Source organism: Centrocercus urophasianus, unplaced genomic scaffold (assembly GCF_019232065.1).
Source record: "Centrocercus urophasianus isolate 14NV4802_14NV808 unplaced genomic scaffold, USGS_Curo_1.0 seq_10, whole genome shotgun sequence".
NCBI lineage: Eukaryota > Metazoa > Chordata > Aves > Galliformes > Phasianidae > Centrocercus > Centrocercus urophasianus.
In genome coordinates, this window is record NW_024884142.1 from 48622492 (window position 1) to 48766670 (window position 144179).

Genomic DNA, 144179 nt, shown 5'->3' on the forward strand with positions numbered 1-144179 from the left:
AAGCCAGGCTGCCTGTTTGTACATCTCTTGACATCTTTTTTCCATACAGGAGCATTTAGACATTTCTCAGGCGGGCAGTAGACCAGCTTTAAGTCAATTTACATATCGAGAAGGACCATCTATTGCCCTCTACCCAAGGGAAAATGAGAATGCACAGGCTACCAATCTGCATAAGTGTTACAGAGTACTACACTTGGAAGTGCCTACATTTAACACTTATAGAAGAAACAGTGGTATTTTCCTGTCTAATCCACTTTTGAAGAAAAATGTTGGATCCAGGTGAACAGAGCAGGAAAAAGATAAGCCAGGAACTAATAAAGAAATGCTTATTCATCTCAGCATGAAGACAAGGCCAAGATGAACTGAGACTTCTGAAGTAATAGGCAATGAAATCCTAGGCTCAAATAATGAACAAATTAACTGGTAATATTTGCTTGTATGTAAGTACCCTGTGTACTAGGAAAAAGGTATTTGAAAATGTGAGGCAATGACCACTAATTCATCAAGGCCATCTGGGCAGGGTTTCATCATTTTCAAACTATCAATGGCTTAAACCCAGGACAACATTACTTACCATGATGAAATTATTCATATGCCCAAAGTTGATAAGGACGAACAAAGAAGACTTTTCTATGAAAACAACTGTTATGCTCTTTCTTGAATTGTGCAATATTTCACTATTTTTCATATAATGTATGGCAACTGTGGCTTTACATTTGTATTCTAGCACGTCTCCTGATATCCTACTGTTTCTATATGCAATACCAAAAGAAGCAATCATTGACTTCAGGATAGTATTTTATATGCCAGATTATGACTGTCATTCTTTATTGCCACAGACAATTGAAGAGGCACCTCAACTCAGCGAAATTGAAGATTTTGTCTTAAGGCATAATAGTATCTCTGAGACTTCACTGTTTGACTCCAATGAGATATTTAGGCACATACTTGAATTAAAACATTCAAACTGTCCTCTGAGGTCAGTCAGAATATTGTTTAAAAATAAATTTGTGGTTAACTCAGTATACAAACTTATTTTTCTAATACAGTATAGCTGCTATGGCAACAATCAGTAGCGCAGCGCTCCTGGTGAAAGGCAGTGTGCTTTGATTGTTAAATGAAGATTCAAAGCTTCAGAATTAAATTGTTTTACTAAGAGCTAATGCTCCTTCTGTTTGCTCAGCAGACTGCGACGAGTCTTTATTAGCTCTGATGAGCAGCACAAAAGCAGTGAGTCCACAGCATGCTCTAACAAACAGCTTAGCACTGCAGAATAAACAAGAGATTGCCTTCCTGTACACTAGCCCAAAGATGACACAATGGGGCAGATACATATGATACAAATCTACCATCTTTACCTTGGTAAGGAAATCTCATCCCCTTTGAAACTTAACACCTAATAGACTGTACTGTGCAAATGTTAATGACAATCAGGTTATCTAATTCATCCTTATAAGCCTATAGTTTACTGCGTGCGCACAACATGAATTCAGTTTCTATCAGAGCCCTGTGGAACAAAAATAGCATCATCTTGTCCAATGAAACCAGAGAAGTAACCTCAGATAGCCAGAAGAAAAAAAAAAATAGATATGTGGGAAAGAATAAACGAAAAATACTGTTGAATAGGAGAGAAGAAATTACTGTCTGGCTTGAATGTCACCGGCAAGCTCATATCATACAAAGATTATTTCGCTGTGTTCAGAAATCTCAGCCTTTCTAAATTGCTTCCTTCAGAAATGCTCTGAAGTGTGGTCCTGGACTACATTTTTCTGGAATTTGGAAGGAAAACTCTTCCTCAGTAGAGTGTCTCCATTACTCAGCTGGAGTGTGTTTGGGCTTTTGCACTTTCCAACTACCTCATCCCTTTCAGTGACCATGCCTGGTAGAAGAGTGTCAGATGTCTTTCCTTGACACCCAACAGCAAGAAATATACCAAGAGTATAGCTGGAAAAAATAGTATGCACTGTATATAGTCTTTTCCTAGGTGGATCAGTATTTTCTTCAGTGATTTCCATGTAGAAGAAAATATCCTTTTTAATAATATAAAATAAATAAGTAAAAAGACTGAACCATTTTAATAACTCTACTTCACAGTGGTTCCAAAACACCAGTTTAACTCTTCTGAACTAAGCTATCTTTGAAAGCTTTCAAATGGGCACACATGAGTGGAAAACTGTTTTAGCTCTGTTAACTAAACATATTCTTTTAAATCAATTGTAACTTGTAGTCTTCCTCTGTTTTCAGCAGATAAAATGTCTATTGCTTTTTCCCTACATTCTTCTTTCATACTGCTGTGCTTCTTTTACTTAGAGTATATAAGCTTGCCTTTCTCCAGCCAATCTGTAAGCCTGATAGTCCAGAGTCCAATTCTATACTAGTCAAGTCTTATATGACTGTGAGTATCATATATCTTCCCCTGAAATGACACTAGTTTAATTCTCATCTCATCCAGGGGAGGCTGGGGTAAAAAAAAAAAAAAAAAAAAAAAGAAAAAAAAAAGAAAAAAAAAAGAAAGCCATTACATAATAAAATTATGATTTTTCACTTAGAGGTGTCCGAATATTTGGACAGGCACAGGTTCACATCAATTACAGGCGATTTTCCGAAACTATGGTGTTTCAAATTATATCACATCTGGATCTGTTCTAAAACCAAACTAAAACTTCAGGGACATGGTCCCCCATGGAAGCAACTTTCCTACTAGAGTTTCAGTATTTCTATTTCAAAATTGCAGAGGCAAATTAAAGGGTACAGGAATAATGTGATAAAAATCTAAGAAGAAAAGTTTTGGACACTAGAATATGGTTCAAGAAATTGTTGAGTTTTAGGTAACTATTTTCAATTTCTAATTATTTATGATTTTAAAACGTTGTCTTTCACTGTCTTTAGCAGAGGACACTGATTCCAGTGGTCTGATGAAGATCAGTGGGATACGAGATGGAAACATGTATCTCCTCTTTATCCAGATAAAAATCAGAGAATTCTTTGCTTGGAAAACACCTTTGGTAGCAGCACAGGAAAGACTCAGAACATAATTTTTCATAGATCACGGATTAAAGTTAAGGGGGCTCTCCAGCCGTACACTTAGCACAGTTTAAATGGGCATATACAACCACAACGAAAACTTAGTGTTCCCTTTTGTTTTAACATTAACCATTAACATCAATCAACTTCTACAGAAGTAGCAGAACTGTTTCATCCCTTCTTTTTTTTTTTTTTTTTTTTTTTTTTTTGTAGAAACACTATATTTATACACATGTAAATTTGATCAAACAAAGGAAATTGAATAAGAACAACATGTAACTTAATACAAGACTGAAAGAAAATGGTGTCTTCCCTCTCCCAATAAGTTTTACTTAACTATCAACACATTTTGTTCAAGAAGTTTTCTCTTTGCAGTTCAACACTACCAAAATATCCCATAATCTTAGGTCTCCCCTCTCACTTGCTGCCAAAGAGGCTTATAAATATCAGAATATATGCTTGCTCAAGCAAAAATCTGGAACACACACAACACTGCAAATGCTTTTACTGGTAAAAATTTTTGTGGTGCTTGAGAGGTACCAAATGGTCTTAATTCTGCAAACTAAGGAAAAGTATTCCTTGAATAAACATCAATCAGGCAGAAAGAAAAATTCATTGCTGGTTCAGAAATCTGTGAAAGTTGGGATGCAGAGGAGATCTATGCTGGGGAGCTCCCCCTGCCTCCTCCCATCCCACACAAATCAGTCAGCTCTACGTGTCCTTCATGGCCGAATTTATATTTAGAAGTTAATAAAGAATAAAAAATAGCAAATCATACACTCACTCTGTTTTAGGGAAACCAATGTGCTAGTCAACGGAAGATATAAATAATCCAGTGACACAACAAAACGCCTCATCCGGTGGCTGCAGTACAAACTGCTGTCCAGTGGCCAGCAGATCTGCTGAATGTACTTCATTAATCTCTTTTCCAAAGCAATGGATTCCTTTTCTGGGAGCTAGCCCAGTTCACTGAGGAGTCATTTTTTCCCCCATCAGCTGAGATCGGTCACCAGCAAGTCATTGCTTTCAGCCTGGCCTGTATTCTTCACTTGTGGCTGAGGCTTTCCAATAGCGATGCTGTAGCTGGCCTGCAGGAAACACCTCCTATTCATAGTCTGGGCAGGGCAGAGGAAGAAGAGAGCAGGCAATCAGATACACAGTGATAGGAAAAGTGTGATCTTCCCTTCCCTTGATAATAACACCATTTTCTCCTTTCAGCTTTAACATTTCAAAAAAACATTCAAGAAGTCACGCAAAGACCTACAGTCCTGCGCTGTGGAGGCATAGTAACTCCCTGCTCCTAGATGCCTACTCCCTAAGCAAAACCTGTGGTCCTGAGTATACGTTAATAGTCTAGAGAAACTGAACAAAACTACTCAGCACAGGAGAAGAGCCGGTCTGGATTCCTACTCTGACAACTGCAGAGATTTCTGTTAAAAAGTGCATTTATGTCCAGTTAGATATGTGCAGTCCTAGGAGCAAGAAAATCAGAGTTCTGTGCACTGAGCTCTATTGCTCTGTCACAGTTCACCTTTAGGAAACACGAGTAAATTAAAATTTTATCAGGGACATTCATACAACTTTCGTATAATTTTCTTTTAAGATGTAAGTATAAAGTAGCAGTACTTCTAGGCACACAAAGAAGGTTTGAGGGACCTGGAATACTTCGATGTTAAATGCAGAGAGGACAGTGGGCCTTTGGAGACTACAGGTTTACATGGTAGCTAAGCAGGTATTTGAAAAAAGTGATGTAAGAAGCTGCTAGAATTAACATCTTGCCTTGTCCATCTAAAGCCTTTGATGAGTATGAACCTGTGAGTCCATTCAGCTTCAAAAGTGCCAGCAGGCACAAAAGTCTAAGTCAGGGCATTAAAAGAAGTGCTTGCATCCTGGTTGGACCCTTTCTGTTCTACCCCAAAGAACATAGATGAGCCAGCATGGCAGTGTAAGCTAAGGAAACTCTGCCAAAAGGTACCATCTGTGGTTCAAACTCCTACCACCCCATACATGACTGAAGGTGGATGGGGACACAGTAAAATATGATGGGCTCGTAGGAAAGCAATATTCATATTTACTGGGTTTTTTTACTGGATTATAGGATAAATGCGCTTATTATGAGACAGGCTTGTGTTCCCAGGGAGCTTCTCAATAGGGTAGAAAAAAATCAGGGATTTTGTTTACTTACAAGCTGCTACCTCTGAACTCTCAGAGGAGCTAAAGCAGCATGAAATGAGGCCCAGAGTACTCTGGAAAATTGCCAGATAGTGGGATTTGAGGAAAAGTACAAGTGTTTATATGCACACTTCAGTGGTTAACCACCATCACAAGTTCTAGCAAAAGATACAGTGTTTCAGGTGTCAAAGCAGTTTCCTTTTCAAAACGTAGACTGCAAAGACCCTAGTACAATCATGCTGTATAGAATGACTGCCTGTGTGCCCATGTAATTCCTATCACAGTGACAAAAGAGATTTTCTTTTGCCTTCCCAGGTACCTCAGAGCTAGTCACAGGCTGCAGAGCCTTCTGTTGGCCATGCTACTGAAGCAGGCGTGGACCACAGCAGCGTCATAAGCCAAAAACTGATGCTGTCTGGTGCCTTTCTCTAGAGTAAAACAAAGTGGATAAGGTAGACAACTGGTTCTTGGCAACAACACAACTGCTGGTGCTTTTCCTGGCAGTTTCTGTCCACAGTGAGAATGAATTTCTTCTCTCCAGCCCTAGCATGGCAGAGAGGAGGCCCTACAGTTGAAGTCATGGCCTGATCTGCCTCCATTTGCAGGAGAGCACATTCAGATCCCCCAGGATGTTAGCTTTGCCAGCATTTCTTTGTAACCACTCCACATCTTACTCAGAATTATGGGTGGAGGAAACATTTTACAATAGAAAGTACCACCCTAAAAATAGCATAGAGCAATACATCTTGAATTGCACAGAACAAGAGCAGTGCCCCTTTGGAAACTGTAATTTCAAGGTAATCAGGGTGTTCTTGAGGAAGGAGTCTATGACCCTACTCACATTTCTTCTCAAGAACAGATGGGAACATATCACGAATAAGTTGCCACCAAGTAGAGCCACTCCTCATTCCCGGACTGCCACCTCTGCCTTACAACAATGGGACAAAGAGCAGTTGCGGCCACAGCCACCCAGTTTAAGGAGCTGACAGCCCTTTTATCACTGTGAACCTGTGACAGGGAGACAGTGGTGCCAAGAGGCAGAAATAGAAGCATTCCTTTTATCACACAAAGCAGAACGGGCTTTGTGCTGCACAATGAGGTGCCAAAAGGTCCACCAGCAGGATGGGGAGATTCCCCTCACCTCTTGCAAAGCTCATCACTTAGTTTTGAAGTTTACAAGAAGTGCAGGGAAAGGTTTCTCATTTCCATGTTTGGCAATGTGACCCCCACCTCCCAGTTCAGGACACAGTATTTAGAAAGATTACCCTGCACTGAATATATCCTGAGGAAAGGCTGCAGAGCTGTGCTTTCTGGCGGTTGCCTGAAAACATGAACTGCATTAACCTTGTGGAAACAAAGGGGAAAATGAGGCAGACATTGATCTTGCAAATACTGTCACCTTGAAGCAATACTTTGGTCACAACATCTAATGACTATCTTTATACTTTTGTCCCCACTCACCTACAGTGGAGAATTATCACTCAGTGAAGAGCTAAAAGCTGGAGCTGCAGATTTAATTTGTGCTCAGCCAAACTTCGTATAGTGATGATCGAAGGAAAAGTAATGAGAATAGGCTGAGTGCCTCCAGTTCTGTGGGGTCAGTCTGAGTTATGGGATTCTGTTCCTTCAATCAGAGCAGCACTGTCCCTAGCAGTAGAGAGACATCCATTAATGTTGGAGGAAGACAAGACTGCAAAGTCCTCCCTAGAACTGGAGAATACTTTCCTCCTTTACACTTACCCATTAAAAATGTATAAATGCAGATCAGTCTCCCATACATAGAAATAAGAGTTACTCTCATTCTTATCATTTCAAATGGAGGTCTTTTCCATTTTGTATGGTCTGCAGGCTCAGAAATGAAACCTCTATGTGTCAGGTAATCATGTGTGTAGCCAAGTCTCAGTGATCCATGTGGGCTGCTTCTGACTTGAGATACTGTGATTCTATCCTACTTTCAAAATATTACAAACTGCTCAGTGCCACCTACAAAAAGAAAACAGATTTCACACAAGGTCTGTGAAACACTGAGCAACTTCCAGGCCAGATAAGAGAGCACGATCCTGATTTGGCATGCCTAAAGCTCCTGCTGTTCTAACCAGGAAGGGATTAGTCCATGCACAGTCACTGCTTTGAGGACAATCTCATTTCTTAAATTTAACCAGGAGAACAACTAAGTAGTGTAATACTATGAATTAGTCATCAAAATTATCTGACTTAGATTCAAGGAAAAGAGCTTTTTCAAAAGCAATCAAAATCTGACAGTATCCCTATGGCAGTTCTGTGAAGTATAAATCCAGCCCTTAGTGGCTGCTTCCTTAAGCAAAATAAACAGCACCACTAAAGGCATTGAAGTTCAACTGAAAATTCAATACACCTCAGAGTATTGCTATATTGCTGTGGATTTCAGAGATTTTTCTGTCCCAGGCCTGGAAGTAAGTCAGCTGTTACTTTTTCTCTGTATTCAGGTAATACTTTACTGTTGATTTGAACACTTTCAAAGGCAAAAATTACCAAAACCTGTAAAACCTTTATTTCCTTTTTTTTTTTTTTTTTTTTTTTTTTGTAATTTTTCTTCTGAGTTTCCTCACAGTCTAACTCTCACTACTCACTTAAATTCTGTCTTCTTTACATCTATGAATGTGCATAAATACTGTTACCTGTGCTTTATGGTTTTGAGGTACAAATAGACCTACAAGAACCACCTGTAGCAAAAAAAGAGCTACCCAGATAGAGCCTAAATTAAAGAAGTTTGTCCTCCCAATAATACACACTGAAAGCTTTCACTCTTGCTTTTCACATCTCAGCTCCGCTTCAACTCATACATATCAGAGGCACAGCAACCAAGGTAACAACTCAGCCCTGAGTTCCAGCAGTGAGCATTTTCCAGGGTGCTTGGTGGCACATAAATCACATTACAACCGAAGGAAGAAATGAGCAGGATTACCTAAGATGGAATTCTTCAGCCTCCCCCTCCAAAGAGATCGTCTCCTCTGATGAAGCTACCCAAGCCCTTCAGGATAGGGCTGCACAAGGCAAAAAACTAGCCTTGCTAGCCTTTGAAGAGTATGTCTTGCAGGTATTAAATTATATTCTGTCTGTAAATTGCTTTGGCAGCAAACTGAAAAGTGCTTCACACTTCTAGATGTAAAATGTGCAAAGAGGCTTAATTAGCTAAATTTGATATACTGCTTTGAAGACGGGAAGTCCTCTGAATGAAGTTCAAAAAGCAGATAACCAGTATTCATCTTTTCTGGTATAAAAGCAGGTAGATGTTACAGAGAAAAAGTATGCAGAAAAAAATATATAGTCCAATCATAGGATTATTCATCAAAGTTTTACTTGAAACCTCGGGGATTCTTTAGAAGCTGGTATTTCTGAGCTGTATCTCAGTTGGAGATGAGATTTCACTATGTATCGTTGACAGGCAATTCAAATGGGACACTAGAGTAAATACTGCTAGAACACAATGACATTTTCTTCCACATTCCAGTCTTACAATTTTGGTGTTTAAATATAGAATATTTCCAACTGCTTCCTCAGAAAGTGATCCTTTTTTCTGTCCAAGAGCATAAAAGCCCAGCTAAAAATGCTGTTTCTGAAGCACAACTATACTCATTAAATAATTTATATCAGTAACTAACACTAGTGAGAAATCATATCTCGTAGCAAAACAGCAAGAGAATTTAAGTGCACTGCTCATTACCAAATATTAAGAGGAAGAGAAAGATTAAGCACAGGTTAAAAATAGACAGAAATGCAACCTCTTGCTGAATTTTTTTTTATCTTGTATGGAACATTCTAACCTTCATGTCCAAACTCCATAAACTGCAGTAATTTAGCCAAACCTCACAAAGAGCGAGTGGAGATGTACTTTTCTGCTCAGTGATCAGAAACCATGTCCCTCAGGCAAAGTACAAGATATAATGATTAGCAAAGCATGTGCCTACCTTCACTACCTCTTTTTCCTACTGACCTGGTTCTGATCCCACCAGGGACAGAGATATTGATTAGGCCCTGGAAGGAAAAGAAAAGGGAATCATAGGGAGGAAGACTGAAGAACAGGACTGAAACATTAACTGATCACAAGTGAACATCAGTGTATCTCAGCTGAGAGGAATGTGACCTCTTCTGACCCTTATTCTTAAAATAAGGGAAATGAATTATTTAGATGAGCTTTCAGTACTAAGCACTGCAAATAAACGACATGTTGTGCTCTAAAGAGCTCACAAATCAAAACTATTTCTTTCGGATTGTTCATGGAAAGAACTTGATCAGGAAGGCAAAGTCTCAGACCAGGGCAAGATTATTTTAGAAGCACATGAATCAATCTACTCACCCTTCTTACCAAAGCACTACTGTACAAATGCTACATATCTAGAGGCTCATGCATACGTACACATTTATTGTTTAAAAGCAAAGCAAAGGTTTCAAACCATTTGAAAGAAAGCCATCTGAAGCTTCCCACAGGAATTAAGTGATTGAGAAGAATTACAGAGTACCAATAGAACAAATTCCTGTTAGAACAGTCGAAAAATGTGTGCATATGGCTGTTGCAGGATACTGTTTTTCACTCATGACATATGATTCAAGTCACAAATAAGTGGAAAAGACACACATGATGCACTAAAGAAATCTGCACTGTGCACGTGAAGAAGCAGAGCTGACATTTGAGTACTGAGTTCCCATCTGGAGTACTGCATCCAAGTCTCGTGTCCCCAATACAAGAAAGACAGGGAGCTGTTGGAGAAGGGTCCAGAAAAGGGCGACAAAGATGATTACAGGGCTGGAGCACCTCCCCTACAAAGACAGGCTGAGGGAGCTGGGCTTGTTCAGCCTGAAGAAAAGAAGGCTGGCTATGGGGTGACCTGATAGCAGCCTTTCAGTACCTAAAGGGAGCTTAAAACAGGAGGAGAGTCTACTTTTTGAAAGGGTAGATAATGGCAGGACAAAGGGAAATGGTTTTAAGTTGAGAAAGGGAAGATTTAGGTTGGATACTGGGGAGAAGTTCTTTACTATGAGAGTGGTGAGGTGCTGGAACAGGCTGCCCAGAGAGGTTGTGGATGCCCTGTCCCTGGAGGTGTTCAAGGTCAGGTTGGATGGGGCCCTGGGCAGCCTGGTCTAGAATTAAATATGGAGATTGGAGGCCCTGTCTGTGGTTGGGGGGTTGGAGCTTCATGATCCTTGAGGTCCGTTCCAACACAAGCATTCTATGATTCTATGATCTGAAAAAAAAATCGTTAGCTTACTATAGGAATATATTTATGGGCTACAAAACTATCCCTTCTCCTCCTCTCAGAGGTCTTGCAATTCTGGTAAGAAAACAGCACAGGAAGGAGACAACTTCCTAATCAATTTCCACTACTATCTTATCGTAGTTACTCAGTGTCCTCTACATGGCTCCAGTATCTCTGTGTAAAAAGGTTACTGAATACAGCCGTTAAGAAGGACTGAAGTTATCTACCCTCAACTAACAAGTAGTCATGTGAAAACATGGATATTTCAGCACAAGAATCCCAAACAGAATCCAAGGTTTACATTCAGCTGTTTCTATCAACAAATATTTTGGCATTCCTCCTGAGTACAAAAGCTTGCGTTTTCAGCAGGTAAACACAATCAGTCACTCAAGCCAAGTCACTACAGAGAAGTTCATTTTTAATATTTAAGGCCAGATTAGGAAATGTTTTTTTTAATTTCCGTTTTATTAAATAAACACTTGAAAATGTTATTTTGCAGCTGCAGAAAATGCTACTTCTGCCTGACTTTCGCATTGAGAGAGCCAAAACTGAAGAAAAAAACCAAATCTCTCTGTAGCAGAGGGTAGGCTGGCACTGTAATATGCAGTGTTCCCAAAGGAGAAGAAAATTCAATTACTAAAATGGCAGTATAATTTTTATGTTATTATTTTAGGAACTTGGAGTTAATTGGACAAGTTGAGCACTTTGTGAATGAATGTGCCCTTACTTCTCTGTAGTAAACGGTCCGTAATTGCTTTCATTTCTCTGAAACCAGGAGATAGCTCTTCTTAGCCTTATTCTGATAGACGCCTTTTGCTCCCATGGGGACTTGCATAGGCCGCATCGTTATAGTAATTGAGTGCTTCACAGTGCCTCTCATACACAGAGAAATGTTCTTCTTTCAACTTGCACATAACTTTGAAGAGCTCCACACGCCTACACATCTGCAGTGATGTTGCACAAGTACTTACATCTTATGCAGTTTAGCATCTCTCCATCTCTCTAAACAACATGCTCCTAAGAGGTCATAGCACATTCAAAGCTTAGGCAGCCTTGTGCTTCCTTCCATGGAAGCATTTATGTATTCTTGGAAATGATTAAGCCACCCCGTGCCAGAAAGAGACATCATTAGCCAGACTCTGCTCTGGTAAATTCACTTGCTGAAGAGAGAGGAAGTCTGCAAGATGTGCTCCATCACCTCGCCTGTTTTAGAAGAGAAAACTTGCTCTTTGAAATACCAGCCCAGCATTGTTGTAGCAGAACTGTTTCAACTGAGTTGCTGTTCTCATACAAACTGATATCCTCTCACGATCTCCAAACCCTTTTCAACTTCTTTTCAGGAGACAGCACTGTCCACACACAGTTCCTGGTTCCATTGCTTTACTTTCAGCAGCAGTAATATGCACCCAGTTAACTCAGTTATCCAATAATATTGCAGAACTTCCTTCTTTTCTCACTATTCACCACTCTCAACCTAATCTGTTGCCAGTGGGAATTTTACGCATTCTAGATCAACAAAACCAGTGCACTATGCACAAGCATCACTATTGTATTGCAAAACAAATGTTTGAAATTAAAGGAAAGACAATTCAACCAAGGAGATCACCCAGCCACCAGGACTTTCTAGAACTATTGTGAGCCCCACTTGGTCCTTACATTCAGCTTTCTATAGCATACTTAACTACTGATTAGAGAATGGGACTGACTTCTTTCCACAGCCCAGGAAAATTACACTTGTTTTTAATTTTTCACTGTCTTGCCACACAGAAAAATCCATAGGCTTCACAAGAAACTTGAAATCAAGTATTCAGACACTTCAGATTACATCCCTCGTAGAGCTGAGACCAGTGCTGAGCAAACATGCTGCAACACAGGGCAAAATGCCTGAGCCGTGGAAACAAGCTTGGCAGGAAAGTACTCAGGATCTCTCTGTACCTTTTCTTCCCCCCAATCTTTTTTTTTTTTCTGCAGTTGGAGAAAGAATGTTTTAGAGATAGGAGATGCCAGTATACCTGTTTAGCTGAATCTTAAGATATATATATTTTTTAAGTACGGAAATTCAAAGGTAAGATTTTACAACTAGCCTAGTTTACATTTGAGTTCCACATGTTTTACCTAAGTCAGTTATGAAACTTCTTTTGACCCAATAAGGCAAGAGTCTGAATTCCATTTTCATCACTGGGAGTTAGGCAAAACAAGAAGTATTTGTAAAAATTACAAACACTGTGGGAACAGGGACTTAATTTCATTTAAATATAAACATTAGAACTGATCTGCCTCCTCTCCAGAACACGCCCAAGGTCTCCACTTAAGCAAAGCTGCTTTCAAGCACTGTACCAACAGCATGTTTCAGGCTAAGAAAAAGACAAAAAAACACACCACATTATGCTAATTGAGAGAAGCAAACTTTGGGTAAAGTCTGACTATCTACCCATGCAAATCATCTCACACCAGTGAGATAATCCAGTACAAAACAGAACTGTACTCACTCCATTTGTAAGAATTAACAGATGGAGGAACTGTTCAGGCTTTACGTAACAGTAATTAAACAAATCCTCACAATGGCCACGTGACTTCACACACAAGCCAGGGCAGTGCGTCAAAAAATAAAAAAAATAAAAAAAATAAAAAGCTTTACTGCTGGGTTGGAAAATTCCAGGTCATGCAGCAGGGCCAGCTCCACAAGCCTGTCAGACGTGTGCTTGGGATGCGCCTGCCTTGTCCTTTGGGATATTCTTCCCATTGCCCTCTGGGACTGAAAGTACAAACCCTGAAGCAGAGCAGCTGCAGATGTGGCTTTCATCATCTGCAAGACAAAATTCTTCGGCAACTTTGTAGGACAGAAGAGAGGCAGGCACACGGCTTGCTATGCTAGAAGTCAGTCTGAATAAAGAAAATATAGGAAACTTCTTAAAATTTAGCATGTAAGCACCAGCAGGCCTCCCTTACCACTCTGTGTTGTTGGCCATAGGGATGATCAAATGGGGCACTCCAAGAGGGAACACACAGTTATGCTGAACACAAAGCCACCACTTCCACATTCACTGTAAGAGTATATTCCACCTCATTGTAAGACATCTTGAGCCAGAAACACACAAATGATACACAAGCTTTTATTTCCTGTATATTAAATATATACATGGAAATCTCCTATTTTATCTAACTCCAAGCCAAAATTAACTCCTGAGTGAAAAAATCAGCTCATTAAAACTGACCCCAGACCACATTTAGGTGGGGGAAAGAATCCACCTAGACTTACAAATTATTTAAAACCGATCTGCTCTTGCTGAAAATTCCTGCCCCCCAAACTAATGAAGCATTTCAAAGTTTCTTTTGCTCTTTCAAAAGGATTTGTAAATAAAACAAAAGCAGAGTAACACATGCACTAATACAGTGGTTCATCCACAGCCTAGCAAAATGTGTGACTGAGGGTTTAAAAAACAAAGCAGGTGTTCTACTGCCATCACATGGTCATGAAAATGCCTAACCAGAGCTGTAAAATGAAACCTTAGTGCTTCTTCAGAATACTAAGCCTATCATTCCAACTGCTAGTTCTCTTAAAAGTCACTTCCAGCCCCTCCTAATGAAGAATAATCTCTGTTCTGGACAAGTGTTCAAGAATGTGAAAAACATAATCACTGAGTCCTAGAAGTGACAAAAGGCTATAATTTCAGAACAGTTAGAGAACAAGTGTCAGGATGTTTCAGCGACATAAAGTAAACCATGCAATAATTAAAATGCTTATTGCCTCTATATATCATGAAAATCTCATGACCCCCTAGTTCAATGCCACTTAAGAGATAAAAGGTACTGCCTCAGTCATGTAGTGTGCTATAGCATCAGTCCTTGGCTGACATCAGTGAAGCATAAAACAAATTGGTACATAGAACTTAATGGAATACTTATAATGGAAATAGGCTGATTCTCATTACAATATCAACTTCTCGATGTACTTCTATCTTGTCCCTCACAGTGACTCACCAACTACATGTACAGTTGTACATCATTTTTTCTCCAGTCTTTCTCCATAAAGCAGATTTTTGAGACCAGAATACTCTAAAAAAAATCATACATGAGGGTAAGATACACAAGCGATCTGATTTAGGATAGGTTAATTATGGAGATCACACCAATCATCTCATGTAATGAAAGGCTACATTCAATATTAGCATCTGGAGTGTGTGTTTGCAGCTGTCATTGACGTTTCTTGACAGACAGACGTCCAAGGAAAAGATGGACTCAAATCAGTCTGTATCCCAGAAAGCCATTTAATTTAAGGTAACACAAATTAGTAATTTATTTTACTCTAACATTTTTTCAATTTATTTATTTCAGTGCTTTATTGTGATGGTTTTGACTTCAGTAAAGAACTCATAAGAATCCTTTCCTCCCTCCCTTCCTATACCTGAGGCTTTCACTCCACCAAATGGCAGGTTCAGATCTCTAACAAGCCAGCAGTTGGTCCACACCATGCCAGACTGCAGCCTTCGTGCTACTCGATGAACACGTCCCACGTTGCTGGACCACACAGTGGCTGCAAGGCCATATTTCACACCATTGGCTCTTTCGATCACTTCATCTTCTGTATCAAATGCTACCACACATGTCACAGGACCAAAAATCTCTTCTTGCATGCAGCAAGATTCATCTTTGATTTCGGCAATAACAGTGGGCAACATGAAATAGCCTTTCTGGTTGCCAGCTGGGAGAGCCAAGGAATCCACTCCCTCTCCACACAGGATTCTGGCTCCTTCAGCCTTTGCTTTCTTCACATAGCTTCTCACCTAAGGAAAAAGCAACAAAATATCATTTCTAAAGGACAACATTCAGAGAGCTCACTTCTCCAGTCTGGATAAATCCTCAGGAGTCCAGGAATACCTCCAACAGCATCACACTGCTCTTACTTCCCTTCTAATGGCAGAAGGGTATTCCCCAGCTTTTGATCCATTTCTATAAAAAGCCTAGCGGGCTTCATTATTGACCCTTGCTAGTAATCAATCTCAAAATAGCAGGACCCGTGGTAAAATCACAAGTGGTCCAAAAGCACTCCTCCCTTTTTCCAGTAGCTTGGTCAATTTGACATATCTTCCATGCCATGGTTCACTCATTACTTCAAGGGATCAGTAACATTTTCCTGCCCCATGGGCAGGCTTGGTGAATGTTTACATGGCACTAGGATGATGAAGCCATGAAGACTATAGGAAATCTCATCAATAAGTAATTAAAACTGCTCCCATGGCTTCTGCTATCATACGCTATACATAGAACATGCTGTTGGAACTTCTGCTGGTCCAGAATCTTTGTTCTGTTTCTCTTCCTATAGAAATACCACAGAGATAGTACTGTGCTTCTTTCTCACTGTTTTTTTAAGCACATTTGTATTCTAGATACAGAAGTCCTCTATCGTGCCCAAGATGACCTCAAGCAGTGGGTGTTTCTACCACTCTACAATAGGAACAGGCTGAAGAACTTGCTGAGGCCTCAAGAAGCATGACAGAGGGTTGGCTTTCTCCCTCAGTTTGTGGTTTTCCGGTTGCTTCTTGTTTACACTGATTGTATCAGTTGTGGGGTCCGAGCGTCTGCCCTCTTGAACTGTGGCTGAGACCACAAAAAGTCATTGAAGCAGACATCACTGTGCATTGTCTCAGCTGTAACCTACACTCGTGCCATTTCAAATTCCTGCTAGCAGAGTATGCTAAGAGAGATACAAAAATAAGATTTTTACCTCAGTTGGTTTTCTTAATAGGCAAATAAATGATCTCAGCAAATGCAATACTAACATAAGTGAAAATGTTGTTAAGCTGTAAGATTAGTCAGCATAAATTCAGGATTTTGAATTTTTCCACTTCAAATGAGAAAAAATAGCTTTTTAAATTACTTCCTGCATGGAGTTGATTCTTCCAGAGAAATCATGTGATCCCAAGCCACAGGCAGCAGAAACTTTACCTAATGAAAACCTTATAATGGCTTTGAATCTTAATCCCACCCAGCATATACATGTAAAAACCTTTTTTGTAACTCAACAAAAGATAAGATCAGATAAACCTCATGTAATACTACCTTTTCTAGATGTTCTTTACTTATTAGTGCTCCCATATCAACAGATGGATCTGAGGGGTTCCCAACCTTCCACTTCTTAGTCTCCGCTACAAACCTCTTCACAAACTCACTGTATATCCCCCTCTGAACAAAGATCCTGGAGGTGCAAAGGCAGATCTCACCCTGCCAAAACAAAACAAAAAAATCAGTTCATATTACATTGTATTACTCACCTGCATTAGAACCTGCTTCCCAGGATGAGAGTTGTGCCCCTGCATCCTGGGGAGTGGAAACAACATTCACCTACACAGCAAAGCAAGATTTTTCCCAGATCAAAAGGAAGAGAGAAGACAATACAGTAATAACAGTGTTGAGCAGTCATTCACTAATGTAAGCAAATCTGGGTTTTTTTCATTAATAACACTCTACCTTCTCCAACATTTTTCATAGGAAATAAGATTTCCATTTTGGACTGATGCCTCACTTCATTTCCTTAAAATGCCATGCTGATGCCATGCTATTTTTCTGAATCCTTGTCCTGATATAGTTTCATGGCTGTGGCAATCTCTCCTAAGGATGGGAACAGTAACACTGATAGAATTTACAGGGAATTTTCTAATTTATTTTCAGCAAATCAAGTTTTCCACTTAATTGCAGGGAGGAATTTAAAGCAATTGTTTCCTGGAGAAATAAAGGACACTTTTATTGTAAGAGGGATAAGGATACTTTTTTTTTTTCCTAACATCTGATGGAGAGCTATAGAAAGAGCACTGTCTTATTTTACTTCCCTGACTCTGGAATAACGTGCATATTCTCATATTTTTTCTACTTGTAGTTCGCTCACTACACAGAGCCTAAAAATAGACCTTGTCAGTTTAGGATTTGGGATCAAAGGTACGGACATGTGTGCCTTCACTAACATATGCACACCTCCTGCTGCAAGCACACAGTACAGAGGCAAGAGGCACCTGGTTGGCAAAGCTGGACCGCAGAGTTGTTGGGATGCACTGGCTCAAGTCGGCATCATCGAAGATGATTGCAGGGTTTTTGCCTCCCAGCTCCATAGAAAGCTTTTTGCAGTGCGGAGCGCTCTTCTCCGTGATCCGCTGGGCTGTGAGTGTGCTTCCCGTGAAGGAGATGAGGGGCACGTCAGGATGGCAGACGAGGGCTTCTCCTGTCTTGGTGCCTGTCCCAAACACCACATTCACCACCCCGTGTGGCATCCCTCATGGAAAGAGAGGCACAAAGTGAGCACACCCTCATCTTGCTCCGCAGGTTTCAGTTATCAACGTTTTATCTCTGGGCTTAGAAAATTACTAGAGACAAAGAGGGACCCTCAACTTAGGTAGCACGGTCACGGGTTAAACAATAAAACCAATTCTACCCATCCGTCAATCTTGCCCAGCATCCACCATCAGTGATCCAGTTTTCAGTCATTCAGTAACAGGGAAAAAACAGTTATCTTCTCATTTTCCAAATGGAACAAGAACTGGATCTCACTCTTTTACGCTTTCATGATTCCTTTGCTGGCATTGTGGACATAGGAAACCCCCACAGGGAGGGCAGGAGTGGGGAGAGAAATACAGCAAGACTTTTCATAAGGAGACAGTGAAAAAAATCAGACAGGGAAATAGCTGAAGTTAGGGAGATGGAACAGTATGGTCACAAGGAGAGCTTTTCACTCTCTAGTAAATTCATTTACAATAAACCATCTCACCCAAGTTTTTTGAGCATTCTGATTTCTGCAATGAAAATGTTGCAGCAAGTCCACCCCATTCATCCTCCCAATACACTCAGGGATTTACCTGCTTTCTCCAAGAGTTTGCACATCATCCACGTTGTGACAGATGTCATCTCACTTGGCTTGGCAACTACGGTATTTCCACATGCAATGGCAGGAGCTATTTTCCAGGTCAACAAATAAAGTGGCAAATTCCAAGGACTGATTAAACCAGCTGCAAGAGAAAACCACAAAAGACAGGAGCACAGTTCACTGGGATACAAAACTCAATCCTCTCTTCAGCATTTACATATCAGTTCAGATTTTGGAAGGGAATTTGGCTATGGTTTGTATTTCTAGACAACTGAACAAGAATTTGCAGCTAGAAGTCTTCCTCAAAGGCAGATCATTTTAAAAGATCTGCACAAACAATGCTAAAGCTGACCTGCTGGACACTGAGTTTCACAGCTTCTCTGGAGCAGAAGCTTATATTCACAGCATGCTTTTCGTGGCTTTCTAGGAACACTGAGGCAAGGCTAGCCATAAAAACCGTTCACATCAACTGCTCTGTGGTAATTTTCTGTGTCAGCAATCCAAAGTAACCTCAGTTAGCCCAGATCACTTGCTTTATGATACTGTCAAGAGATTTCTTCCCAATTTTAGTATTAAAAAGAGCATGCACAGCACACAATGCATATTTTTCTGTTTCCACAAAAAAAAAAAAAAAAAAAAAAAAAAAAAACCAAAGCTGCTATTTTGACAAATTGCTGAATTACTAGTTGTTTGTTTGGGTTGTTTTGTTTTGTTTTGTTTTCAGTAACTGTTTTTAATAATGCTTTTTCTTTACATATTAATTTCAAATGGCAAAAAGAAATCTGTAATTGTTAGATGTAACTGTTTCAAAAGGCACAGAATTTCTTGCTGCTTGATGCATCACATGTAGGAATGGAGCTTTGGACCTTGAAGAACTTCTGTCAGTAATTTTATCAGAAGTACTCATGATCTCCATTGGTCATAAAAACTTTTAAAAAGGCCCACTAACCCAATTTTATCTTTTTTAATAATTCAGGCTTGTATTCGAAGCATTTATGCATAATGGTATGAACTATATAATAGTTGCGTCCTTACGACTCCATCTCTCATAAATTCAGCACAGTTGTTTTATATCTGAACCGAGAGCAGCATCTAGTGGCACAGTTCAGCAATTCCCCTGCTAAAATGCAGCTGGGTGCTTCAGCCAAAATGCTGATCTGTGAGCTGCTGCTGCTTGGTATTAGGTAAATTGATGCCTGGTGTCAGGGAAAAGTTCTTCACCAGAGGGCGGTGGCGAGCATGCAACAGGCTGCCCAGGGCATTGGCCATGGCCCCATGCTGCTGGAGTTCAAAGGAGCATTCAGACGGTGCTCTCAGAATAGGGTTTGGATTTGGGGCGGTCCTATGTGGACCCTGAGTTGGACTACATTATTCTTCTGCTATTCTAGGCACATTTTAAGGCATCATATAAATGTTCTTTCTAAAAAGAAAAACAGCATAAGTGAATTCACGTGAAGTTTATCGTGATTTAGCAAACCACGTAGTACATGACATGACCCAGGAAAACTAAATGCTAGGTTTGGAAAAACTCCTCAGGCACTGCCCAGTTTCCCATGCTCTGGGAACACTGTACCAACTCCCACAGGTGTCCGTGAGGTGTAATGCACACAGCCCATGCTTGCCATCTCGGTGCACTCTGTCGTGTGATGAAGGATGGAAGAGGCAAAGAATCGGAAGTTGTATACTACCCGAGGGATGTCCACAGTTCTAGCAAACGTAATCGTTTTGCCTGAAACAAAATCAAACAAACTGCTGTGATATCAGGGGCAGAAAATAGCTCATCTAAACACCACTGCGCCAAAAGCTCACATATACCAAATATCTTGATCGTATCCTTCCATTCGAATACACATCAAGACACTATATTTGACATCAGTAGTTTAGATTTTTACCCTGATCCTTTGACTCTGCTTGAGCAAATGCTTCCAGGTCATGTTCAATCAGGTCTGCCAATTTGTTCAAGATCTGAGATCTTTCCCCTGGGCTTTTTGAGGACCAAATTGGGAATGCGTCTTTGGCTGCTCTGACTGCAGCTTCCACCTAAAAAATGCAAAAGATCAATGGTAAATGTTAATGAAACACGTCAGAAAGGATGTCAAATGATCAGCAGACCTGCTTACATTTGAGAGATAATAATTCAAATCACGTTTTTGGAACCACTGAATCTCTCCAGAGATATTACTTCTTCATTTTCATCTTCTCAAGACACCATCCTTTAATTCAAGAAATACTATTGATAGTTTCTGTACTTGATATGGAATTTCACTGTACCTCTTGCATTTCTTCTCAATGGGTGGGCAACGCTCCAGGCCTGGAGGAAATGCTAAAAAAATCAATCAGTGCTAGCAAATGCCACTGGTCCAGCCCATGCAGAACCTTGTTTCTCATGAGAAGTGCAAGTGCAAAAATCTCCTAGAACAAATGCAGTTCAGCCTAATGTCTACAGTTTGATCATGCCAGAAAGGGCATCAGTGATTAAAATAATGGGTCTGGGAAGGAATAGACTGCGTGGTCCACTAACCTTTGACTTCCTCTCTCATCTCCCCCAGTTCATTCAAGCAAGGATTGAGAATATGTATACAAAAGAGCTGCTCAGAGGAAAAAAAATAAGTCTTACCAGATTGCAGCTACCTAACCAAGTCCACAGATATTAAAAAATAATTATATGTGTTTATATTGATGCATACCTGTTTCACCAGCATTTTGCCTGAGACGCACATAACTTCTGCATGGTCCTTCAGCCTGACTTTTCTGAACACTTGCAGAATACCAGCACTTTTCTAAAAGCAGACTAAGCTTCAAAGGATTAAAATTAAATAGAAGGATCTCTCCTCCATCTATCTCTTCCTCCAGACACCTGAAGGAAAATTACCTGGGCCTGTTGATTGATAATCAGTTCCTTCTGGATGCTGTTCACCAGTCTCTCAAGATTACTAGGGTGGTTAGCAACACGTTTCTATATTTTAGTTAACAGCATTATTTCTCATTTTTTCTTCTTATGTATCATTTAATTGGTTGTATTGTCTAACCTGTGCACCAAAGTGGGCTTTTAGCCAAAGCCGTCTTGGTTGTCTTCCCATTATTTTTGCTCAAAAATTTCTTCAGCTCTGGGAAATGTACCCAAGTCAATAACTAGAAAAATGTTGATGGAACATAAAGCAAATGATTCCAGCTCTACTCATGCTGTCACAGCGCTGGCTCCTGTGCAATCACTGAGGATTTCTTTCTATCAATTCCACATAATTGATTTTCAAATTTGCTCCTTCAGATAATGATGGGTTTTACAAAAAACATAAAGTAATTTATCAACACTCCAATGATGTTTTTACAAAAGAGCATACAGAAGTTCAAACACAGGGAAATCCTGTTTCCTTCTTTTTTCTTCCCCCTCCTGCCCCTGCATTCACAAGAGAATTTACAGTCTCCTGAAATGAGGGTCAGAGCTTGAAGGACAGGATGATAGTGGTATGGAGGCCAGTGGAAAATAAACCAGCTCACAAAGTCACACCTAGACTCTGGCCTTTTGGCAGAGTTCAACAACCAAACAGCTGGAGGAAGGCCAAAGCAGGTATGGGAAAGGGGAACTGCAGCTTCTTGAGTGAGCTGGGGGAGGAGGGCACCTACCCTGAAAAGATTCATCCCCTACGAAACAAAACCACCTCCATTAAGTTACTTGTTCTTCCACTCTCTCGTCATTAGGTGCCATCGTGGCGCTGCTTCTCATCTGTTCCCTCTTTTGTTGCCTGTACCCCCTGGTGCTGCTGTGCCTAGGAAGGCTGATATGAAGTTCAAGTCATCTGCATTTTTAACCCTCCAGCAAGTTTAGAAGGAAGAGGAGGTTGCATCTTCATGGACAAGCAGAAAATTGGCAATGGAAGGAATGAAGTGTCAGTGGACTGGTTTAAAAAAGCAAGAGGAAAACAAACAAGATGATCATAGAATCATTTGAGTTGGAAGTGTCCCTTAATGACCATCTGATCCAGTTTCCCTGGAAAAAAACACCGACAAGTAGATTTAAATTGCTTAGAGCCCCCTCCTGCCTCACTCTGAATGTCTCCAGGGATGGGGCTTCACCACCTCACCAGGCAACTCTTGCCAGCATCTCACCACCCTTGCTGTAAATTTTTTTTTCCTTATACCCAGTCTAAATCTCTCCTCTTTCAGTTTGAAACCATTTCCTCTTGACTTATCACAAGAGACTCTGCTAATATTCTGTTCCCTTTCTTATAGCCCCCCTTTAGATACTGAAAGGCTGCTCTGAGGTCTCCCTAATACAGAATAAATACAGAAGTAGTAAAAGGGAACAAGGGTTAAAACAGTTTAACTAGCAAAAACAAGTTGAGCCATGAAGAAGACATGCATAAAAATTCAACTATGAATTTGTGTCTGAAACACTTCCTTCTGCTTTCCTCTTCTGCACAAGAATCACACAAAGAATACACAATCCAGAGCTATCATAAAAGATTGATACCAAAACATGTAAAATAGCCCTTGTGACACAACACCTGCATTCCTAGTGGATGATGGAAAAGATGAAGATTCTTTTAAGAGAGATTTCTTTTTTTTAAGAAGAGATTTTTGCCAGGTCCTATTAGCTCTCACCATCTTGTCTTTTGGGGATGTAGGGCATCTGCTCAAGCCTGCACTGCATTTTTTGATAAAAACTGGCTGAAAAGGTCCTTGCAGTCAGCCTGGTGTTGAATTCCAATATCAGAAACAGGTTTGCCTTTTGTTTCCACTGTTTTAAGTTTCCAATGAAACCAACCAAAAACACCAAGATGTTGAGCCTTGTTAGAAAACAGCATCAAGCTCTTCACTGAACCTGGACCTTGATGCTTATTTTACAGTCTCCAGATAACCTCTAAGTAGTTTGACTTCACTTTCTCCTGCAGCATATTCCACTAGTCATCAGTGGATGCCAGCTTTGCAAAGCCCAGTCTTTGATATAGCTGACTAAAGGCAGGAGCAAAGGACTTGTCAACTCCATACAACCCAAGCATTATGCACAGCATGACCCCAAAACTGAGAAGAGAGAAGCCGTTGTTCCTCACACGTATCTGAACTCTTCTCCCATATCTACATCATGGTCAATAGCCTAATTTTGTTAAGTTGTTCAGGCATTCTCACGTCTCTCTCAATTTTATGATTCTGCAAGCGAATGAACAGGAAGATTTGCACCTGCACATCAAAGAGAAGTCTTTCCAGGCACAGTTTGGGCTGTCTGGAGCAAACTTACACAGATGTATTCTAGCAGACTGAACCTGTTACACTTTAACCCTTGGTCATGGGCATCTAGCAAATATTTACCCAATTGAAATTACAGTGCAAAGGTTTCTGATGAAAGAAGCAAAGAAATGTCTGCAGGACTGAAATGCAAATAAACAGCTACATAACAATAGCACTTCATTTAGAAAAAAAAAAAAAATCGTTTGGAAAAATGAAGTTACTGTACACTACTTGTTGATGTTTTCCAAATCTTTTACATCATCTAATATTTTCCAGTCGCTTTTCTCCCTGCCAAAACTGAAGCAGTATGCTAAGCACTTCTAGGCCCTTTATAAAGTGGCATCAGTGAAGCTGCAGCACCCCAATGAACGTTACGTTGACATACAAGGCACGTTCATCCCACCAGAGAGCACATGAGTAGGAAACATTACACTGATGCAAAAGACAGACTGCTTCATGAGGAAATGTATGCTCAGTGCAGCCACCTCACCATCTTTATTTCATACCCAGCTGCTAATATCCAAGCCAGAAAGGTCTGAAGCTTTTTACCATATCACAGGGAAAGGGCCAGAATGCCCAATCCTTTTAAATGACAACTGTAAATGATCAAGACAAAAGGGTATAACATATTTACCTGTACACAGTGCCACTAACTTTATTCTATAAGAGGTCAATAACTCTTTTCTCTCTCTTCCAGTGTTTACACTTAGTGCCAGTCTGAGAGTTACTGTTAACTTACGTGCAAGACACCCCTTGAAACAGCTCTACTGAAGGAACTGAATCTTGTTTGATTTACGCTGGTTTATAACTCAGTCTATAAGTTTCTAATTGCAAAATGTAAAAATAAATAATAAAAATAACTATTTGCTGCAGCAGCAATCAATTACACAATGCTACAACACAATCAAGATCTTACTCATTTAAATCTTAAAAGTCTTTATCATTTTTCCAATCTCCTGCTTTCCAACCTCTCCCACTCACAACATGCATTTCACATTTTAATCTCTTTGTGCACTAGGACAGTACTCACCTCTTCTATGCCACTGTTTGGCACCCTGCAATAGACATCTCCTGTGGATGGGTTATAGGAATCTATGTAGGAGGAACAAGGAACAAATTTGCCAGCTATAAAGTTTTCCAGCACTAGCAAATCCTCTGAGTGAGCCATTGTTAGCAGCTTGCTTCACCAGTGATTTTTTTCCTAAGAGGTGCCAGTTCAGATTCATAGTTCAGTGCGTATTTGTACTGCAAGTCTGAACTCCTCCCCTCTCTCTCTGCCTTCCCTGCATTGCTCACTTGCAAGTCAGAGGGAACTACTGCAACAGCAGCAGGAACAAAGAGGAAAGGGTGGAAAAATGACCATTTCTGTGACTTACTTTCCCCTTGCTTCAAGAGTTAAAGCAGGGAGGCAGAATCAGCTAATATCTACGAGGAGAGTTCATTTTTCTCTTTAGGAAATAAATTGCTGAAGAAAAATTTTCCCTCTATCAATTTTTCAGGCTTCAGTCTGCAGAAATTCCTTTTGCAACAACTGCACAAAATAATTATCTCACTAGGGAACTGCTCCTTACTACCGATAAGCAAAAAGGCTTGGACTAATTTGTCTGCAGCTCGCTTGCTTCATCATCAGTATCTGCCCTTGTAACCTCCAAAACAACGGCTCTGCCACGGTTTTTATACTCAAGAAACTTACCTTTTTTCTACCAATATCCTCAAACCAAGCAATACAAATGAGAGGCCCTTTAGTTAAAAAAAGAACCACAAACATTGAGAAGCATGATCCTGCCCAGTGCAGGCACTCTGTGGCATGTTGTCAGAAATTCACTTTTTTTAGACAGGCAACAAGACACCTACTTTCATGTTTTCTTTCTTAAATATTCCAGTGGAAATATTTTACTACAGACAAACCCGTTACATATAATTAAGCTTTGCCTTCACTTCCCAGTAACAACTGTTTAAAATACATCTTTCTTTGAGAGAACACTTAGACTACCAAATGGCTCTGAGACCACATGCCATCTCCTTGCTCTCTGCCTTTAACCAAACCACACATCTGTGCTAAAGAGCATTATATTATCAACAGGAGACTGTCAAAATCTCCATTTAGAGAGCCAGAAATGAGCTAGTTTCAAAAACCTAGAAAGCTTTTGAACATTAGACTACTGCTAAGCCTTAAAATTTCTTGTAAACCAAGGTACAAACAAATTTTGATTGAATAAAGTTGATACAGCTTTGTTGTCCAATATAGGCCATTTATTCATCAACCAGCTAGAGCCTCTGGTCAGCTACAGGCTTCAGTAAACAAAACAATCTGGTTTCATCAACATCCTGAGATTAAACACCACAGAAAAACACCGCATCTGGGTGAAAGAGATGGATGTGCACAGTAGCTCCACCAAGGAGCAACATACGAGAGAAAATTATTTTCACAGAATGGAGAAGTCACGTGTCCGTTTTGCATTTTAAGTTTGCAAGTTCAAACTTATGAATCACAGAAAGCAAGGAAAAATTTATAATAACTTAGAAGTGTTTAAATAAAATAAAGATCAAAGAGTCAAGAATTATGCTCTAAGTTATTTTATTTTCTTACATTTTAAAAAATAAAATTAGCCAGAGTTGGCACAACTTCTACGACACAGCAAAAGAAACTTCTTTTTTCTTTTAAATAAATTTAGGGACAGGAAAAAAAATCCTGGTACAACACTACATGCCATTCTCTTGAACCCAAAGTAAATAGTTCGTTTTACCCTGAATATGCGTTCAACTCAAACCTCAAAATATATTAGACCAATAAAGTTACTTTACTGAATTAATGTGCAGCAAAAAAAAGCAGATCAAAGAAAATATGTAAACAATTTATGTCTAGCAAAAGTTTGCTTCATGATGATTCATCACTTTTTTCCCCCCCCAGTTCAACTTTCTAATATTTTTCCATCAGGCTCTTTAACGGGTAAATTCCACATGGAGCACTTGGACTCTTCTGATCAGTGAGTGCAACATCAGCAATTTCTTGTCAGTTGGCATCTTGTTATGCAGTGGGAAAGACTGATGAAAGGTTCCCTCAGAAGACTAATTCAAACTAACTTTTGTGACCATCTTCATCCCCCCAATAAATTGCACTTGTTCCTTCAGCTGAAGTAACTGGATTCTTAAACAGAAGTCTGGATATCTGATTGCATTTTGGTTGGATTGTGGAAGTCCAGGCACCATTGTCATTCTTTAATCTAAAAATCAAATAGAAAAAAATGGTGAAAAATGAAGTACTAACTGTAAAATGATCACAGCTTTTTCCAATGTGATTACTCATGGGGAAAAAAAAAAAAAAAAGAGATTCCTTTTCCTCTGAAATTCTCTGGAAAAAGATTACAAGGACTAAAACAGTAATACTCAAAGAAAGAGTTTAGTAGTTCCCAATTCTAGAAATACTGGACATCATAGGTCTAAACAACTTCACTTAATTCAAGTTACATTTAAGCAAAAAGATCCTAAATCTGGATCCAATTTACAACCATATACCATTAAAGCATCATAATTCACAGTGCCTTTGATAGATCAGAGAGAAGCCAGAAATTTTCAAGCTCTAATAACAAGTTTTGACATTAAGTCACTCAGCTTCACATCTCAGTACCATAACTTTGTTAATATTTCTTAATTTCTCTCCCTCAGGTCTAGAATTAGGAGCTTAAATTCTAAGTCAAAGATCACAGCAATACTTTTAAAATGTCAGATAAAGGTCATTTGTATTTTTTTGCTCTTAATACAAAGTAAAGCATTTCTATTTAACCCCATGCCTTCACTTACACTTGATTGGAAAAAATCTGTAGGCATTGATAAGAATAACAACATACAACTACCTTCAGTGCTAACACACTAAGGTAGGAGACACAAACTTGCCATAGTAAAAATGGCCAACAGTTCTTATTTAAAAATCTATTATTCTTATTTTAAAATAAAATCTATTTCCAGTATATTTATAAAGTCAATTAAGTTTCAGAAAGACTTATACTAAAAACAATGTTATTTTTAACTGGTGAGAGGGGACAAAATGTATAAATTTCAGAAGTCAGCATTTTCCTTGCAGCTTGCTAAAGCATTGTCTCTTTTTCAGCGAAATAAATTCCATTTTCAGGCTAAAAGGCATAAAATCAAACATAAAAACTAAATGCTATATGAAAGTAAACACCATTCCTTTACATTATAGAAATTCCACTGTAACAACACCATACCTCTGTGATAACTCCTGCAGCAATAGTGGAACCACCATAGCGTAACATAAACCTCCCAAGCTCTTTAAAATCTTTATACAACTCTACAGCAACTGGCCTTTGAGTTTCTAGTTCTATTAAAGCATTCTGTCCTTTAGAAAGGAACCTGAAAGTAAATGAGCAGAAAAATATAACAAATGTATACCTATACAAATGAAAAAGAGAACAGTGAGTAATTGGAAAAAAATGAACTTATAAAGCTCAAAATATGATGATCAAGCTTGATTTAAAATACAACCCAAGGCACCAGACTGAAAACTCACTTGCCTGGAGCACAGCTTTCTAAAAGGCATCTGACCTTTCTCTAAAAACTTCTACAGAATGTCACCCACCACAGTACCCAGAAAATTGTTTACAAATGAATTATCCCATTAACTCCCAGCTTTCACATCTAACAGAAATCAGCCTTGTTTCAAACCCAAGTCCCCGCAACCTAGGAGCCAATCCATTACTCTATAGACACCTTTCCCTAACCCTATCCTATTACCTTTCAGTAAGTCTCAGTCATGCCATTTCTGGAAAATGATTATTTTAATTATTTGTTTGCCAATAACATCTCTATCCAAATACAGCTTTCAAATAACAAAAGGGACATTCCTATAGGTTAACTTGTATGAGGTGGTTCTGTTTGATTCTGACTATGTAGCAGAATTCACAGTAACCCATTTCCACTATTACACCAATTTCATAAGAAGAAATGAGATAATGTAAAAAATAGGTATATCTAGCACAGGGCTAGTGATTTGGGACTCGTTCTCAGTTCTGCAACTGATCTTATGGAAGTCATTTTATTTCTCAGGTCCTCACTCCTCACTAAGTGGAAACAATTTTTTAATTCATAAAGCACTCTGAAATCTAAGCATGAAACCAGCTAAAATAATGGAAGCATTTTTTTTTTTATGTCCTTATAAACATATTATTGCTTCATAATAGAACTTGCTTGATACAACACACTTTAATTTAAACTCAGCCCATTTTTTCAATATAATCATTAAGTATTCAGAAGACTTACTTAGGTTTTTTCTTTGTCACTTCACCAGTGCTTTTGTGCAGGACGCTCAACAATCTTCTAATAGTAGCAGGTTCACTTACTGTTTGATAGTGTAACAGCACCTAAAATACAGTTTTCTTTTATTAAATCTTGTAAAATAATCAGAAATCCTAGGTGTTAGTACTCAAAAACACATAGCTCTTTTAAGATTGATTTTTTTAAACAAATGTTTCTAAAACTTCTCCCTTAAGAGTCCCCACTTCACATTCAGTAACTGTTTTTATTTCCTAAGCTTTGTGATCTCTGCCAATATAACAAGAAGTTCATGTATTATTTAATTACAAATACATTTTTCACTCTTAAGCGTTTAGTTTGTGCCATGTCTATGTACTTCTGTAGTATTAACCACGTTTTGTTATTGTTGTTTTCAAGGTATCTTATAACTCAGTGCATCATTATATTCCTAACAGGGTATGGGCTTTCAAAAGAACAGCCTAGCCTGACTCCATGCTGGAATGCATTCTCCAAAACGGCCTAGCTAGGCATCAGAAGCAAGATGCACGAGCAACCACAGCAGCATCTTACATCCTCTTCAAGTTGCAGCAGAATTAGTTTTCCTTTGAGGGAGGGAAAAACGTCTGGATACTAAATGACTCTTTACATTAGACATGTGGGAAAGCATATGGAGAGGAAAAACCCTGAGCAACTTGAAATGGAAATAACTTCAGAGAGACTTACAGGGAATCCTTTGGTGACTGGAATCTCAATATTGAAGATGAGAATCCGAGCTCTGAATCGAGTGCAAACTTTAACAGGTTCCTTGGGATCACAAAACACACACCCAACACTACAGAAAAGGAGAACAAAAGTTCTTACTTTAACACATATGCGTAATATGATATGTCATATATACGATACAAAAAGTTTAATTGCCATTCTAAAAAAAACCACCATGTTTAAGACATGTAAAGCAAAGACAATAACATTTAATAACAGCCAGGAAGAAAAAAAATCAGGAATATCTTATTAAAACCTAAAACCCAAGTAATTTCTATACGATGTCTACGCTGCTTAATGGATATGCATGACGAGATCTGTCTAGTTCAATGAACAATTACATCCACTGCTAATCAGTTTCTAAAAATGTCATCGTTTCCTGTGTGTAGGTACTTTGAAGAATTAGACTTTCATTCAGAGATCGTTCCAAATCAACAGCACAAAATACTGCAGGGAATCCAAAACGGCAGTGCCTCGGTAATTTAACTAGTTTGTGGACAGATTAACATAGTGATCAGGAGTCTCAAAACTCTCTCAGGAACATTTACATCCAAAAAGCCCTACTTATAATAAACTGAGTCACAAGAAAGCCGATGCTCATTACAAGTCATTAAGGTAGACCAGACAGCTTTCTCAAGCAGCTGTCGTTAGACAGCTAAAATGAAAGTTAATCCCTCCCCCATCCAAAAAAAGACCAGAAAGAGTGAGCTGTGTGATTAACCCTACACATAAGAAGTAATCAAATTTCACCAAAATCAAGAAGACTTAAAACCTGCACCCCTTCTTGACAAATCTAGTACATCTTCAGAAGAGAAATGACATCAAAGTGATGAACTGCATCAAACCTTCATTCAATAAGTAAATTTTATTCTCCATTTAATAACTACATACCCCAGAGAAATGTGTTTTTTTCTTTAGAAACAAAGCCTAAATTTGCAAAACTATTCAGGCATTTTCCAAGCAGTAGTTTGGAAAGTTCATGCCTTTTCAATGTAATAGAGCAGTACAGATTACAGACCCAATTATCTAGCTTGAATAACAATTGTTATTTCCCTAAAAACTTGAGGCTAATGCTCAGCACAAAACCTACATACTGAAATAGAAACAAAGCCATTTACTTTGTCTCCTTGAATATATCAAAAGAAAAAAATATACAGGGTCAGCAAAGCATTTGCCATGAGATAAAGTGACTGAACATGTTGAACAAGAAGTTCAACATCAGTTTCGCTTATCCAGCTTTACTTACTGGCATGCAATGGCAGTTGTTTGGATGCATTTTGTTAGAAAAATTTTGACAAGCTCTTCAAAAACATCTTTTTCATTTAGCAGAAAGAATTCACTCAATTCAGTAATTAAGATATCTAAGGAGAAGTCTTCAGGAAAAAAAGCTTAGAAGGTTGCTAGTGTCAGCACGAAGCACAACAGCTAACAGCATTCTTCTGAGGCTGCCGTTGTACTTAAAGCAGATGTTTCCAACGTTTGTTCGTGCAAGCCAGGTGATAGGCATCACTTCGGTTTTAAATATCCTGGTAGCCACATCATTCTTCAAGTAAACCGCTGATTGTTAAGTGTAATAGTTATAAAGCTTTTCATTAAAAACAAACCGTTACTTAGACTGAAACTTAGTTCTGCTCACTTGATTTTGATGATATCCATGCCGGTCAAAGTGAGACTAACGTGATCTCCTGCTGCAGCCCAATCAACCGGTTCATCGTGAAGTGTGATTCCTGGAAATGAGTAAGAACAGAACCGCACAGTGAAGTACCTAGGTTCTGAGTTACAAACAAACACCTCTGTTTGGGCCATTTGTGCTTCATCAACCATTACTCATCAATTTTCAGTATGAATGGGTTGAGAGTAAAAGCTTTTTAACTGAGAACACTGAGGAAGCTTTTTTTTTTTTTTTTTTTTTAAATTTCTTGCTAAGGACTCGCTATTCTCTAACCCCACCCTGCACAATAACATGGCTTTATATAAGCCATAAGAGAGGCCCTGGCACTTGTCACATAGCGCAGATGACGCAGTCCTGAAAATGCCGTAGTACTGAAAATCTCCGTGTCTGCCCCACCCATCCTTTGAGGCACATGCACACCCCAGACCGCATCTTTCATGTACTTTAATGGTACTATGTCAACTTTCATTTACCTTAAGTGGGTTTGCTCTTTCATAAAAAAAGCGTAACAGATTGCCTTCCATTCACGACATCGCATCTATTAGAAAGCATCGTTTGAAGTAATTTTATTCCTATCTTCATGTATTCTAAATGCTTTAAAAGTTATCCTGCTAAGTAGGTGAGTATAAGACTAATTTTTCCCCGACTTAAAATTCTGAACTTTCCAGTGGACACCAAGAATTATATTGCTCAGAAAAAAACTTTTAACAATTACTGCATACATCTATAGGATCTACTTCTATTTCACTTCAGACTGCTTATATATTTGCAAATCTGTTCCCAAACCCTTTGTCAAAGCCATGTCAGGAAGTATCATTCAGCTACAAGCATGTTAAGTACTGCTTTCTAAATAGTTCTATAATTGTTACCTATGTATGTGCCATTCTCACAAAATGATTAAATCAAGATCAGCCTCTCAAAAATGAAAAACTCATTCTATTGTGCACACTATATGTAGTTAACGTATTATAGCAAATTACATAATCTTTTCTTCACATTAAATGTAAATAATACATTCAGATTAGATGTTAGGAAAATATTCTTTACTCAGAGGGTGGTGAGGCACTGGCATTGCTGCCCAGAGAAGGTGTGGGCTTCTCCATCCTTGGAGATGCTCAAGATCAGGTCAGATGGAGCCCTGGGCAGCCTGAACTGGTGGTAGCAGCCCACAGCAGGAGGTTGGAACTGGGTGGTCTCTAAGGACCCTTTCAACCCAAGCCATTCTCTGATTCCATGATTAATTAACTTATACTCTCAATTTTCACTCAGTGTTTCAGACGTATGAGAGACAGTACACAAGGGAACCATAGGATTGTACACAGAGTAGGGCATTCTCAAACTGAATGTGACAAAAAAAGACATCTTTTTCCCTGCCTCTTCCCTCGCTCTCAAAACAAAGGATTGACTACAGCAGTTCATCATCATAATTTGTGTGTCACCCATGTTACTGTAATGTTCTTGTGCATTGCTAACAATGTGTGTACAATAGTACAAACATGCACACTGAAGAGCTTCTCAAAGTAAAACCAATAAAGCTAGTTTTGGAACAGAGCACAACAGCTGTACTGACATGTTGCTGAATTCAGATTAAATAGTTAGACACTGAAGCCTATGCATTTATTTCAGGGTCATATCTTTTAACTCATTGGTGTATGCTCAACAATCCTGTTTCAGGAACAGAAAACTAAAACAGCTTAATAACCAATGTCTTGACTTAGCAATTCCTCCTTTCAGAGATGAAATGTATTCAAGATTAAATCCAATTTTCTTGTATTTTGTTGGTGCTTAGGACATTTACATCCTGAAAGTTTGTATATTAATGAAAGGATCAGTGACAAATCTCATGAAAAAGCAGCACAGACATAATTCTCAAGTTTTTTCACATCTTAATAATTCCTAACAGTTACACTGCACAGTAAACCTGAATATTAATAATTCTTGTACTGCATTTTTAAATAGATATGTACGTATTGTTGCAATTCAGAAGATTCTTTTTTAATAGTTCATAAAACAAAGTCAGGAGGCCATAACACTTGGAATATCTGATAGAGCAAAAAAAGGTTAAAAAAAAAAAAAAAAAAAGATTTCACATACTCTTCACAGACATATTTATACAGATACAGTCACATCTAAAGAAATTCGTTTTATGCTTTCACATTTTATGTTTGACAGTTAGTATCAGTTTGACAGTCTGTTACCATTTCAGTAACTGCTTCTAAGCCCAGTATTGACCTGAAAGTAAACACGCTTCTGAAGACTGTACCTTTTGCAGTGCAAGTTTCATTGGGAGGCATTGCCAGAAGTCGTTCTCCAACTTGAATATAGCCAGCTTCTATTTTTCCAGTCACACAGAATCCTGATCCTTGGTCTGCAATAAACACAGTAATAATTTGAAGCAATTTCTTAAGGTCAATTTCCCATCACAAGTTACCCCTTCAGAAACACACAGATAAGTCTGTAATATCATAAAGACTTTTTCCCTATCAGAGAGTTCAGTACTTGCAAGACAGCCAGCTGTGCATCATTGTGAAAATGAAACTTTCAATTCAAAACCTCTAGATCTTATGTTTTTCAGAACTAAGGAGAAATATCCTTCTTTAAACAACTGTAGGAGCATGAAGAAATACTTTTTAGTTTTGCAGTATTAGATTAAGCCCCTTCATTTCTAGGGATTTTATTTAATTCATGATTTTCTAATTACAGATAAAAAATATACTACAGTCACAACAATTTTCATAAACACAGGTGCAACTTCCTATGCCATTTACTGTTCAACTGAGTCAGAGCTCTACATGCTCTGTTTGCATATTTCATTTACTCCTAGAAAAATCAATAAATGATTTGGTCCTATTTAACATGAGGAGTTCTTATAACTGCATATGACTTAACTATTTCTAAGTAGAAGATATGCAATTTATTTTAATTCTTGAATGCCCACATCCCTAACTGATACCCTGCTCACTACTTGAACAATTCATTTTTAAAAGAGGTGCCACACACGCGCATGTACAAATATACACCTTAAGAAATGCCTCTCTCCCACAGCAAATGCTTACGGATATATTTAAAAAGAATAATCTGAAGTGATTCTACATAGACAACACAAACAACAAATATATATATTTTGGTGAATATTAGAAGGCAGTAATCAGCAAACATATTAATATTTTTTCTACCACATTAGTCTTGAGTCTTATACCTCCAATACTTCGTTTTGCATTCATAACTGTTATTGATGGATGTTTCCATCCAGCTAGCTGGAAAACTATTACCAGTATGTCTGTGAGCTAATCTCCCCTCTACTCATTCTGGCAAACAAGATGGACACAGTCAGTTAACAGATGACATAGGATGTCAAAAGAATAGAAACCTGGAGAAGTAGATAGCTGTTAGAAAAGCATCCACATATTACGGTACATAAGCTATCTCAACACTGTGCCAAAAAGAACCTAAAGCTAGCTCAGTAAGCACATGCAGACAATCACAGTCATGAACTGGTTCCTGGTTCCCAGCTATCTCCAAGCAGAATCAAAAAACAACTCTCTCACTACATCACCTGCTCTGCCTGTATGTCCAGTATGCTGTTTGAAGCCTCGTGCATGCTGACTTCTTTTTGAAAAGTGCCCAATTCCTTCACTTCCCCATGAGATCAGTGCAAGTACAAAAATGCATAGTAGCGGACAGAATTGGGCCATAAAAAAGGGCTTGATTTCTGCACATCATGCTAGTTAGGTTCTGCCATTCAAAGGATTAGGCCTCTTGGCAATCAACGCTTTTCTCAAGTCAGATCAAGTCATACCCTATAACAAGCTCAGTGAGGACTGATGTTGCAGTGAAGGCAAATGTGTTTTCAGACAGCTCTTGTCAGGAGATAGCTTGCCTGGAGAGAACATTAGGAGGTCTATGGAGGTCAGTAAAACCAGGCCGAGGTAGATGAAACACACGCATTACAGCCTCAATAAAGAAAGGGGATTTCCAAGCTGCATAAGAGTGAACTCAGCGCTCTCACTTTTTACACAGTTCTGCTCAGTTCAAAGTGCAGGAGAAGCAGGACTGCTTCTCCTGCATATGCATGCACGTTGGAATAGAGCTGAGAATAACTGCTGCTTCTGCAGTGGTGTCTGCAGTTACTTCCTCTAATGGCATCCAAGTTAATTAAGTTCTGATATCACATGTTTAAAAAAAAGAAAAAACCCACAACCTAAAAAGCACCTAAAAGGCCACATTCATAAATGAACCCTGTATTTGTAAATTGAGTTTATTTCCAAAACCATTGTTGCTTTGCTTACTTTAACAAAAATCAATCTGTCTTCCAGAGAGCAGATTTAATCTAAATTGTTCATTTAGTGAAACATCACTCAACACAAAAATGATTATTGCAACAAAATATTATTTTGAAAGATCTCAATCAAAAATTCCAAAAAAACTTTCCAAGCTCACAAATTGAATGTAACTATATTGAAAACCTTAAGTATGAAATCTGTGGTAAGGCACCAGGGCAAATTCTCATGCAGTGTTTCAATATTTAGTATTACGGCTTCAGCATGCTAAGTAGGCTATCCCAGGGCATTCATAACAAGTAGTATTTTCTCAAAGACCCAAATCAGAACGCCTCAGAATAGATTTTTCCAATTACCGCCAGTATTTCAACCTGGTTTGTTCATATCTCCCCTACAAACAACCTATACCTAAATTCGAATTTCTTTTAAAATACTGAACTAAATAATATGTGATTTAAAAGATTTTTTCATGCTGCCATTTGGTTTGCAACATTTCTGAAGGAACCTGCTCAGAGTTTCAAATTAGATATGTTGTATATCTTACTTTTAATACATTTTCTAAATTATTTCTAAATGTAAATATATTTAACTCTGAAAGTATTAAGTTTATCGCGAAAATCTTAGCTGCTCACGGCATTCCATTTTCTTCAGGCCGTGGCAACAAAAACTGGTTATAGTTACTGGCTGTCCATGTTTATTGTAGTGCTAATGAGCAGCTTGGAGCCTCTCAGTTTATCCTTGGCTGGCTACAAAGCTTCACCAACCCACCCCCTTTCTTCTACTCCCTCCCCAGGCTTTATATAAAACAAAAAAAATTAACATAAATGAAACAAGTCACACTTTTTTTTATTTTTTTAAATTTAAATTAAATCTAGGACTGAAAAATAAAAGGCTTAGAAATTGTACTTGCAAAGACAGAGAAGCAGTACTCTAGGGAACAAAACTCTGTTTGGAAAAGAAAGGCTCCCAGATACTGTCACACAGAACCATCAACTCATTACATAACTAGCTAGGAAGTCACCTAGATTCTTCCTCAATTTTTTTCCAATAGGTTTCTCCATCAGTGATGATGAAAATATCAAAAAGAACAGTACTTACATTACTATTCCTGTTCAAATCCACTGATAGACATAAAGCTCCTATTTTAACATCTATTTTTACATCTCTTTTCAACACTAGTTTTTAAAAATGGTGTAATTCTGGTGAAAACATTAGAAAAATAACCAACCTTTAAAAACATCAGCAACACACAATCTGAACGGTTTGTCCACTGATCTTTGCGGTGGCTTGAAAGAATCTGCAAAAAAATTGGTAAGACCTTTTAGAATATCTGTATTTAAAAAACTCTCTCAACAACTTCTCACTTGGAAATTAATCAACCACATTGCATTCCAAAGACTTTGTCTCACATCTTCCCCAAAATAAATATTTTGACAAGCACATGACTGAGCCATATTTGTTTCTAAATGAGAAAAACTGCACTCACCAATCTGCTCTAACAAACACTTCCCTTGATACCATTTTGTGAGGTCACTTGACTGACTTCTCGTGACTAAATTTTCACCACCAAGACCACTTGTTGGAATATAAGCCACATCACATTCCTGATTATGAAAATAAACAGAAGTTAATCAGACATTGTTAAAAGCCCCTTCTAGCAAAAGCAAAGGATGCATTTTTCAATATTACACCTCTAAGCTTTACTTTGTATTTCCCATAAAGACAGGTTACTTGGTGAATCCATTTCCTTTCTGTTTATCTTTCCTAGTCACAGCGCTCCAGCAAGGAGTTAAGATAACAACATTAACAACTAGAAACTGATTTCAGATAACAAACTCCAACTTCATATCAGACAGGCATGCTTTAGTCTGAGCTGCTGTTCTATACATAACGATTTCAGGAAGGCTGCAACCAGTTCAAATAGATAGCAGTTTGAACTGAGGAAATGGTAGAAATAGAATTGAGAATGGCAAATAGAGTGTTCTTTTAGTTCATAATCCTTGCCAAGACCTGCTCTAATACAAAATCATCTACTGTAATTCATATAACACTGAACATTTCAGCAATCCCTCATCTACTCTGCTTTTAGAAAACAATACCAAGAGACTACAATGCGAGTGCCCCAAAGATTCAACAGGCCTAAGAAAAGATGATGACAGAAAGAGTATTAAAAAAAACTGATTAACCTTACAAAAGGGTCAGAGAACACGCTATTAAGAAAAAGTATGTGCAATAATACATGCATATATGACCAGCAAAAAAGTGATGCAAAATAACCTGACCACAACAACCACTCATCCTACCCAAATGCCTGAACAAAGCAATGAAGACCTCAGAAGTCTATGTTACCTTAAAGCCAGCTTGTTTAAGAAACTGGCCAAGCTTACTGGTAATTTCCTGGAATCTTTCTTGTTGCCAATTGACCTAAAATAGAAACAGATTGTGATAGTAAATTGTAGATTTCTAAAATCTTAAACAACAGTTGCATGTCATTTAAGTCTGTAGTACCAACTGGGCTTCTCACACACAGCACCTGCAGATGTTGTAAACACAAGATTTCCAGGTGGGTTAATAGTTGAAGACGTAAGAGCAAACAAACACATTAACAAATAGTGACAACAGTCAACACAAATTTGCATGCGGTTCTAGTTTGATTAGTCCTTGAACAGCATCTAATTCTTCCCTTTTTTTGCTTTCCTTTTTTTTTTAAACGTTCACACAAAATTTAGATTCATGAAGATCGTATATCACAGCAATAATCTAAAAAACAGCAAGTAATATGTAACACACTTCACAGACTTAAATAAAGCTCTTGGACTTGACCTGACTGACCACCAAGGTGCCCTTACAGATGCCACTGGATTAGCACCTTAGTTCAAATTTTCACACCTCTATTCATTTTAAATTTAAATACTCTATCTTTCTAGTGTGCTTTGAAAATATACTCAAACAGAAAATTAGTGTATAGCCTAAATAAAAGACTAAGGGCTGAAAATCAAAGAAAGAAAACAGCAATTTCATTATTAGTTTCACAATATTGATCCTTAAATTTATGATCCACAGTCCTAGTTGAAACCCCTTCATTTAACTGAGAAAGTTAAGCAAGTACCTGGTCCATTTTATTGACTGCAACAGCTAGCTGCGTGACTCCAAGAGAGCGCACTAATAATCCATGTTCTCGAGTTTGTCCACCTGTCTCAAATCCTGCTTCAAATTCTCCTCTGCTGGCATCCACAACCAAAATAGCCACATCGGCCTGGATTATAAAAACAAAAGCAAAAAAAATATCCCAAACAATTGAAACTGTTTATGAGATGGTAATAATCTGACTAAACACTTTCATCAGCAACAGCCCACACAACTGCACTTTACAGAGAACGAATGTGCTTCAAATGCAACTGGAACTGTTTACTTTATCTGCTTCATGCCCATTTCACTGACATACCATGGCATTACATCACCTCATGTCATTCACTGTTGTTTTATGTTAAACACAAGCCAACACTTGCCTGAGGAACCTGTCTTCTTCAAAGCACCCACTTTGTTGAATGGACCTCAACTAATGAAAGTATTATTCAACCAGAGACAACTGCTGCATGTTGCATGTTGATGTTTCACAATCTATTCAGCACAAAGGAGCATGCCAGACTCAGAAACTGGAAGACCAAGTAATCCACCACATATTTTATTATCTAGGCAAACGCTCTGCCATGACATTAAAGACAAATAGTTATTGCAGCCTACAGCACTGTAGAAAAACCAGCACACAAGGAAAAAGGACAGATTTAGCTGTCAACCTTACATGTTGCTATATAACATGCCTATTAAAAAAATCAGATAGTGAAAGCAATCAAAAAACAACTTTCTCTTCTTTTGGAAGTAACAGCCAGTTAGAGTTAACGGAAAGAGAGAAAAGAAGTGCTTTCTCATATTCTTTACATATGTAAGCTTCAGGATAGCGGGAGAGGAAACAAAGCCCTCGTCCAAAATACCTCTCCCACTGATCTAGATGCAAATTCCCCACATCTCACATAGTGAGGCTTGTGCATGCATGAGTACGACAAAAGGGAGAGGGGGATGAATTTCCCCATTGCTTGGAGCCCCAGAGGTGTATTGTGGTAGATGTCTCCCTACAGAAAAATGTTTGTTTGTTTGTTTTAAAGTTACACAGAAAAAAAATGGCCTGAGAACTTAAGTGAATTAACTGTGTATTTAAGGCCAGATCCTGGTTCTGAAAAGGCTCATTTGCATTTTGTGCAACAGCAGTTGGAGATTCCCACTAACAAAATTTCCCCTGATGTGAAGGCATCAGGGCCATACTTGCTTTCTTCAACCCATTTCTTCTCTGCTAAGGCTACCTGGGCATCAAAAGCTTGTAGTTTCAGTGATTTCCTTAATAGGCTTCAGAATACAATTGCCCTGAGGGATGTCTTGAGTGAGTCCTGAGGGAACACAGAAGCACATCAAGCCTTAGCTGGCAAGCCTTGTCTTCTGCTGAACTAAGGCAACCACTGGTATGTCTGCAAGTTGTAGTCTGCAACTTTTTTTCAAAGATGAAAAGCGCTTTAAATCAAAATTGGAAAGAAAATAGTGTGGTTGAGTCAACATTTTCTAATGATCTAAAAGTAAAGAACTAATTTTGGTTTCAAAAATCCTGATCTTTCTGCAGTGTATGTCTCACGATATAAGTAACTACACATGCCCTACACCACACTTTGAGAACTTTGCCTGTCCTGTAACCTAACCACTGAGTCACAATCCCCAAATTCTTACCCAGCCTCTGCTACAAAGCTAGAACATGATTTGGAACAAACAGCTTTCCCACAGCAGTTACTCTCTCTATAAAACCATAGTAACAGTACCTATTCTTACTGAGATAATAAAATAAAACTCATATTTCAGGTCGTAATAATGCAATACACAAAACACAAACCTCTACACAGTATGTGTCACAACACTTAAACTCTTGTAATTCAAGGAATCAGTCCTACAATTAAAAAAACTTGCATTTTCAAGTGGGGAAAAAAACTGCACATTTTATTGCATTTAACAACGTACCATTCTCCCCTATTTAACTATCATAAATTAACCAACTAGCCTCCGTGAGAATCGGAGGTATAATACCAAATTCAATGAGAGCACCCACTGCTTTTGGATTTGACCTACTGCTCCCAAAACCACAGTCACGCAGTCTACACAAAGCTTCCACTGAATAAAACATACTGCACATGAACTCTTATCTGTGCTTAATCATACATTATGAAATGTATTAAACACATGAATACCTTTTGCTGGCCTAAACTTCTTCTTTAAGATCAAAACCACTTAAAAATCTCTATCTACAAAACTATGTTCACAGAGATTCTTGAGTAGATAAATGACACATTTGAAAAACTGATTCCATCTAACTGCAGCTCAGTATTCAATCTACTTCCCTAATAACACTCTTCCAAAAAGTTAATTACAAAAAAAAAAAGCTGCCTTTAACATTAAAACAAATATACTCCATCTAAAGTCTAGAAAACTTGTAAGCTATTTTAGCACCATCAATGATTCCGTTTCATGTTAGTTTTTATAAGAAGAAAGCGAATTTAATTTTAAAGTTATAAATAATGCTATTGGAAAAGACATTTTAAACCATCTCTACCTGTGCAGCTCCTGTGATCATATTTGGAATAAAGTCTTTGTGGCCTGGAGCATCCATCAGAGTAATTACTTTAGTCTTCGTCTCAAACTTGGTCATACCCACATCCATTGTTACTCCCCTTAAACAAGACATATGTGGAACAGATCATTAAAACTGTTTTGAAAGCTTCACAGAGGTAGAAAGTAAGCTATTATAAGCACAATCGTGAAATTATACAGGTAATAAATTTCATTTGATTCACTCTGCATCAAAAAATTGAAAGAAATTTGCTTGCTGGAAAAGCAGACTCTAGAGCTATCTTTATGTAAGTCTAATCATTAAGAAACAAAAATCAAGCAAAAATACCAGTTTAGAGACATTTTCCCTTAATAATTACAATTTATCTTCTGAAGAAATGTCTGGTACCTAAGTGAATAAAAGTTAGAAAGTGGAAAAAAGAAAATTAAAAAAAAAAATAGAACCAGGGATGCAAGTTTAGGGCTCATAACGGTTTTTTTCCATGAGAGCTTAATTGCTGTTAACATTTTACATTTCATAGGTAATAAATACCTGACCATATTTCTAGTTTATCATCTTAACCACACTGCACCACAAGTAGCTTATTTCATACTATAGCTAACTTGCTAATTTTTCTTTTACAAAGCAGTGAAAATTACTGTTCTAATCCAGTTACATCTACAAGCATTACAATTGTCTCCCCATCAGTTTTCCTCTCTTACATACTTTGACGAATATTACAACAACACTACCAATACTATACAAATTAGAAACCCCAACATCAGGCTTCTTCTGAAAATCATGTTCAGTTGCTACTGGATATTCTCCCCAGTTCCCTGTTCCCACTCCTACTCAGGTTTCTACGTTCATTTCATAACTGAAAGGAGACGCATATGCAAAAGTTTAGTTACATACAGAGTGGCTGCAAATATGTATCTGCCTTTAAAACAAAGGTAAACACACTACAGCCACCAGTCTAACTGATGTTCTACAGCAGCAGTTTACTCTGTTACATTTATCTTTGCAACCAGAGGAAGTTATATGCTGTAGAACAATGGATGAATGATTAAAAGGAAAACATGAGGGTTGTTCCAAAAGTAATGCCTCCTGTGTTATTCCACTGATCCACACAGTCAGAGATGGATGTTGGCAGCATGGCAGTAAAACACTGTACCTTCCCACCAACAATCCATTACATGTTGTTGCTGTGTGACACATGGCAGCAGAGGAGCAGTCTGACAGAATGGCATTTGACATGGAAGTGCATACGAAACAAAGGGGTGTCCCTGAATTCCTCCAGAGAGAAAAAATGGCACTGACATTCATTGATGCTTGCTGAACACCAAAAGAAAACAAAGAGTGGATGTGAGCACAGTGAGGTGGCAGAGGTAGCAACAACAGTGTGAAAGACAAACCATATCCTATGTGTGATAGCCATGTGCAGCTGTCACACCACAAAATGAAGAGTGACTCAATCAGCTCATCCAGAACAGATGACAACCAGGGGACTGTGTACAGAGCTGAAAAGAACTGAGTATCAGTTTCAATGCTTTGGAAATGATGGTGCTGACACTGAAAAGTCATAAAGCTTGTGTCAGATGGGTGCCATGAATGTGTGCATGGGAACAAAGAACACCATATGCAAGTTTGTCAGTACCTACTGAACAAACACCAGGCTCAAGGTGAAAAATTCCTGAATCACACCATTGCGAGTGGCAAGACACACTGTCCCTACTACAAGCCAGAGTCAAAATGGCAATCCAGAGAGTGGTAATGTGAATTACCCATCAAAGAAAGGGTGAAATAGTGGGCCACCTCCACTGGTGTAGATCTTTACAAGTGCAGCACACAGGCTCTTGTTCATCACTGGCAAAAATGTATAGCTAATGGTGGTTACTATGTTGAAAAATTGTTCTGTAGCTGAAAATTTGTTCTATTAAATTTGCATCTGCAATCATTTACATGGAAATAAATGAGGCATTACTTTGGGAGCAACCTACGTATCTATAGCTAGATTGATAGATAGATATAGACACACACACACAGGAAAGTTCTTTATTTTTTTTGAACATAATATATCATGTCACTTTCTATTCAGTTTTCTTGAAGGTCATATATATATACGTTTTAATTAGCTTCACTGCTTCCCCATTACATACTTTTTTAATATGGTAGAATTTAATTTTAAATTTCTGTAAAGTAAACATATATATTTTTTAGGATCAACTTGATATTCAATGTAATGTAAGTCAGGTGTGAACCAACATTTTAGTGCTTAGTTTACTGTTCTGATTCCCTTTCATACAAACAATTTAACCTAGAGTTTTCCCACACAACAATAACCAAGTTGAGAGAAAATTTGCAGTAATAAGCCAGAAAGACAGCTTTATTGAAAACTAGCTTTCAGCATTGTACATTTTGGTCCCACTCTACAATCCTTTGCATAGACAGATGTGAAGAAACACTGAACTTCTCGTTCAAATTTTTGAAATCAAACCAGTATATTAATTCTCTCTTGATTTGTACTTCAACACAGCAAAATATTTACTTGTAAGCACTGAGGAAATACCTGTAAGCATTTAGAATGCTTCTATCAAAGTCTTATTAGTAGATCTCCTAACAAATGTTGCTCTTTCAGAAAAATGTTACTAATTTCCCATTAAATTGATAACTCTACCTTTCTCTTTCTTCCCCAGTTTCATCCAAGACCCACGCATATGCAAATGAAGCTTTGCCAGCCTTCTTAGATTCCTGTTCATATTTGTGCATAGTTCTTTTGTTCACATTTCCCAAGAGGTAGAGTAGGTGACCCATTAAAGTACTTTTACCTGCATCAACATGTCCTATGGAGGAAAAACACAGCAGTTTTACTGATTTACAAATTTTAAATATAGTACAACATGAAATAGACAAAAATATATGAAAATCACATACACTAACGTTCATGCAATCCACAGGATTTTAGCAGTACTGGCAGACACTATACTGAAACTGGTACTTTATGTTGACAGCCAACTTGTATCTCCATATTAGTACTAAAAAGAAAACACTACCAAGAACAAAACAAAACAAAACAAAAGTAGATCTTACTAGTCTGTCAAATGCAAGTTAACTCAACCTCATGGTTTAGCCAAGGAAGTCTGAATGTACTTTCGCCCAATAGCAGTGGTCAAGCAGATACAACTGAAAACAGCATATGATGATAAAGAGACGACAATTTTCATTTTTTATCACTTCCCGATTCAATCAAAAGAGTTTTTAACCTCTATACCTTTAACGTAACATTATTACCTATTACCACCAAATTAAGCAGTTGTTTTCCTCCTTGTCTCTTCTCCAATTCCGCTTTCACATCTATTTGTGGTTTTGTCTTGCTTGTTTTTTTTACTGGAGTAGGCACGGTATTCTGCTCTTCTGAAACCTGCACTATTTGGGGTGAAAGAGCAGGTTTTGATACTGTCTCAAGAACCCCAGGAGTTACACTGGCTTCTTCAACTGGCAGTCCTTTCTGAGGTGTGTTAACATGGCCATTTTCTTCAGTAATCATACTATATGAGGAAAAAAAAAAAAAAAGAAAAAGAAAACACAGGGAATGCAAATGTTGAAGAAATTAAAGAAATATAGGAGAAAAATAATCTTCCCTTCCTTATTATGTAAGTCTCAGAAAAATACTATATAGTAAGTCACAACAAGTCCATTAAGGTGGAAGTAATGAGCAACTGGATACAAACTTCACAATACCAGCTCGGAACATCTCGTCAGATAAGTACTATACCCAAAAGCAAAATAAATAATCTTGTAAAACTCATGAAACTCTGATAAACAAAAGCTTCTCACAGCCACTTCTTTTAACATGGAGGGAAAGGACTACAACAGAGACTGTCCTTCTCTGCAGTGATACTCTTACCTAAATGAGCTTTGAGGCATCCTAAAATAGCTTTCACTTACAGTAACAAGTACAGCTGAATGGAGTGATATTCCATTGTGAGAACATTAGCAAAATATAGAAAGACTAGAAATAAAGCATATCTGAGCTACAATTTAAGGTGCAACGTTTCCACAGAATCATAACAGATAAGTCAGCATCTTTTTTTTAATGCCCTCATCACCGAGCTGATGAAGGGTAGAGTCCACCCTCAGCAAGTTTGCTGATGATACAAAGCTGGGAGGAATGACTGACACAGAAGGCTGTACAACCATTCAACAAGACCTGGACAGATTGGAGTGTTGGGCAGGAAAGAAGATGATGAGGTTTAACAAGTGCAAGTATGGAGTCTTGCATCTGGCAAAGAATAACCACGTGCATCAGCCTGGGTTAGGAGATAACGTGCTGGAGAGGAGCTCTGCAGAGAAGGACGTGGGTGTTCTGGTGAACAGGCTGCCAATGAGCCAGTAGTGTGCTCTTGTGGCCAAGAAGGCCAATGGTATCATAGGGTGCATTAAAGAGTACAGTCAGTAGCTTGAGGGAGGTTATCCTCCCTTCTACTCTGCCCTGGTGAGGCCACATTTAGAATACTGTGCCCAGATCTGGGCTCCCCAGTTCAAAAAAGACAGCTATCTTCTAGAAGGAATCCAGCAGAGGACCACAAATGTAATAAAGGGCCTGGAACACCTCCAGTATGAGGAAAGGCTGAGTAACCTGGGTATGTTCAGCCTGGGGAAAAGACGACTGAGGGGGTATCTGATTAACGTTGATTAAGTATCTAAAGGGAGGTGGGAGGCAAACGGACGAGGCCAGGCTCTTCTCGGTGGTGTACACTGATAGGACAAGGAGCAATGGCTTAAAACTTGAACACAGAAAGTTCCACACAAAAATGCAGAAGAACTTCACAGTAAGGGTGATGGAGCACTGGAACACATTGTCCAGAGTGCTTGCAGAGACTCCTTTTATGGAGATATTCATCCTGGATGCCCACCTGCAGGACCTACTATACAGAACCTGTTTTAGAGGTGTGTTGGACTTGATCTTTTGAGGTCTTTTCCAACTCCTGAAATTCTGTGAAGTCACATTTATCAATATTGTAAAAGTTTTGTTTTTGTTTGTTCCTACAAGGAAAAAGGGCTTCTTCACCTGGAAAACTGGAAATCAGTGCAGTTCTACTGTGGTGCAGGCTACTTTCTGTAGAACCGATTCTAGCAGGTTTTCAGAAGCACTACCAAAAGCTAATACAACTATAATCATTTCCAGAGTGAATCTTTCAGTCTCCAAATCTCATTTTTATACCAGCAAGAAGGAAACTTCAGTTTTCCTCTTTTCAATGTTTATAATTCAATTTATTTTGGTATTGTACTTCAGAATCCCATGTCACAGTACCTCTTTTTTTTTTTTTTTTTTTTTTTTTTTTGACAATTCAGTGCAACGTTACTTCTCATTTTCTGTCTGTATCAGCACTCACAGGAGTATTTGCATTGTATTAGTTCCTTTCCATTTCCTCTCAGGAAACAACATAGTCCAACCAAGCTAGTCTACTTGACAAAGCAATTCAAGCATTACAGTCTGAACTGTTAAGCCTAGTAAACGTTCACAATGAATGGAAATTTAGCTTCTAATTATAGCCATAGCTATGACGGCCATTTTATACCCCTCCCCTTTTTAACTCAGAGTCTAGCTACAAGGACTATACCAGAATGATTTACTTTGACACCTTTTTTATAAGGGCCAAAGCCAAGTTCTTGCTCTTTACTGTGAGGATCCCAAAGCAGAAATATGCATATTTGTTTCTTGGCTACTAATCCAAAATTTAAAGCTGGGATGGTGCATCAAGACTTGATACACAATCATCATTTTCTCCAACAAGCTAAGTATCGAACGTGGTTTATGTCATGGAGGTAGCAGGAGTTGGACAGTATCTACGCTGCTGCAAAATAGATACACAACTCTCTGGAAAGTCTATTTACATGAAGTTATCCTATTAAAATTTTGTAAACTGCTTAAAGGAAAACAGTATCAGTTCACCGCCCTTGGTCACACATTCATGACATTTTTTATTTTGATTTGTTCTCAAGGATTGGTGTTACTTAAAATCTTTATAAGCGGCATGCACAGTGGGGTCGAAGGCATCCTCAGCAAGCGTGCAGACAACACCAAGCTCAGTGCTGCAGCTGACACACTGACGGGAAGGCATGCCATGCAGAGGGATCTGGACAGGCTTGAGAGGCGTGCCCAGGCCAACCTCACGAAGTTAAACAAGGCCAAGTACAAGGTCCTGCTACTGGGTGACGGCAATCCCAAGCACAAATATGGGTGGGTGGAGAATGGAGAATGGCTTGAGAGAAGCCCTAAAGAGAAGAATTTAAGGGTGTCAGCTGACAGAAGACTCAGCATGAGCTGGCAATGTGTGTTTGCAAACCAGGCAGCTAATAGTATCCTGGGTAGCATCAAGAGAAGCATGACCAGCAAGTTGAGGGAGGTGATTTTGTCCCTCTACTTTGTTCTTGTGAAACCCCACCTGGAGTACTACATACAGTTCTGGAGCCCCCAACAGAAGAAGGACATGCAGCAGTTGGAGCAAGTCCAGAGGAAGACCAGAAAGATGATCAGAGGGGTGGAGCATCTTCACTACAGGGACAGGCTGGGAGGGCTAGGGCTCTTCAGCCAGAAGAGAAGGCACTAGGGGGACCTTATAGCTGTTTTCCAGTACCTGAAGGGGCCCTACAGGAAAGCTGGGGAGAGACTTTTTGTAAGAGCATGAAGCAACAGGATGAGGGGAAGTGGCTTTAAACTGCAAGAGGGTAGATTTAGACTAGATATCAGGAAGAATTTTTTTTTAATGTGAGGGTGATGAGACAATGGAACAGGTTGATCAAAGAGGTCCCTGTAAGTATTCAAGGCCAGGCTGGATGGGGCTCTGAGCAACCTGGTCTAGAGGGAGGTGTCACTGCCTATAGCAGGAGGGTTGGAACTAGATGATCTTAAAGATCTCTTCCAACCCAAACAATTCTATGATCCTTTGATCTTATGATATCTGGAAACTAGCCATAATATGTCATCAAACTATGGGCTTAGATGAACTCCAATATGTAACACTGTATAGTGATAAGCCAAATATTCTTTATAAAAAGATGCATTTAATTTCCTAAACTCTAAAAACTAATGTCTCATCAGTTATAGAAAAGAGAGTGAGCTATTGCGTAAAAAAAATAAGGCACTAGAGTTATTTGTGCTTTGTTTTGCTGGTAAAAGAAAAATGCATTTCTATCAGTCTGAATAAAATACTTGTTTATTTGTTTTTGCTTTTTTTTTTTTTTTTTTTTTTTTTTTTTTAATTCCTTAATAGGACATTAAGTTTGAACCGAAAAATCTACTTCGGAATGGCACAATTATTTTCTCTAATTTCTCTTCACAGATTTATTAAAATTTATTTATTAAAACTGACTGAAAAACAATCATGTTGATAGAAAGCAAAAATTCATAGGACTGCAGAATTGCAAGACAAAGTTTTCTACACATTCTAACAACGTATTTAAAAACACCTTAATTACACGAAGCACACCAGACCAGTTTGGCCTGAATCATATATTAACCTATTTAAAACTTATTTGTGTTAGATGCCTTCCAACAAGATTACCATTCTTATCTTTTTTTCCCTCCATGATGAAGTTCAATTCAGTGTGAGCTCAACATCTATCACTTTCACACCGAAGCATTATGGTGGTTGCTAATACGAAGTTACAGTACAACACAAATACAGTATTTCACATTGGTGTTATTATTTTTTCTTAGCATCCTAACACTCGAATTTCTAGAAAGAAGCAGCCAGACAAAAACAGCCTTTGCATTCAGCAATCCAGTATTCTTTGCAGTCTGCATTACTTCCAAAACCAATTTTTCAAAAATGAAAAACATTGAAAAGAAAACATTTAGATAAAACTTGAAGTAACGTGATCCAAAAACATGCTATCCTATAGCTTTCAAAAGCTTTTTAAAAAACAAAAACATATTTTGAAAGACAATTTATTAGTACGTTTCTAAATTCTACTTACTTAAGTAATAATTTTATTTTCTAGTCTCAGAAGCTCAGATTTTCCCTTAAGCCAAAGACAATGTCAGTATGAATTCCAAAAATATGATGAATGTGGAATGGCAGAATTCAAACCACTTACAGCTCCTCAAAGAATCAAGACAAGATTAAACAATCATTCTCTCATGATTAAGTACCTTCTGGTGTGACTACCACTGCTCTTGGATGCCAAAATGAGTATGTATTTGGGTGGTTCAAGAAAAGGCACTAGATAATATACTAGTGAAATAATGAGTGAAACATGACTCTAGCCACTAGCCTTGCTATTATTTCAGGGGTAAAGTATTTGAAAATTTGAAACTGTTAGTAGACTACTCCAGCTAGATTTCTAAAGGTTTCAGATACTACCACATTCTGGAAATCTGAAAACATCTATGATAACAGAAGATCTGCCATTTCCATTTGGAGGAAGAGCAATTCCTAACCATTTGCTTGCATTGTGCATAAGAATTTGTTAAATACAGGCTTGATCTCCATCAGTTCAGCCACAGGTGTCCAAAGCTCTCACCACAGCTTTTTCTTAGCAATCAGAAGACAAATGCCTGGCAAAGTTCAACATTTAGTAGAAACCAGAGGCAAGACACTTCCTATGTTATCTTTGCCAACACAGACCGTAAGATTAAATTGAGTAAAATGTTATGGTTACATCATTGTTTTCTGGGAACAAGAAATTCTGAAATACAACATATGCTGTTATAAAACATGCTAAAAGACACTCATCTTCACGCAACTGTGTTTATTGAGGTTCACACTACCGACATTCAGAGAAGAACCTGAAAGTTTACCTGCTGAAGATTCAGCTTTTAAGTATTATTTTCTTCAAGTCTGGATGCTTCATGAACTATTTTTATACAACCGACTCTTTCGGAGTACACAGAGTCATTACAGGAATGTCTACATTTATTTCCCCTTTCAAAATTATTAATTACAAAATATTGGTCAGGCTGGTTAAAATAATCACCCTTTTTTGCTCACAATTTTTTCTGCTTTCCTTCACAATTTGACAAGAGAAAGCCCAGTAATTAATCTCACTAAAGCACCAGAAAAACAGCTTGTCAGAAGTGAGCAAATTCCATTTTCCAGAGACAGTTTCTAAGGCAATCAATGCTCAGAGTAATTCATGCCTTCTAAGACTCCATTCACACTTTAATGGAGTATTATTCGTTCGTTTATTATTACGAGGTCATGCATCATAACAAAATTGGTATCATAAAGACTGAGTAGCTATTCAAATAGTCAGTTTTGTTAATGCTAGACCACTGTTTTAAAAACGTGGCCCATGAACTATCTTTAAAATTCCATAAAAGTTGACAACAAAAACTAACATACCGTAGAATCACCTTGGAATGATGCCTGCACCAACAGCATACAAACATTTAGCAATGAGAGCATGAAGTGCAAACTCCAAAGGCTAACATCACACTTGGTTTAGAATTCAAGTTTATCGAAACTCCCATGAACAATTTCTAAGAGAGTGCTTTCAGTCAGTAATATAAACTATGCACTTAGAAAAACGCATTATTATAAGCCCTCTGCAGTACATTTATTAGTGCATAAGTAACAAAGAGAATCTGAAAAATAATTTTAAAATCCTTCTTAGGCATTAATAAGCATAAATCTATTGCTTTCCCCAAGAATTTATCTTTAAATAAATTATCAAGAAACCAGCAGATAAATGTGTAAGAAAAAAAAACCTCTCATACTTAAGGAGTTTAGACAGGGAAAAGGGTTTGCTTTTCAAGTTTAGAAGTGGACACATAAAAGCTACAAAGTCATTACAAGCTTGCAAGGCAACACTAGTGCTTCAAGTAACTTGAATATATTTAGCATAGACCTTACACAGAAACTATGGGAAAATGGAAATAAGGCTCCGTATGTTAGGAATCAGGCAGAATAAGCTACACTGTCCTAAAGTAGAGAAGAAAGCATATGGTCAAGGCCACCTCCCTCAGTTCTGCATGTCACACTGCTCCAGTGGTCCATAGACAACAAAGGAGGTCATCACAGGTTCCTACAAGCGTGATTCCTAAAACATGCAGACAACATTGCGATTTCTGTCAGACTTTATGCCATATTTGTTGATTGGTTCTTCTCAAAATCTCCTTCTATTCTTCAATAAACCACTCCATTCCTATTTATACTAGCTTAGAAGTAAATGCCTAACATCCATATAATTTCTATAGGAATCACAGAATGGTTAGAGTTGAAAGAGACCTTAAAGCCCACCCAGTTCCAACCCTTCTGCCACAGGCAGGGCTGCCAACCATCAGATTAGACTTTCCGGGGCCCCATCCAACCTGGCTTTGAATCTCTGCAGAGAAGGGGTACCCACAGCTCCTCCAAGCAGCCTGCACCTACCACCCTCTGAAAAGGGTGGCGAAAAAGAGGCTTGTTGTTATTTAGCAGCACTGCTGAAATGCTGATCAAGTGAAGTGAAGTAAATAAACATCTTCACAGTACCAAAGATTTAAACCTGAAGACATCAGTAGTAGGTTAGGTTTTATTTTCTGTCACAAAAAAAGTATATCACTATAATGGAAGGAAGCATAATACAAACTGTCAGAGACCCTAAAGAGAAGCAGAGCAGCTGAGAACCACGCAGAGACAACTGTTTTTCCTCTGAGACTGAGTCACCATTAGCTTATCCAAGAATTTCTCCAGCCCACACATGAGGAAAACGTTCCTACTTCATCCTTCCCTACAAAGTAGACACACATACAGAAGGTGGGGCAGTCATTAAATAAGAGAGACTAAATTCTGTATTTATTCTTATTAATAAACACATCATATAGCCATTATCTTATGACAGCTAAAAATGCAATCACTACTATCCCTATCGAGCCACTGAAAGATTAAGTGGCAGATCTTTCTCATTCCTTTATGATTACTTTTCATTAAGTTATATCTACATCATTTTACTATTATGAAGAACTATTTAAGCAGTGAAATAGGAACACCAAAGATGAAGATTCCATTAAGTTAATACAAATCAGTCATTACTGTCATGGTTTCATGATTTTTGGTTTTCAGTATTCCACATCATAACATCATGTAGTGCACTGGGAGTTTAACTGTTAATGCTCAAGTTCTGGGTACCTGTCCAGAAGAGAAGAACTACATTCCCCAGAGGACTTTGCGGTCACAGTGAGTAGATAGAACTCCTGGCAAAATCACCTGATGGGTTTTTTTTTCATCCCCTTTTCTTCGTTGGCTCTCCTCCCATCTCCCTGCTGCTCAACCGGACTGCACATCTCACCTCTGTGTTGCAGTGAGGCCTATCCACCTGTCAGACATTCTCTCTCTCATTATATTTGATTTATTAGCTTCAATTCTAATTATATTGTATTATAGTGTGTTATCTTGCATTCCGATACTATATTTAGTAAATTAGTTTGTTTCTCCTCAGATTGTTGCCACTGTTTTTAATTATTCTGGGGTTCCCTGTTCCCTTTTCCGGAGGCACAGATTTTGCAAAATCCCTCTGCTCTGCTAGTCACAGAAGGGGGCTGAACCAGCCCGTAAACCATTGACAATTACAGTCACTAATCAGCAAAGGTGAGAGGAAGAAAAATGTTTCTCTGATGTACTGCAAATCTCAAACAGCACAGAAAGAGGATTTTGAAATCCCAGAAATTTTTAATTTACATTTTATTGTATCTAAGTAGCTGAAAGACATCAACTTCATTCAGCAAAGGCATTTAACAATTTTAAGGATATAGCGATATCAGCCTTACACCCCTGTATTAAATGCACGTAGGAAACTAGGTAAAACCATCTGCTTACTTTCTACACAGTTACACCAAACATGCTCAAGGTACTGTAAAATAAATACCACGCTATCTTCTTGCTCCTCAAAATGCTTTCCAGATCAGAACTGCAAATACTGCAGCTGAGGTGGGGATGTTGGCATTGTTTATGCTTGTGAACTATTTTCCTGAGGATAACCATGCTATTCCTTGGCACAAAATATGTGACTATAATAAGATTGAATTCAAAATCACAATAAGCATATCCAAGCACAAAAAACTGCATTAAATATTGTTACTAGAAACCAGTCCAATCCAAAAGGAAAATTAGGTGATGGAGGAGCCGCAGAATGCTACATGCAGTGACATTTCATAGAACATATTCCTAACATGCTTGACCTGTCCTGGCTACTGTTGTAGGTAGATGGACTCTGATTCAGCATGTTTTTGCACTCTTAATGAGACATCTCCCCAGCAGTTCCAAGTTAGGGTAAAATTAGAATTACTACTCAAAATTATTTCAGCATAAGGAGGACTGACTTCTCTACAACAGTTATACCTTGAACACCTGTTAAAGTTAATAAAAGCTGCAGAGGAAGACAATTTAGTCTTAAGTGATTATTTTCCCCATAAATTATTCTTAAATGTATTACTTCCTTTGAAGAACAAGCAATTACAGTTAAGATTTATCGATTTCATAATTCCACTTAGCAAACTAAATTTAAAATAAACGAACCCCAAGAATGTTCAGTATTCTATGAAGCGGATGTTTAAATAATCCGAATAGCTGATATCTCTCTACACTATTCATAGTGAAAGGATTTGTTAAACTCAAAACGTGAGGTACCATCTTCTGAAAGTAATTGTGAGTCAAACAAGAAGCTGAAATGGTTTGTTCTGGAGAGTGACACTAAAACTGCTGTAAAAATAGAAATAAAAGAAGAAGAAAGCTTGCTACAGGTGCATCAGTCTGAAAGAAGAGCTACTGATGTACCTTGATATAAGTGGGCTCAGCTTACCATGGAACTTCAAATCCCATCGACTGTTTCTTTCCAGACACTGTCATTTTGGTAATTTTCGGTACAATTTCAGATTCCATTCTGGCTGATCGGGAATCCCTTGATTTTCCTAGTAATAGACAAAAAGTATTTTTGAACTTAAAGCCATAACTAACAAGCGTTACATACAAAGTTTAACAGGTTACATTCCTTCTCTTTCACCCAAAATTACCAGTCCGTGATAATTATGGAATTTCACATTTCAATTTGAATAGATACGTCATATATATATAGGTAAGAAACTGATCTATAAACATTTCTATTTTGAATATCTAATCTGCATCTCCAAGCACTGATGTGACAGCCATACCGTTTAAGAGCATTGCTATTTTGGCAGTAGTTCTGCAGAATGACAAAGGCATATCAGAAAACATGAGGATGAAGAAAATACTTTATAACTGCTCATTAATCGATCAGGTTAATACTTTCTTGCAATTTTCCTTTCGTCTCACTACTGCTGAACCTTTACGTACAAGGTGGGGAAAAAAAAGTAGTCAGATACTGCTAACAGCAGCAGAAAATACAGATGGGTTACTTGGCCTTCCCACAAACCTGTAAAGATTGCAGACTCAAACTAAGCTACATCAAAGAAGCCAAGCAACACTCAAGCTAGCTAACTTAAAAGTAATTATGGAATGAAAACCAGAACTGAACAACCTACTCCCTTTTAAAGGTATCAATTTTTTACCATAATTTACATGAAAACACAGATACAGTAAGATTGATTTTGAATTTTGTGAAACTACATTCAACAGACCTAAAAGCACAGTTCCTTGGAAATCTGTTGAAGAAGTTATTTACCTGATGAGCAGCATAAATAAAAATAGTAAACTAGTTCTTTTCTTTCCACAACTCTCCGTTTAACATGCTAAGTAACTCCTTCCTCCCTCTTTTAAGAGAAAAGACTTCCACCTTTACAATATGAGTGACTATGACTACATCTCTTCAAAGATGTTATATACACAAGACAGAAAAACAATAACCTGAATTCAGAATTAAACTGAACATTTTATACGATCTTTACCTACAGAAGCATTTGAACACTGGAAAAATGCTATTAGTCTTCAAATAATACTCAAATTCTGACAGTCACAATCAAGTGAACACTCTGAATAAGAAGTTAATTTTTAAGTATTTTAGGTTACTATTGTAAGATGAACTACTGGAGCCACTTGGTCCTGTTCATTCAGATTAATTCTTTACTGCACCCTAAGTATGACAGCTACACCTCTAAAACCACACGATCATAGCTCTGTACAAGTTGTATGTAAAGTTGTGGTCAAGCCTGTTGAAGGTTTGTTTCAGGTACGGAAAAGGAATACCACAGACACGTCTGTAATAGCACACTATAAAAGCTGTTGTGCAACTTTTCAGATTTTTTTTTTTTTTAAAGCAAAAAAACAATTGTTGATTGAGGAATTCTTATGTAACTTCATCTTCCTCATTTACTTTATCTGTTGATATTTATTTTTGTTATATGTAGCCTGGAGATCTCTGGAAGAATTAGCCTGCATGAGTATCATTACTAATTGCAAACCAATTGCACCAAATAAGGAAAAACGGTATCAAGAGAAATAAAGGTAACAGCACAGTTCTCAAAAAGTATAAATTTTAAAACGGACAAATAGTAAAGAGCCAGGGAAAAAGTTCTCATAAATAATTGGCAAGGACTAATAGATAAACGCAAAGATTTTCTTTCATGTTCAAGTACCTACCTAAACAGGTCCCTTACACCATTTTATTTTTAATGAGAATTTAATTATTTGAGTAAAAATTTTTCAGAGAAGTTATGTTTTTTTTTTTTCTCATTTCAACTGAAACAATTTTCAGTCAGACATCGCCTTCAACTGCTGGTAAGACATGAATGTTTTACAGGTCATTTGAAAGATGAATTATAGTTAATTCTCAGGAAACATCATGTTTGAAATCAGGCTGCTAGGAACTAAGAATTACTAGAACCACAATGAAAAAGTTGAAAGAAATCAATGAAAGAAAATATTTGTTACTGTGTACCTTGCATATCACTTACAATCCATTAGCAATAGTTGTTAAATTTGATCCAATATCAAAAGTCACCAGATTTTTTAAAAAGTTATGTTCTCTAACCAATTTATCAACTAAGCTTCAATCTGTACAGCTGTTGGAGTGTTTTCGATTGATCCAAAGTTAATGGTACCAGGAGATGAAATATATTCCACAAATCCAGAATTTAACATTAATTTCAAGAAAGTTAAATAATTACCTTCAAAAGTACTATGCTACTCACTCTCTAGACAAAGTTTAAAAGACGAAAAAAATTCACTAGAACTACCTCACACACACAACTTAAAATATTTACTGCAAACTGAAGCATTAAATTATGCACCTAGGAGAAACATGTCACACCAAGTAAGTGATTGTGTTAGGAGAAAAGGTTCCATATGCAGAACACTTAGCATTGAAAACAGGGCTGAACAAAAAGAATTAAAGCCTGAAGCATTCACACAATGCAACAAACAAACACTGAAACCTAAAGCCAGACATTAAAAACATTAAAAGGTGAATAAAGATTAAAAAAGTAAAATTACAAAGAGCAAGAGAAAGTAAAATAATTGTTCACTGACAGCAGACAGGTTCTGTTGTCACTAACAAAAAAAAAAAAAAAAAAAGCACTCATTTCCACATGGCTGGAGTAAGGAAGGAGACCAGGATCACATACAAAGCCAAACCAAACCATAGAGGACAAGCCTGTAAAGGCAGCACTCAAACAGATGCAATAATCACACAGTAATTATTAGTAATACCACTGGTAGAAATGTCACACACCATTTTTTCACTCCACTGTTCTCACAACTAAGTACAATAAAATCAAATAGCTCATTTAAGATAAGGATCAAGCCTGATTTTGTGCATTGCAGGTGCCATTACAGATTAATAGATACAGACTTCAGTACAAAGGACAGAAGTCTAGGAACAGAGCATATACTTTACTATCTAATCTATGGAGTATTACAGAGAACTGCACCATAAACCCTTATCCACTTCAGCAGACAAAGCAAAAGCTATTCAGCACTTAACAGATAAATACAAATCCTTAAATTGAACCTTGGAACTAAAAGGAAGTCAGTACGCAACGCTGATATAATTCCCAAAAGAAACACTTCTGAATCAACAAGCTAAGTATCCTAAGGCAAGTGAATGTGCTACAACCCTGGAAAAAGTGTAGGTGCAGTAATCTCAATCTGATTAGAATAAAAGCAGATGCAAGAAAATTGACCTCCAAAGGAAAAAGAGATAAACTTCTTGCCAAGAAAAGCTTGATAAACATTCTTCTAACCATATGCCATTTAGACATTCTTAAATACAAACCCAAGCAACTCAGTGACAATGTTTCTCCTAACACCAAGAGTGTGTATGAAATAGAGATTAATAATGACTCTTAATTGAAGTCCTAAAGTAGCTCCAATATTTCACTTACTCTAGCTATACAAAAAGCAAAAATGAGAGGGTCATTCATGAATTAGAAAAATATAAAGGCTCGCCAATATGATAGTCATCACAAGAATGTTTTAAAATATTAAAATAGTTTCATTTTTTTAAGCAAAGTAGTTTTCAGATACTAACTACACTGATGTCACTGAACCTGTATTACAAGTAAACCATAACTATGGGTCAAACAGTATTACATGCTAAAACATGCACTGATGCACCTTGCTTCAGTTTTACATTAGGACGAGCCCAATACCAAAGGGAACAGAGAGACCTGCACTGACATTACTCAAGTACAACTGTGATGGTGTTTGACGAAACTAACAAACATTTATGCTCCTCTTTGCTTTTCCCTATCCTGTAACTGCCCTACGGTCTTCCAGCTGAAGAGCCTTTTGATTTGGTCAAGAAGTCTTACCAGAGACACCTGCTGCAACTTGAAAATTATTAGTAGTACAACCCCTGAAATCTGATGGCATAATGGAGTACTCGCAGACTAAAAAACAGGAGACAGATATACACATACAGCAACCAACTAAAACATCAGAGCAGTTTTTAAAACTGAAAACAGCCTCTCAGGGTGTTCATGGTGGAACAGCAGAAGTGCACGGACAAGTCAACCATCTTCCTTTACCATAATCAACTTCACAGATTTGGGTTTCCACTGTAAAAATGGCTCAAAGGATTACCTGCAAAAGATTTAAACAAACAAAGCAAAAGATTATTTTACCTTCTTTACCAAATAAAAAAGATTTGAGAATTTATTTTTTTAGTGTATTTACCATTCTGTTAGTTTCAATGAAGGTAAAAATCGATCTTTAATTCTGTTGGAGGCATGGAAGAGTTATTTTTTTTAGCACTTGGAACAGTCAAACGTCAGTCTGCTCTGTTCCCAGGTAGATTAGAGGCACATATAAACAACATAAGTCTGCTAAACATACGCTATCTCAAGAAACATAAGTAAGAAGTGAAATAGGGAGGAAAAAGTGTTCACATTGATACTGTAGAAATGAGCACTAGCACTAGTAGTGCTCCTATGATCCAGATGTCTGGATCTTTTTAACAGTAGAAACAAAATGTCACCTTTTTCAAATCCTGCACACAGAGACTGCTCCTCCCAATTTGCTTCCCTTCATTAAATTGGGTAACTGCCCTGAAACCTTACACTAAACTGTATCACTACACTGTGAATCCTGCTTCTGAGAAAGATGAAGTTCAATCTTTACGATGCCTGAACTAAAATAAAAAAAGAAAAATAAGAAGATAGGAAATGTATCAAGGCGTCAAGCATGTCTTGCATCCATGCCTCTCAGATGGTAACTTTATTTAAATAAATCCAGGCTTACTCAACCACCTGCAGATTAAAAAAAAATATTTTGTGCCTTTTGTTTATTTTGCTTTGGGGCTTATTTTTGTTTTTATAGCTCCAAGAGACAGGAACCTTTGAACTTCACTTTGCCAGGAAAAACAAAATTAGTTTATTTAAGAACGTCCTCCCTTAGTCATCCAATTGTATGAGCATAAGTGCTACACATTTATATGAAGGTCATTCTAGAAGTGCAGATCTAGCTTATTCACATAATAAATGCAGCATCCACGCAATCCTCTTCACAGAATCACAGAATTGTAGAGGTTGGAAGGACCTCTAGAGATCATCGAGTCCAACCCCCCTGCCAAAGCAGGTTCCCTACAGCAGGTCGCACAGGTAGGCATCCAGGCAGGTCTTGAACATCTCCAGAGAAGGAGACTCCACCACCTCCCTGGGCAGCCTGTTCCAGTGCTCCGTCACCTCACTGTAAAGAAGTTCTTGTGCACATTTGTGTGGAACTTCCTATGCTGCAGCTTGTGTCTGTTTCCCCTTGTCCTGTCTCCATGTACCACTGAAAAGAGACTGGCCTCACCGCTACTCAAATATTTATAAACCTGGATCATGTCCCCTCTCAGTCGTCTCTTCTTTAACTGACAGCCTGTTTTTTTTTTCCTTGAACAACAAGGGTCTAAAACTCAGGTTTTTGTATGTCTCATGAAATTACTAAAACTACTGATCCTGATATACACTTCTACATTAAAGCTGAGCGCTTCCTATACTGAACACTACATTTTCTTAAGAATCCCAGTAAATTCACATGTATTTTTTTGTCACACAAAAAAAGAATATTTCTTATACTAAAGAATATCCACTTTTTATATTTCTGTGCAGTATCAGTTCATTGTCAGAATTGGAAAATGATTTTTCAGTATGAAGGTATTTCAGAACATTTTTGCTAGTATTGTATATATTTAAAAAGTGTATTAAATTCTAGTATTTATCCTCAAACTAGAGATTCTACTTGCCAACTTCCCAATAAACCGCAGTAACCTGCATTATTTCTACTCCAGATAAACACACAAAGCAAAAAAACACAGAAACATAAAGCAGTAGTGGGGGAAGGGATTAAGTACTGCTTAAACCAGCAGTAGCATGGAAAAACGTACATGTAACCATGTCTTCTGATCTAAGGAGATATGGTTTGCATCCCTCCCTCTGCCACAGACTTTCTATATAACCACAAGTAAGTCACTTAAACCTTCACCTACCAATTATATAGCAACATTCACCAATTGCATAAAGGAGAAAAGACAGGGCACTGGCACTGTGCTTTGTACCATCACATCAAGCGATTGTTCCAAGTGTTTCATGACTCCATTTATTTTTCAAGGGCTCTACTGGTGGTGCACCTGAGTCTATCAGCAGTAACACCAGTACAGACAGGACACAGTTCTGTCTGAAAAACAGATTAAGTAACTGAGGCCTGCATCACAATAATACTTTCCTTCCTATATGCTACAATTTAAAACTAAATTTAAGGCTCTAAGATTGAAAAAAAAAAAAAAATAAAATTCCAATAATGGGTTTTCCATGAGACAGCTGATGAAGAGATGCCAGAGTGATTACATATAATCTCCTGCTCTGAAGAATCTATCATCCATTTGCCCACATGTATGCAGACTTACATTAACATTTAACACACACACAAACATCATTGTAATAATCTATTTCAAAATACTGATTACAACATGCTTCAAATTTTTTCTATTCCTTCATGGACACCATAAAACCTCAACAGCTGCTAGCCTTTAAATTTCCCTTAAAAACAGAATAACCATATTTTTCTCCATTCAAATCCCACAGCACACAAGAATCACATGAGAAAATATTTTTTTTTAAATGTCATTAGAGAGCTGCACAGTACTGAAAGTAATTTTCTTTTTTTTTTTTTTGTATAATTAGCTGAACTATTTGAAACTCACAAATTCTATAAAATGACCTAGAATTTACAGCATAGTGCAGCTTGCCAAAGCACACACTGGATCTTTGGTGGTGGTGGTACAGAGAATTATCAACATATCACAGCACTGGGAACAGTACCAGAACTCCAGGACTCTGACCATGTCCTGCTACTTACGCAAGCAAGCATCTGAAGCAACAAAGGGTAACAAAGAAAGGAAAAAAAACAAATGTAATGATTTAAGAAAGTCTCTTCCATTCCTCTATTATTCAGTTGCCTTTAAGGAAAAGTCTGAGCGACTGAGACTGAAATAAAACTGTCATTTGTCAAAACTCAAAATAAAATGTCACTCCACTGTATTTAAATTATACCAGTTCAGAATACTTAGTTTAGGGAAAAGTATGACATTATACTATTATAAACTGCAATGAACAATAGATGTTAACAATCTCACTCTCATGAAAATAATACAAACTACAAAAATAAAAAAGTCAATAAGCTAAGTTACCTTCTACAGTACTTAAACACATCCATTCTGAAGCCATTACTGAAAACAATTCCTCAAACAAGAGCATTTAACATTTTCTCTTTAAAAGAAAGGTTATTTCGTAATAGAAACCACAGTCAGGATTTCCAGGTAACTTTGTCTTCCTTTTATAAGTACTGCCTTCTTTGTAAAGTTTCAGATGGTGAATATGACTCTTTTCATGAAAATGGGAGTAGGAATTTTCACTGAAAAATGTTGAAAGTAAAAATATTTACTTATGTCTGACTAGAACAATTGCTTCATTTTTAAGGTTTGATAGTGTGTGGGGAGGGGGAGGACATACTCAGGAATATCAAATAGCTTGCTCTACCTCCAACATGGGCCAATTCTTTGCAGCTCTAACAAAACAGACCTGCTACAATTTACTAGCCCAACCCTGAAGGTGCAGAAACAGTTTGCCTTGCTACAGCCAGTTACCACTTCTGCATATGCATCAGGCACCATCAGAGGGGCTAGCAGTTTCTCTTGCAACAATTAGCTGGCACTGGACATTGCTCAAGGCTTGCTTTCAAAGCTAACAGCTTCTGGCTAATTGAACAAATGAGTTTTTGCAATTATGAGTTCAAATGAAGTGTCTTCCTGAGATCAATTTTTCCCCCCCAATTCCAGATACAGGTAGAACGAGGAAACTGGAAAAGAGCAGGCAAAGGTTTACTTTCAAAAAGAGCAGCAAAAAAATATAATTTGCCTAAGTTAAACCATTCAAAAGATCTTTTTACTTCCTGAAAAACAAGGATTAAAAGACTCAAACATTAATACAACAGAGGAGAGCAACAGTGAAAAAGAAGAATTTGAGATTATTTAAAAACCTAAATTGTGGAAAACTTGTAGTGAAAGCAGAGAATGCAAGAGGACACATACTGAGTGCCAGATCACACACAGAAACTAAGCATGAACATCAGGAGCAGAAGAGGATCAGAACAGAAAAGTGATGCAAGCTATGAGTGGAAAAAAGTGAATGTGGGGGAAAAAAAAAATCATGGCCAATGACTGGAAAAATAGGGAGACTAGGAACAACCAGATAGAGATTGTAGTGATAACAGAATCATAGAATGGCCTGGACTGAAAAGGACCTTAAAGATCATCTTGTTCCAACCTCCCTGCTGTAGACAGGGTCGCCAGGCACTAGACCAGGCTGCCCAGAGCCACATCTAGACTGGCCCTGAATGCATCCAGGGATGGGGCATCCACAACCTCTCTGGACAACTGGTTCCAACGCATCACCACCCTCTGTGTGATGAAGTATAAAAAATGGAAACAAGATGAAAAACTCAGAGTAACATGAGGAAATGTGTTTAGAACAGAAATAGGAATTACATGAAAAATTTTGAATATGACTTAACAAATTAGAGAATGACATACACACTGAAATTAGATCAAGTTGAAATGGATGGAGTGGAATGGTTTCTAACTAGGCAATAACACATTATCCTTCCTGTCTGGACCTTAGCCGGAATTTCTGGAGTGTCACTGTAGCCTTGCCATCAACATTTTCTCTCTAACTGAACCCAAATGATGAAGAATATAGCAGTTAGTTACTGATACTCTCTTGCTCTTCTTACCAGAAAGAAGTACCTTCTAGTGGAACTTTACTGTGAATTTTATATTCAAATTGTGTGCATTCAAATACTCAAATATTGCTAAATTGACCAAAAAAAAAAAAGTTTTTTTTTTCTCTTGGTACCCATTGCCACTGTACCTGCAGGCTTCACAAGCAACTTCCTTTCACCATTTTAGTAGGTTTTTTTTATTCACAATGTCATTATTCCACTTGAGAAAATAACTTGGAATATCTGATGTCCCAGAAAAACCTAGTATTTCAGAGAATGCTATAATGAATTTTATGTCAAATTTCTTACTGACCTCTATCGCAGCTGTGAATATTCAGAGCTTTAGTAGATTAAACTCTTCCCTGTTTCCAGATGTTTAATATGACACTCCAATCAGCAATCACCCTGAAGTAGTGTTTAAGCAATATAGTTCAACAAAGGAACCCATAGTTCAGTTCTATATGCAGACCACTGATTAAGTCTTTTCATAGACATGGCTATTTAGTTTGCAAACCGTGAATATAAACCAGACTAGATGAAAGAAAAACATCGTCACTGGAGTAAAACTCTCATTTCAAGATTTCCAGTTTCATTAAGCCAGCACCTCCGGAGTAAAAGGAGCAGAGGTCTACTGTACGGAAAAGCAGACCTGTGGGGGGATGTCTGCCTTCTAGAGATTACACAAAAATCAGCTGTCTCCTTTTGATGTTTTCAACACGTAAACATTTAAAGGTCCAATAGAAAATCACAACTATTAAAACAGTGACTCACTCATCCGTCAAGTTTTAGATAGCAATCCCTGCAGTATTTCTCATGCCTACTGTGCCTATTACTTACAGCTAAATGGGCTAAAACTCAATCCTTCACATAATTGTAACTCATTGCAACTCATCCTGTAACTACTGAAACCGTATTTTTGGTAGGTGTATTTCTTGCACTAACTCTCGAGTAATGCCAATGACATCCCTTCTCAATCCGTAACCAAAGCTACAATTTGCTGTAAAAATCATTTACTCATTAGACATTTGCAGTTGTTCTGTACCAGCGCCTATCCTCTCCCACACAAACAACTAAATCGTTGGTGGTGTTTTCTAATTCAACGAATTTTTCTTAAATGACTGTGAATTGTCTTTCACTGTGATTTAGAAAACGCTCAGATCGGTATTTCTGAAGTGCAACTTCCTACCGTAAATGGTCATGTAAAGAACAGAGTCAGCACCATATGTAGGATAACCCTAAAAAGATATTATCTATTGCTACTCAGTTAATTGAGTAGAATACACATAGGCCATGCAAATGAACACAATTTCTGTTAAAAACTTGGCCCAAAATGAGTATGTAAAACTGAAAGTACAATATGTACATTCTATTAAAATTGTAATTCCCCAAAATAACAAACAGCAACATCAAGGTTTAATTCTTAATTAATATTATAATGCCAGAGGATGGTGCTATTTGCTTGCACATCCTCCAATTAATTCAGAAAAAAAACGTCATGCCTTTTACACACACGGACATTCTTGATGATTGTATTACAGGACTGTCAAGATTTTACTAAAGAAAACTCTCCCAATCCACAACTTCTATTTGTGCACTAAAATATCTTCAGTAAGAAGCAGAAGTTAACTATAAGGAGAATAATAACAAGAGAACAACAAACTGACAGTACACAAAAAGTAGAAACATCTTGTATTTGTTCACTCTTCCACAACTTCTCTACAAACTTTCCCCAGAAGGTTAATAATGTGTTCTTTCAAAGCATCAGAAGAGACATATATACACAGTAGTCCTTCACAACTGAGCATGTTGAAGCTGCAACTATTCTCACTTCAAGCTTCAAAAAACTGTTTTGTCAAATTCCAGTGCAGTGAAAACTTTCTAAGTAGGATTAGCTAAAACCTTTTTTTTAATTTAGGTCCTCTGAATTTTCAACTCTACTACTCTTTTGGTGAGTTAGCAACCGTATTAGACCATAACCAGGCCAGAAAGATGACATATGGGAGAATTAATGTTTTCTTGTGAGAAAATTTGAGATTTTAGTTCTTCACACATACACATTTCTATTTCTCTGCAAGTCAGCCCTGTATAAGGAAAACACTCTTACTTGATTTCATTCCATGGTGTAAAGGATGGCAGCAGAGACTACAAGGTCACAGTATGAGGCTCACTAGTATATTTCAGAGTGAAAGATTTCTGGCTTCAGAAAACCAAAAGAATAACTTGATCATATACCAACATCTTCTGAAAGAAAAAGCAGTTTAACAGCTTCTAAGACACTACTGTAAAAAAATCTAAATGTTCAACATATAAAGGTGAAACAGTTCAACTACTAAAAACCATATATCTAAACATATACAGTGTCCACAGCAAACTGACTCACAAATGCATTTAATTACACAAAGTTACTGCATACAAGAGTGATAACTCACTGACAATGCCTTTTGTATTTGTGCTTGCAAGGCTATGCTAATTTAACAGTAAATCCTCAGAAATGTACCATTTTTTAATTTGTATTTTTAAAGGCAAAAGATGGAGGTACTTTACTTACATATTTTACAAAAAGTCAGCAACAGAATCCAATTTTTAAAGCTTTACCTATAATGAAGATGAAAGGAAATTACAGAATTTATTAGAATTTCACTAAAGGTCAACTCAGAGATAGTAGGAATGGTGATATGGACTTGTCAATAGGAATGGAGCTAAGAAGATGGGAGAACATTGTGTGAAATAAAGATATTTCAACAGTTTTTGTGTTGCGACAAAATTGATTTCTTGAATATCCTCATCATGCTACCACTACTCCACAGACAGAATGAAAGATCTTCCCAAACCTGTAAATTGGGCCTATCTCTGGAATTGGATAAAACTAGGCACAAAGTCAGCAGTTAGTAATTGACAGAAACTTCTTACATACCATACCATCAACAACATAGTATGTGTTCAGAACACTGACTCACTTCTTCATCCCTTCACTTTGGCAAGCTACAATCTTCAAATTTATAAATTATTCTACCATAAACTCCTAAACAGATTTGGACATAAGCCTCAATGGAAAAGACGACTATCTTTGTGGGAGAAGCGCAGTATTTATTTATATTTGTAACTCACCTCGAATTTTTGGTACAAATATTTAAAAGCTAATTAAATTAATTTTTTTTTTGCTGTGCAACAGATGGCAGCAGAGGGGCAGACACAATGGCATCTGACACAGAAGTGTGTGTGAGGCAAATGTGTGGAACTGTATTACTCTGTGTGGCAGAAGGCAGCGATGATTGCCTTCTGCTGAGATATAAACGTTATGGAGCAATATAAGATGGCAAGAAGGAACACTATCTCACCCCTTCCATTGACCAGTGATGGCTCAAGAGGAGCACAGTCTCCATCAGGAAAGATATTGCTCCCACAGCTGCTAACCCTTAAATGAAGGCGAGGAGAGGCAGACATAGGGTCCATCCCTTCCAGTCACTCAGGTGCACAGCTTGCACCTGAGCTCACTGGGTTAGCCATGTCTTCTCATCTGGTGCTCAATCAGTGGTTCAGGCTGTGACATGGCAATTCCACTGCATCTTCCACGTGGAAAAAATTGCACATATTGACAGTGATTAACATTTGCTAAGCAGTGATGAAGACTAAACAGTGGATGGGAGCACAGTAAGGCGGTGGGTGGTGCATTTCAGCCGTGACAACAGAGACACTGGGTCACCTCTGCTGGTACAGATTTTTATGAGCACAGCACGCAGGCTCTTGTTCCTCATTAGCAAAACGCATAGCTCACGGTGGCTGTGTTTTGTAGCCAAGAATTTGCTTTAATTATTGTGTTATTGTGCTCTTTGTATCTCTTGTAGTTTCCATGGAAATAAATAGGAAACAATGCTTTTGGAGCAACCTACATACAAAAACATTAAATATTTTCACCAAGCAGTAAAGCAACTCTCTACGATGAAAACTACAACCAGACAAGAGAACGTAAACAAGAATAGTTAATGGTAACAAAAAAGAAAAACAAGAACAATGACATGGTGGAAGCTACTGTGCTATCATAAGCCCCAAAATAAGGATTAGTAAAAAATATCATTGTGACCGAATAAATTAGACATGGTCATTTTCCCAATTATTGCAAAACAGAAGCTGGAACAAAAGGTATGCTTAGTGCGTGCATTTCTTTACTACTTTAATAAATTGAGGAAATTGACACAGAAGAAGCTGACAGCATCTACAACAGTGACAACCAGGATGAGGAAGACACGGCCACGTGAGGATGAAAACAGTAAAAGGTGAAACTGAACTTCTAAAAATCTGCCTGTTTTGAGAAAGTAAGTTCTATGCAAGGCCTTCAGCTCAGTGAGTAAGATATGCCTGCTAATCTGGATGGAAAAAAGCTCCCAAAGGCACGAAAAAAATGAAAAGGGAAACAGGAGACATCATGCTACCACTCATGGCAGGTGCTCTGATGCTAAGGCAATCTTGCAGAGTAGCATCTCCCTATGAGAATCTAGGACGGTGGTCATTTCTTTCAGAACAAGTATTATCTCTGAATGCCACTTACAGTAAATAGAATTTTTAGAGAAAAAAAATATGCTTACGTGATATAATGATACTGCTGATGAAATGATGCATATAGATGAATAATGCAAAAGGGTCTTCACAGGTGATTATCTCAAGCCACACAACTTCCAGACCTAACAATGATAAGCCCCTGATGATGAAAGAACCATACTGAAAGAATAAGGATTGAATAGAAGTACTTCATACATGCTATTTTACAGGATTTTACAAAAGAGCACAGCTCAAAGATGGAATTGTAACTTGAAATCCTGCCTCTTCTGTAATTGCAACCACTCTCTTATACCTCAAACTTAAGATGATACAGGAAATGTACAACCTTATCAGAAGTTAAGTGATGTACTAAGTTGATTGTAAAAAGCAGTGAATGGAACAGTTTAATATACACATTTAGAAGTTATTTTAAAGCAATTATTCTGAAGTGAAAAATGTTTAACATGCTCAAATTTTTATCGTTCTTTATATAACAAAGAATAAATGTTAAGAAAGAATGAGTGGGAAACAAAAGACATTAAAAATGCATTGATCTCCTTTGCACGTGCAAATTAAGTAAATTTAAACATTTCACACAAAATCTGTTCAAATGAAATTTGCTGAGTGAACATACACCTCTTAGAGTACTCACTTGGACTAAATGTAAAAGAATGATGCAAAACACGTTTTTTAAAATCAAGTAATTAACAAGGTGCTTTGTATGGTTGCTTGTTTGTTTTTTAACTCCAAATTAGATGCTGATATTAATGAAGTACCTACTGTTTCCATCCCTTCATTAGTCCACAATTTTAGGTTAAGGGGAGGTGGTTTATGCCATTATTCCTTAACTGCAAAATATTAAGCAGTTTTAAATAATAAAAATAAATACTGCATTACAATTCCTAAGTTGAAATTCATAAACAATGCTTTAATGATCCTTCTATTACTTTACACTATTATTTTATTATTCAACTTAGAACAATTAAAAAAGAACTTTGGGTTTGTAAAATTTTTTTAGGTAGATGGAATAGTTTAAGTATTCTGTGAAGACATCCAACATCAATTTTAAAAATATAACACCAAGAGAAAACACTTAAGGTTTCCTCATACTAACTGAATTTTGTTATGCCATATGACAAATAAAACAAGGGCCATATGTGTGTGAAACAAGAAGTTTCTACAATACGTTCAAGCCCATCAATTTAGTTCCATAGATTACATTTATCAATTGATGACTAATATTAGGGATTAACAGGGATGCACTCTCCCTATATTTATATTAAGTATCACTAAGCCAGAACATCGTCCTATTATTACCCAGAGTCTCATTCCTTTCCTTAAAGCTATTTTCTAACCATGTTGGAAAAGCAAAAAAATTAAAAGGAAAAAGCCTAAAATAGTCTGGTGATGTGAGGCACTGTTAAGGATGTCAAGAAAAGCTGTGGATGCCCCACACCTGAAAGTGTTGAAGCCAGACTGAATGGAAGCCCATGGCAGGTGGGCTGGAATTAGATAATCTTTAAGGGCCCTTCCAGCCTGATTCTTACCCATTCTTTATTTGGTAGAACAAACTATCAATGAGGATACAAAAGCGTTACTCCACTTCCATTTCTTCTACAGGAAGACTCCTCAGCTGTCATAACTATACTAGCAGATTTGCATTTCTATTCTTTATACTGGGGTTTAAAGCTCAAGACACAACTCATCTCATACAGGTTCATCACCATCAGTTCTCTTCTGGTACATTTTCCAGATACTTTAGTGCTGTAAAGAACCTTGTTCATACATGTACTTCCTAAACCCTAGCAACTTCATTTGGGAAAAAAAGTACAATCTCAATTTTGTCCTTGGAAGTACAGAGATGAAAGTTCAATACACTGCACACATACCTACTAAACAGCAACTGTCTAACAAAGACGAAGAAAACAGTTAGTAAGAACATTCCTATTGAAGGCCAATTACACTTTCTCTAAGCATGAAATGAGAAGCAAGCTGATATTACTGATTTATATTTTACTAAGGAGTTCTTCCGGGTTTTGTTAATTTTTCTGTTGCCTCAACCGTCAAGTCATCAGGCTTCAACATCTACTCACTCCTGTTGCTTCCTTTAATTCTAACTTAGTACATTCCCAAAGCAAACACAATTAGTTTGCCACAGTGCTGTCTTGCCTTCTTCATATAGGGTAAAAATTTGAGGCAGGTCAAAACACAAAGGATGCAATGGTTATTAAAAAAAGACAAAGAGTACTGAAAAGTAAAAGCTTTAGTATTCTTTACTACACAAATGTGTTAGTGGCAACACATTTACAGAGAAAGGATCTTTGAAAGCTAGGTGTAAAACTGCTAAAGATCTCAGAATTTAACTTGCAAAACAAACACAGGCTCCATCAAAGAAGCTGGCTGATCAAGCACACTGAATTTATCTGACGTCAAGAACCTCCCACAGTGTCATAGCAAGTATTAGAAAAAAGAACTGACAGAAGTTTAAAAAAAACAAAACAAACACATTCACACATCTATCTCTACAACTTTAGAGACAAATATCAAGCCATTATCCACCACACTGTTTGTACAAATGTTGCTACAATATACACATAATGAAGATGTAATTTCATGAGGAATGCATTGTGGACGCTATCAGTGGGTATTTATTAGGAAGTCAGTGAATCTAACACGAGAATATTAAGCTGACAGTAGGGCTTTCACTAGCTAACTGAAAAAATCCTGGTAATAGGTAGTAATTTTATTTATCAAGGGAACTGTTGCAAGAAGAGGTCCAGGTCATGCAAAATCAAACAAAATGAAAGCAAGCAAGGCAAAATCTACATGACACATATAGTAACATAGATCTAAGCAGCAAAAGATACATTAAAATCTGTTCTGCATTAAAATTCAGGAAAATATTATAAAAACTGTCCTACCTTCAGTATAACAAACTTCCTAATTTACATAAAGATTTCCCTTTGTAATTGAAGCCTGTTTTACATTACCTACATTACGTTTGCACAATTTACGTACATTATCCCTCTGAGAATTTAACTATTCTCCAGTTTCCTAAGAACTCCTCTGCCCCAAGCCAAATGTATCAAGATCCTATAGTTACCAAAGATAAACTTGATTAAGTCTAGAAAAAAAACGGAGACTGCACATTACCATACTCTGAATAAGGGAGATTATCTAGAAAACATCCTGTGTACAGATGGGACATGAAGCACAGCATAGGAGGCTCTATTGTTCATTAATTCTATTGTTCACTGAAACTATTCAGGAGATCAAAACTGGTTTATAAAGAGCTGTGTACCCTGGTCTAGAATAAAACCTGAATACAGTAAAACATAACATGGTTTCAAGTAAGTTTGCAAGATTTATCAGATGCAGGATATGAATGATAATGAATACCAGAAAGAGAAAAGTTCATTTGCCAGTCTGAAGAAGCGCATTTCATTCTACCCGGACTTCAGAGAAAAACCTGTGCAGTCTGAAGTTCTTTTTTTCCACGTTTTCCTCTTCCTTGTTGCAGTGAAAGAAGTTAAGACATATACAGCAGTAACTGCATGCACACAGATCACAACCACAACCTTAAAAGTTTCTCAGAATACGTATATCAAAAAACACAATTAAAATCATACAATAAATCACATTTTTGCCTTGAAAAGCATTTACTTAAGATCTTTAAGAGGCAATTTTCCTCTTTTTTTTGACTTGGGCATTGAGTTGTTCTTTGCAGATACCCACTTTCACCCCCTTACTTAGCTGACAAGCAAAGTTAGTCATTTTCCTATCTATGTAAGCCTGCAATAGGGAAGAGGAAAACATTAAAAAATAGGAAAATGTGATTCTAAAACCACAAAAAGGTGGTAACAAGGACTCAAGGAGTACTCAAAACAACTTCAACTTATATTTTGGAATTAATTAGATATAAAGTTTCCATTTAACCTGGATTTTTAAATGCAGTAAAAACACGGAAGAGTAACTGAAGCAACAAGACCAGTCACAGTTCCTCCCTGTTTGTCAACCAGGCATTACATATTCCACAGACATGGCTTTCCTCCATACTGAAGTTACTAGCAACATTATTTTTCAAAGGTTTTGGTTTTTTATGTATGAATTTCTACAGTAATTCTGTAGAGTTTTGACAGTAACTTCAAGATTTTAAGCTTCATGGCACAGGTCTAACAGAAGACAGGAGGAATCTGGTACTCAAGCTACTTGTAACTGTCAACTCTAAACACTAAAACATCACTTATCATGAAAGGAAATTCAAGGGAGTTGAGATGACTAAAAAAAAATGGATAATATTTTGTCAACAAAGGACAAAACATTTTGGTAGAGAGGCATACAAGTAGCATGTGGGCAACATTTCTGTTGGCATATCTATGACATAACAGTACAGCACACAACTGACAAGTCTTGTAACAATACTGAACCACACGGAATAAAAAAATGTATGATACTACAAAAGCACATTCAGAAGACAGGACAGAGATAAGGTAGGAACTGATAACATAGATTTTACCAGAAATAAAATTATCTGCAGTTTAAGTTACCTAGAATAAAAAAAAGACAGTATAAAGTAATTTTGTATTTTCTTGTTGTATTTTAACATCACCTTGGCTTTTGCCTTTTAACTTCATTCCTGAATTTCTACATGTTCTGTTCTGCAGCTCAAGTTGATTTTTCCCTGGTAACAGATATATTTTAAATTAGTTTGTTGTTGTTGTTTAACTCCCACAATTTTGAATTTGATATACCCATACTTCTAACATTCAGGTGACACACTAATTTCTGAAGCTGAAATGCACTGGTTTACAAGTGTGAAATATCACTGTCTTAAGTCTAATCAACAGCTTCGCTTTGAGTACTCAAATGTAAACGTGAGGGAGAAGTTACAGCTTCTGGACTGATAATACATTTACACTACAGCAGCAATTATTTATCCGTAAAATTGCTAAATAATACACGCTGCAAAGAGCAGACTGCCTCTGAAAAAACACAGTATTTATCCTCAGAAAACAGAGATAAAATGCTAACAGTCAGCATTAAAGTGCTTCTAAATTAAAAGACCACTAATGCAAATGTAATTGAATTTTGCTTCCTACTGCAGGGAAAGTGCTAGCTGGGAATGGTGAAGTGATCACTCTATTACTGAAGAGCTCAGACTATCAACTCAGTAACTCAGAAAACAAGTCTTTTCCCATAGACAACACAAACAAAAACACGAGACAGATGACTTGATAAAAACTTGTAAAATAGCCTTACTGTAGTCTTAGTTACAGAAAGAGTACCTCATTCAGTTGTGTTTTCAAATAAGATATTCTTCCTTTATTTACAAGTTTATTTTACAAGGTCGCAAACAATTCTAGAACAATTTTTCAGAGCTTTGAAATTCTATCATAAAAATAACTTTTTCATGACTTCTCTAACATTTTAGATCTTACAACCATCACAACATGCATTTCTCCTACCAATCTGCCTGATGATTTTGATTCAGAATGCTAATGCTGAACTAGTATTAAGACTCCTGTTCTCAGCACCATATTTATCCAAGCCTGAGTGTGACATACTGATAAAGGACATTCAACACTGACTGTTAAGTGTTAATCAAGCAACTTTAAACACTTGGTCCACACAGAGAAAATGTAATATAAGGAGAAAAAAAAAAAACACAGATGTACTGGGCCATTTTTCCTATACTGACTTGCAAATGACAATCTTAAGGGAAGAAAACTGCCATTCAGTACTAGTAGTAAATCTACAGATAGATAATTCTCATGCTAGCAAAGAAAAATCACATAAGAATCTGCCACACAAAACAGAAAAATTTATGTTTTACCAAAACTGGCAGTGGAGAATGGATTACCAAACAAATTTCCAATTTAAGATTTTTGAAAAGTATGACTCTCAACCAAACCTTCCCAGCACTCCAGCAATCACATCTGAGATTTCTGAAAATTTTTCACATTACCTTTTAAGGACACAAAGAAAAGGAAACAACGGCCATCTTTACCATGACCTGGAAAGGACTGATATACAACATCACTGAACAAGCAGAGCTACTGTTTCCCCAAGATCACTGCTTTTTTTCTGGAATCTTAAGCTTCTAAATTAATAATAACCATTTTTAGTTTTATCTAAGATCTCTTAGTTTCCAAGCAAAACATTCAACTTTCACACACAATGAAGCAACTACGAAAATGATCGACTTTGTATTGGATTATATGTTGTGTGAAAAAGGCAAATCATATTAGTGTTAAAAGACTATAAAAGAAAACTCTATAAACACTTGGAGTGTCACTTTTTCCATTGTAGGTGTATGGTATGTATAAGGAGAAGCTCAAAGAGGTATCTCAAAGGATTTTAAGAAGCTTTTCAATACTGATGACACATTTTTCCCTGAAATAACCCACTTCCTTTCTAAAACCCACACAGTACCTTAGTGTCAAGACTGAATTGCTTCTCCTGAAGTACGTGAATACATTTTTCTTACCTAAAACACTGAAGTCTTACATTATCAGTCATATCTTAAATCATGGAAAGTAGTATTGCTAGTCATGTCAGATTTCACACATTTCCATTCAGTAAAGAACACATTCCCCTTGCCACAGGCTGAATATGTGTTGTACCAAAGTATCACTAGGTGTAAAGGGCTCTTATTGGGCATTTGAGAACTTCTGTTACTGGATAATGAGAAAAGCCAGTGGAAGTTGGGAAAAATATTTCTTTTCAGTATCTAGGTATAAATTACCAATTTTGTAATGGGCAAAATCAAGGGATTACAGCTAAGTATGGTAAGTGGAAATAAAGACTTTTTGGCTAACGACAGCAGATTGGACATCACAATCAAACTTCACGATGTTTTTTTCCCCAAGATTTCTTTGGAGTTTTCCCTAAGACATCAGTTCATGATTTTACTTTTAGTTAAGACTTCCAAGATCACCTAATCACAATAACAGAGCAGAAATGGCCAAAGCTACTTGTCAATATCGGTGCCCAGTTGCAGCATATGAAGTCAGTAAAAAAAAAATAAGTCATATGTGCTTGGACTGAAAAAGCACCGTTAAGAATCAAAAATAAGCTTAGCTGCATTTAAATGAGTGATAAGAAAAAGCTATTTACATTAACTCACTTTGTGGTAATGCTTGTGAGATTTCCATTTTCTTCTGGCGTAAGGCAAAATTGAAAGAAGATATTTACACAGAAGAGTCAAAGAATGAATTCTAGAAAACTGTTAAGATAAATAACGTTAAGTAAATGCAAGCTAAGCATCTACTTGTTTTGCTTGTGGGTCATATTCTTGAAAATGTCCTGTCTTCATATCAACAACGTGAATACCTGCACTATTAATAAAAATCAGAAATCAACAACAAATGTCAGTGAATAAGTACTTGCTAAAATGTAGTATATAATAATATCTAAATAATAAAAATACTTGCTATAATATGGTATGATAAATATACTATTAACAGACAAAAGAGAAGCAATACAGTTCAACATCTAGAAAAACAGACCTACACTCTATTCCTAGATTATCTGGCACATCATGAGTAAGGCTTTTCAGCTTCCTGTGCTTCATTTCCTATTTAGCCTTTTTACTGTATTCCACCAAATATTTATACATATAACACTATGAAGGCCCTGTTCTACCATGATACAAAATAGCCAGTCCCCCACACAGATAGTTCAACTATGACAATGGCACTCATTTGAAAAAGATTCTTCCTTTCTACCCCAACGCCAAACCAAACATGCTCAGTTCACAGTATTTTTTTTTTTATTTCCTGCAAGGAGTGCACATTTACAGAGATTTGACCTCCTTCTCGCTCACATATCACTAAAACCAAAAATCTTAGTGTCATAAAGTGGTTAACAATTCCGTTAACAGTGCCTGAAATGGAATAGAATCTTGCTCGCTCACCAGTATCTGTATTTGTTCTGTAACTCTAACGAGGGTAACAAGAGATGAAAAAGTAGTTTAGACAGAAAAAGCAAACAGAAATGAAATGAGTATGTACAGAATGCACATCTTTTCTGACTAAGGCACCATTTTTACATAAATATTTTTGAGAAATTTGAACTTCTAGAGAAGCCATTCTGAGAGCAACCATATTGCAACAGTGCACTTTCACAGTGTAATCTGAGCAGCACTAACAGCCACTGCTTAGAAAAAAAATGGACACCTGAGCAGTGCTACAAATATGACAAACTTCATTGCTTTAAGAAAATATATTAAGATTTCATTCTTTGATTTCATAGACCCAGAAACTCAATATAGCCAAATTAAATACTAAGATCCATCTTCATCTACTGCTAACATGACAATGAATAAACACTAGTAAAACTCTTTTCCAAAACATCCATATTCTTACTGTAGAGTCTTCACTAATCTGAAATTCTTGAACTGCTCATGAAGCATGATTTCTCATTAAAAACACATCATTTTAATCTTTGCAATCCACAATTTTCCATGTTCCAGCCACCTTCTAGTCACTTTACCACCAGAAAGTTTTAGAGAAGGACAATGAGTTATTCTGGAAAGGAATAATGACGCCAACAGAACTACAGACATACCTAAGAAGTCAAGAGGCTTAATTTTAACAGGCCATTTTTAAGTACACAACGTAATGTTTCCACAAACTAAATAATGTATATTTCTCTAATGACAGACACCAGAAACTTATAAAGAACTTCACAAGAATCATTAATTTCAACAATCACCTAAAATCACACAAACTGAGTTAGCTTTGACTTCTGGCAATGGAAAAAAAAAAGAAAAAGTACTTTAAACTGTGTAGATAAAAGAATAATTTGGTTTTACAGCATAGTAATATTAAAATACAGACCCCATTCCCTGTGAACTGCCCCATTAAGATAGCAATTTGTGAAGCAGAAGAAAGCTCCCTGAAAATAAATAACACATTAATTGGCTTTGGATTTTATTTCATCTCTGTTTTCTAGTACAGAGTAAATATATCTGTTTCACACAAAAAATGATTCCCTTAACCTCCCTACTGAAAATGCTGTAAGGTCAAAACCATTAGGACACACAGAAGTATATACAAGTTAAAGCAGTGACATTTCCTCATCATCTGAACGCACGACTGAACTTCATGAATTGAACATAAAATCTACTTCAGAGCTTGCCAGCTGTATTTCTTGTAAATAAGAGTTACCAATAAAAACTATCTCAGTTTTCAAAGAAAAAAAAAAAAAGCAGCAAACCCTCACCTTTTCAGTACTTTGCAATTCATAGAGAAAAAATAAAATTCTTAAAGTGATGAGATTGGGTGGGTTTGGTTTTTTGGTTTTTTTGTTTTTTTTTTTTCCCCCCTCCCTACCACAACTCAATGTTTAATATAAAGACTGTTTTTACAACAATTTTAGAAAATTGGGCACTTTAGATTTCAGACCAGACTGCGTATAGAACTAAGCTGCTGTCTATATATAACATACTGTGATAAACTGTACATACTCCATAAAAAGAATTCATATCCTATCATCTTAGAACTATTTTGAACAGCTAGTCATTTCTGCAGAAACTGCTCTGAAACTTTCTGCATATGTGCTGATTTTTAGAAATTGCTGATTAATGAAAAAATGAATTTGAATCACATGACTGGAGGAAAACGTCAGAACAAAAACAGCAAACTCCACCCCTCTGCACCAACTGGTCTCTTCAAAATATTATTGTACAGAAGTTCCAGAAACTGAAGTACCTTGCTGCTTTTCAGGATCCCAAGAATTGTCTGAACAATTCGATTAGAAATTACTCAAATAGCAATTTCTGAATTAAAAAAAACAAATAACAGTTAAGTGAAGTTTTGATCTCATTGTTCTAAAATTGGAATTTTCTGCTCCTAACATCCTACAAGCTGGGAGGGAAAAAAAGCACCAAATTTTCTGTTGTGATTTAAAAAAAAAACCAAAACAGGTAACTATTATTACTTTAAAAAGTATGCAAAAGCAATCATTTTTAAAATCCTACTGGGGGTTATTTTCGTATTCTTCTCTTATTTTATTTTTACTTTTCATTTGCCCTGATTTTCCAAAATAGGTTCTAATAGAAATCAAAGTCAATTCACACTCGTTTTCCAAAGCATGTTCTGGTAAAAATCAGCTAGAAAAAGAAACCCAGAAGAGGTAAATGGAAGAGATACTCAGAAACTTTATTTAGTAGTCTATGTAGTACCTTCTACCATAACAAAGATCTAGAAAGCTAGTATTATTTTGTGCCTTTTTCTTCTTTCACTGATACCCCTTCATTTTTAAGACCCTAATATGGTTTTAAAATGCTATCAAAATTATCAACATAACTTCAAACACCCGTTTCGAACAAAAGCAAATTGCAGCCTGAATATAGTATCTGAAGCTGTGTTAGCATGTGTCAGTTTCTGCCCTATTTTCTCCAAGGCAATCTTTCATTGAAAAAATGATGCCTGTGCATATTTAGGCATGAATTTCAGTGTTCCCACAACAGAAGCTATTACAGAACATTTAATCACCACTGTAATTGTATGAAGAAATTAACAAGAAACTGTAATTAAGACTGCATTTTCAAATATGCATTTTATTTAAGCATATAAAGCAATATCCAAAACATAATTTCATATAAAAAAATCAGTATCCACTTAATTAAGAATAACGTGCAAAATAAATTTAATGTATGCAACACCTTAGAAATATACAGTCCAAATACCAGAAGCCATATGTCTACGTAGCTTGACATTATCTTTCACATGTTCACATGTCAACATAGACACAAATACTTTACAATGTTAATGTGTATTCCAAAACAAATACAACTAACCCCTATTAGACAAAAATACACAGTAGCTGCAATTTGAAGGGAAAAATTATATATACACACCAGTAAAATAAGATTATTTTAAGCATAACACAGGCAGAAACAGAGTTGTTATACACAAATGCCACATACCATTATATTTATGGAGTATTTTAAGAATATTAAATCCATTATTGATGAAAGAAACCTGGTTCTCATTAACAAGATTAAAGAAATTAAGGAGTAACAACAAAGCATACACAGTAACACCTTTGGTTTAAAAAAAAAAAAAAAAAAGTAAATTTTTGCAAGTGTTGAAATAACCTCTGCTGAAAATTAATTGGAAATCAGATTTATTCTTCATTTAGGTATCCTTTTAGTGCCCAGCCTACAAATTTGTATTAATTCAAGCCTTGTTTCAGGATTCAGAACTACAGGCTGAAGAAAAATTCCTCCCCCACTCCTTATACACAGAAAAGCATGCATTGTTTCTTCAAGATCACTGGCAATACTGAGATACATGCAAACAAAAAAATATTTATACATGAAAATTTAGCTACCAAACAAGATCCAAAGGTTTTTTTTATTAAGATATCAATTCTATAGTAAGAACCCCAATAAACATATGATACTGGCCTTGGGCTTCAATCACTTATTCAAAGTTTCATTTGCATGAAACCCATAGCAAAACTGTTCTAAGTACTACACATTGCCACCTACTTCTTGCACATGCTTTCCAAATGCATCCACAGTTATACACTTCTGTGTATGTCCCAGTACTCAGCTCTAAGTTTATTACAAATGCTACGAAATTTCAGGCAAAGAACAATGGACAAGAGATTGAAAAAGCAGACCAAAAACAATGAAAAGTTCAACACAACAAAGATTTAGAGGGAAAAAAAACTTACAAGAAAAATTTAGAAATGTACATATTAGAAATCGCTACCTAGCCCCAAGAGTACATGGAACATAAGAAAACTAGGAGATCTCCAATATATAGCCAGGCATACCTTCAGCAAGCTTTCCACTATTACTTCACATACAGAAATTAAAATTTATCTACTAGAAGAATATAAACCATCAAAAAAACTCGCTAATTTTAGCAATAAATTCTCCAAATAGGACATTTTGCTTCAGTGGGAAAAATACATCTGAACTTTGTAGAAGTGAGAAGTTAATACTAACTACAGAGAAACAGACACCTATAAAAGTACAATTTGCTATTAAAACTGATCAGTGAAGTAGTGTACAATCTACCTAGTTCCATCAAGAATATGAATCTAAGAGGGATCAAGAAACTACACAGATGTTAATTTATGGAAGAAAGGTAGATCCTCGACCTAAAGGCAAAGGAAATACAACAATTCTGTTCCTGCTCATGAACTTACGAGAACACAGTGTGAATGCTGGATTGTATTGCTTATACTTCAATGCTTTAAGGCACTTGAAACAAGTAAGGATACAGACGATTGAATCTAAAATGTAATCTAGAACATAAACACGTCAGCACTGCTATTAAATATAACTTTTATTAGTAAGAATTAGAAATATGAATGCCATTTGAGAGGTCAGAGGTCAAATTGCTGACAGTCCTACAAAACAGCTAGCATCAACCAGACAAACAAGTAAGTATACAGAACGTGAAATTTATACCTGAGCACACTGGAACTCATCCTGTTTTTATTTAGAAACAAAATTACAGTGCAACCTGAAGTCAGGAATCAACTTAAGTTTCTGTCCTATCTTTTGATACAACACACTAAATGAAAACCAGATTAAAACTGTATCTACTCTTCTATACTAGCTGCCAAGTTTGCTACAAATAAACACATTACAGTACCCAAACAAATGTATTTTTTTAGTTGCAGCAGTACCTCTATTGCACATTTTGCTGATAGGAATCTAAAACACTGACACTGGAAGTATACCAAAGAATTAATGTATACTAATGTATACCAATGTAAAGATACACACGTCTCTAACTTGACTAACAAGGGCACCAGAATCTGGTCATCAGCTAAAAAATGTCCCCGTTCCAATCTTCAGTGTAAAGCTTTGAAATAACAGTGATGGTGGCAATAGTAGAAAACAATATGTGTACACCACTATGGAAGCTTTCTTCAAAACGGACAAGAGGCAGATATAAACAGCACCTATGCTTTTTGTCTGAAACACTTTCTTCCACTAAGAAAATACACCCATGCTAAAGTTAGAAGCTAGTCCAATGCTCTTCTAAAGGACTTGAAAACAAATGATAGAATTCCACTAAAACTTCTCATGAAAAATGTGCCACATATTTATCTACAAAACAGCTACAGTAAAATCCTGAAAACCATATTCTGACAGATGACTGGAGAATGGAAGAAAGGGAATGCAATTTCAAATGTAAGCGCTTGCTCCCCAACAAATTTGGTCCTATTGAAAACTATACATGTCCTATTACAACTTTCAATCAAAACCTGAGGTTAGTGAGGCTTTTTAAAAATGAAGAATTTTTTAAGTATAATAAAGAGAATAGTGATTAACAGCATACCTTACCAGGAGATTAAGCTTTAAGAGCATTTAATAAAACAGTTGCACTCTAAACTGAGGTTTCCACACCCCAAACTACACACTACATAGCAAAACTGAGTTATTTCAAAAAAAATAATACTTCAGTGTTCTTCCCATGAAACATACATACAAATACCTCTAGACAGGTGTTCCAAGAAGTCCAAAGAGGTTTATAAGATATTGTATATGCCATATCAACATACTAAAATTCGAGACTTCACAAAAGTTTAAAAAGTTGCAAGTGAAAATTAAGCAAAAATAAAGATATTCAGTGCAACAGTTAAAAAGTTCACATACAAATTTGTTACCAATCTTACAGTGAGAATCATCACATCAATTAAAAAAATTTAAAAACTCAATTCTGGACTGTAAATAGGTCCTATGTATTTCTTTTTACAACGTACCAAGATAAAAACATTGATTCTTTTCTTTTTCCTTGTGCTACTTTCTTGTAAAAGCTTTTTGTTGATTAGCTTTTACAATATCATCAGGAGATGCTGTTTTGAAGTCAAATGGCGTTATGGCTGTTTTAGGAGCAATTTCCTTAGGTTTTACATCTTGTACTTGTCTACTGTACAGGAAAGCTTTATGCATACCAACTGTGTGTCGCTTATAACCTTTTGGAGGATAAGGAAGACATAAAGTTAAAGCAAATGCTGAAGGTCTTGCACGCAGAGCCTTCATCCATGAAAGGGACAAGTCCTGCCTCTTGGAAGTAAGCCCTCTTCTGGTCTTATTTGTTTTACCTAAGCCAGAACATTTTCCCTGCTTTGCCTTTAAAAGTTTTGTTTCAGGAATTAAGACATTTGACTGTTCTATCACATTCTGCTCTGCAGGTGCGTTCGCATTTTTTAAAAGGACACTTAAATCAATGTTTGTTCTTTTAGAGGGCCTCAATTCAGTTACACTGAGTACAGAAAAGTCTGCTTTCTGTTGAGTATCATCTACTTCAATAGCCTCTGCTATTAAATCAGAGAGTGTTAAGTTCTCAACCTCCGTTAGTGGAGAAACTGAAGAGAGGGCTAGAGAAGACAAAGATCCTGTTAACTCTGGCATCCCACTTGTAGTCTGTGGTTGACTTACTAGTTGTGATAGCGATGAGGTTCCCAAATTCTCATCTGAGATACTTGCTGTTGCCTGGGTATAAAGATCAGCCAAAGAATAACAGTGGCTTGCACCGCTTTCCTGGTGCTCCTGAAGTAAGTCAGCCAACGATGTATTTCCAGACCTTAAAACTGGCAACGCAGCCATCTCTGAAGAGGGGCTTTCTTGCGTTCTACTTTGCACAAGTGAAGAAAAATTTTCAAGTTCATTCTTTCTATGTGCAGTATGGCTGACTTCATTATCAAGAGCCAATTCTCCTAAAGCACACGTTACGCAAGGACTGCAAAAATTTTCATTACTACTGCCATCAGAAGTTTCTGAGGAAATAGATGGAATACTGTCTTTAAGACTCAGAGAATCACAAGCCACATTCTGCCTCAGCAAGGATTTCAAGTCCTGTGCTTCCTTGCATTTCAACTTCTTAAATGAAGAATTTCCAGATGGATTACTTCCTATCCTACAGCAAGCATCTTCACTGTCAGAAATTGAACCTACTACACTTGCACTTTCTGATAGCTGATTCTCTGTCTCATTCATAGGCTCATAAAATGATTCTTTACAGGTATCATCGCTGGAAGAAGACAGAACGAGTGAAGAGGGTTTTGATCCTTTCTTTTCAGATGAGTATATACCAGTTTTTTCAACATTAGGGAGCATTTTGTCACTTGCAATTAAGGAATAACAAGCTGAACCAGTTTTGGCTGTCAAATTTCCAACCTCTGGTTTGTTGGAGCTGTCAACATTTTCTACTGCACAAGTGAAACAGTTTTTATTAGTAAGTAATTCTGGAAAACAAAGTAAGTCTCCTTACCTTACAATAGCCAAAAATTTTCAGATGGAAGTACAGCCACAACGAAGAAAGTAGAGAGCAGCATAAAAAAAAAAAAAACCAAACAAACAAACAAACAAACAAAAAAAACAAAACAAGAAGAAACATGAAAAGGCATTTAATTACAAAGTGTTATTCAAAGATATCTGCTGTTCTACAACTAAATTATTGTAATCTACTGAAATACCTACACAACTTCACAAATCAGCAAAGCAATGCCACTAAAGACTATAAAGATTCAAGTAGAAATCAAAACAAGAAAGTTACTGTACAAATTATACACACACAAACACACACAAAAGGTATCACTGTGGAATGTCAGTTTACTGAACAAAGATTGAAAGTACAAGTTAGGACATATTTTTATTAATTAAGTCATACATGAAAATTCAGAAATTTACTATGAAATGCAGATGGTTGCTTACATTCTGAATTTAAGCTGACAGTTACACCAGTGAAACACACTGCTTCCTTTAAACATTTTCAGAAGAAATAGCAGTTGGCATCTTTAAGATTTCCAATAAATTGCTAACCCAACAATAATCATCCTCACAGCCTGTAAAGCCAAAATTAACTGTATATACAAATGAAACATCTTGAATCCAAACAATTACATAATAGCATACCTTTTGTCGTCTTTCTTACAATCACAGCATCCTCATCCTTGGTCTTCACGTTTTGCTTACTGTCTTGTGAAAGCACAAGATCCAAAGCCTTCTGTACATCAAATTTACTAGCCAGTACTGCTTGCTCCATTGCTTGGTCTGGTACAGACTCCGCCAAAACTTCTCTCATTTGATCAAGGCATGAACTAAGACGAGCTATAAAAAACAAATTACTGTTACAAACTGACACAAAACGAAGTTCTAACAAATCAGCCTCACTACAAACACCACACATCTGATTAACAAAAACAGTAATAGAAAAAAAACAGAGAGAAATACCACAGTAAGAGATAAACCCTTCATAAATTAATCTCTTTTCTTTTCACAGTAAAATTTTATCCCTGGAACCCTGGAGAATATTTGATTCATTTCAAATATTGTAATAAGGAACACATCACTGACCACTATGTTTTTATTAGTCTATAATAAAGTCTCAACATCGTAATACTTTGATGTTATAAAACTAACTGCAGAGTAGAAATACAGGTGATCACCTTAAAATTACTCAAAATCGTTCAGTAAGTTAAAACATGCTGTTAAATGGGTTTCTGTGTTAAGTGTTTACAGGAGCTACAACTTGTATCAAAATTAAAGCAGTGTTTTTGGTACACTCAGGCCCTAAAAATTGAAAAGGTTTAAATACTAGCAAATCCAGATGAATGCAGCAGCTTTCAAACTACCTCTCCTAGAATCAAAAAATATTTTTTGGTTCATAAAATCCGTTTTATTTATAATGTATTCCCACACTCCTGAGAAAAACACTACAAAACATACAGGGAAATGAAAAGAAAAGTTACTAAATTAAATCCTAAAGTTAAAAAATATAAAGAAATTATTTTCACTTTCCAGGATTTGAGCACAGTTCAAAATGAAAGAAAAATTGCACTAAAGATATACTCACAATAGCTCAGAAAAAAAAGTGTTTTTTCCTCAGACATCTTTCACTTTTCAATTTAAGTCTAATGCCACAGTTATCATCACTCTCACCAGACTTTTTTTTTTAATAAATATTTTTGTAATTTAGTAAGCAAACTTCCTCAAATTAGAGTAGCCAATAAAGCTGACCACAATACAAATCCTGATTAAGATAAGTTTCCTAAGTTCTGACATCCCACATAGCTAGAGACAAAAAATTTAACAGGATGTCACTTCAATGGAAGTAATGTGCTGATCTCAAAGATAAAAACCTAACAGAACAGAAGAGTATCTTGAACATCACTGTTACTGCCAGTTTCAGGAAGACCATTAAAACAACAGTAAGAAAACTGCAAATTCCTTATTTGAACAACCCCTCGAAGATGGCAACACTGTAAGAACTCTGCTAAGCAAATCCAGTACTACAGAACTCCACACGGTTACTTAGATCAGCTGTTTTGATGCAGAACAAGTACTGGCAGAGCCCTGGACAATGTCTCAGTTGAACATTTTATTACCTGTCAATTAGGATGAATAATCTCCAATTCCCTACCTTGATTACAATCAGCACTCTTGTATTAACGGCCAACTTGTCACGCTTTTCCAAGTGCTCTATGATAATACCGAAATAGAACAGATCTTACGAAAAAACACTGCCGAATTCACAATGGAAATGGTTATTGGTAGTTTTCCCTTCCATCTTTTTCCTTTATGTCCAGAATGAGTTTCCTCATTCACATATCACTTCTCAATAACTGACAGACCTTGTCAAAAGTATTATGAAAACTCAGTTTATGGCATTGTCTAGATCATGGAATCATAGAATGCCCTGGGTTGAAAAGGACCACAGTGATCATCGAGTTTCAACCCCCTGCTATGTGCAGGGTCACCAACCAGCAGACCAGGCTGCCCAGAGCCACATCCAGCCTGGCCTTGAATGCCTCCAGGGATGGGGCATCCACAACCTCCTTGGGCAACCTGTTCCAGTGCATCACCACCTTCGGAGTGAAAAACTTCCTCCTAATATCTAACCTAAACCTCCACTGTCTCAGTTTAAGACCATTCCCCCTTGTCCTATCACTACCCACCCTCTTAAACAGTTATTCCCCCTCCTGTTTATACACTCCCTTCAAATATTGGAAGGCCACAATGAGGTCACCCTGGAGCCTTCTCTTCTCCAAGCTAAAGAAGCCCACTTTCCTCAACCCTTCCTCATAGAAAAGGTGCTCCAGTCCTCAGATAAGTGCATCTAGACTGGCTCTTTCCAATTACCTTCTACAGCATCACTTCCTGCTACAAAGCATATTACACCCCCAATTTATCATTTACCCATGTATATACGTTATCATTGATTCTACAAATTCAACTGATATTAAATTTAGATTTATCTATTGCTCCAGAATTTTCGACAATGTATGTTTTAAGTACCAAATTTCATTTATACGTTTTCTATTCATTCAACAATAAAATTTCGTGCTTACTAACATAAAAATAACTCTCAAAATTCCAAATAAGTTAAAAACAACAAGTTAGCTATTAATATTTAGGAAAGAGACTGGTGAATCCTTTTCACAGAACATTTAAGATATTAGGTAGCAAGTTTGAAAAACAAAAGCAATTATTCTTTACCCCACCTCTCAGTACATGGAACTGGGCTTTTAATATTGAACTTACAGCTACAGTATCAAGTGGAAATCAATGACTAACGGATTCAGGACAGCATCAGGTAAAACTGTAAAGGATATGGGTAGCTAATGACATCGTTTCAAGGAAATGCATCACTTCACACATCCCAAATACTACTACCTACCATTTTTGGAATGCAATGTAAGTAAAAGACCATTCTATATACAAATACTCTTTCTCCCCTCATTCCATTTGTGGAGTAAAGATATTAAGCTACACAGATGTTTGGTCTAAAACAGTACAGTAGTTCTGTTGTTTATATTTCATATCAAATCTAAATATTTCCAGTAAGAAAGCTTTCCTGGTTATAACACTATTCCATATCATGACATCATACAATAGGCTGTTGAATGAAGAGGCACAGTGCACTGCAGAGCTGTACTTCCTTTTGTCTAGCAGTCTCACGTGAGTTCTGACTCCCCAGGAGGAAGATCACTAAGATGTACTGCATTTCCCTAGAGCCTTAATATGATCTCCAATTCCAGGTGACATGGATGAGGGCTTCTTCTGGGAGCCAGCAGCACAGAGAGCAGCAATGCACTTCTTGCCTTCCACTCTCTCCCATTTGAGTTACTAACTGTAACTCCCTTTTCTTATTATTATCTTACATTCTTCTACTATTGGTAGTGAATTTGTTATCTCTCCCTACCTTAATTGGGTCATTTTTCTTTCCTCCACAACAAAAGAGGAGAAAGGAGTCCCCCTACCCTGTCACGCTTGAAACTGCTACAAAAGTAAAAGTATATTTCAATGTAAGCAAGCGAGATACAAGTATTATACAAAAGGCAGTCACAAGCCTGAAGAATCACCATGGATGCTACTGCCCATGAAGCACGTAGTTCTAACATAAGATTTCAGAATATCAAAAGGTAAGTTGGTTGTGTACGATTGAGTTCAGACTATTTGGTCTACTACTTTGAATCACATCAGATAGGTCTGAGTAGTATTATTTTTCTGTCATTACCTCTATCAACTTCAGTCAACTGATGATTGGGCATAAAATAACCAGCAGCATCTTCCGTATCCTCATAGCCATATTCCTCTTCCAGTGGCTCAGCAAACGTTGCTGGTTTGTCTCGTCTTGAGTAGATAAACTGAGCTGCTACATTAGGTAAAAATTCAAGTATTAAAAAAACAAAAACAAGTATTACTTCCTCCTTTAAAAACAAAAATGACAAGAAAAAAAAGTTAGGATGCTAAACTGTTTTCACCACAGTGAAAAGACAGATTGGGAAATATCTTTGTATCTGTCCACATCACCTAAGTAATTAACAAGTTCAATACTCAAACAGAAAAAAATATTCCAGGTCTGAAAAATAGTTACTTTCTACACTGAATTACCTCCTATGGCCTGATGTCTTCATAATATTATTCCAAATTTTTTTTTTTTTTTTAAACTTCAGTGACAAGTAAAAAAGTTAGCATGCAAATAAATACTGCACTTACAGTATTGTACTGTCACACTATTAACTATTTTTCAAGTACACACAAGCTTCATCACTGAATGAAAAAATATTCCTTAGAAAACATCAAGAAAAGACTAGCAATTAAACTTAGAAACTCAAAAAGTTAACATTTAAATCAGGGAATGGGACTACAATTAGTCAAAATATATACCTAGATTAGCTTATCTAAAAAGGACGACAGAGAAACAGACTTTTAAGGATCCAATTAACTCAATTACCCATGGCCAGATGCCACATCACAGATGCTGTGGATTCAGAACCAAACAAGTCATCCACATGAGCACAGCTGCAGAACATCAGCTATACTATTTTTAGGGTCTACCTGGCTCTACACCGCCACCAAACCCAGGCAAACCCTGAATTAATCTTCTTTCAGAGATGAATACAATCTAGTAGTATTGCAGCTAAGTTGAATTCAGCTAGGCCAAGCCATTCCAATCCCATCTTACCTGAGCACATAGCATCACTATTTTTGCACCTATTTTGCCATGTTCCAAATAATCAGAAGCTTATTAACTTCACATCAACTTGCATGAGAACAGCTGCAAGCAAGGGCCAGTGGTGCATCCCACAAAGACTCTTTACCCCATGTACATTCAAAGTTTTGTAAAAGATACCAAATACCAGACACTGAATCACAACTGTTGCACAGAGGTGGATCCTACAAATACTTTTTTAAAGATAGCCAACATTTCAACACCATCAACGTATATCCATAAATCAGATATTCATACGAAGCACATTCTGACCATCCGTTCCCCAAAGTAATGTAGTTGACATGACTGAACATGTTTACCATTTTTATACGTAATTATTTGAACTAACCTGTAGAAGGAGAAATGCAATAATCATCTTCTACTGACTGGCCATACACATCATCATCTTCAAAATCTATCAAGTAAAAAATAAATAAATAAATAAATAAGGGTTAGTTTGCACAATTTTTAAATAGAATCATAAAATCATTCAAAGGACCGTGGTTTTTTTGTTCTTCTTTGTAGGGCATTAAGATCTTCTACATCTCCAGTATTCCAGAAGTACAATAAGTTGCTGTTCATTTACCTAGGTAAGATGCTTTACTATTAGATGTTAAAATAATACAGTACTTTATTTGTCAGCAGAAAAATTTCAGGAGTTGCGATTCTTCACCATCTCCTCTGGAATGCTGCCCTCATCATCTAACTTCCTTCAGTTCTACCAACTTCTATTCCTAGTGCTTCTCTTGATATTTCTGCCTGACTCTCGATAGCCTTAACAAAAGACTGTTCTATTACAATCATCACTCCTGTAGCTCAGATTGGGATTTCTACTCTATACTTACCTATTTCTCAGCTTTCTTTTCGCTGACCTATCCTCGTTTATCTACCCACCTTCCAAAACTCAAAGTTCAGCAAGGCAAAAGCATAATTCTAAATTTCTTCCCACTGTAGTTTCAAGCAGTTTCAGCCAAAAAACAAGAATCCTATACAGTTACTCAGAGACACCCATAGACCTTAACAATTCAAATTTTAAAAAAACAAATCAAAAATCAATCATCAGGAAGCACAATTAGAAAGTAAATTATTTCCAATTAAAAATAAACACCCTGGCATTACACAGATCTTGAAAATAAACTTGCACTTTTCATCAAGGATAATGAAATACATAATAGAATAATGAAATACTTTTAAATATGTTGTTGCATCTGCTTAACAAATTCACAAATATTGTTTGCTTCTTTTTCCAAGAGCAAGAGGAAAAAGTAGCTGGCAGCTACACAGAAATCTGGTACTCAGATACCATCTTAAAGGCCGCAGAACTAGAAAATTACAAACAATGTGTCCATCCAAAAAACAAACAGAATTATTTGAGATGTGAAAGGTTAATTTTACTCTCAACACAAAACAGGAAAAAAAAAAAAAATCAATGTCAACTTAACTTGCATTTACCATAGACTGTTTTTTAAAAACTAATAGAAAACAGTTTAGAGACCAGAGATACGTTCCACAGCATCAACAGCTATTTTGCAAACATACTCTCTGCAGGAATTCAGCAGATTTCAGTTCAGAACTCATTCAGCTCTGAATACACTACCTCAAAAAGAGCTCAAAAACAGAATACAGTTACATGAAGGCTGAAAATCCTTCCTCAGGCCTCAGAAGAAGCCTTCCTATGAAAAGAGACCAAAAATACTGCAGATGTTTACTTTAGAAAACCAATAATTGGGCTTAACAAAGCAATATACATACATGTATTCTGAGTAATGTAGCAAGATCGCACGTGACTGCAAAAGTAATATATGGCGGAAGTATATAGACCACACGTATACATACCTATAATTAAACCTGATGTGTAATGCAGCAGTAGAATTTCAGAGTAGCAACAGCAACATAGGCCTCATACGGTTACATCAATTTACAGTGCATCTCAGTAAACTCAGTTAAAAGAACTCCTCATCTAAGTACAAGCACTAAAGTGAGTTATAAAGTTCTATTCGCACAGAGGTCCAATCAAGACCAACATCTTTGACGACGTAAATACCTATAGAGGCTGAAAAAATTCAGCTCAAAAATTCATGAACTTTGTTCACTCAAGAGGAAGAGCAGACAGGCAGAAATATTTCCTGCATTTTTTGTATGCGACAAAAAGTTAGGCAACAAAATAGCTGCTTCCACGCTAAAGTGTTATCTAAAACACCAGTATAAAGTGGAAGTGTGCCCATTTTTTTCACAAGGCAAGCCAACACAAATAAAACCCTTGAGCAGAAAGGCACAAAGGACAGTTTGCCTGTATTAATAGGACAGGACAAAAAAACGCCACTTTACTGTAAGCTCGAGCCAAATTCTTACATGAGATCTCATTCACTACATGCAAACTTTAGTGCAATACAGCAGAAATATCTGATTCTTCCTTAGATGCTCAACTCTATCCTCTAGAACTACGGCTCTCCTACACAGAAGTGCTGCCGCTGTACAGATGTTGTCGCTTATCCACATTATACCATCTTGCTGCACTGAGACTTTGGGCCCACAAACTTCCAAAAGACTCAAGAGAGGCTCAGTCACACCGATACTGGCTTTAAGCGACTCCTACGCCTCCGAAAGGCGCTCAGCCCCGCGCTGCCGGGTCGGGCAGCTCAGCTTGCCAGGGCCGCGTTCCCACGCTGACCACGAGGCAGCACGTCGGCGGCGGGCGGCAGCGCGGCCACGGGCGGGAAGCGGCGGGGGGGCCCGAGGGGGAGCGGGGCGAGGCCTCCCACGGCGCCTCGTCCAACCCCCGCGGAGGGGAGGGGAAGGGAGCGAGCTGCGTTTCCCCTCCCACCAGCCCGACGATCCCCCGCGCCCTCACTTCGAGCCGGGCGGTCTCCTCAGGGACCCGCCGGGAAAGGGCTGACGGGTTGGGGTTGCGCGAAGGGAGGGGCTGTCGGCAGGCCCGAAGCGGGAACGGCGTCGGACACAGCCACCAACTCCTGCTCGCCACTACCTTCGTCGTAGTTGTAGCCTCGGACGTTCCTGTGCCGGGACATGATGGCAGCGGCCGCGTCGCTCGCCCGCTGACAGTGGGACGGTGGGCCTAGGACGCCATGTTGGTCTCCGTCAAGTCGCGCAGAAGCCCTCTGCGCAAGCGCACCGAGCGCACTTCCGGCCGCGCCGGGGCTTCGCGCACGCGCAGTGCTGTCCGGGAGATGCGGCGCGTGCTGATCGGCGGTCGTGGCGCAGCGCGGGGTGGTGACGAGTTCACTCTCGCAGCAGGAGGAGCTCAGCCGGGCGGGACGGGTGCTGGGCGGACGGTCTGGCTTGAGTTGTGCTCATGGCACTTGAATTGTAATCGTGTGTATATAAGACATTGAGCGCAGCCCAAAATGAATAAACTGCTACAACCATGTTCACATGTATAAACATATGTATTTAACCTGACTGAGTCTCAGAGCGGTCACATCTGTTAAGACAGCATAGCGTTCTGAGTTGGCCTAAGTTTGCTGAAAGGAACACTGACCCGAAAATGTTTTCTGTATTTGTGCAGTATGACAGTGGTAGTGTCAGAAAGGCATTTGAAGCACCCTGCAAACTTGCAGCGATGGGTCTGTAGCAGCTCAGTGTGACCTGGCTGCTGGTGACCCATAGCCATTGCGGGCTGGTGGCTGATAAATGGGCTGTACTGATTAGCATGGCTGTTGGTGGTGGTAAATGCTCAAGCTTTGAGTTATTAGGCTTCATGGAGGTCTTGCTTTCACTTACGTGCCATCCTATGGTGAGAACCACCTAAAAGCCAGGTCGTGAAGAAATATGCCTGCAGCTCATACTCATGCTGGGTCAGGGAGTAAGGCAAGCTGGAAAGCTGCAGCAGCGGAGAGAAGTGTGACATCCCTGTTCATAGGCCCACTGGTGCTCCAGGGCCTCAGTGCCACAGGTTTCCCTGCGCTGGAGTTCAGCTCAAAAGACTCAGTTATTTCCCAGACATTTGCAGTTGTTCAGGGACTGCTAGGCAGGTGGCCCCTCCAGTGTTTCTCAAGTCAGATGTCTCTATCTTCCATTCAAGACATTTAATAGTTTGTTTACCTTCTTTGTGTCCTGTCCAGACACAGCTGCAAATCCAGCTTCCTCCAGCGACCTGCATAGCCCATTTGTCCTCAGTTCACTTCCAGCCACGCATCCCAACAAGCATACAGAGCCTGGTTGTCCAAAAGGTGCTTATCTATTGTCTTGTCCCGACTGGTAAAGCAAAAGCTGTCTCTATCTGCAACTCCATATCCTTCCTGACTACTGCCAGAGGCAAGGTGTGTTAAACATAAGCCAAAGTTTGTGTTCATGTACAAATTGTACGCAAATGTGCAGATTGTTTCCTTGTGTTATTTGCATATTTCTAATCAGTTTGTACAGAATGGCACACTCAGCTGCACAAACTTAAGATCTGCACGGTGTCTTTCATATGGTGCTAGGATTAAATTACAACAGGAAACAAAAATATCTAATTAATGTTGATGTACTGTTGACCTTCAGTGACAGAAATAAATGTTCTCCGCCACAGAGTTTGACAGAAATTGTATTGATCACTATCTGTCCTAGTCTCTTGATACGGGTCAAAGATGCAGAACTGCTGTCATACTTTATGATTTAAAGTATCATAAGCAAGCTTTGCTGATGCTTGCTAAATGTTAAGTGCCACATGGCATGAAACAGTCTTTAGAAGCTCTTGAGTGTCTTCAAGTGCAGTTTTTGAAGGATTATGACAAATACGTACCCAAACCATTTGTAACAGTAGTGATTCCCTGCAGAAATGTATGAAATTTCTAAACTACTGATTCCCATTGCTTCTAGCAGAAGTCAGACTGATACATTCAAAATAAGTTTGCAGTGGGAGTTCTTGTAGAAAACTCCTAAATGCAGGGCCGAACAGGTCGTGCTTTAAAGTTGTGTAACATCACTTAGAGCTGAGGTAGTATCTTTTGTCAGGTGATACAATTCTAAATTCAAAACTGATTGTAGCATGTGCAATCTGGTCCTCTAGTGAAGTAAATTAGCACTGTAAGTTAGAACCCTTTACCACTACAACCGTCATAACACTCTGCCAGTTTGCCTCCAACAGCTTTAACTTGGAAACTGCACTTTTTTCAACCTCGAGAATTACTCCCATTTTTGAAATGTTAAAATGTGCAGTGAGTATTAATCATGTAAATTTAACATATTTTCCTTTTTCATTTCTCTTTCCCTGACATTTCTCTTTTCAAACCAGATCATGGAATTGCAAAGATGCTTCTTTTAGTCTTCCTCATCATGCGTCTCTTTTCAAACCAGGTCATGGAATTGCAAAGATGCTTCTTTTAGTCTTCCTCATCATGCTTTTTACACAAATTGCCAGCTGCTTATCAAATAATTATTTTTCATTTTTGAATTTTATGTTCATGTTCATTATGTTATCACTTTGGATTTTCAGCTACTGTGACCTCTGCAGATATGACCTACATTTCATTTGCTTGATATTCAAATGTAACATTGTTCACAGTAGTTCAAAAATAATATTTAAAAGAAGGAAAAAAAGATAACAGCATTAAAAATTACAAAGATTATCTAATATTGCACATAATATGCTGTATAACCTTTCCACAGCATTAACATTAAAGTTGGAAGTTTAGTAACATAATATAAAGACCTACAAAAATACCCCCCCCCAACCCCCCCCCCCCAAAAACAAAAACAAAAAAAAAAAAAACCGAAAAAAAAAAACCAGCCAGGAACAATAATTTGATACAGAAATGCACTTGTTTTATATTATAGCGCTGTCTCTCAGAAGTCATAAACGCATTATGATCATTTCTTCCATTTCTAATTTTAGGGAAACTGACCAACTGTTTAAGTGTTTGAGAAAAAATAAGCTTTTGTTCTCAATTCCCTCCTCTAACAGCTACTGCTATTTGGAAGTGAATGCAAGGTTCATGAAAGGTATTCACCCAATAGCAAAGCAGTCTGACTACACAGTACTCTTTCAGCAGCAATTACTTCTCTAGCAGGGAATCATATCAATCTGCCTCCAGTAATTCTGATAGAGAAATGACTAACCAGGTCACTTCTGGTAAGCACTATGAGTGTTTATTTCCTTCCTGCCCACTTAAACTCTGTGAACGTCGGAGGTGGATATTCATGCTATTCCATAATAAAATAACTTTAATCATGTACTTTTGCTTAGCGGAAAATCTTGTGAATGGTGTTATTTCTTCTTAATGTGAAGTTATTCAGATTTCTAGTAGTTGCAGTGCTTTTAGTTAAAAGAAATATATTTTGTCTATTTCAATATTGCTTTTTTTTTCAACCAAAGTTAAGCAATCCATGGTTTGGAAAAGAGCAGCTTAATTCCAGATATCATGCCATACTATGCAGTAGATGGGTAAGTTTTAAAATAGAGATATTATCAATATCACTGTGTACTTTTCCAGCTGATAAATGATTTGACTAAAGCAAAAGAACTGCTAACAAAAAAATAAATCTAATTTTTGAAATGATGCTATCTAGATCAGGAGATGACTAAGAATGCAATGAGTATTAATCATTTTGTATATATGGTAAATAGCAAGTATCTCCACTTTTCCACAGTATAATGAACTTGTTAAATATGTTATTTTTTTTAGAATTTATCAATGTGTGGAACAGTAAGTTTTGCATGTGAGATGATATGATATACATTAGTCTAGATGTTATTCAACAGGATCTAGCAAAATTAGACAAGTAAGCTATATAATGTCAATCTGATGTGGAAATGTTGCCTGTTCAAATGGGTTAACAAAAAACAAACAAACAAACAAAAAAACCCCAACATTTTGTGTTCTTCACAAATACATAAAGTTAGTTTTGTAGGAAGGAATAAATGATGAATGCCCCATCCCCGGAGGCATTCAAGGCCAAGCTGGATGTCATTCTGGTCAACCTGCTCTAGTGGTTGGCGACCCTGCACACAGCAGGGTGGTTGGAACTAGGTGATCATTGTGATCCTTTTCAATCCAGGCCATTCTATGATTCTATGATTCTATTATTTATGTGACTTTAGCTATGTCTGTATTTCTCTAAGCATTTTGGGCTCAATCCTAAATTTCCTTATAATCTTCTGCCACTCTTCTGGTTCTCATGTAGAATGAGTCCAACAGTGGCCCAGAAAGGGAAGTTCAGCCTCTCAAGAAGGGGGCTGTTGTTGAACCATACAGCTACAAAGGCAGGAGTTTGAATTCAAGCACAGTTGCTGCAAACATAGTAAATGTGGGCACTGTGAAGCACTCACTGAAAATCTCAGCTTAATTGTTTTTACCATAGAATGCAAATAAAAATATGACATGATTGCAACACAGAGTTGTATTCATTTCTTTACGAATTTTACAAAGTGTACTGTCCTTACAGAGTGAGGTAGGTGATGAAAATTATCAGGCACACAGGCAAATTCTTACATGAAGATTAAAAGGATTAAGACTTTCTCTTACGGAGAAGATGCATGAAATGGGACATGAGCAAAATATATAATAGGCAGTGGCTTAGAATAGCCATTGTTTTTGTTTTGTTTTCCACTCACAGTAAAAGAAGGAATTCTTGGAGCTTAAAGGAGGCAAAATTTGAACTTATAAAAGCAAACAATTTTCGTTCATCACAGAACCAGGCTGTAAAATTCACTTCCAGAAGAAATGTTCAAGACCAAAAAGTTATCAATTCAAAAAGTTTAGACAATTATGTAGATTATGGAAATATTTAGTCATGTTCACAGGAAATATTTAAAACCTATATAAAAGTTCTGGAAGGAATGGAAATCTTCATGCTAATGATTCAGTCCACTTTTAATTGTGAGAGGGAACTGACAGGATAAATTAATGAGAGCTACAGACATACGGAAGAGATGAAACAGAAGGCTGTCATGTCTCAAGGTTAAATAAGATGCACGTCTGTGATAAGGCATATTATAATGATTCATACAAATACGTAGTAGCAGCATTCTCTTGTATGTGACTGCATACACTAATTTAGCAAGCACTTTAAAAAGTTTGTTGTGGGTCTTGGTTGCTATTATAAATAGTATGCCTTCACCAATACATATGTGGTGCAATATATTTCTTAAATGTAGGGATGCAGTCTAAATTCCAGTAAAACCAGTGGAATCTTATTCTGTTGCCTCAACAGAATAAGGAAATTAGATAAAGTAGCAGAGTTGTAAAATGAAAGTAGGATGAGTACAGTTTGAAAAGTACCTCACTTTTCTTGATAGAGCAATTGATCATACAAATCTTACCAGGACGTTCCACTGCTGATCTCTTCATATAGACATATAGACATAAAATTGAAAAGAAATGTTGACACTTGTGTGCTTGTGAGAGGCATAATTATAGCTGGATTGTTGGGAGGACGACCTGTCATTCCAGAGTATTATCTTATAATCACTCTACATTTGTTTTTGTGTTTATGTGTTTTTTGCGCACTTCTGAATTTTCGGGACCTGCCTTTGGAAAACACAACTATACAAACCCAACCAGCAGAGATTGATTGTGTTGTTGAGGAAAGTCCATAGAACAATCTCTCATAGTCTTAATTTTTGTCCTTTTTTGCTATTGTCTTGTTATTGTATCGAAAAGAAAAAGCTGACTGAGAAGGGAAAAAATATTGGCTAACACATGGAAAATGTAACAAAGACTTCCAGCAGAAGAATAAATTCAAACTTCCAGAAGATATACAGAAGAATTACCATTTGATAGTCACAGATTAACTGTGGCTCTGGCAAAGTCATTGAGTATGCATCAGTTTTATTTGAAGTGCAGACTCACACAAGGGCTCTAGGCAAGTCATAGGGTATCCTGAAAGTGAAACCCCAGCTACACAATGTCATTAGGCTCATTTCAAGTACGAGCAGTGTGGGGTGGCAAGCACAGCAGAGCCTGCACGGTCTGCTAGCCTCTGTACCACGAAGTATTGGCATGTGTCCACATTGTTAAATCTGTATTATTTGGGTATGTCAGGCTGAAAAGAGTTACATGGTGTTATGCATTCTGAGGGAGCATCACTAGACAAGCAAGTCATTCAAACTGATAATATGCTCTAGTCTTTGACTAAAGTCTTGATTTTTCTGCCCCCAAAAGGCTTCATTTTAAAGTAGTTCTGTATGAAATTGCCTTTTTCTCTCTCAGTTAATTCTCATGTCTAAAGTATCCTATAGCACATATTGCAAATTCATCACACACTCAAAGGAAATATTGTACTTCAGCTGTTCTTTTATTTTACTTTTCTTGTTTGGTCATGTGGTTACCACCCTAGGATATTTTGTTCATCCTGGAATGTAAAGCAGTGACATTAGTGGGGAATGGAAACTTGTCCTGATCTTACACAATAATATCCTTTTCGTTCAGCTCTAGTTACTATATCTGATAAACAGGAACTACTTAACATGATGCTAATTTACTATCAAGTTTGCTTCACATGTTTAAAATATAAAATTCTGTCGCTCACTGTTGCAACAAATGTCCTATCTTCCATGCACTAATCTTGTATGGCAGATGCAGACTCTCAAATACATAAATCTACTTGAAAACCAATCTGATAAAATGTTATGCCTGCAAAATGATGATTCACTTATATCAATGTACTTGTCACTCAGACCTTTAAAAAAATTACATATAATACCACAGAGTTGGGTGGGTGCTGAAAATATGCAAGACCTTGATAATAGGAAAACATTAGCCACAAAGTGTAAAGGAGAAACACTAATTGAAAACAACTGCACCAGTCCGAAGTTCTCTAGTCTGTGCATTGTATATTACAAAAAGGAACACATAAACCTTTGGTCTTACAGTGTGACAGCAACTATTTCATGTGCAATGGCAGTTTAACTGGAGGTATCTTACTCATCTCTCCAGTTTTATACCCACACTGTTTATAAAAACAGACATGGTTTAGGCTTTATGAATCAATATTTTAATGCTGGTGTCAAAACTTTAACTGATGCATCTTGCTCTACCTCCAAAGTATTCTGTTCTGAAAAGGTTGTTTTCTCACTTTCTAAGCTATTGCTGGGCACAGATTAACTACACATAAGTTTTACTTAATATAATTTGCTTTATGTGATTTTGTTGCTGATTAAAGATCTTCCACCACTGCATTGAATTTCTCATATCTTTAATGTTTGTATTCATACAGTGAATGTATGAAAGCTGTATATGTATGAGCTGAAAGACACAACAATGTTGTAGTGTAAGCTAAATTCCTCTAAAAGTTGAAGTCATCTTCTCAAAAAATGCATTGACATGATGGAATGAAATAGTTCTTTTTATCTCTCTTTTGTAGATAAAATAATTCCCCACTAGACTTCATGCTGAATCAAGCATACCTTGCACCAGGTGTTCTTGCAGACAGCCCCTGAAGGGGCTAACACATCGATAACACTGTCACCTTTGAACAGAGCTGATCCACGAAGCAGCAAAGTCTCTTTGCTCTTCACTCTTGGCAGTCAAGAATTAAGTTCATTAAGTTCTGCACCAGTAGTCTGGGTGGGATGTTTTTGTTTTTTGTTTGTTTTTCACAACCTTAGGAAGGCTTATCAAAGAAGAGCTATCATATATTCCTCCCATCTTCGTGAAATTCTGTGGCAAGATACAAGAGAAAGACACAAATTAGTGCTTACTCAAACACACAGAAAATAATACAAAATTGAATTGTTACCTATGCTATACCTGCAAAGTTTCAAGTTAGCAGTGTTTTGAGTCTTATGATGGTGTTATAGAGATACAAAGACTGCCACAGTTATGGCTGTGAAGGGCAGCAGGGTTACAACATACACAGTGCAGAAGAATCTGGGTTTTGTCACTTCTCTGTTTGTTGAATACTTGTCTCATTTGGCAGAAACTGTTCCTGGAGTGAGAAGTATTTAGTATAAATAGTCACTGTCTATCCACATTACCTAAGTTGATGATAGGATATTCAGGAAATAATGAAATTACCTCTATTCAATGTTTAATAGTTAGTAGTATGAAAAGTGGAGGAATTGAAGCAGGGTAATTTATTTGGCAAGGCAGGCAGAAGTGACTTAATAAAAGTCAACCAGGTACAAATTTAATGCTGTAGCAATAAATTTTAGTACCTACTTGCCATTCAGAAACCTAATTCTGCTGAAGCATTAGAGAGATGCATCAGTGTTTTGCTGGATTACAAAACATAATTTTGATATCATAGTTCATAGCTGGGATGCAATGCCAGCATTCTGTATTCTTAACTTTGTTAAAGTTTAGAATGATCTGCAATGTTACAAGGAGGATCAGATCAGTACAAGCATTATTAGCAAAAGAAACAAAGAAGATTCCTACTTCATTTTAATTCAGCTATGCTTATGTGGAAATGTAAATTTTGTTCTCAATAAATGTCACAGCAGAATTCTACTAATACTCTCCAACTAAAAGAATTTGGTCATCTTTTTATAGAAATGCGTTTGGGGCCTGGTCCAAACCTCATGAAAGTCAATTGAGATAATTGCAATGGCTTTCGTGAATTATTTTGACATTAAAAGACCAATAAAACATATAAAGGAAAGGATTTTGGTAGAACAAAACTGCAAAATTGTACGTCGAGTTCCAGTGGAGTACATTGTTTTAAAGAGGCCCCTATTACTGCTAAGGGAACCATGAGCTGAGCAACAAAAGATAATAATAGGTATAGAAAATTTCTTATCTGTGTTCTCAGGCAGTGAGAAAATGTCAATGGATGTTATCTGTGAAAACACAAGATTGAGTGAAAAAAAAAAAAAGGAAAAAGTAGAAGATAGCAAAGGGGAGGCAAACAACGGAGGCTGTCCCTATGAGTTGGAGAAGAATGGTAAAGGAGCTCTGGAATCAGCCAGTCCTGAGAGACACAAGGAAAGGCATAAAATGGGTCCTGACAAGACCCAAGAAACCTGGCTGGATCCGATGACTGCTGGTCAGGGGGCCCTTTGGGTGTAGTTTTAGTCAGGGGAAATAACCTTGTGTTGTACTGCTTGATAAAGTTTGCATTTCAGATAATAAACTGTGCCTGAGGAAAGGGCTGAAAAGAGGTTTGGGTGTGGTGTTGGATTTTTACCTGGCTGATGAGGCAGCCTGCCAGTTTATAAAAATGTAGGAGCTTAGCACACACTGTATGCTTGTACAGGACTTCCTTTGCCCTGGAATAAAGACATGATGCTTTTCAGTATTTTAAAGCAGACTTGCAAATTACCTTTGAGTGCATACCATGAAAAATTATCACTACTCCAAGTGAAGAAAAAGATTGTTTATGATCCATGAGTTTGAATTTATTTTTTCTTTTTTAAGAGTGTTTTGTATGTTGGCAGGTAACAATTCCAAAAGTATCTATGTGCGAAGTGGTAGAAAAGCACACTGCTCACCAATGTAAGTTAAAGAAGCCTTAAATACAGTGGACTTACGAGCTATGCCAACGTACAAAATGAAGCCTTAGATTTTCTTGGGGATAAACGGGGAAATAAACAAATGAGAATGGAAAGCAAAACTGTAGCCACAAAACAGATGTGTATATCAAGAGAAGAAAATAATAATTGAGGGAAGTCAAAATGTTTGCATATATTTTCTCCAGAAAAGGCAAAATATGGAAAACCAAGTCAGTGCAAGTTTTACCCAAATTGCCAGTCTTTATGCTATCCTATTTCTCCGGAAGCTAAACATATCTTTGTATTAGTAGCAAAAAGTAGAACACAGACAGACTTTTTAATATAGTTTAAATTTGAACTCAACATCGGCAAGGTTGAGAGAAAATTACTCTGTTTTGGCTGATGAATGGAGGAAAGTGTTGCTTTGATGTAATGAGATTTATTCCTATGAGAATGCTCAAACAAACAGTCTGTTCAAGGTATAAACAAATGTGATTATTTATAGACTAAGCCTGATACAGACCTAAAACTCCTCACTGCATGAACAGTACTCTGTGATGTTATGCGAAAAAAATGCTGTTTGCAGGCACTGACACACAGTGTACAGTATTTTCTAAGAATGATAATGCAACATGTTCTCCAGATCCTCACAGGATATGTATTGTTATTTCAGGATCCCTTCCAAATCTATTTGATCTTATTGTAAGACTCACTTCAATGGATTTTGGTCCTTAGCTTGTCATGTAAAATACAGGCTCAATACAGAGTTTATATTCAGAGAAGTGAAATAGAACCTTCCTATTCCCACACCCTAAATAAGCACTTTCACCCCGTTGAAGATCCTTCCAAAAATAACAGGAAGCAGGCAGGTAATAGTAACTATCTGGCCTAACATTATAATTGCAGCCCCAGGGAAGGAGGGAATAATGGATGCTTCTATATTCATTTTCCCCATGATGAAATCTCCAAGGAAAAAGGACATTTGTATTAACAAAGATTCCAAATCTTTAAATAATTCATTTTAAAGACCAACTGATTTAATCATTACAAAAAAATCAATATTTTCTACCAGTCCTCTGTGGTGCGTATGTAGCCAGTGCTCTTTCACTGTTTATTCTTGACTTGAGAAGAGGAATAAATGTCCAGTGTAAAACCATGGACATTTATACAACCATAGCTCAGCAGATGAGTGGAGAATATATTTCTAAATATAGACCTCTATTGTCAGTGTGTGCAAGTATTAGCTTGTAATTACTCCCTATTAGGCTTTCTGCTGGTCAGAGTTGGATGTCTTCAGCAGGGAGAAGGTTCATATTTTGCTAGGGCAGCAAGGAGAGCGCTGTGCAGACTGCACATGTAGGATCCATCTCCTGTGAGTGTATATAGCTACAGGTACATTCCCATGTGTTGAACAGGTCTTCTGTCAATACCATTAGCTCTCTCAGCTGGTGATTTCCTCCTGTTTCTTGGTGACCTTATCTTCACCCTTAGCAACTGTGGTGAGCTCCAACTCAACATTACCTGTGTGTAGCAGCTCAGCAGCTTCTTGTGAACTAAACTTAGCCCGGAAAACCAGGAAGTGAAGCCAGCACAGAACTTTTCAAGTGGTAAAGTGGTTCAAGGTAGAACAAAACTGTTCTGTGACTCACCTATGGGAGAGTCAAAGAGGGATCAGTAGTAGAAGTTAAGGTCAGATGCTGGCTTTAGTGGGTATAAGGTGACCTGGAGACAGCAATCATGACTCTTGGCGTTCCCTTCGAAAGGAATTGCAATTAAGCCACCATCGATTAAAAAAAGCTGCATATATAGCTATATATAATAAGCATTTTTTAGCTGTTTGATTCATGAATGTGAGAATTCACACAACAATATTTTCTTAAAGAGATTCCCCATTCATTAGTGTAAATTTGTTTTCAACACTGAATGGTTAGTTATGCAATTTGAGTGTGGTCATTCTTGCAGAATTTGTACAGCATCGTCATACTCATCAACATACTCTATACTCATCAGATCCCTGGCCTGCAGATGGTCAGAGAAAATTTTTCAACCCTCATCTCACGTTAACTTGCTAAGCTCATCTGGGCTGAGAAAACTTGTGTTTACTGTTCCCTGTGGGCCTCTCAATAAGAAATAGAATTGAGATTATTTCAGTATTTCCATCTCTGCTCTCTCATCCCACCTGATTCTGCAAAATCAAAAGGTCTCCTCTCAAAAAAATCCAAAAAGGAAACACTGATCTCTGTAAAAGCAAGAAAACTTTTACATAATAATTAATTAAATTTCTGGTTTACGTACAAAAGACAGAAGGCAATATATTAAGAATAATATGTGCAATATGTTTTACTAGAAATATTGCACTTTGTTTCATTCAGCAGCCAGAGAAGACAATGATATTTTCATGGTAACATCAGTAAGAGCTAGAAGACAATATTTGATGCTTGTGTTATGTTTTATGACCCATGGATAAGTTTTTGTTGATATTCTACTCAGCTCTCACATTCAGCAATATTAGAACTATCTTTAAACTTGAGGCAACTGTCATCTTCATGTTAATGAAATCTACACATACATGTTTTCTCTGCAAGTTTCTTACTTCTTTCTGACAAATTTTCCTGTCTCATCCAGGAATACTGATCATTTTGCAGATTATAAATCAGGAAGAGTCTGCTGTTATCACATAATTTGACCTCCTACATAAACTATTTAAATGAGCTCTTACATGAATTGATGCATACCATTTAGACTGTAATTTTTTTTTATCCTAATCTCATGAATAAATAGTTCAAAGTCAGAAAAAATCTTAAGGCCTGTACCAAAAAATCCCTGGCCACTCTGTTCTTCCTCCTTTTCAAGATATGTCTTCTTGTGTTAGGACAACGGGAAATGGTTTCAAACTGAGAGAGAAGAGATTTAGATTGGATGTAAGTTTTTGTTTGTTTGTTTGTTTGTTTTTTACAATAAGGGTAGTAAGGCACTGAAATAGATTGCCCAGAGAGATAGTAAAAGCCCCATCCCTGGAGATATTCAAGGTCAGACAGGAGGGGCTTTAAGCAACCTGATCTAACTGTAGGTGTCCCTGTTCATTACAGGGGAGTTGGGCTGGATGACCCATAAGAACTGTTCCAACTCAAATGATTTACGATTCTTAGATTCTAATTTTATTTTCAAGGTCCTACATTGGACCTCTGGAACTTATACAGTAACACATGATTCACATTACTTTTGAGTCTGCTTCAAACATAGATGCAGGTGGCATCACAACAGTGGTGGATATCACCCTCTGCAAGATGTGTCTTTCTGTAAACCACAGACTGCCTCTGTAGTTGTTGTTTTAGAAGAAGCCCTTCAGCTGGTGTTATCACATGATGACACAAAGTGTGGGAAATGAGACATTTGACAGGTGCTAAGAGAACTTGAAGACTAGAAACAAGAAAAAAAAAAAAAAAAGAAAAGGAAAGAAAGACTAAAGTTATGCCAAGAGACTAGAAAAGCAATAAAAGTTTTGAAAATTGTTTTCAAGGTAGAACCAAAGCGGAGAGAATTATAGGTCACTGGCTAGATTAGAGGAAACAATACATGAGATGCTACATTATATTTATGGCCACTTCATATGGTTATGTGATTTCCCTACTCTATTATACCAGACCTTATGGAACACAGTAAAAAATCTTTATGAACTGCTCCTTCTTTGGAAATTTCACTTACAATAGTAAGTCTGCACAAAACTGTAATTTGTTGCTTTTTCAGTGAAAACTTGTTTCAACATCTGAGTTCCAAAGCAGCTGTACAGCTGTCTGTTGCAAACTTGGTCTCAGAATTATTCAAATGTTGGGGAAAATACTCTAAGTCAGATACCATATATTTTCTGATTGGTTGTTGTTGTTGTTTGTTTTAGCTTGGTTTCCTAAGAAAACAGCAATTTGTGCTGTTCAGGCAACTTTCTGTCCCAGTTTCTTTCTGACCCGTTTCTATAGATTTTTTATACTTTTCTAAGTATGGCTGCCATCTTAATAATACTTACAATCCTAAGTGTTTCACAGAATTTATCTCATAGATGGAATATCATCTCACAGTACTCAAGTAGAGCACAAGAAAGGAGAACTCAGCAGTTACAAAAAATATTTGCCTCATCGGCCAGTGAGCCCAGATGTAAGTGGCTGGCTAACAAGCATAGCAATCAAGACAAGCACAGAAGCAATATTTCCTTACCAGGAAATTTTTTTATAATTACCTTTGAGGGAATTATTGTAGAGCAGAGGATATTGTGGTGGAAAGGGTTGAAGAAAAAAAGGGATCAAAATCTGTGAAAAGCCAGCAATGCCTCTGCTTAGAACCACCTATTAATTACACATACAAAAGATTTCTGCAATCACCAGAAATATTCAGCATGCAGTACTTTTTTCAATGAGTGTATTCATTGAGAATTATCCCAAATACATCTTTAAATGTCATTATATCTATGCACAAAATAGCAAAGAAATATTTTAATACATTTATGCATCAATTCTAAGCAGTCAAATGTTTCCTTGAATATGCAAATACAATGTATAAGTGCAGCAGTAATATAAGCATCCAAAAATTTGATTATAATTTCAATTTCATTAACACTATCCACATTCTCCAAAGAATGTTGATTAAAAAAATCAAGTCAAATTAAGAAATTTGACTAGAGCAGTAAGTCAAATTATGCAACTATTTATGCAATAAGTATATTGTGTATAGAAGTTTTCATTTGCCAAAGCAATAATTTTAAAACCAGTACAAAACCAAAACTGAATATAATTAATTGGAAGAGTATATGTTTCAAAGCAAAGACTGATAATGAAAAATATCTTCTGAAACAAGGGCTGAAACAAACTTTCAGGCCAAGGCATTGTTTTTTCATTGCTATCACCAGAGGGGCACATGGCCCCCTGTCCTCTCTGCCAACTCTCTTTCGTATGAGTCAGCAGGAGATCGAAAGTCTGTCAAACAACAGAAAGGAGATAACGCATTCATAGACCACTCTATTCCACACATGCCTCCACAGCTTTATTCCAGTATGCCAGAAGAGGAGAATCAAAATGACTGCTTTCTCAAATCCATCCACGTGCTGCTCAGTGTCGGCCTTGTTGAAATGGACAAAAGGGCAAACTGTCTGCAAATGAGATTAGCATCAACAAGGGCAGCAGGGAGTTGGCTTGGTCACTGCTGCAAATCAGCTTGTACTCTCAGCTGCTCTGCCCAGCAGAGATGCAATGGTGGCCCAGGAACTATTCCCCAAGGTGTTCTTATTCCACCTACAGCAAATCCTTGGATTTCACTCCAAGAATGCCAGGAGGGAGAAGTGTGGGGGTTACTACTGGCAAAACTGCATTACAGCTTTAATCTTACTGATTTTAAATTGAACCTGCATAAAAGATGAGTCTTTGTATTTAAAAAAAATGTATTGACAGTGAAGAATATTTCTCCCACTCTAAAATGAAGTACCTTAAAATTAACACACAATGAATATCTTTGAAATTATGCTCCACATCTTTAGTAATGTAAATAAATAAATAAATATGTCTTTTAATTTTAATTAATAAATAAATAAATGTGGAGAAAAACAATTACACATCTTCATATTTTTCAGATACAACAGCAGGTATCAGGAATAACATACATAGACCATGTTTATTAGGTACAGTTCTGAACTAATTGTTAAAAAAATGGAAAATTCCAAAGATAAGCATGCCATACACAATATAAAAGATTATATAACAAGCCAACTGGAAAAACACCTACAAAACCTGCAGCACAAATCTTCCCCAGAGACTGAGTACAGTCAAAATAAAAAAAATATACCGAATAATTAACAGGCGTCTTTGAAAATGGGGTGAAGTGGTTTTAGGCTAATATCCTGAAGGAAGTAACATGGTACACACTAAATCATGCATTACAGGAAAATGAAATCCTACCCACCTAGCTGCTGTTGAACCTCTAAGAACTGTCATTGCACAGGTGCTTAACAAGTCAGGAGTTAAGAAAGCAGTCCGGAGCACAACTATGTCCCTCTGAGACATTTAACACTGCTCCAGATGACAAGTAAAATCATCCTGGCAAGAATGTCAGTGAACAATACTGCTGGTAACTCTAGACAAAGAACCTAGATCCAAAGGTCAGTGAATGTGAGTGGGCTTCAATGGGCTGTGGATTAGGTCCCAGTTGCATAGGGTACAGAAGTTGTAGTAGGGGCCTGGGGGGAGAAGCCCACACACTCTCTTGTGGCAATGGGCAGTCTTCAGTACCTGCGCATTGCTCTCTCAAATTGCTGTAATCCAAAGGTGAGTTTGGCTCTTTACTCTAGACTACTCAGTGTGTGTAAGAGTTGAACTAGAATGGGTAGAGAACATAATATTGCACAGTGAACCATATGTCCTGGTAGGATGAACTGCTGTAGAAGATGAAATACTAAGTAATACTGAGAATTACTGGGGAAAAAAAACACCAACAAAACCAGTAACAAAGAAAGAAAGAAAGAGAGAGAGAGAGAAAGAAAAACCAAAAGGTATTGTTTAAGAAAAATACCTGCTTGGCATGTGAAAACTCTGACCGCATTATGAGTCACTGCAAGTGACTTCTGATGATTCACTGCCATTTTCTAAAACTCTGATAACAATCTCTAGTTGTTTCCAAAAACTTTTTTTTTTTTTTTTTCCCAAACAAATAGCTTTGGCAGCTTTTCATATCACAAAACTGCAATTTAGTTTTCTTCTTTTAGTCATATTAGTGAGTGTAGTAGGTTAAGATCACTTACGTTTCTTGCTCTTTGCATCTAGGAAGCCCATTTCTAGTGTAGTGCATTAAGAACTTGACTGCTGCAATTCCAGTTGTAAATTACTCTTAATTCTGGTGTTGATGGTCATTTCCTAGGAACAGGAATGAAGAAACAGAGCTCATACTGGTAGACCACTGGAATGCCATCTGATTCTATCTTTTGGTTGCTGACATGGCCTCTGTTTGAGCTAGTGACTCATACTTTATTTATGCAGGAATGTTTAATCACTTGCTTACACCAGTATCATTGCACAGATAAAAATAAAACCATGGACATTCTGTCAGGTATGAGAATGTTTCTTCCAGTCAAGCATAAATCCCTTTCCAAATGATACAATGTAAACTGAAAAAAAAAATAAATTTTTTCCATATCAGAAAAAGGGGGTCAAACTAAATTGAAGTAAATTGACACACTCAGCAAACGTACAGAGTTTAGCAGTGAAAAACTCAGCTCTGTTAGTACTAGTGTTCCTGACAGTCTTCACAGTGTTCTGTCCTGAACCTATTCAGTTGCTTGATATGAATTTAGGCACATTAAAAACTCTCCCAAAAATCACAGCATCCGGCAATTTGGGTAGGCAACAGCTTTGAAAATTGACATTATACAGCTTTGGAATATGTTTGAATAGTTTTGAAAAGTGGTTCAAGTTAAATCTGCTTATCAGATAAATTGTTTAAATAAATGATTGATACATTTCATACTTAAGACTGCAGGAAGAATTTCTTGATTCTGTTCATTCTACTGCATCTTCTTACATAGAAATGTGAAAATTTCAGATGGGAAACATCAATAGTCAGATAATTCTTCCAGTAATTTTGCTCCAATTTTTTTGTTCTACTCCAAGGCATAAATCAGTGATTGCACCCACATGAAATAAAAGCTGGTCTTGTGTTAATCACTGAGCACTGTGTTGAGACATCCTTGATCACCATGTGAATGCTCCTAGTCCATTTCAGCGCAATATTGCAGAGGCTAACTAAACCACTCTCAGCTTAGTTTGAGCCATTTTGACTTCTAAAAGGAAGGCTTACCAAGTCTCAGCCAGAAATCTCAGCTGGGAGTCAGATTTTCCTGAATTTTTTTTTTTTTTTTAGAAAAACAGGACAGAATACAAGGCTGAACTGTAAGAATGAACGAATATTGATATTGGATCAGACCTAACACTGATCTAGCTCAGTATTTGACACATGCATCAGCTATGAGCAAAAACGCTAAAGGAACAAAGCCAAGTACTGAACGATGCTTGTATTTATTAACATTCAGCTGTAAGAAATTTTGGTGAAAACTGAAACCTCCTGATGGAAGTTTCTACAGTGATTTGTCTGATCTCATTTAATTTATCCATACTTTGGCATTTTTACTATCCCATAGCACTTGGTCATCACCTGGAAAAAAAATATTCTCCTTCACTTAAGCCTGCTGCTTGATAATTTTTTAGTGTGGTTCAGGTCCTTGTGTTGTAAGAAATAGAAGGCAAGAAAAGATTTTACTAAGTGTAAAATCACTTCATTGTGTCACATTGTATTAGGCATTAATATTTACATAGAAATCAGTATATCTGTGCAAGTCTCTATTGAATTTTCAATTTGTTTTTAGTGCACACGGACCTGGCAGTTTACTCCATTTCAGTTACAGTATGTTGATCAACGCTTTTCTGATTCCTATGGGGACATCTGTTCATTAGCACGCAGGGAGGCCAATATTGCTTTAGGTAAAGATCAGCTAGTTCCTCTGTTCTACACACTTGGGAAGAATAGCATTGCTTATAAAATGTAACAAATGTTTCCTGGACTCCAGCCAATATATTTTTGATCTTTTCTTGATCTTCATTTTCACTAATCCTTTTCTTTTTGTATTTGTGCCTTTTGTTGACATGCCAAAATTCTGTCAGTCTTGTTTCCTCTTTCAAAAAACGTATTTTTGTTAAGTTGAATTAAGCATTCTACCCTGTTGCCAAGAGCAAATTAAGTTCCCCCCTTGCTGAAATAAAATTTTGTAAAGTGTCCGGGCAATTAGCTCTAATATGTGGTTGCTGTAACTCTTAATTTTCCCCTTTCAAGGGTTTTCTTTTCCTCTGTCTTTGTTTCTGCACAGAAGATGTGAAATTCCTTCTCTTCCCTCTGGTTGTAGCCTTTTAGTTCCACAGTATCCAGCAATCTGAACAACTTAGCCAAACCTCACTTTTAATCTATAATCCAAAGGTATTTGAACTAACAAATTGTTCATTCTTCAAGCAGAAGGCTGAGCTGGTGGACCAGCCTGTTGGAACTGGAACAGAACTTGAAGAACAGACTTCTGAAGAGCTCTCCCAAGCACAACATTTAAGCACATCATACATGCAGCAAAAGATTTCCCATGACAGCTGAAAACTGGCACAGCTCACCTGTATAACTCAACAACAGAAGTCTTTCACATCTTTGCATTTGCTGTCAGGGGCTCAATTCCAAAAGGGGGGTTCAAGGAGGAAAAATTACAAGCATATAATTATTTCAAGTAGCTGGAAAAGGAAAGGCCTCATTTCAGAATGATCACAACAAAGTCCTTCCTGTGTGGTGGAATGGCTCAGCTCTGCCTTATCCTTCTAGCCATGCCTCAGCATTCTCACATCAACAGCAGCCTATTGAAGGTTTCTTCTAAAGGTCGTCTTCGACAAAGAGGTTTTCCTTATCCCCTTCCCCACCTCTTTGCATTGATATACATGCAGGAAGGATAAGACAAGGATTAAGACTTCTCTCTGCTAGCCATACCAAGCACTCTGATGAGGAAGGATGTAATGAGAGCCAATGAAACAGTTGTCTCAGTTCCAGTAAAAAGTCATCTTCTATTAAAAAAAAATCCTGGACAGTTTCCCAGTGTCAACTAGATTAGGATCAGCTAATTTGTTTATAAGGAGTCTGACAGCTTGAACATTACTCTGTCAGCCACTGTCCCTCTCTTTCCTTTACATCCCTATTTATTTTGGCAGACTTAAGCAGTGTATATGATAAAGCTGTTTTATAGTAACAGCCATAGTTCTACTTAAAACAGAGCACTGAAAGTCAGAGAAAAGCTTCTTGTATTCCGGAGGATATCTATACACATCTACAAATTGACCAGCCGCACTGCAAATGCTCTAACAAAACAACACATGAAACCTACAATGACATGAAATTCTCTTTTGTTAAATACATACATATATATATATATATATATATATATATATACACATATACTTCTCTCCACAAGTGTATTTTCCTGCTCATGTACTTCCCATTGCTGATTGCCAATCCATCAATGCACTACTCCCTTAAGACTGAGATGTGGGTAAATTTTTTTGTTTCCCTTCTTTCCTTCTTCATTTCCAGTGGTTTCTACAACACTTCATAGGCTGTCTCTTTCCTAATTTTATTTCCTCTCTACCCTAATTGGTAATTTAGAAGGGAGATACAGCTGAGAATAAGGTGCCCAGCCCTCATCAACTTCATTACAAACAATGCACCAAGTACCCCTCAGTGTTTGGAAATTCTCTTGTGAATAGCAACACATTAATAACTCAGTCTCTTTATTTTAAAGTAACATGGCTGCAGTTGTGTTCAGTATTTCATGGCCTGTCTGCTCCCTGCCTTTTCTAATATCCATAGCAGCCAATTTTTCTGCTCCTTCAGGTGACTTAAAATAATCTGCGTGTGGACAAGGTTAAGAAGCCTCTGTACGTATTCCTAGAGAATAGTTGGGGAGGATCCTGAAGAAGGTTATGATGACAGGTGTGAGCTGAAGCAACTTCTCACAGAATCACAGAATCACAGAATCACCCGGGTTGGAAGGGACCTCAAGGATCATGTAGTTCCAACCCCCCTGCCTAGCAGGGCCACCAAACACACACATTCAGATCAGGTTGCCCAGGACCCCGTCCAACCTGGCCTTAAACACATCCAAGGACGGGGCATCCACAACCTCCCTGGGCAGCCCGTTCCAGGGCCTAACCACTCTCCTTGTATAGAACTTCCCCCTAACATCCAACCTAAATCTTCCCTCCTTCAACTTGGATCCATTTCCCCTAGTCCTGCTGTTGTCAGCCCTTTTGAAGAGTTTACTCCCCTCCTGGGTGTAGGTTCCCTTCAGGTATTGATAGGCTGCAATGAGGTCACCCCGCAGCCTTCTCTTCTCCAGGCTGAACAAGCCCAACTCCCTCAGCCTGTCCTCATAGGGGAGGTGCTCCAGCCCCCTGATCATCTTAGTCGCCCTCCTCTGGACCCTTTCCAAAATCTCAATGTCTTCTCCTTCAGATATCCCACCATTACTTTGTGGAATGGGTGGGAAAGGGCACGGAACTCAGTTGTAGGCTGAACCTGAATCTGCATCTGAACCTTCTCTGTCTTTTTTGTTTTTTTTAACCAATCAATTCAAATCCCCACACAGGCTCATTTTGCGGGATCTCACCATAGCAGCCATGTGTGACCTGCTCCCAGCTTCATTCAGTGCACTAGCAAAGTTAGCTACCCTCCTCTGTTGTAATTAGTATCAGAACTCATCAGAACTCTGGTGCCTATTATCATAGTGCTCCAAGAAAAGTCTCAGATATTTGAAGGCAAGTCCAATAGTCCACAAGGCCTGAACTTTCACAGTAACATTCTGCTCCAAATTTTATCCTCCTCCTCTAGTTCATGAGTTTCTCCATGCTCTTCTCTCTTCATCTTTTCATTTCCCATCTGGAAACCCAATTCACACCCTGTTCTGTTCCACTTGCTTTAGCTTCTTAATCCTCCTTGATTCTTACCCCTGATAAGAATGAATTCTTTTTTATTAATGTTATCAAAAGGATGAGTTAAAGTCAATGCAAGACTTGTAATTCAGCTGCATTGTTGAAGTGAAAAGTCAAGCCAGTGAAAAAAGCAAATAAAACATGCTCGAAGGTATACCACAGCAGCTTTTAAAAGAAAACATAGACTCTTCAGAAAAAAAAACAGGCTTCTAAAGATGAGAGAGAGGTGCATGATCATTCAAGGGACAAGTATTCATAGAAGCTACTGGTAAAGTACATACAATATTTTTCAAACTTTTCAGGTCAGCTATATGATTAGAAAAACCCATCTCATAATATTGCCATGATTTTCCCATGTTGAGTCTACAATAAGATGTTCTATAGCTAAATAATGGTATTAAAATACATATTTACATACCATAACACAATTTTCATAGTAAGTCACTATTTTTTTTTCTAGAATTTTCTCGTATTAGATGAGAAAGGCAAAAATAGTATTCCTGCAGTATCTTTCAGTTCATAATGCCACAGAATATATAATTACTGCTTTTCAACTTTGATTCAGATGAAGAGGTCACCTTCTTTCTGAAGAGTGATTGTAATCTGTTTCTTATTCACTTTAATTCTCATTGACTTTGCAGCTTTATTCTGCAAGGTAAGTAGTACTTAAACTTTTATTTTCTGGCCTTCAGATTAGGATTTACACAGTTGTAGCAAGTAGTCTTGAGAGGCATATTATTTAACAAATATTATTTCCAAGCATGTTTACAGGGGAAAAATCAGAAAACCTTGGATGAAAAACGGATTTAAATTATCATAAGGCATAAAATGAAAAAAAAAAAAACAAAACTATTAGTTTATTAGAAAGAAATGAAAGTGATGTATTATGATGTATTATTCTTTACGTAAGACAAAAGCCTATGTGTTTTCACACACATGAGATAAATTGCAGTCAAGCTATTTAGAGGGAAACGTATTAACGAAGATAGAAGAGTACTGGGCAGAGCACAGAAGAAGTGAGTTTCTACTTTCTGAAGAAGATTTAGGTAAATGATTTATGTTCTAGCTGGCAGAGCTAGATGAAAATGCCTTTAGAAAGAAATAAGAAAAATTTGGAAGTAGCCAGGCTAGCTGATTTTGGAACTTACAAAGGTGCTTTCCTAAATTCCAGAATCTTTGAGATCCTGGAGAGGAAGATCCAGAAAATGAAGAAAGGCATATACTTTTTGAAGAGGGAGAGAAGACGTGAAGATGCCAAGCATTATAAATTAATCAGTCTATAAAAATCCTGAACAAATTACTGAAAAATCCATGTCAATTGCTGTGAAGGTGATAAAGTGATTAAAAAAAAAAGGCAACAAGGGAGTATGAAATCAACGTGACTTATTTCTTTGATAGCTTCCAGGTTTAACACATAAAGGTGAAAGAGAAGATATGCTGTATGTCAACCACAGTAATTTTGTCATTGTCTATGTGGTGTTTTTGTACAGAAGCAGAATCTAGGTATAGTCACCATCAGGTAGACAAGGTTGGCTGAAAAAAACAATTTTCAAACCTAGTTATCAGCGATTCCCCAAAAAACAAACAAACAAAAATCCTCAAGTATATTCTGCCAGGATTCTCACAAATCTAGTTGTATTTAATATTTCCATAATCATTTACACAGGGCAATAGAAATCCTACTTGAAAAAAAATCTTGTGGGCAGCCACAAGTACTTTGGTGAAAAGGATTACAGTTCACATTAATCTTTTTAAATGGGAAGAATAGTGAAAAATTAGCAAATGGAAATTCGGAGATGAAACCCACCCAAAGCTACACAGAAGCAGAACACCACAACACAAAAGGAGAAACTATCTGGGCAATGTGGCAGATCAGTAACTGGATGAGACAGAAAGCAAAATTTAGTTTACTCTCTGCTGGGGAGATTTCAGGCAGGGCCCCCAGAACTATCCTAGTCACAGCCATAGCAATAGTAGTTGTACTCTGCGTCTCAATCCTCTTGCAAATCCTGAGAATTGAGGGGTATTGTCTGTGCTGGAGAGCTTTGATGAGGCATATTGTATTATGAAGAAAGCAAATACTATGTATGTGACTCAAAGGCCACTTCACTTCATACAAGTGTGCTGGTATGAAGGTGAGTGGTGAAGTCTTTTGGACATATTCTGGAAAACTTGAGTCACTTTACTGGCAGGGTGATTCAAGGATATATTTCAAGTACAAGTTGGACAATAACCTGACAATTACATTTGTTTTTATGGCAGTGGCGATAGTCTTCTGGGGAGGTTGCCACACTTCCATCATTCATATACACTCTGGTAGTTTAGAAGGAGGATGCTCAGAGAGGGAAACCTGTCTATAGCCCTGCTTGGGGAAAATAAATCAGCTAGATTTATAAGTGGTCTGGCCCCAACTGTTCAAGGATGAATGTGTCAGCCCGTATTATGTTAATGAATTTTTGGTGCTGTTTTACTTGGAGTGTTTTTTAGTTTTACTGCGATTTCTTAAAAAAAAAAGAAAAATATATATTCCTGGATTATATGGGATCTATTACTGAAAAAAAAAAAAAAAAAAAAAAAAAAAAACCAAATAAAATTTTTTTTTTGGGTTTTTTTTTTTAAAAAAAATAACAAAAAACCCAATTTTTAACCTATTTGGAAAAAAAAAATGAAAAAAAAAAAAAAAAAAAAAAAAAATCTCCTAGTCAATAGTGTTGCTTGGGTTTTTGTTTTATAAAACATTAGCACATAGCCCATTCTTAGACCTCTGTATCATAGACAACATCCAATGAAGTCAAGATCAGGAGCAGGATCTCCATTATGCACTGAATCATACACATACTTTTTTGTTAACAGCGCAATCAAATTATCTTAGTTCTGCGACTCTTTTTTTTACTATTACAGACTGCACAGAGAAAGGCTAAGCTTATTCACAGGCACCAAGGTACCATAAAGATTGATCAAACACAATAAACTAAAGTGGCAAGCATAAAGTTTCTGCATCAAAGTCTCAAAAGCCCACTGAGGCAAAACACTCCTACATCTTAGCTGTGTACAAAACATTCCCAAACAGTGAGATACTGGCTTTAAACTCATAGATAGATGAACTGAATCATAAAAATTGGTCTCATATTATCCCACCCAAAGCATGGATGACTGGACAAAATGAGGGAAGCCAGATTAACATCCAGGTTAGCTGGTGAGTATCACCGTGACTCTGCATCTGTATATAATATGTTTTTCATAGCAACCACAGCTTGTAGGTGCAAGGACAGTGTAAAAGGAAGGAAAAAGAGTGTTTAGCTTTTTTTTTCTTTTTTTTTTTCTTTTTTTTCACTTAGCTCAAACACAGAAGTGATTCATTTTTACCAGTAGGGAAAGTAAGGGCATCCCTTTCATGAGTCAGATTCTTTATCTTGTGGATTTCTGTTTTCAGTGTCTTGTCTCTTGATTTTGCTTTTAATTCCATGTGACAGTGACAAGCCTAGCACTGAAAAGATAACCACCAAATATGCTTTCTCCTCATCATATCAATCCTAGTAATTTTGATCTAATTTCAGTTCAGGACTCCTTGTTGCTAATACCAGTTGTAGGCGACCAATTCAGTTCAGTCTTAAGTGCCTGAAGTTATGAAAGCTAACAAATACACGTCCTGTTCACTTTTAGTCAGCACAGACACAGAACCTTGTCCAACCAGGCCACATCTACTAGGCAGATAGATAAGTACGTTCGAGAGCTTATGTTTAGCCCTTACAGTCCGAAATCCTTCATCAGCTTTTCCAGAAAAAAATTAAACAATTCTGAATATTAACATGTATTTCACAGTTTAGCCCTGATGTAACTTATCTGGGCCTCCCAAATCATACCAGAAATTAATCAGCCATACAGAGTTAGGGCTGAAAGGTCTCAAAAGTATTCACTGACTTTGCATGCCTCTGTTTACGGTTGTCTGGCTTTAAACACTTACCAGCAGGTGTCTAAATTAGGCTGTCTAAAAAAAGAAGAACCCAAAATGTGGGGGACTTTTCAGAAAAGATTTCCCCAGGTGATGAGGTCAAGGATTTTGAGTGAGCCAGTCCTCAGTTCAGAAAAGGAAACCAAAGCCTGATCCAAAATTTACTGAAGGCAAAATCTGTGGAAGTGACAATCACAACATATTCCAGATTGTTGTGTACTTCCAGATGAAGCTTGTATTATAGGGCGCTGTTGAAGAGAGATGATCACTTTCATATTGAAACTATATATTGCTTTTCTATGCACCTGCCCAGTTACTTAGTATACAGAACACATCTTCTCTAAAAAGAAATAGAAAAAAAAAAAAAAAAAAAAAAAAAAAAAGGCTGTCTTTAATCTAGTCCTGAAACCAAGGGAAGCATAATCTTCAATCTGTCTCAGTCAACAAATGTCCAAGGAACCAACCATAATCTTTTTTACTGGTATCTGGAAAATGTAGCTTCCTTTGAGCTTTTATGTGCCGAAACAGTATCTGACAAATCACTGTCACTGGGATACCAGCCACTTAGGTACTCTGATGCCAGACTTCTACGTCAGTTTTCAGCTCTGACAGAGTCTTATTTCAAACTATTTAAATACTCAAAACACCTTGAATTATTTTTGAATTTACAGCTCTGTCAAAATCCCTAGCTCCCCCTGACTGGCTACAAGGTCTTAAAAACTCCAATTCTCTTGCCTTCTCAAATTTTTATCAAAGATTAATTAACATGGGTTGAAATATATCCCTTTTCTTAACAAACGAAAAGCTGTATTTTTTTAAAGTGATCACAGAGAGATTCAGGATATGAAAATAAAAGATTTTAATGGTGTAGACAGAAATACAGTTTTGGAGAAGTTGGACTAACCACCTGACAGTGGCAAAGAGAGTGAGAAAGGAGGTCAAATGTGCACCAGTTAAATACACCTGTGAACAGGGAGGTGTAGAGAATAGATTGCTTCAGAAACAGCAGAAGTCCATAAAACACCAAAAACAGAATGTGGAGCTCCCATCTTTCTTCAGACATCTTGTTACATAAAAAAAAGGACAGTATTTGTCTTCCTTTAACTAAAGGAAATCTGGGACAAATCAACGGGTTTTCTGTCTCTTTTTGCAAAGCAGAGGAAGAGAACTCTAAGATCTTGGTTACTTTGTGCATTTAACTAAGCACAGAATTTGGCCTAAAGTTTATCTTTGTAGGAGACAAAAGATCTTGTTTTCATCAAATCTTTACTCCAGTGAGATAACACCAAGATGAAATCCAGTAACTAAATACTAGAAGACATAAAAATTCTGTCATCTTCACTTCTCAGTGGAGAGCTGAGTTAGAGAGCACTTGAAAGCTAGGTACACAAAGGGTCTTAGCCGAGCATCTAATTCCCATACCACTGTATCTACGTTGCCAAGTAGAGCAGCTCAGAGGGAATGGATTCACTGCATGGAATGATTGATATGGGGGACACATCCTCTTATGGGATGGTTGGTTGACAAGTGCTGAGGTCAAGAAAAATACCTCCTATTCAGTCCCCAGAAACCAGAGACCTATGTGCTGAACTGTGGACTTCAGGAAGGTACTCCTCACCCCCCCATCATTTACAGCTTTCATTTCAAAATACACTGCCAGAGAAAGCAGTGCATGAGAGTTATTTAGTGGCTGTCACTGGCCAGGACAGGGCTGGATCAGTTTCAAAGCCATGGGGGTACCACGTCCAGCCCTGTGGAACAGCAGCAAGCAGCCCTTGCATGGGACTCAGCCTGGTGGTCCTGTGGCAGGCAAGCTGGCCAAGTAGGCTGTGTCCCTGGCCAGGGAATGATGGGTGGAGAAGGAACAAGGCTTTTTTGACCAGGCAGGCTCAGATATGAGCCAGGCTTTGAGCTGTTTGTTTTGTCCACACCATAGTATTTTTTCACATAGATGGAAAGAAAAGTTCAAGGGCCTGATGAATTTCAAGCCGTCACCATCTGAAGCAGGGGTTTTGAGGTGTTTCTGCTGCCTATGTTCCATTTTATGGGCTTGTACAGTATTTTAAGTAATTTGCCCCAGGTTATTACAGCTATTTGTGGCAGAAGAAGGAAATACACCTTCATCCCCAGAGGCTCTGGCTAACACCACAACCACACAAGCATCCTTCCTCTTTTGTCCTTCCTCCCAGCTAGTCAGAATCAGCTTATGTTAACAAACAGGGACATTTTTTATCACAGAGAGATGACAGCCCAAGAGGCAATGCAATTTAGGTTGGATGTTAGGGGGAAGTTCTATACAAGGAGAGTGGTTAGGCCCTGGAACGGGCTGCCCAGGGAGGTTGTGGATGCCCCGTCCTTGGATGTGTTTAAGGCCAGGTTGGACAGGGTCCTGGGCAACCTGATCTGAATGTGTATGTTAGGTGGCCCTGCTAGGCAGGGGGGTTGGAACTACATGATCCTTGAGGTCCCTTCCAACCCGGGTGATTCTGTGATTCTGCAATGAGATAGAACTTGCTGGGAGCCAGACACTATGATCACCATGTGGCACAAGGTCTATCAAATACAAAATGACCATAGCCCTATGAAAGACAAGATTTCTGTGGAGCTGCAAGTGGAAAGGAGGCAGAAAGGTAAAAAGAACAGCTAAGGAAGGTGTGTATCTATTTGAAAGTAAAAGAAGGTAAGATTCATAGCTGTCATCCTATTTCACACAATGGTAGAATTTCTAGTGGATTCAATAGGATGACTTATTAGCTAGCCAGATGAATGACTAAAGAGAGTAGGATGTCAATGTACAAGTTAGTGCTGTCACCCTCTACGAAGCTCTGAGATGCCAACATTTTGTTTCCTCCCAAACTGAGAGGGAATTGTTCAGTACTAGATTTTTTTTCAGATTAGAACATGATGTAAATGCTTATTTTGGTTAAGTCAATATAATCACCTTATACCTTAAGATTTTGGCTTATGTTATGACAGAAAAAGCTAAAATAGTAATTCCTGAAAGCCCTGTGTATTTTATACAATCAATATATAGAATATGACTATTGAAATGAGAAACTATTTTGATAACTTCTTGCAAAATTTTTTCAAAAATTAGTATATTCACATAAAAACAATTTTATTTCATTGAACAAGTACTTCAAGCTTTCCACCCAATTTTCCATTCATTATTTTTAACAAGCTGTACTTGCATGAACTGGAATTTCAATCTTAAAATGTAAGGCTCAAAATCTTGCTGTTCCTGATGAAGAAACCTTGCCAATTAGTTTTATTAGAAATGTGTTATCACCTATTATCTTTCACAAGCCTTGGATCAGGCTCATACTGAAAAATCTGTAGCTATATCTTTAATCACAGTAAAAATCTGAAGAGATGTAAATTAATAAAATGTAATTAATAGATTTTTTTTTTCTCAAGGCATTTTCTAGCTTGTCTTTTGATCATTATCATCAAACGTTTCATCTGTAGTGCTTTATTTGGTGTAAAAATAGTGAAAAAAAATAACAATGAAAAATAAATTAAAATGTGTGGATCTTTTTGCTCAGTATTTGGAAAAAGCTTTTTGAGCATTCATATTTTCTAACTACAGAGCTGGAGGAATATGTTTTATGTTTTCATTGCGCATACAGGAGTAACAATTTGTGTGTAAGTTACTATCAAATATTGTGAAGTATAGATTTTCTTGTGGTACGTTGGCATAATTACTACCAGATCTCATTGAATTATTCATTTTCATTCTTTCAGTTAAACAAACAAATAAACAAACAAAAAAAAAAGGGGGAGGGGGGAGGGGGGGAAAAGGTACAATTTCACGAAAGTTGTATAGAGTAAGTTGTGGCCCTGTATTTTTCCAGTTATCTAAGGTTCTTTTTATGTCAGAGTCCTGGCATCTGAATTTCTACAGAAGGAGAAAAAATACTTCTGCACTTATTTCAGACTACAGAGCAAGTATACAGGATTGAGCTGATCTTGGTTTGCAGCTGTAGAATTACAATGGGAACAAACAGGTAAGAGAAAACAAGACAAGAAGCATACCAAGAAGAAATTACATTTCCAAGTTCGAAGCAAGTAGTCAAAATATTGAGATTTGCTGTATAAAAGATTTGCGTGGAAACATCAAAACAACTGTATTGACACACTAAATATTGGAATGTTTCTGCTACAAGATGTCAGCCTGACAGTACAAGGTGTTATTATTCTTCTAATGTCAAACACAATACAGACATCGTACTAGTGCTAATTTAAGAGCTTTAAAAAGTAAAGATATGAATGAAGTAAAACTGAAGCAGCCTGCGTCCCTCTGCCACTGGTGCTCTGTGAGGCTGGGTGACTGCATCCACCTGCCATAACCTGCAGGCTTTTAATTCCTGCTTCCTAACCATGGCTTGAAAAGCAGAAGAAAAGGACACCAGGTAGGAGGTTGCTTACAATCACTCTGCTGCTTTTTGTGAGATTAAATGTGGGGATTTCCCACCAAAGTGAGGAAGAAAGCACACCTGTAAGGACTGAACATCACTAATAATTTGGCATGCCTTCCTTCCTGTTCCAAAACTTGCTGGGACATTTTTCACTTTTTTCAGCCTCTCTTTTGTGTTACAGCTGTATGACAATATGAAATTTTAAAGCTGTGAAGCTGTACTTTCCCATCTGCTCAAGTCTTAACATGACTGGGCTATTTTTCTTTTAGAAAAACTAAAGAGCTGTTTTCTACCTCTTTACTTTCCAGTCCTTCTCTGTGATTTATTTTCTCTCACTCTCTCTTTCTGCCCTCCCTTTCTCTTTCATGTATTGTGTTGATGCTCCCTGAAGGCTGTCCCACCCCATGCACTTCACCAGGGGAGCAGTGTGGCCTTCTGTGCTTGGATCCCCTGCTTGGATGGTATTCTGCTGATAGAAGCCTGGAGTGCACAAAGGAGATAAAACTCATTTCTCCTCTATGAAATAACGGTTGGATGAGAGTTGACCAGAATGTGTTCTGAAAGGGCCTGATCTAATATCCACTGCAATCAATGGAAGTCTTCAACTGACTTCAGTAGGTCTCAGATAAAGTCCCATATTAACATTACAATTGCTGTCGTTCACAACAGAGGCTCTGTACAACATGTTTTGTGAGAATAAAAGACAAATATGGCATGATATGTTTATCTCTGCTGTTTTAAAAGAACATAAACTTCATTCAAATTTATCACTTTGTTTTCTTTCTGCTTTTATATATCAGATGTTCCCTTGTTTGCAACCCTCCCTGTACTTTGAGATCTCTCAAGCCTCAACAGAAAGACAAGAATATTAAAAATCAACAAGGAAGTTTTCCTCACAAGTAATCTAGGCATTAGTGGTGATTAAGTGTGACAGAAGAAATGACTTTAGAATAATTCAGATGAAAAAAAAGGTCCACCTTCTTTAATTGGATCTCACTTGCATGGGTTACACTGATACCATTATCCTCCATGTTTCATTGTGTTCCAGGAAAAAACAGACCTAAATATCTGATATAAAAACCCAAGTTGAACTTTCTCAGGCTGAAGATGTAGAGGCTTTAAAAAAGGCATAAGTATGACTCCCCTTTTAGAAAGTTGCCTCACTGCTATTTAATAAATATCTGTAGAGTTTAGAAAAGTCAATACAGCTGTGTCTGCCGACCCCCACTGCGTGGACAGAAGGAAGTGGAGTAGGAGAAACTGTTCTAAAAGAAAGATCTCTCTCAGAGCTTTTTGCTTCAGTAACTTTCCATTTGATTTATATCACAATCGTCTTAGTGACTCTCATGAACATTAATGGACTAATTCTTGCAACATCCTCTAAGGAGTGGAAATATTACCACTTGTAACAGTCCGAAAGCTGGACACAGTTAAGCTAAATGGTGTGCTTTGGGTCACACAGCAGGCCCATGGTAGCATGCAGTCCTCTGCACTGAAACTCAGCCTCATGGTGACCTCAGCAATTCCAAGAGGACCCTTGAGCACCTGATGAAGTTGTACCAATATGTTTTGCTGCTGGCTGTTGCTCTTGAAATCATCTCGTCTAGGGCTGAGCTTCATGCTTCATGTCCTGGGCTTTGTCCTGCCCTCATTTAGACTACCAGAGAAGTCTTTTTGATGCTGCTATGAACAGAAGCAGGCATATGACATTACGAAAGGGGCCTGTTAAAGAACTGAGAACTAAATTCAGGATTGCATCTGTGTCTCAATTCTGTTTGTCTTAACTAATGTATATACTTATAGATACACACATGTGCACGTTTTTTCTACCAACCTGGTTATTATACCACTTAAATCTTTTGCCTCCTCTCCGTGATTTTTTATGTATCTTCAGCTACCACCTCTGAAACTACCATTCTGAAATTAAAAAGTTACTTCTAAATTGTAGTTTTTTATGCCGAAACCTCAGTACAGGAAAGAACAAACTAATCAATAAACCTGAAGTCAGCTACTTTTTATCTCTTTATTGTTATACTTTCCCTGGGTAGTTTGGCTTTTAGCTTTTACTAAATCAGTCATAACTCAGTATTTAAATATAAATACAAATGTATTTAAATTATTACTACCAATGAGGCTTATCTATATGAAAAGTTATATTGTGCCATAGATATAGTTTTTGTATATAGTTTTTATACGTAGTTTTTAAATACAATTTTTAGTTAAACTGATGTAGTAAAATCTATTCAAATCATGTACAATTCATATAGATTTTATTCCAGATAAGATAAATTAATTTGAGCTGCATTAAATAAAATTAATTAAATTTATATTATGTTTTACACTATTTTCACTAATGTCTTTTCCAGTGTGATTTCAAGTTAAACAATTTCTACAAATCTAATTTTGTAAAAACAAAAAAATTAAGTCTGGTCTTAGCACTTCAAAGGACTAAAATGCTGACATAGTTAACAGATAGCCAGACTAAAAGGAATTTTCACAAGTAGCTACCAAGTTTTAGCTCAAGGACAGTTAAAGGTAAAGGAGAGAACCCCTACACTGCAATTGAACAGAAAAGGCAGGGCGTTTTTTTGGCTGATCATAGTTTTCCTGATCAAGGAGGAAAAAAATAAGACAAAACCCTTAAAAACCTCAGGAAATTTAACTATAACTTTATGCCCAAATAAAACTCCAAGAGTTGGCAATGTAGCCAAAGAGAGACTCTGTGAAGTATTTGCCATGATGAAAGAGAACCTGGTAATTATTATCCCTTAGTAGGATTGATGAATGATTTTCTAGAACTACACCACTGGCACTCTGAAGAACCTCACAGAGATGTCCCTAATAAGTCAGACATAGACACTGAAAAAGTATTCCCAGCTAACGGCAGGCCACAGAAAAGCATTGCAACCGTGTGTAATCAAAGCAGTAAGCAGTACTTAAAGACTGATCTTGATCATAGATGTGCAAGGAATGCAAGATGTAGGAAATGCCAGAGGAAAGGTCATTTTTCAGTTGTATGCTGATCAAAAGCAATAAGAAGGAGCATGCAGGCCATTCTTCTTAGGCTCTAGTGCTTATGTGGGTAGCTCTGATGAATCCCAGAAAGTGAATTTGTGGTAAGTGTATCAGCTTTAATCAGGCTTTATAACTAAAGTCTATTTTCAGGGCTAGTATACAAGATTCTCCGTTACCAATCCAAGCTAAAATTCACAAGCATCACCTTTGATACATCAGTGGCAAGAATAGGCCTTGAAAGTGCACATGACAGAGGAGATAATGTGCATCTCATTTGCTGGGATCTACTGTATGGTCACAGGCTAATATTTAGCCAACATGTAATGGCAGGCCAACACGACTGATGCAGAAGTTCAAAGGGTGCATTGGAAGAATGTGAGTCTCTTGATATGTGAGGCAAGAAAGACAAAATGCTGGAGAGGTAGCAATGCCCTGATAGCAGTGATGCAGAGCATGAAAGCTCAATTTCTGATGAGGTCAGAAAAAAACAGCCAAGGGATCTGAGCATCACAGTAGCAGGTCCTGCAGGATGAAGCAACATATCTTGCATATAGTCTAAGGTCAAACTAAATCCTCAGAGGAGTGCAGTGCATTCAGATAACCACTCTCCAAAGCAATCAGGCAGATAAATGTTTTTCCCCAAGATACAGTATCTCAAGTAGACTTGGGTAGAACTTGCAATTTGCAAATTTTCAAAATTATTTTCAAATTTCTCCATTTGGCAAGTACTTTTAATTATGTAATTACTCTTCTGGTACTGGCAAGAAGGTAATTCAGGAAGGTCTTAAGTATTCCTATACTATGTGCGATTAATTACAAAAGGAGGTCATGGAGGTTTGAGTGTTTCCTTAAGGTTAGCAAGTGCAAAAGTGTTTCTTTGAACCAGAGCCTACATCATCATTACTAATTCAGAGAGAGCAGGAGACAGCTACTAAGGGAGAATATCTTCTGCCTGCAAAAAGCCTGGTGGGTTTCATGCTGCTCTCCTGTGAAATGAGAACAGATGAAGACATATATTCTACAAATGAATCTTTTGTGAGTTTCACTGTTGTCTGTAGCAACTCTGAGGTCATTCTCTGCAGTCAGTTCATTTCTATAAAAAAATAAAGGAATACAGAGTGTTTGGTCTTTTCCAGCTCTCTATGAGAAGAGTGTGTGTTTCATCAACCAAATAGCCCAAAGATGTTTCTTATAAAGGAATAAGTATTACTGGTGTTGCTCCTTTCCACGTAAAAGTAGAACAGGTCTCTTTCTTTCCTATCTAATGTGAGATCACATAAAGTTTCATGAGTAGTTTCTAACACAAGATTTCCACTAATAACCTATTTGGGCCTGCAAAATCAGGCGTGACATTGTCCTACAGAAAGTTTTCATAACAATGGCTATTGTTACAGAAACAAAAATCTAAATATATTTATTCCATGGCTGAAAGCAAAACCACCACAGGGTCAGGGAAGTTTACAATCTATTGTTCTTTAGGAAAGTCAAAACAAATAAAACACAATTATCTGACCAAAACCCAATAGAGTGCAAAGTCACAAAACATCATGCCTTTTTAGTAGTGAGTTACTAAATACAAACAAAATTCATATTCCTCTCAAGGGTTTGGGTAATCCCTATAGCCTGGAAAGGAAACTGAAAACAGAAGACAGGAAGGCCCTGAGGCTTTTAGAAACTTCTGAAAAAAAAAGAAAAAAAAAAGAAAAAAGAAAAAAAAACCCAAGCATATTTCCATAGAAGGTTGGAACACGTGAAAAAGGCAGACAACCTCTGAACACTGACACATGAGTACAGCAATACAAAAAGGATGATTTTCTAATAATGCCAGCTTTGTCTGAGGAAGACTGGAAGAGTGGTTGTCAATCTCTTCGCACAGGAGGGAGAGAAATAGCCAAAAGGGCTACAGTATTAGCCAAAATACTTAGAAACTGTGTGGATGCAAAGTACAACTAAAAAGTCACTGCAAAGGTGAAGAGTATGCTTTCTTACAGGGGAATTCCTGAGGAACTATCATGAAGAAAAAATGGACCATGGTTTATAGAGCAATGTTTCAAAGCTTTTTTGGCAAGATTTAAGTTCCAGTGCATTATCACTAGCCCTCAATGTCCTGAAGCAAAGGCAGAGACTGGAATAAATAGACAAGATGATCCTTCCTTGGCACAGTTATGTACAGATCAGCTCCTGTTATGTCAGCTAAATAAAACAGACTCCATAGGGAAGCACTTGCATTCTCAGTGACTGACTCTTGAAAACTGTCATCTGTCAGTCCATCTATCCACCTACCTATTTTTAGGAGATAGAGATTGCATAGTCTATATTATGATATCCAGTGGTCTCTGAACCATTTAGATTTAGATGGAAATTTAGATGAGGAGTAAAAGTCCTCCTGCAAAATCATAAGAAAATTTGTCTCCACATAATAATGTTTCTACACTAAATCCTACAGGTTTTATCAAGAGTGCCTACACTGCACATTTAAACAATAACAGCAACATTGCAAAGACTCGAGGTATCTGAGGTAAAAAAAAATTTACATGACTTGCTGCAAGAGCAGCCTCTGGTAGTGAAAAAAATATATAAAAATATACATAACATGTATGAATTCAGTGGAATGTTTTTATTCCCCACAGCTGTGCAATCAAAGACACTCGTGAAATGTGCCCATGTTTAAAGCATCCCAAAACATCAGCTCTAAGAAGTGCAATCTGCTCATGACATTCATTCAGCCAAGTCTGAAGCTCGGGATAGCCCATTTAAACACTGTCATTGTTGACTGCTTCATCATTTACATTAGGAGCATTCAAAATGTTTTTTGGTTCTGTCCAGACTCTTCAAGAACCACACTTCTTCTAACCCAGGGTGTGTGTGTGTGCATTAGCCTACTACACTGGGATTTAGGACATCTGAGGTTAATTCCTGAAACATTACAGTATAATCATGCAGTTCCTACATGCCTGACAAGAAGTTATTTGTCATAGATCCTCAACACCTAGTTGAAGTGTTGTCACAGTGTATTTCTAGGGCCTAACCTAAGAGTTGTCCTCCTATCTAGTTGTATTTGGGCAGAAAGCAGGAGTATAAACAGACATTGGCCTTCTCATCAAATTAAAGCAACATCTGACAAGTTACAGATAGTTAGGCGAGATCTTTTATTTATTCATATGCACCTCTCAGCAATTCATCTGGTTCCCTAATTGTCTTGGTTAAGACAAGCAAGTTGCCTCTACTTGCCCCATTTCTAACCACAAATTCTAAGGATCCACTTCACTGTAGCATTTTCAGAGCTACAAAAGGTACTTTTCCCTACTTCCTTTCTCATTTTCTCTCGCACAGAAATGGCACCCAGTGCAAGATTGCCTCTCTTTTCATGACCAATTTAAAAATAATCAGATTCTCAGGAAGATGGCATTGTTCTGTAATTTTTGCTTATGCAAAGTAGGTGTATTTTTAAAAAACCACTCTCCAGAGGAGCTACCATCGTACTTGTTTTTCTTATTGAGAAAAGGGGATATCCCTGAAAATTGCAATTTCCTGGAACTGGGATAAAGAATTCTAGAGAAAGTTCCATGTGAAAACACAAAAAGAGGCAAGGCATTAAGAAATAATATATGATTGCAAGCAAACAAAGAAATGAACTCAGCATAATAAAGTTAATACACTCATGCTTTATTCTTAATGAAGAAAGTAGTAAATATTTTATTACAGACTTAAGACTAATAGGTGACTAATTAAAGGAAATTTTTTCTAATAACAATGTTGCACGACAAGTCCCTCCACCAGTTTTCACAAGAAGAAAAGGAAGAAAAATCTTCCTTCATCCCAAATACATGGATCAGAAAAGCTGCGTGTGGCTGTATCTGATTATTATCTAGCAGTCATATCCCCATCAAACTGAAGTGCAAACCATTTTTCCCAAAGCAAGTTCACCCCTGACAAGAAGTTAAGAACTCTTGACAGAGTTTCCGTAGCATCTCCAAAAATAACTGAGAAATCAGAAACCAACTGGTGAACTTATGGTACAAGAGGCAGACGATGGTCCAGCTCCCTCTTCACAGCTCTTTGTACTTGATGGTGCTGACAACACTAGAGCATGTGTACGTCAATATACTATCTAGATATGAGTCAGAAGACATATGGAGAATACATATGTGTATCTGCAAGAGTAAACTTTTAAAGTCACTTTTCTGTTCATAACCACACTGAAAAAAAAAAAAAAAGAAAAAATAAAAAGAAGAAGAAGGAGAAGAAAACACAAAACACGACCAAGCCAATCAGCCAAACAAAAAAGTTGTTCAAAGCTGACGAACATTGTCACTAGTGCTTGTTTAAATCATTAGCTTTTCATCTCCTTCCTTCTAACTCCAGTGAAGAACATAACCCAAATACATTGGTTACCACTAAACAAATAAATAAATATGTCAGTTTTCTATAGAGACTTTCCCACCACAAAATCTCTGGAAAAAAATTGTGTATACATAGGAGAAAATGCTTTCCAATTCCAAAGTACAATTTTGGAGCTGGACGCGTAATGCAGCCATGTGCTGGGCTATCTATAATCCATACTAGAAAGCAACAGTAGATGGCCTACTTTTCACAAAAAGTGAGAGCTAGAGAAAACCACGTTGTGCCATAGGGAGGGGAAGCACACACACAGCCTTCATTATTAATTGGCATACACAGAAAGAGCAAGCAGAAACAAGACAAGTAAAAGAGAGAAGGGAATTCTCCCTGAAAACATATGGGAAGTACAACACAAGAGTAATAAAACATTAAACAATAGAGCTACAAACACCAATGTGTCCACAGAATGCAATCATTAGTAATGAGCATAATGAAAGCACAGGAAGTGTGACTGCAAAAGTTAGTGTCTTCTCTTACACGTGTGAGAGGGTGCCCAGCAAGAGACTAGGGTGTCTAAATAAAAAATGTATGAAAGAATCTTCCAAGTATCATTTTCTATATAACTCACCAGCCTTCACTGAAGGGAGAAGTAAAGGAAAGCACAGAAAATTCCATTTTGACACCTGTCTTCTAAAACTGTTTTCATTTTCACAATTTCTCTTCATAGTTACGCGTAAGGGAGCTGCAGAAAACAAACACTCGCAGCAAGGCAGCCTTGCAGCAGGCCTGCTTTTCTGTTCACTGATGTCACTGGTTCCCTGGAGTAACTCCTTTTCAAAATCAGCCACCAAGGCTCATATCCCTAAAGGAAAACAAGTGCCCAGCCACTGTTCAGGTGCTCTCTGTTCAAAAAACTGAGTGTGCTGCTTGCTCAATACTTCTGGCTGTCCTTTTCCTATTTGGTTGAACTCTCACACCAGAAGTTTCTGAGTGCGGTCGATGAACATTTACTGCACACCTCAGGAAATATTTCTGCAGGTCTCCAAAGCATTTAAAACACTGGAAAACCAGTGGATGAATGCAGATGCAATGTTGCAAGCAATTCACAGAGTTACTGTAAAAAAGCATTTTGCGAATTTGCTTTTGAATAAAATACACAAAGCCTGTTGGACACAAATACTCAATATAGCAATTGCTTCAAAGTTGTGTTAAACAACAGTAATCATCTCTTCAAACACTTAGTCTTCTAATTAGGATCCAATAAGCTTATTTCAAAGCTGTTGGTGTGACATGAAAGAAGTTTAACTGGACAAGATGGAGGAACTTAGGGGCACAAGAAAGTCAGGAAGGAGAGCAGCATTATTTGGATACACAAGGTTATTGCCAACTTAGTTTGACCAGCTATTAAACATCAGTGTGTAACAAGGGTTGAAATGTATAAAATGGTGGTGATTAATTTTGTCTTGACCTGAAAAGATTGTTTTCCTCAATAATCTTTTGGCACCTCCTACTGACTACTACTACAAAAAAAGTGACATTGGGCCTGAAGGTGTAAAACAAACAGACTGGAAAGTGAAAAGTTTTACTGTGTGGCCTATATTGAACTACACAGAGACATGGAAAGTGTGAAGGAAAAGTAAAACAGAAGAAGTCTGATTCATCTTCATGGAACTCAGAAGGTTTGAGAGTGATATAAGAATGTAAGCATGTAAAAGGTTGGATTACTGTAAGATGATAATGAACTAACAGCAGGTAACCTGGAGCAGAGGGTGTCTGTGAGATACTGCCATGCTCGGCATGGCACAAGTGGCTGAAATCATCAGCACGTGTTTACCCTGAGCGACACTACTATGGCCTATAGGTTGAACTCTGCTTTCAGTTACAGCAGGGTAAACCTACAGTACATCAAAACCCATCAGTGGAGTCACTTTGCATTTACAGGAGCAAAAACGGGAGGAAGGCAGCAGGCTCGATTCCCTACTAGAGCAGTGCAAAGGTGCAGCTCAGTCAGAGGACACACTTGAAAGCAGCTACAGAACAAAGCCGCTCTCCTTGCCAGCCGGGCACACAGTGTAGTAACCACACCCTCCGAGGTAAACCAGGCACATAGAGCAAATCGCTTCTTTTGTGAGTAGGGTTTACTTTATCATTTTGAAAGGCATATTGCTATTTCTTGACATATTAGCACACTTAAATGAGTCACTTAAGAAAATAAACTTATTTGCCTGTGTTTACATTTATTAGTCCTACCCTCTATTGTTAATCAAATTTGTCTAATGCTTTTATCATGCTGTGTTCTAAATAAATAAATAAACACCGCAATTGCCTTTGAAATACTTGTTGCTAGCAAGAAGGTAAAGGCAAGAAAGCACATTGCTGTGTGGCAAGAGTGGGTGGAAGGGATGCACTGCTCCAGGTAAGGGATGATGTCAGTATCCCACCACACTGCTCATTCTTGCTTCGAATATAAGTGACCTGCGACAGGTTGGGAAGACAGAGCTCTACATGCCATAAGTGCTTCCCATTGCTAGTACTGCATTTTACAAGGGATGAACTACTTAAATTGTTCTGTGGCTGGGTTTCAGAGAGGTGCTGCCCTGCACCAAGCCTGCTCTGCTCCTTTTGCAGTGCTGCTGCTACTGCCCAAGGAGCTGGGCCCTAAGCCTCGTTGTGCACCCACTATACTATGTTGTTTCAGAACAAATTGAGTAACAGCTTCTGTACAACATATGTTCCGTTCAAATAGAGCTCTATTTTTGCAGTTGAAAGGCCTGGGGCATTTCTCTCATTCCAAGCCGTACACAAACAAAGAGGGTTTACCACAAAAAAAAGAACCTCTGCTGAAGCGTGGAAGGTTTCTCTTTGCTCCCTCACTCCAGATCCCAGTTTCACCAAGTTGTGCCCCTTTCTTTCATTCTAATACTACACTACTTGATCCGACAGGTCTCTTCTGGCAGCAGCCCTCTTGGTTTCCCCTTCTCTTTCAGACTGACAGACTCAACTAAGACTTAGATGTCAGAAACTGTAGGTATTATACCAGAAAGGAAATAGAGCTCATATGCTGCTGCTGATTTTTTTCATTCCAAATTTCTGTTGATTCGTTCTAACCATATCACTGGATTCTCATTGCTACCTGACCTAGGCTAAAGCCAAATTTCCCTTTAGAATGAATGAAGAAATAGGGTAGTGCCTTAATCACTGTTTCCTGGCACTCACACTGTTCCAGAACACCACAGATTCACAGTGTGGGTGCTCAGGTACACTCCAAGGCTCATGCAGAAATACAGTGGCTCTCCAATGGCATGTGCTGCCATCTCCACTGCTGGAGCAGTAGTCAGAAGAGTTCTTCCTCCTGTCTCTGAAGATGTGCACATGCTGCAAAGTGGGACTGGGAGCATGTCCCTGCACTCCATGTAGACTGGGGGATTGTTTCCACTTGATGGTGCAGGGGGACCGTGCCTCCTGCTGGCCCCCCCTCACTTCACCAGCATTTTGGCCCTGAGCAGGTGACCACAACACTCATCTTCAAATGCAGGTGGTGACACTACCTCCTGTCCTTGGGGACAGTGCCCTTCCCACTATGGGGTGCTGAGATTGTGCATGCTCCCAGTGCACCTTACTGGAATGAAACACTGATGCTCATGGTTGGCCATAAATACAATCACAGAATTAGAAAATCATTTGAGTTGGAAGGGACTCTTAAGTGTCATTTGGTCCAAAGCCCCTGCAATGTACAGAGACAATTTATAGATAGATCAGGTTGCTCAGAACCCCATCCAGTCTGACCTTGAGTGTCTTCATGCATGGGGCATCCACCACTTATCTGGACAACATGTTCCAGTGCCTCACTACCCTTACTGCAAAAACTTCTTCCTTATATTCAGTCTCAATCTCCCCTCCTTTAGTTTGAAACCATCTCCCCTTGCCCTTTCACAACAGACCCTGCTAAAGAGTCTGTCCTCTTCTTTCATATAGACCCCTTGGGATACTGAAAGGCTGCTCTCAGATCTCCCTGGAGCCTTCTCTTCTCCAAGCAGAACAGCCTCAGCTATCTCAGCCTGTCCTCATAGGAGATGTTTCCATCCCTTGGGTCATTTTTGATGGTCCATCCTCCTCTGGATGCATTCCAACAGATCCATGTCTGTCCTGCAACTGAGAACTCTGTATTTGGATGCAGCACTCCCTGTGACATCCCTTACCCTTACCTGTGAGCTGAACAGACACCTCTGAGGGACCCAGCACTTGATGCAATCTATGCTAAATCAGAAACAGTCACCTGTCTTTTTCCCAGCCTTTTTAATCAATCCTCATAATTTCTTTTAAGATAAACTGTTAGGAAGTTTGCATTAAAAGGAAACGTACTTTTTTTTAAATTTGTCTTCCAACATCTCCCCAAAATCTGATTTTCAATTATAAAAATACCACAACTGCAGTTGAAACGTTACAGTAACTCCATTCTAAAAGTGAAACTAAAAAAGTGAAAGTTGCTTACTGCTTTTCACTGCACAAGCTGAGAGAAATGCTGAAAGTAAACATAAAGCACAGACCAATGTGTTTATAAAAATGCTCCTGGCACTTGAAGATGCCTTTGGAGCAGAGGGAAAGAAAGGTGAGCATCTGTAACACTCGTGTTAGAAAACCACGTGTGTGATTGAATGCACTGCACGATACTGATCCCACAGTACTTGCAGCTTACGTGGCAAACGTAGAAAAACTAGGAATAACACACAGCTAGAGGCAGCTCCTGGGATTTCCCGAAGCCTGAAATGAATTGCAGCCCTCACCTATCCACCTGGGGATCCCCGATGTGAGTGCTCACTGCTCTCCTCCCATAGAGCTCCTGCTCTGCCTGGCTGTCCCTGCTCAGCCCACTGGCCCATGGAGCAGATTGCTGTGGAGAGGCACTGGGGCTGCACACAACACATCCTGGGGCTGATGTTCAACAGGGATTTGCACAATGGTCTGACTGTGCTCTTAGCTCCACGTTGAGGTTTTTGTTTGCAGCAGAGGTGTAGGAAATCAGGTAACTCGATGTGTATTTACTGCTTATATAATTACCTCTATTAAATTACTTATATAATTTGTGTAAGTAAAAGATCCCCAGAACACACAGTTGCACTGCTTACAATTACTCCGTTGGTTGATGCAATTACTATAAATAGGCTGAGAGACATCACTAATTAATGAAGTCGGAGGGGTAACACAAGAGCTCTGCGGCTGCACATACCCTGCACAAAGCACATGGGAAGGGGGATTCTTGTTCTGTGGGGCTTTGGCAAGTGTCTACCAGAAAGAACCTTTACATCCTAATTGCCTCAGGCTACACACGCTCAGAAAAGAAAATGAACAAGGAGGGTCATGGCTCATTTTTAGCTAAACTTAGCAGCACCAGTGGAGCCTATGTATGTGTCTGCCTGATTTCAGTGGGCTCCATACATGTGGACTCGGGGAAGACCAATCAGTAAACCTGGAGTGATGGTGCAATTTCCCTCTTCATTTTGACCATGATAAAATGTTTTATTTGCAATTTTAAGTATTTTTATAAACTAAATGTATTTATAAACTAAGTGTGTGTGGGAAGGGGGAAAAAAAAGCTTTTATTCAGTCAGTGAAGAAAAAATGTGGTCTTGCATAAAACCTTCAGAAGAAAACTGGGCATCCTAACTGCTCTCTTGAGAGCAATAATAGACATTCTTTGCATTTATTCAGCGAATTTGCATCCAAATGGAGAAGATGTTGGATTTGTCTCAGTTCACCTCGAAACGTTTACAAAAATCAGCTCAGAAAGACACTTCCTGCAGCAGCAGGGAGGGATAACCTCGCACCGCTCATGTTGTACCTATGTGGACAATTGCACCATTTCCCTCAAACGTGCAATTTCTGTCACAAAATCAATAGCGCCTGCTCCGAGCAGCAGACCCGGCTGGTCCCGGCCCAGCCTTACAGCTGCACTGTGATGTACTGCGGGCCTCTGCGTGCCGAGCAGCGCGGAGCGGGGCAGTACCGATGACTCTCGTTTACAGCGGAGGATGCGGGACTGGACTTTAACGGGGCTGCTGTTATCATCCCCGTTACTTGTAGGAAAGCGGCATCTTAGTACGGCGCCCAGTGCTCAGATGCAGCAGACTCGTTTAGAGCTAGACAAACAGAAGCCGAGAGAGCAGGCAGCTCCCGTCAGAGGTGTGAAAAGCAGCAACAACGGGACAACAGAGCACGATTCTGGGGGACAACGCGCTCCCCACGAAGCGACGTCCACGCGGAGCTCAGGACACGGGCCGGCCCGCCGAGCCCCCTCCCCCAAGCCGTAAGTCGGCGGCCCCGCAGAGTTGGGAGCGCCCCGACGGGGCGGCCCCGGGGGCTGCAGCGCTGTGCCCTCGCCCGGCTCCGTCCCGCTCCGCCCGGGGGGACATCGGGCCCGTCCCGCCGGGACTCCGCGCGTTGGCGCCGCCACCCCCGGGAGCGCCCGCGGCCCCGCGGCGGGAGGCACCGCTCCGCCCCGTCCCGCCCCGCCCCGCCGGGGCTCATTGATGATTCGGAGCCTTTGAGGAAAGGGCGAGCGCGGTGCGAGTGCTTCGCGGCCCCGTTTTTACAAAGTACGGCGCGGAGCCTGGGAACTCGGCGCGTTTCGCCATCTTTTTTCACGTCCTGACTCATTTCTGTAGCAAAAAAAACGTGTTCTCTGGTGCCGATCGGACACCCACCACGGCTCCCGGGCACATCTCCGCGGGGAACTATCGCCAAAATCCCCGCGGCACCGCGCCGCCGCCCCACACCCCAACACGCACGCAAAGCGCGCTCCGTGCCGGGGCCGCTCAGCCCGCAGCAGGTGCACCCGGGGAGGGACACCGAGGGGGCGGGAGGCGCGGAGCGCCCGGCGGAGGTCTCCAAAACGCGGTCGTTCTCCTCGTCCGGGGGTCTGACTCCCCGCTCCCGACGGCTGCTTCCTCCCAGCCTTCGTCCCACCGGGGACTGCGGCGGGGCGAGAGGGGGTGCCGAGTGCCGTGCCCCGCGCTGCCCCGTTTCGCCCGCCCTGCTCCCCGCCGCCGCGGCACGGGGCCGCCACTCGGCGCCTGCGCACTACAGGGGCGCCAGATTTGGCGGGAGGGGGAGTGTCCAAAAGCCCTTTGTTTGATGGCATCTCTGTTTACAGAGTTTACTCTTTAATCTCAACCTGTTTCCTCCTCCTCCTCCCGCGGCTCCTCGGCACTTCGCTGAGCGGCGGCGGAGCGCCTGGGCGCAGCCCGGCAGCAGGGCGCGGCGGCGGGCGCGGGCTCCCCCGTCCTCCTCCCCCAGCGGCCGCCGCGAGGATGGCCCGGAGACCCCGGCACAGGTAACGGGGCGGGGGGTCCGCGCTGTCACACGGGACGCGGGGCTGCGGGAGAAGAGCTCTCCCGTAACGGGGCGGCAGTGCAGCCGCCCCCGTCGCACCTGAATCGCCCTGGCTCCGCAGCGTCCCTCGCCCCGAGGGGACGTACCGGGCGCCCCGCGCTGCCCCGCGCTCCACAGGGACGAGGGCTCGCTGCCCACCCGTCCGAGGCTGCCTGTCGGGAGCTGTCGGGACGGCGGGCAGCGCGTCCCGTCCCATTCATTCATTCATTGCCGGCGGGCCGTGACGGCAGGTGGGCGGCGGGCGTGGGGCTGGGCTCTCTCTTTTTCTTATTCTTTCCTTTTTCTTTTTTTTTCTTTTTCTTTTTCTTTTTCTTTTTTTTTTTTTTTTCTTTTTTTTTTTTTTTTTTTTTTTTTTTCCTTTTTTCTTTTTTTCTTTTTTTTCTTTTAATTTATTTCCCCATTTTATTTCGCAGCCGCTGCCTCTTCCCCACAGGAGCGCGGCTCTGCCCCACGGGTGCGGCTGCGCGCCGCGAGGTTGGGCTCTGCCCGCACGCACGGCGGAGGGCGTCTGTGGGGTGCGCTCCGCGGAGCTGTCACCGTGCCCGAGCCGAGGCCGGACGGGACGGGACGGAACGGGCGGGCGGGCGGGCGGTAGTAAGAACCTCGTGGTCGCGTTCGCCGCTGCGCTGCCGGGCGGGCGCTTGGCGTGGGGTTGTTGTCTAATTAGCAGCGGACGGCGGGTCGGACACGTGGAGGCTTTTTTCTCTTTCTCTTTGCATTCTCCCCTCTCCCCTCCCCTCCCGCTGCGCTGTGACAGCGGAGCGAGGCGCGCTTCTGCCTCTCCCCGTCAGTCTGCCGGCCCCGTCCGTCAGCGCTCGCGGCCGCGCGGCCGCTCCCGAGGAGAAGGGGCTTTCGGCGTGGCAGCGGGCGCGGGGTGGCGCGGAGCGCGGGGTGCCGCTATGAATCACCCCGCCTGCCGCTGCCGGGCCGGGCGCCTCGCGGGCGCCTCCCGCAGGGACTCGGCCGCCTCCGGGAGCGGCCGTGCCGGCGGGAGCGGAGCGCGGGCTGCCGCCAACCCCGCGGGGCGCGGCGCGGCGCGGAGCGGAGCAGGAGCGGGCTGTGCCCGCGGGGCTGCTGCTGCCCGAATTCCTTCAATCGCGGTAGCGGCAGCAGCGAGTCATTTCCTCTCCACCCTCTCTTTTCTTTTTTCTTTTTTTTTTTTCCCCTCCCTTCTTGCCCCCCCCCCCCCCCCCCCCCCCCCCCCCTTCCCTCCCGTTAGCCGGTTGCTCTAAGAGAGAGCCCGGCGCTGTTCTGACTCCAGTCTTCAACCCCTGCGCCGGTTAAAGTTGTGGGGGCTCCGAGTATCCCGAGGGCGCGGGATGCTCTCCCGCCGCTGGAGCACGCGGGGAACGCGCTGGGTTCTCCGTCAGCCAGGTCCGGCCGAGCCACCCGCGCTGCCAAGCGTGCTCCGGGAGCAGCGCGGCGCGGGCGGGATGCACTTCTTCCCTCTGCCAAACTCCTGGGAGCCGCAGAGCTCCCTTTGCGCGCGAGCAGCTCTGATGGCAGATGAGCGCCCGAGCTCTGCCCGCCCCGGCGGCCGACGGCGCTGTCGGTGCGTGACCCGGGCGCTGAGTGGCCGCCGCGGCAGCTGGGCATACACATGGGAGCAGACGATGGGGAGCGTCCTGCGTGGAGCGGGGCAGAAAGCAGGGCTGCAGACTGTGAAGGCGCGATTAACCCCGCGTGCTTTAAAGGGTGTGTGCTCAACAGCCCGCGTTTGAGGTGTCTGCGTCTTTGCTGCAGCTTGTTTTAAAACGTGGTCTCCTGAAAACAGGAAAACAGGATAAACAATGCTTGGGAATTAGGGTTAGTGAATTGCCTTATTACAAAATGACTGTATTTGACTGCCTTAGTCATCCTGTAACATCCCATAGCTCTGTGCCATCAGATAGAGCGCAGTTGTTCGTCTCATAACATAACACTGTTTCTGTTTGAGCGCTGTAGTTTCGTCTCTGCCAGTGTCAAAAGTGCTGTTCCTATCACAGAAGTTGGAAATAAAATGTTTCCCAGCAGAAAGGCAGCCCTGTTTGCAAAGCCGTCCTAGTTCACTGGGGGAAAAGTGCTGTTTGTGAGAGTGGTGAGAGCCCTTTTTACCCCTGATAGCCTCTGGGGAAATCCCTTAGTCATGAAGGAGGTGAGCAGCAGTATGTCAAAAACAATATGAGGTATTTAGAAATGGAGTAGAGGTAATAAAGCCTTGAATTAGCAAAATGGGCAGTGCAAAGTGGCTCAATCCTTCATTGGTTGGTTGCAGGATACTCTGTATGCTTGTCTACATTTATGCTACCACTCACTGGCTTCACTTCATCACAGAAACTTCTGTCTTCACACACAGGACCCATAAACATGGGCTCGAAGAAGGTCATTATGGGTGAGCCTTTTGTATTCATATATCTCGTTTGGGAGCCATGCAGCTACCTGTCCTATTGGCCATAGCAAACCACGAACACTGTTCAGAACTTGTGGCATGAGTTAAAGATCGTGAGCGTGCACTTGTGTAATGGACACAGCCTCCAGTTCTCTTTATTGTCCCAAACATTGTGTTCTAATTCGAAACCCCCATTGGCTGAAAGTTTGCCAAATGTGTAATTCACCACCGATCTAATAGTGTGAGCAGGTCCAAACATGCATGGCAGCGAGGAGGCTGCCAGCCCTTTGCTTGTATCTGTGGATACCAAAAACAGCAGAACCAGTTCGGAATACAAGAACAACAGAATGCAGAACAAAATCTTGTTGTGCAAGTTTTAAAACTTTTATCTGTGTAACCTTTGTAAAGATTGTGTGTTTTCTGTGTGCTGTGTAATTAAGTAGCTCCAGTCCTCACGTTCCGCTCTGTGTCTTGCTGTGTTTCCTGCTGCAGCATATACAGCAGCGATGACGATGAAGAAGATGTTGAGATGTACGACCATGATTACGACGGCCTGCTTCCTAAGGCTGGGAAACGTCACCTAGGGAAAACCAGATGGACCCGCGAAGAGGTAATTGCCAGTTCGGTCATCTCCTGCATGGGGGAAGTCAGAAGGAGAGTGTAGCAGTGACAGCTCTGAGAATTAAGATGGTTTTGACCCATTAGTTACATGCAGCGTTTTACTTCGCTTTGAGGATCGTTGGTTTCTTTTAAATGTCCACCACGGTCTGCCTTGCAGGTATTTGAGCTTCTGTAATCCCTGTTGAAGAAGCAGACAGAGTCACCTGTGGCAGTGCTGGGCGCTTCCCGCTGCCTCTTTGTGTTTGAGAGTGGTTGCTATGTGTGAGCTGACGTGTGCTCTGTGTCCCACAGCAGCAAACAACTGTGGCAGAAACTGCTGCAGTACTTTTGTGCCATTTGAAATTTGCACTTCAATTGCAGCATTGTGATTCCGAGAGGAAATAAATTAAAAGCTGGAAGAAAGAAACCCAGTCGTAACAAAATTGAGCATTTGAGATGTGGTTTGCCTCTGAAGGTCAGAATAATGCCTTAGTCACGGTACCCTTGTGCTGACTTTCCAGATAAATTCTGATATCAAACTCCTTTGCCAGGTGGATGTCCCATGGCCATTGAACTGGTTTGTGCTCATTATGAAATGCATTAATACAGTTATTGAGTTATGTTTTGACTTTCTCCTCTCTGACAACGTATATTGATATATAAACAGAGGCAGGTCACCTTTTGCAAGCACTTATTTTTTAATCCACAGCCTGCTGTTACGGCAGTGGCTGTGGTGGTGATGGCTGCGTGGCCCAGTGGCCTCTTCCATGTCACAAGGACCAGGAGTGCCCAGGGAGGTACCATGGGAGTCATTGCCCTCCTCCTATCTCCTGGGGCAGTTCTTGTGAGTTCCCCTATCTTGATCTTTCCCAATACATGATACTGCTGCTTTTTTGTCTCGAGGGTCTATATTTCTGGCCTTATCATTAAAAATACTGGGCTAAGTTTCTTGCTGTTGCAAGCATGCAAAACTCCCTCACAGCCGTCAGGAGCACTCATTTTATTGTGCTTTCATTGTAAACGGACCAGCAATGAACAAATTACTGGAACTCCCATTACTTGCAAGACATTCAAAGCTTAAGGCTGTGATTTCCAGAGGTCCCCAGACAGCTGGGTGCCTCAGTGTCATTGTTTGCTGTGATGCCTGGCATCAAAAATGTCCAAGCGCTCCTGTAAATCCAGTAACAGAGTAACAGTTACACAGCTGGGAGCAGTAAAATGGGAGTCAGAGAGCATGGAAAAAATCAGCCTTTCTCCTACAGCACTGTAAAGAGCCTACCAAAATCCATGGAAGAAGAAAAACCTCCGGATCTGGGCAATTAAAAACACAAGAAGACTGCAGACCACCTCCTCTTACTCTCAAGACACAAGCCAACAAAAGTAATAGATACATACAGAGTTAGAAGTGGGCAACTTAATTTTGAGTGCCTTTCATTTGCATCATAAGAGATCATGATATTAATTATTTTATTTATCTATTTATTTTTAATGATTCAGGATGAGAAACTGAAGAAACTTGTGGAACAGAATGGTACAGAAGACTGGAAAGTCATTGCCAATTTCCTTCCTGTAGGTGGACACTAGTTTCTGTTTCCAATTCTAGTGACAACTCTTTATCAGAGGTTTCCAAGTAAGGGAAAGGGGAGTGGTTTTTGTAGTGACTTTTTTGCGGGAGATAAAACCTCCACATCTGGAGACCTCAAAAGTTTGGTTAGAACTCTGTGAAGCCCTTGCCTTAATTTTCCTTTCACTTCTCAGAGAGGGCCAGGGAACATCAAACAGACTAAAATGGGGGCCAGGGAGTGTTGCATGATCAAAGGTCAATGTAAAGCTGAAACAAAATGTCTTAGTGCAGAGAAAAAAAGTAGCTTTGGTGAACTCTGGGTAAGTGGTTTAAAAGAGAATTGTGAACACTACAGCTGTAGCAGAAGCACAGCAGCTATTGTGCCAGAGGATGAGGATTGAGGTTGTGTAGTCTGGGCTATACAGCTGCAAAAACTATAGAAACAGTTGCACTGACCAAATGATAGTTGGGCACCTTCTTCTCTGACCTATTATATGATTGCTTTTTCTCTTAGTAATCGTAGTTGGCTGTGAAATATGCTGGAGGCGCATAGATAAGAGAGTTATCACTCTACATTCATCTTTTTCAAAGAATAATCTACTTGTGTGTTTTATATTTCATTAGAATCGGACAGATGTTCAGTGCCAGCACAGGTGGCAGAAAGTGTTAAACCCAGAACTTATCAAAGGTCCATGGACTAAAGAGGAGGATCAAAGGGTAATCAGTTTTCCCTTCCATTTAATTAATACCTTAATAACAGATTTCATGTACTGGGGCAAAATTTCCAGAGAGCTGAGTGGTTTTAACTGTTGTAACTGCCTGAGGCAGGACTGATACTGCCTTATCAGTGCTTAAGTATTTCTAAGTTTTCTATGCAAACTATTTAATTTTGCTTTATAGCGCTGTAATGTAGAAATGCAATCTAGAAATGCCGTAACTGTTACGAGATTTTTTTCTTTTGGGTAAAAGTGTAAATGGGAAACAGGGAACCTTAATTTTGTGTTAGTTTTTCTATAGCGATTTTGAAAAACATCGTTGAAAATACTTCTCCACTGCAGTAAAACTTTCATTGATTCATTATGCATCATTAAATACAGGCAGTTTTTATGTCCTTCTTTGAAGGTAATAGAACTCGTGCAGAAATATGGTCCAAAGCGCTGGTCGGTCATTGCTAAGCACTTGAAGGGAAGAATTGGAAAACAGTGCAGGGAGAGGTGGCACAACCATCTGAATCCAGAAGTGAAGAAAACCTCCTGGACAGAAGAGGAAGATAGAATTATTTACCAGGCACACAAGAGACTGGGAAACAGATGGGCAGAAATTGCAAAGTTGCTGCCTGGACGGTAATGACATATGCCTTCACCTCTTAAATAGGAAAAAAAGGAAAAGCTGTAGGTTCAAGCAGGCTTTTTCAGCCTTTGCATTATAAATAGAAAATTTTGGAATCAAAACCTGGCAAGCCAGTGACATCAATGTGCTTTTGTCTCAGTGGGAAAGTGTGCTGTTTGGTCAGTACATGGAACAGCATGACATTTTTACATGCTTTTAATGTTTGCCATAGACAAAAAAAAGCAGTAAGTAGAGCAAGACTGTACAAGTTTCCTGAATGTATGTTCAATAATTGACAAAATTGAAAATAATTTAACAGTCAGACTTGCAAGTGGAACTTAGTTTACATTCAGCCAAGAGTGTACTTGCAAAGTGAAATCCAGTATGTTGGCTCAGAATGATTTCGGAGAAGGCTGCTTCAGCGTTTGTCATTGCTCATGAATTATCCAGAAGGTATTTACCTATAATCCACATATAAATCCTCATATAAAATTGGAGAATCTGACTTCCTTGGGCTGCAGTCCTGGAAATACTTATCTCATTGAAAGCACATGCACAAGTTACATATACTTTTAGGTATTCAGAGTCTTACTCACTGTACAGTAGAAGTGACTCAACATAAAGTGTGTTGAGCAACTACTGTAAGCAGAGGAGGGTTTTCCGTTCCCATTTTTATTCCTGTTTCTTGTTGAAGCATCTTCAATGCCTGAGATTGTGATATCATTTCAAGTGGGCATTCCATAAGCTGCTTCCACCTTCCAGAAGAAGGCAAGAAAGCAGTTACTACTTGGAAAGTTTCTATGTAGCCCCCACACATCACTGATATTAATTTCAACCTTATTATGTGGTGGTGATTTTTTTCAAGCGGAGGAACAGTTGCTGACTGTATACAATCTCACAGACTTGTTATGTTTACTTTTTCTGGCCCATGATTCGGAGAGTTTGAACCTCAGTTTTTCTGAGGCAAATAGCCATCACAGCAGTGTTGTTTACCAGGTTTGTGTGCAGAGTACAGTGCTCTCATTGCCTAGGTGGTCAGCTGGAAAGTTGCTTGGAAGCTGGTCTTTTGACAGCTGTGCTCCATAGCCTTTCTTTCTAGTAGTGAGTCACAATAAAACAGTAAGACTTGCAAAGGTGGTGCTGGTAGTCTTCAGGGGAACATCAGAGAAGTGTTGGGCTCAGTGTCACCTCACCTCATGGGAATGGGGTGAAGCTGATGGTATTCATTGCTTGCAGTTTGAGTACTTCAGGCTTATATGCTTTATATGCTTCAGGCAGCGTATAAACAACAGTAGCTCAGTTGTCTTTTTCCCTCCCTTTTACAGTGAGCATCTTTCCTGAGAGGTTGAGGGTAGCCTTTGTAAGGGCCAGGGCCAGGGGGAGGTCAGAGCACTGCTCAGGGTTCGAACAAATGCTAACAGCGTCCTCCTGCCTGTTAGCCTCACTTATAACACCCCTCATGCGTACACGTTTCTGTTGCAGGACTGATAATGCTATCAAGAACCACTGGAATTCCACCATGCGCCGGAAGGTCGAGCAGGAGGGCTACCTGCAGGAGTCCTCCAAAGCCGGGCTGCCCTCAGCAGCCACCGGCTTCCAGAAGAGCAATCACCTGATGGCCTTTGCCCACAACCCACCCGCAGGCCCACTCCCCGGGGCTGGCCAGGCCCCGCTGGGCAGTGATTACCCCTACTATCACATTGCTGAGCCACAAAACGTAAGCTCCTGGAAGCGCTTTTCGGTTTTGTTTCCTTCTGTGGGATGGGTGGGTGCAATTCGGTTGATTTCCAGTAAAACAAAGTTTTGGGTTTTTTTTTCCCATTTGTGGAGAATTGATCTATGTTTGGGGTCAGGTGAGGATGGTTTGGACTTAAGCAGTGATGGGTATATGCCTGCTTCAAATCCACTGCTGACATACAGGTGGAGTCAGGTTCAGCGTATTTAGCATCTTGTAACCACTGGAAATGTTTTGAGTGCTATTTTTTATAGTGGTGAATGTAGACATGTTGAAAATGAGTTAAATCTGATTTACTCTGTGTTCTCTCTCAAAATCTTCTGGGTTCATTTTGGCCATACTCTGTGAATGGATTCCCTATCAGAACCAAGTAAACAGTAGTGTTTTAATCTGATTCCATTCCTATTAACAATTAATAATGAAATTAATAATTAAGCAGGCCTCTGCTTTAAATGCTTACAATATAGTTTTAGATGATAAAAAATTGCATCTTTTGTTTTTTTTGAGATAGATACATCTCACAAATGCATCTACAAATTATTCATTTTTTTCATCAGGAGGGTACATGCTCCATTTGTAAATGTTCTTTCTCCCTCTGTAGTACTCACTGTCATGTTCTAAAAGCTGTTTGTTTTGCTTGTAAATTTTTCTTTATAATATTAAGCTTGCAAAAGCAAATGTGTTTTTAAAGCAGATTCACAACGTAGGCAGGTGATATGCCAGAAGTAATAACTTTTAGTCTCTTTTGCTTTTTGGCCTAGGTCCCTGGTCAGATCCCATATCCAGTAGCACTGCATGTAAATATTGTCAATGTTCCTCAGCCAGCTGCTGCAGCTATTCAGGTAGATAATTTGAACATCATTTCTAGAGACAATTTGTTAAACCTTTGCTAAGTCAAAATGCAGACGTCTTACCTTAAGGAAACATTTTAATGTAATATGTGTGAAGAGAGAAAATGGGGAAGGTGGGGGAGTTCTGACCTGGCTAATAATTGCTTTTTCTGAAGTGAATTTAGCACACAGTAGTTGTCTTCTAGCGTGATAGATTTTGCTTTCTCCATTTCAAATGTCTGAACTGAAATTCAGCAGGGACTTTGATAGTGGAAAACACGATTGACATTTGTTTCATCTTTTGAGTCTAATTTGGCTATTATAACCACAGAACGGCAAGCCACGAGCATTTTAGTTGCTACATCCTATCAGACCTTTATCTTTTCTTTTCCCTTAACTCTTAATTTCAGAGACACTATAATGATGAAGACCCTGAGAAAGAAAAACGAATAAAGGAATTAGAGTTGCTACTAATGTCGACTGAGAATGAACTGAAAGGGCAGCAGGCATTACCAGTAAGATTGTCACTGTGTGCTTGGATGGAGGGATAGCAGCATTACCCCAGTGCTTGTCTTTTTAACTTTTTACTCCCCCTTTGCCTTTGATACTAATCGAGGCTCTATATTTCTGTTTTAAAAGGATGAAACATAGCACATGCATACTCTGTATCTGCTTTGTAAATTCTGTGATAAAAAAAATTCAATTTGCAGGTATTTTACTTTGCAAAGTGGGAGCAGGGCTGGGCTCTGTAACATTACATAATGTTGGAAATGTGATGATTGTACTCAAATGAAAAATCCCACAGATCTTAAACCAATGGGAACTGCGTTTTTCAAAGTGTGCAATGGTTCATGTGATGAAAATGTAGTGCCTATACGTTAGATTTTTCTTCTCTGTTGTATTCTTTTCTTCAGCTGTG

The 144179-nt window shown here is 38.5% G+C and overlaps 3 protein-coding genes and 1 long non-coding RNA gene across 7 annotated transcripts in view; 1 reads left to right on the forward strand and 3 right to left on the reverse strand.

Annotated features, from left to right (window-relative positions):
- Positions 1 to 14674: 14674 nt before the first annotated feature.
- ALDH8A1 (aldehyde dehydrogenase 8 family member A1) lies at positions 14675 to 24750 on the reverse strand. Its single transcript, XM_042813824.1, has 7 exons — positions 24539 to 24750; positions 20175 to 20322; positions 19856 to 20011; positions 18275 to 18424; positions 17438 to 17694; positions 16491 to 16652; positions 14675 to 15214 (listed from the first exon to the last, which is right to left on the reverse strand). The coding sequence occupies exons 1-7, from the start codon at positions 24674 to 24676 to the stop codon at positions 14762 to 14764; spliced, it is 1464 nt and encodes a 487-aa protein (XP_042669758.1). The 5' UTR covers positions 24677 to 24750; the 3' UTR covers positions 14675 to 14761.
- Positions 24751 to 25739: 989 nt separating this feature from the next.
- HBS1L (HBS1 like translational GTPase) lies at positions 25740 to 90939 on the reverse strand. Of its 3 annotated transcripts, XM_042828312.1 has the most exons (19): positions 90793 to 90939; positions 88156 to 88221; positions 86829 to 86966; positions 83225 to 83419; positions 82402 to 82575; positions 53924 to 54032; positions 44429 to 44685; positions 43815 to 43980; positions 41141 to 41258; positions 38603 to 38749; positions 37843 to 37917; positions 36980 to 37097; positions 36722 to 36790; positions 33477 to 33581; positions 31178 to 31268; positions 29503 to 29611; positions 28786 to 28886; positions 27735 to 27879; positions 25740 to 26732 (listed from the first exon to the last, which is right to left on the reverse strand). In XM_042828312.1, the coding sequence occupies exons 1-19, from the start codon at positions 90833 to 90835 to the stop codon at positions 26721 to 26723; spliced, it is 2238 nt and encodes a 745-aa protein (XP_042684246.1). In that variant the 5' UTR covers positions 90836 to 90939; the 3' UTR covers positions 25740 to 26720. The 3 variants fall into 3 exon arrangements, with proteins under 3 accessions (XP_042684246.1, XP_042684232.1, XP_042684239.1); XM_042828298.1 differs by lacking the exon at positions 82402 to 82575; XM_042828305.1 differs by lacking the exons at positions 82402 to 82575; positions 83225 to 83419; positions 86829 to 86966; positions 88156 to 88221; positions 90793 to 90939 and adding an exon at positions 57957 to 58060.
- A 6078-nt stretch (positions 90940 to 97017) lies between these two features.
- On the reverse strand, positions 97018 to 128334 carry LOC122161934. Its single transcript, XR_006169352.1, has 4 exons — positions 128074 to 128334; positions 106958 to 107069; positions 99876 to 99957; positions 97018 to 98407 (listed from the first exon to the last, which is right to left on the reverse strand). It is a non-coding gene; the product is annotated as an uncharacterized LOC122161934 (long non-coding RNA).
- A 6378-nt stretch (positions 128335 to 134712) lies between these two features.
- The window catches only part of MYB (MYB proto-oncogene, transcription factor), a 24775-nt gene continuing 15308 nt past the window's right edge, over positions 134713 to 144179 (forward strand). Inside the window, exons 1-8 of one of the 2 annotated variants that reach the window (XM_042829385.1) lie at positions 134713 to 134775; positions 137695 to 137812; positions 139300 to 139371; positions 139991 to 140083; positions 140489 to 140709; positions 142178 to 142412; positions 143192 to 143272; positions 143671 to 143775. In XM_042829385.1, coding sequence (XP_042685319.1) covers positions 134753 to 134775; positions 137695 to 137812; positions 139300 to 139371; positions 139991 to 140083; positions 140489 to 140709; positions 142178 to 142412; positions 143192 to 143272; positions 143671 to 143775 — 948 coding nt within the window. In that variant the 5' untranslated portion in view covers positions 134713 to 134752. The remainder of the gene's footprint in view (positions 134776 to 137694; positions 137813 to 139299; positions 139372 to 139990; positions 140084 to 140488; positions 140710 to 142177; positions 142413 to 143191; positions 143273 to 143670; positions 143776 to 144179) is intronic. The other variant, XM_042829392.1, reaches the window with a different exon arrangement.

Coding starts and splice junctions, on each gene's coding strand:
- HBS1L (XM_042828312.1), bottom strand. CDS start 90,835: ATGTCCCGGCACAGGAACGTCCGAGGCTACAACTACGACGAAG. Junction 86,967..88,155: donor TTGCATTTCTCCTTCTACAG/GTTAGTTCAAAT, acceptor TACCTAATGTAG/CAGCTCAGTTTATCTACTCA. Junction 29,612..31,177: donor ATGGATATCATCAAAATCAA/GTGAGCAGAACT, acceptor CCTTTTCTGTAG/TGTTGGGTGTGTGTTTTGTG.
- ALDH8A1 (XM_042813824.1), bottom strand. CDS start 24,676: ATGGCTCACTCAGAGGATTTGCTAGTGCTGGAAAACTTTATAGCTGGC. Junction 20,323..24,538: donor CAAACAGTGGCATAGAAGAG/GTGAGTACTGTC, acceptor TGCATTTTTTAG/GTGGAAGCTGCAGTCAGAGC. Junction 17,695..18,274: donor CAAACTCTTGGAGAAAGCAG/GTAAATCCCTGA, acceptor TCTTTCCATGAG/GGATGCCACACGGGGTGGTG.